The 144,179-nt window shown below is 42.2% G+C and overlaps 7 protein-coding genes and 1 pseudogene across 18 annotated transcripts in view; 2 read left to right on the forward strand and 6 right to left on the reverse strand.

Annotated features, from left to right (window-relative positions):
* LOC139398339 (transcription factor Sp3-like) overlaps nt 1–2,151 on the reverse strand; it is an 11,015-nt gene extending 8,864 nt beyond the window's left edge. For 2 of the 8 annotated variants that reach the window (XR_011631441.1, XM_071144390.1), the window contains exons 1-4: nt 1,995–2,151; nt 1,564–1,661; nt 1,287–1,382; nt 1–787 (exon numbers count right to left, since the gene is read on the reverse strand). The exon at nt 1–787 is cut by the window's left edge and continues 429 nt beyond it. Coding sequence is in view for 7 of the 8 variants with exons in the window: in XM_071144390.1 (XP_071000491.1) it covers nt 1–787; nt 1,287–1,382; nt 1,564–1,661; nt 1,995–2,001 (988 nt within the window). In the remaining variant the exon portion in view is untranslated. Of the gene's footprint in view, nt 788–1,286; nt 1,383–1,563; nt 1,662–1,799 lie in introns of all 8 variants that reach the window. The other 6 variants (XM_071144402.1, XM_071144407.1, XM_071144413.1 and 3 more) reach the window with 6 other exon arrangements.
* A 13,423-nt stretch (nt 2,152–15,574) lies between these two features.
* LOC139398403 (obg-like ATPase 1) lies at nt 15,575–58,984 on the reverse strand. Of its 2 annotated transcripts, none has more exons than XM_071144424.1 (11): nt 58,756–58,984; nt 58,551–58,642; nt 57,029–57,172; nt 55,968–56,095; nt 37,441–37,616; nt 34,295–34,375; nt 33,726–33,823; nt 21,802–21,942; nt 21,133–21,229; nt 18,883–19,005; nt 15,575–16,086 (listed from the first exon to the last, which is right to left on the reverse strand). In XM_071144424.1, the coding sequence occupies exons 1-11, from the start codon at nt 58,768–58,770 to the stop codon at nt 15,982–15,984; spliced, it is 1,200 nt and encodes a 399-aa protein (XP_071000525.1). In that variant the 5' UTR covers nt 58,771–58,984; the 3' UTR covers nt 15,575–15,981. The 2 variants fall into 2 exon arrangements, with proteins under 2 accessions (XP_071000525.1, XP_071000526.1); XM_071144425.1 differs by having other exon boundaries at nt 58,551–58,639; nt 58,756–58,973.
* A 3,929-nt stretch (nt 58,985–62,913) lies between these two features.
* LOC139406027 (transcription factor Sp9) lies at nt 62,914–65,446 on the forward strand. Its single transcript, XM_071148491.1, has 2 exons — nt 62,914–63,012; nt 63,573–65,446. The coding sequence occupies exons 1-2, from the start codon at nt 62,992–62,994 to the stop codon at nt 64,857–64,859; spliced, it is 1,308 nt and encodes a 435-aa protein (XP_071004592.1). The 5' UTR covers nt 62,914–62,991; the 3' UTR covers nt 64,860–65,446.
* A 1,179-nt stretch (nt 65,447–66,625) lies between these two features.
* On the reverse strand, nt 66,626–72,276 carry LOC139398560 (corepressor interacting with RBPJ 1-like). 2 transcript variants are annotated; one of them, XM_071144498.1, is made up of 6 exons: nt 72,136–72,276; nt 71,249–71,321; nt 70,950–71,002; nt 69,598–69,704; nt 69,114–69,199; nt 66,626–68,979 (listed from the first exon to the last, which is right to left on the reverse strand). In XM_071144498.1, exons 4-6 carry the CDS (start codon nt 69,694–69,696, stop codon nt 68,886–68,888), a joined length of 279 nt encoding a protein of 92 aa, XP_071000599.1. In that variant the 5' UTR covers nt 69,697–69,704; nt 70,950–71,002; nt 71,249–71,321; nt 72,136–72,276; the 3' UTR covers nt 66,626–68,885. The 2 variants fall into 2 exon arrangements, with proteins under 2 accessions (XP_071000599.1, XP_071000603.1); XM_071144502.1 differs by having other exon boundaries at nt 72,084–72,261.
* A 1,446-nt stretch (nt 72,277–73,722) lies between these two features.
* Nucleotides 73,723–74,717, forward strand: LOC139385708 (secernin-3-like; annotated as a pseudogene).
* Nucleotides 74,718–76,154: 1,437 nt separating this feature from the next.
* LOC139398584 (lysosomal cholesterol signaling protein-like) lies at nt 76,155–92,245 on the reverse strand. Of its 2 annotated transcripts, none has more exons than XM_071144505.1 (15): nt 92,106–92,245; nt 90,826–91,351; nt 90,241–90,640; nt 89,286–89,457; nt 89,039–89,194; nt 88,209–88,292; nt 87,886–88,006; nt 87,627–87,711; nt 87,434–87,524; nt 87,128–87,350; nt 85,363–85,487; nt 82,906–83,001; nt 82,743–82,807; nt 82,505–82,642; nt 76,155–80,794 (listed from the first exon to the last, which is right to left on the reverse strand). In XM_071144505.1, exons 2-15 carry the CDS (start codon nt 91,250–91,252, stop codon nt 80,599–80,601), a joined length of 2,379 nt encoding a protein of 792 aa, XP_071000606.1. In that variant the 5' UTR covers nt 91,253–91,351; nt 92,106–92,245; the 3' UTR covers nt 76,155–80,598. The 2 variants fall into 2 exon arrangements, with proteins under 2 accessions (XP_071000606.1, XP_071000614.1); XM_071144513.1 differs by having other exon boundaries at nt 79,865–80,846.
* Nucleotides 92,246–92,442: 197 nt separating this feature from the next.
* LOC139398427 (acetylcholine receptor subunit alpha-like) lies at nt 92,443–98,893 on the reverse strand. Of its 2 annotated transcripts, none has more exons than XM_071144427.1 (10): nt 98,567–98,893; nt 97,616–97,758; nt 97,466–97,510; nt 97,007–97,116; nt 96,426–96,621; nt 95,971–96,208; nt 94,285–94,508; nt 93,467–93,706; nt 93,276–93,375; nt 92,443–93,184 (listed from the first exon to the last, which is right to left on the reverse strand). In XM_071144427.1, the coding sequence occupies exons 1-10, from the start codon at nt 98,610–98,612 to the stop codon at nt 93,153–93,155; spliced, it is 1,374 nt and encodes a 457-aa protein (XP_071000528.1). In that variant the 5' UTR covers nt 98,613–98,893; the 3' UTR covers nt 92,443–93,152. The 2 variants fall into 2 exon arrangements, with proteins under 2 accessions (XP_071000528.1, XP_071000527.1); XM_071144426.1 differs by having other exon boundaries at nt 92,993–93,150; nt 93,242–93,375.
* Nucleotides 98,894–101,961: 3,068 nt separating this feature from the next.
* LOC139398453 (N-chimaerin-like) lies at nt 101,962–119,274 on the reverse strand. The gene is made up of 7 exons (XM_071144428.1): nt 118,576–119,274; nt 116,720–116,804; nt 107,851–108,024; nt 107,141–107,218; nt 106,145–106,282; nt 103,686–103,791; nt 101,962–103,539 (listed from the first exon to the last, which is right to left on the reverse strand). Exons 1-7 carry the CDS (start codon nt 118,828–118,830, stop codon nt 103,368–103,370), a joined length of 1,008 nt encoding a protein of 335 aa, XP_071000529.1. The 5' UTR covers nt 118,831–119,274; the 3' UTR covers nt 101,962–103,367.
* Between the last annotated feature and the right edge of the window lie 24,905 nt (nt 119,275–144,179).

A 144,179-nucleotide genomic window follows, 5' to 3' on the forward strand; every position in this document is an offset into this window, starting at 1 on the left:
AGGGGTCTGTCTGCTCTGGGGCTTGGGTTAGAACACCCGTCTCATCCATGGCCTCAGGCAGCTGGGCGGAGGACGTTGGCACATACATGTCTGCATTAGCATTTGAGTCATTTACAGACAGTGTTTGCGAGTGCTGGTCACCTGTCTTTTCCAAACTCTCAGAGCTGTCCACAGGCTGACTGGTCATGATGAGCTGGCCATCAGAAGTGACCCCTGTTGCTATAGTCTGAGCACCAGAGAGGCCCAGGGAGTCCAAGTCCACACTGCTAATGGGGACAAAGGTGATGTTCCCTGGCAACCCCATAGGCACATTAGTGACAACCTGACCCTGGTTGTTAAAGGTGGAGCTGCCGATAGAAACACCCTGGATCTGCTGGACATGACCAGTCTGTGATATGAGGTTCTGGTTATTAGTAAGGATGTCTCCGGCCCCAGTCACACTTATAGTCTGAGTTCCGTCAGGCAAGATCTGGATCTGCCCTGTGGCATCTTGGCTCAGAGTGGCCCCGTCCTCACTGGAGGTGGAGAAGCTCAGTTGCTGTCCATCAGCAGTCTGAATGTACTGAATGTTAGGCACTGTGTTGGCGGAGGTGTCGCTTCCTGATGTCACAAAGATCGGTTGGCTCTGAAGGTTCTGGAGAGGAAGAACATACTGTCCGTTTGATGTCACGATCCCCCGACTCTGGATATGGACCGCGCCAGGTTCCTCCTTCCGTGTTGTTGTGGGGGTCAAAACCTCCCATCTATCTGGGTTCCCTGTTAACTGGATGGATGTTAGGTCTGTCGTCTGCAGGATAAAACGTCTTGTTTTAGTGAATAAAAACTATTCATTTGAGATGTAGATTGCAACATTGAGATGAAGTATGTAATGTTAGAGATAGCAGTGAAATAATTACTTACATTAAAAAAACAGTAAGCCAATTATTTATTGTATTCAGCCAGTTGGAAAAGCCATAGCATGATTAGTTATGAATAACTACGTGCATTAAAAAATAAATCACAAAAGTTATTACCATTCATGAAGAATACAGGAATAAGAGCTTGGTGCTGCTTGTTCACACGATTTAGCAACATATTTGAAGATTGGAGATTGAAGAGATTGAAGAGTATTGTTTGTCTAGAAGGTGCATGAGAACCCTAACTTCTTATTGTGTGAACCAAATATGAGCTCACTACATGAAGGCCTTTGGGCATATCTCTGCCGACACAACTCGCGTTCTATTGATAAAAGATAGCTACATTTTGGGGTCGTCTACATTATTGCAGAGCCAGTGGTGGTGACTTACCACTGCAGCGGCAGCACCGTTACCCCCATCTGATGATGCCGACTCGATCTTGCTGCAGGTAGCTGCCAGCAGAGCGAGCGATGACGACTGAGTGTCCTACCCACAATGGGCGGGTTTAAAAGGAAGAAAGTGGGTGGCCGTTAGTCCGGTGCCACACAGGAAGTTCGACTTTTACTGCAAATGTTAAAACGTGTGAACTTCACAAAGCACCACGCACTTACTGAAACCCTAATCGAGAAGCATACGAGGGCAATTTCTAAATAGCAACGTTAGCTACCTGATCTCCTGTGCCACAGTCTTGCTGCAGAAACTCGCTTTGACTGCTGTCCACGTCCAAGGCAGCCATTTCCTCTTGTTTCACTGGCTGTTCTGGGGCTAACGTTACAAGGTAGAGAATGAAGGAAACGGAGCAAAACAAACCAGAGTTAAGTTAAATATCCACACGGGAAACGGCAGCAAATTTGTTTCTAGCTATTCCACTAGCTATAACGTAACACTTCAAGCTGGACTGACCTCCATTACAGCTGCGGTGTGGAGTTGATCAAACTGTCTGAAGCCTTAGCTAGCTACGTATGTTGTAGTTGTGGCTAGCATGCAGGCTAACGTTCACTGTTGGCTAAGCTGTTGGAAAAATATTAAAACAGCTAGCTAACATTAGCTTAGCTAAAGGGTGCAAACATACCGATGGTTAGGTTGAACATTACATACCAGTCATTGCGTGAATTATTTTATTTCGCAGAATCTCTGTATTACCACAAGCGAAACATGATTACAGTAATCGAAGGCTGGCTGCAATCGGTGATTCTAGTCAATTGTTTCTATTTTGATTGACGGTGCGGGAAACACAAAGGGTGGGGTCTCCAAGATTGGGTAACGCACAGGAAATCCCGCCGTTCTTCTTAAACCCAATTGGCTACCGTATTTTATTCCCTACATTATCATTCGCCAGTGTACATGTCAGTCATATTCTGACGAATTCCTTTCCTGTTTATTTTTCTCTCAATAATATGGTGACAAAAAATTATATGGAGCCAGGAGCTATGCTGTCCATTGATAACCGTTAATGTATACAAGCGTTCTGCAGCCACAGTGGATTTTAAACATACTCTTAAATTATTTCCCTTACCTCTCAATTTAGGTAATTTATGCCTATCCTAAATTTAAAGCCAGCTAGTGTAACTATAAACCAATTAATCTGTTAATTAAGATTTCAGTGCCTGTCGACCCTTGGTTTTTCAAAATAAGATGTGATGGCTGCATTTGTAGCTAGATGCTTTCCTTGTGTTGGCAGCTGAATAAAATAGATTGGCCCAATTTAGATGTCAGTTTTCACTAAACATATTATCGATTGTCAACTGTTCATCACAGTGATTTTGACAGTCTGTCAGTAGTTGAGATTATGGGTGCGTTCGTAAATTCGCGCAGAATAGCTGTTTAATTTACGAACGCTCAACACCTATTGAATATGGCGGGTGTCAGTAAACGCCGGCAAAACAGTGTAAATAAATTGTCGTCCGCAGCACAGTTACCAACGCTCTGGATAACAGCTCTGCTAGAGCGAGTACAATGGTCAAAGTGATGTGTTCTCTCATTTGTGTCTGGAAGTAGCTAGCAAGTTAGCCAATATTAGCCAGTTCGCTTGGGTGCTTGACTAACGTTGTGAGGTCAGAACGCTCGGATCAACCCTATCCCTCTGCCAGAGCGTTCAGTGAACCCTCCGAGAGCGAAACGCTCTAAATTTACGACCTCCCAGAGCGCACTCTGGCACAGAGCAGACCCTATGCTCAAAAGCTAGGAACACCAAAAGTAGTCAAACATCATTGTACACTGTTATACTCTATGTACATTTAATATTTGTCTTTTTCTAATAAGTAAACTGTTCATTTATATAATGAAGTATGGCTGTGGTATTTTATGTTCATATTTAATGTTGATTTTGGAATTCTCACTGGGGTGAGCTCATGCACTAAAGGTGACCTTTCTTACAGTAAGAATAATACATTCTACCATACTTGTCATTATTCCTAAGGAAATGTCATTTCCACCTTGTTTTATCATGGAAGGTAGCACAGAGGTCCTTCAAAAATACTGGTAGTGCATTAGGCAAGGGTACAATAAATAAACAGCTGCTATCCAGTTCACTACTAGTGCTTTCCTGTTAAGTGAGTTATAGCATGTATCTAATTTTTTTATTAACTATCTTGTACATATAATGCAATATTGGCAAGATTGCGTTGAAATTGAATATAATTGTGTTGTATTGCCTTTCCTCTGTCTGTGATGCAAGGCCCTCACTTCTTCTCCAGAACATTATTTGCGGTATGTCAGTTCCTCACAGAGTGCGACCAGAGTGGGGCCATTTCTCTCAACCTTCAATTCAAACTTGGCCCATTACAAGCAGACTACAAAAGCACTTTTCTGGCACTCAGGAGCTCACGCCAGTGAATGGTGGATATTTCCAATCACTCTGCTGTCAATCCAAGTGTCAGGTAAACATAGGCCTACGGAAACAGCCTTTAGAAATTCTTGCAGCTATGTCTGTCTGTCTTACTCCAGTCCAAGGAAAGTTATCAGCAATTTCAACAAAGAAATCCAAGTTAAAAGGGAAAGTCAAATATAGATCCTAATAAGAGCAGACATCTAATCCAATATCGTAGAAGACATGAGAATGCCATGAGCAGACTAACTTTTCATAGCAATTACCCAGTGGGAGTTTTGATGCAACAAGAAGCAAGCTGTTCAATACAATGGTCTGTATAGCTCTGTACAGTTCCATCAATATTCAGTTTATCTTGTAAATATATTACAGTATATTTACACCAAATGTAAGTTGAATTAAATGGCATCGCATCTTTCCCTACTACTGTATTTTAGCACTGCAATTGATTGCGTATTCAGTAACAACAATAGCTTACAGTGGGTTAAAGAGGAAAATGAGATAAGCACAAGGTTAAACGATGCTGGATAAGATTAATCATATTAACTAAAGCAGACAACCCCTGTAATATCTGTCATTGTCCAGAATTAAGCATTGAGGCAGAGCGTGTTCTTGGTCAGCCAGGATGAAAAGAACAGGATCAAAACTCATATTAGCATATTGACAGTTGTGTCATGAGGGCCAGTCCAAGAGAGAGGTGACCCCATGGGGAGAAACTGCTCTGCTGGAGACACCTTGTGGGACACTGTAAATGGCGCCTCAGAGGGAAAATGTAAAATGGTGAAAGGAGGGAGAATTGTGGGTAGAATACCAAATGGATCTCGATTACAACTTTGAGAAAGGCATGAATACGGACACAGAAACATTATTCTGGTTTTCTAGGAGTCACTCGGGTTCAGCTGTGGAGCAGGAGGTCCAAAGTCTAGGTACCCACTGATCTCCTGTATTGTAGCAGGTTGGACGTATTCAGTGAAAGTCACTCCCTGATAGTCATTTACGCCCAATGAAACCCAGTTTACTATATCAAGGGCAAATAACACAGGCCTGCAATGTACACAACAGCCTCCTCTCAGAACTTGAAAAAGGGATATATTCTGGAATGATGCCCCTTTGGAAAAAACAATCATATTTCCTTCCATTTTGAGTATAAAATGTTCCTTCATACTTTCTGGGGGAGAATCATATTCAAATGAATTCCAATCCATCTGTCAGATCAGCCTGTGACCTTTGGGTCTATCAATAAACAAACCGATTTGGTAAATGTAAAGGAATGCTAGATCTGTCAACATCTTGCAGCAAGCCATGGACACTCCCCCACATGATTTCTTAAAATGAGTTTAAAAAATGGCATTAACTTTATTGTAGGTTTGTTCAGCCTGAAGGTGACAGTAATAAATCAACTTTAAGTTATGCTCTTCCTGTTGTAACAACTTCCAAATGGAAAGCTACTGTACACCGGCTTTGACAACAGCATCATCCCGGATAACCTAGAACCACTCCAATTCACATACCGCCCCAATAGATCCACAGATGACGCAATCTCAATCGCACTCCACACTGTCCTTTCCCACCGTGACAAAAGGAACACCAATGTGAGAATGCTGTTCATTGACTACAGCTCAGCGTTCAACACCATAGCGCCCACAAAGTTCATCACTAAGCTAAGGATTCTGGGACTAAACATCTCCCTCTGCAGCTGGATTCTGGACTTCCTGATGGACCAGGTAGTAAGGGTAGTCAAGAACACATCTGCCACACTGATCCTCAACACTGGGGCCCCTCAGGGGTGCGTGGTTAGTCCACTCCTGTACTCCCTGTTCACCCACAACTGCGTGGCCAAACACGACTCGTGTAGGCCTGATTACCGACAATGATAAAACGGCCTATAGGGAGGAGGTCAGAGACGTGGCAGTGTGGTGACAGGACAACAACCTCTCCCTCAATGTGAGCAAGACAAAGGAGCTGATTGTGGACTACAGGAAAAGGGGACAAACAGGCTCCCATTAACATCGACGAGGCTGTAGTGAAGCGGGTCGAGAGTTTCAAGTTCCTCTGTGTCTACATCACCAACAAACTATCATGGTCCAAACACACCAAGACACTTTTTTCCCCTCAGGAGACTGATAAGATTTGGTATGGGTCCCCAGATTCTCAAAAAGTTCTACAGCTGCACCATCGAGAGCATCTTGACCAGTTGCATCACTGCCTGGTATGACAACTGCTCGGCATCTGACTGTAAGGTGCTACAGAGGGTAGTGCATACGGCCCAGTACATCACTGGGGCCAAGCTTCCTGCCATCCAGGACCTATATACTAGAAGGTGTCAGAGGAAAGCCCAAAATATTGTCAAAGACTCCAGTAACCCAAGTCATAGACTGTTCCCTTTGCTACCGCACGGCAAGCGGTATCGGAGTGCCAAGTCTAGGACGAAAAGGCTCCTTAACAGCTTCTACCCCCAAGCCAAAAGAGTGCTGAATCAAATGGCCACCCGGACTATTTACATTTACAGTCTCCATGGAATTTCCAAACACATATCCCTTGTGTGTGCATTGTTTGTACTCAACATGTCATGGTTATTTATGTGTTTATTTATCATCCCATAAATTCTTTGTAAATTCTCATTCTTTTGGGGTTAAGGCTGAACTATTATAACTATTGTGGCTGCAACCTGGACTCAGGGGTAGATGTAACATAGTAGATACAAATTTGGACATCCAAATTAGCATGATATATTATGTTTGGTATGGTTTGTTTTAATTTGTGAATGTCCATCATCCATGTCATATGATATGTTACAAATTACAATTCATAATATGTTATTGCAATTCCAATTAGTTGTTGCTAACATTAGCGAAGTGGCTAATGCTAACATTAGCTAGGCTAGGGGTTAAACGCCCACATCAGTAGAAATCCACTTTTTTGAGCTGAAAGACGGTGGCCAGAGCTTACCCATGATGTTGCACTACGATTTAAGTCAATAAGTCATTGTTTTAATCAAAGTAGAATATATTTGGGCTTGGATGCCAAATCCGAACTGCCCACTTCGTGTAAATCCTTGTGAATGCCGTATCTTTCCCTATGATATGACATACAAATAGTTTTCAGCCTACATTTAGTTTCAGGTCTGGGTTTTATTTGAATGTTACCACCCACCAGCATGGCGTTGTTTATTAATCAGAAACAGCTGCAAAGTTCTTCCTCTTTGTGACTAAGATGAGCAAAACAGCCTTGTGTCCAATTGGCTGCATGAGCCAGGGAGCAAATATAAAATAAGGTGTGGTTTTTGACCCTCCTGTTTTTAACCAGAAAATTACAATAATTAATTGGATAATTTGTTGAGCAAGTCAGTTAAGAAAAAAATCTTATTTTACAATGACGGCCTACCCAGGCCAAACCCGGGACAATGCTAGGCCAATTGTGCGCCGCCTTATGGGACTCCCAATCACGGCCGGATGTGATTCAGCCTTGATTCAAACCAGGGACTGTAGTGACGCCTCTTGCACTGAGATGTAGTGCCTTAGACCGCTGTGCTACTCTGGAGCCAGACAGCTAGACAGACATACATTGTAGAATAATGGTGAATCTAGAGGCGAAAGAAACACACACCTATTTAGGCGAGGTGCTGGCTAGCGGAGTAGAACACTTAAAAAAATATTATAATAGTGAAGACATCAAAACTATGAAATAACACGTGGAATCATGTAGTAACCAAAAAAGTGTTAAACAAATCCAAATATATTTTGTATTTGAGATTCTTCAAAGTAGCCACCCTTTACCTTGATGACAGCTTTGCACACGCATAGCTTTCTCTCAACCAGCTTCACCTTGAATGCTTTTCCAACAGTCTTGAAGGAGTTCCCACATATGCTGAGCACTTGTTGGCTGCTTTTCCTTCACTCTGCGGGCCAACTCATCCCAAACCATCTCAATTGGGTTGAGGTTGGGTGATTCTGGAGGTCAGGTCATCTGATGCAGCACTCCATCACTCTCCTCCTTGGTCAAATAGCCCTTACACAGATGTGTTGCGTCATTGTCCTTTTGAAAAACAAATGGTAGTCCCACTAAGCGCAAACCAGATGGGATGGTGTATCGCTGCAGAATGCTCAAGTGTGCCTTGAATTCTAAAAAAAATCACAGTGTCACCAGGAAAGCATCACGAAGCTTCACGATGGGAACCACACATAAGGAGATCATCCGTTCACCTCATCTGCGTCTCACAAAGACACGGTGGTTGTAACCAAAAATCTCAAATTTGGACTCATCAGACCAAAGGACAGACTTCCCACCGGTCTAATGTCCATTGCTCATGTTTCTTGGCCCAAGCAAGTCTCTTCTTATTATTGGTGTCCTTTTGTAGTGGTTTCTTTGTAGCAATTCGAACATGAAGACCTGATTTACGCGGTCTCCTCTGAACAGTTGATGTTGAGTTGTGTCTTTTACTTGAACTCTGCATTTATTTAGGCTGCAATTTCTAAGGCTGGTAACTCTACTGAACTCATGCTCTGCAGCAAAGGTAACTCTGGTTCTTCCTTTCCTGTGGCAGTCCTCATGAGAGCCAGATTCATCATGGCGCTTGATGATTTTTGCAACTGCACTTGATTTTTGAAAATTTTACGGATTGATTGACCTTCATGTCTTAAAGTAATGATGGACTGTCGTTTATCTTTGCTTATTTGAGCTATTCTTGCCATAATATAGACTTGGTCTTTTACCAAATAGGGCTATCTTCTCTATACCAATATTAAGAAGGAAAGAAATTGCACAAATGAACTTTTAACTATGCACACCTGTTAATTGAAATGCATTCCACGTGACTACCTCATGAAGCGGGTTGAGAGAATGCCAAGAGTGTGCAAAACTGTCATCAAAGAAAAGGGTGGCTACTTTGAAGAATCTAAAATATATTTAGATTTTTTTCACTTTCTTGGTTACTACATGATTCCATATGTGTTATTTCATAGTTTTGATGTCTTCAATATTATTCTACAATGTAGAAAATAGCAAAGATAAAATAAAAAAAACTTGAATGAGTCCAAACTTTTGACTGGTACTATATATATATATATATATATATATATATACACACACTACCATTCAAAAATTTGGGGTCACTTAGAAATGTCCTTGTTATTGAAAGAAAATGTTTTTTTTGTCCATTAAAATAACATGAAATTGATCAGAAATACAGTGTAGATGTTGTTAATGTTGTAAATGACTATTGTAGCTGGAAACAGCAGATTTTTTAAATGGAATATCTACATAAGAGTTCAGATGCCCATTATCAGCAACCATTACTCCTGTGTTCCAATGGCACGTTGTGTTAGCTAATCCAAGTTTATCATTTTAAAAGGCTAATTGATCATTAGAAAACCCTTTTGCAATTATGTTAGCACATCTGAAAACTGTCGTGCTGATTAAATAAGCATTAAAACTTCTTTAGACTAGTTGACTATCTGGAGCATCAGCATTTGTGGGTTCGATTACAGGCTCAAAATGGCCAGAAACAAATAACTTTCTTCTGAAACTCGTCAGTCTATTCTTGTTCTGAGAAATGAAGGCTATTCAATGCAAGAAATTGCCAAGAAACTGAAGATCTCGTACAACGCTGTGTACTACTCCCTTCACAGAACAGCGCAAACTGGCTCTAACCAGAATAGAAAGAGGAGTGGGAGGTCCCGGTGCACAACTGAGCAAGAGGACAAGTACATTAGAGTGTCTAGTTTGAGAAACAGGCGCCTCACAAGTCCTCAACTGGCAGCTTTATTAAATAATACCTGCAAAACACCAGTCTCAACGTCAACAGTGAAGAGACAACTCCGGGATGCTGGCCTTCTAGGCAGAGTTGCAAAGAAAAAGCCATATCTCAGACTGGCCAATAAAAATAAAAGAGTAAGATGGGCAAAAGAACACAGACACTGGACAGAGGAACTCTGCCTAGAAGGCCAGCATCCTGGAGTCGCCTCTCTACTGTTGACGTTGAGACTGGAGTTTTGCGGGTAAAATGGTATAATTGCATGATATGATAGCATTGCAAACCCACTCCCCCCATCACCCCAAGATGAATGGTTTTGGCCACTAAAGTATTTATTCGTTACGTGCTTCACTGCTTTGTTTGGTGTAACGTTAGCTAGAAACCACAAGTGTCTATCCAGATAATGAAAAGGCACCCACAAAAGAAAATTCAAGGAACTTATCAAGTCATTTGCGGCGTGCATGATCGTGAGCAAAGTCATTGTAGACTATCATTTCACTTCCCATGTGAGAACCATGAGCACAGGCTGGCTTGGCTTTGATGTACCAAAGCCTGCCAGCAGCCTAGCTACCAAAGATTACACTGTGTCCATTACAATGTAGAAAAACGCATATCAGCTATCTTTCAATAGTTATCCATATTAACGGAGCATCATCTCATATAAATAGATCGTCATCATCTATTTCTATGGCAGATTTGTGGCCGCAATTAATGGAAGATATCAAAACTTTGGAGATAATAGATGGTGACGTCTAAAATAGGCCAGTGGCTTCCGTCTGTTTAAATCCAGCTCCAGAACCAGCCATAGAGCCAGCTGTCTAATCTTTTGAATACAGTGTAGTTAAAAAAAACAAGATGGGTTAGCAAGATAGCTAGCTAGATAAGGTTAGCATGCTAGCTAGCTACACTGACAGCTGTCAGTGGCCTATTTGTTGATGTTAATCAATTCCACGTGGAAATTCTCACACCCGATTTGTGAATATGTATAAGTAGCCTTCGTCATTCTTTGGAGGGGGAACCTAAACGTGCGTTTCCTCACTATGACAGGAAATTACATCAAAATAGAGGTGGCAACTTCCTCTGCGGGAGTAGGTTAAATGGTTAGGGCTAGGGGAAGGGTTAGCTAACATGCTAAATTAGTTGCAAAGTAGCTCAAAAGTAGTTTCAAAGTTTCAAACTAATTAGCTCAAAGTTGTCCTTGATGAGATTCAAACACGCAACCTTCGGTTTGCTAGACATTCACGTTATTTGTCATAAGTAACCTTCTGTCTTATGTAACCGTACCAAACGTAACATACTAATTTGAGTGTCCCAGATGTTCATTTACTATGTTATGTCTAGTCTATGAGACCAGGCTGGTGATTTACAATAGCAGGCTTTGGTCTTTCATGAGTGCACTTTTTAGAACTGGCTTTTTACTCTCTGCCATTCTTGATTTGGTGCTATTGTGGTTAGCCTCTGGGCGGAGTGGCACCACTTGATTGATGATGCTGACAGAACGTTTGTACCAATAGACAGAAAGGGCCCAAACAGCTACTAATCGTTGTTGATGTCCCTACATCCAACTACTGTCCTTTATTCTGTAAATTCATTGTAATTGATCTAGACTTAAAAATATAACTACTTTCAACACATTAAATCATTTCAATGTCAGATATGATACCACAAATTGTTATTAAACCAAGTGTGAAATGTGGGAATCATTTTACAGTAAAGCAAGCAGAGAGATCACTGTAACATCAAAGCTGTTCTCCAATAAAGTCTAAAAACATTTATTTACTTTTTTTAAATTAAAAATAATTGGGCCAATTGTGCGCCACCCTTATGGGACTCCCAATCACGACCGGTTGTGATACAGCCTGGATTAGACAGCTAAATTAGACAGCTTGAATTATTTGCCTTCTACTAATGGAAACTATTTAACAAGACATGATATACAGGCAGATGTGGAGTTCCCTTACAGAAAGGAGACCAAATTAGCCCTGCTCTGGCCCTTTGATAGCAAGCTTGTTGGTATTAATGGCCTAAATGGCCTACTTATGACTTGATTAAAGACCAGAATCCTTTTATGGTGTTTTTTCTTAAGGGGTACATCTGTACGATTCTAAATAACATTATTACCTTTCCTAAGAAATGTACTGTCACTGCATTATATGAAAAACAAAACACTGACGGCAGACCACAGAGAACAATTTGTCAATCCAAGGCCCTTAAAACTACACTAGATGAATGGGCCTCAAAGTAGAGTTTGGGGGTTGGCTAACAACAACAACACCACTCTTGCCTAAAAATAATGTGAAGGAAAGTCTTTAGCCCCCGCTGTAGTCCCTGGAGAAACTTCATGTTTTCACTCACACAATAATTAACCTAAAATACCCCCAGTAGATTAACTTACACAAGCATATAGAACATACAGTGGGGCAAAAAAGTATTTACTCAGCCACCAATTGGGCAAGTTCTCCCACTTAAAAAGATGAGAGGCCTGTAATTTTCATCATAGGTACACTTCAACTATGACAGACAAAATGAGGGAAAAAAATCCAAAAAATCACATTGTAGGATTTTTTATGAATTTGTAAATTATGGTGGAAAATAAGTATTTGGTCACCTACAAACAAGCAAGACTTCTGGCTCTCACAGACCTGTAACTTCTTCTTTAAGAGGCTCCTCTGTCCTCCACTCGTTACCTGTATTAATGGCACCTGTTTGAACTTGTTATCAGTATAAAAGACACCTGTCCACAACCTCAAACAGTCACACTCCAAACTCCACTATGGCCAAGACCAAAGAGCTGTCAAATGACACCAGAAACAAAATTGTAGACCTGCACCAGGCTGGGAAGACTGAATCTGCAATAGGTAAGCAGCTTGGTTTGAAGAAATCAACTGTGGGAGCAATTGTTAGGAAATGGAAGACATACAAGACCACTGACAATCTCCCTCGATCTGGGGCTCCACGCAAGATCTCACCCCGTGGGGTCAAAATGATCACAACAACGGTGAGCAAAAATCCCAGAACCACACGGGGGGACCTAGTGAATGACCTGCAGAGAACTGGGACCAAAGTAACAAAGCCTACCATCAGTAACACACTACGCCGCCAGGGACTCAAATCCTGCAGTGCCAGACGTGTCCCCCTGCTTAAGCCAGTACATGTCCAGGCCCGTCTGAAGCTTGCTAGAGAGCATTTGGATGATCCAGAAGAAGATTGGGAGAATGTCATATGGTCAGATGAAACCAAAATATAACTTTTTGGTAAAAACTCAACTCGTCGTGTTTGGAGGACAAAGAATGCTGGGTTGCATCCAAAGAACACCATACCTACTGTGAAGCATGGGGGTGGAAACATCATGCTTTGGGGCTGTTTTTCTGCAAAGGGACCAGGACGACTGATCCGTGTAAAGGAAAGAATGAATGGGGCCATGTATCGTGAGATTTTGAGTGAAAACCTCCTTCCATCAGCAAGGGCATTGAAGATGAAACGTGGCTGGGTCTTTCATCATGACAATGATCCCAAACACACCGCCCGGGCAACGAAGGAGTGGCTTCGTAAGAAGCATTTCAAGGTCCTGGAGTGGCCTAGCCAGTCTCCAGATCTCAACCCCATAGAAATCTTTGGAGAGAGTTGAAAGTCGGTGTTGCCCAGCAACAGCCCCAAAACATCACTGCTCTAAAGGAGATCTGCATGGAGGAATGGGGCAAAATACCTGCAACAGTGTGTGAAAACCTTGTGAAGACTTACAGAAAACGTTTGACCTCTGTCATTGCCAACAAAGGGTATATAACAAAGTATTGAGATAAACTTTTGTTATTGACCAAATACTTATTTTCCACCATAATTTGCAAATAAATTCATTAAAAATCCTACAATGTAATTTTCTGTTTTTTTTTTCATTTTGTCTGTCATAGTTGAAGTGTACCTATGATAAAAATTACAGGCCTCTCTCATCTTTTTAAGTGGGAGAACTTGCACAATTGGTGGCTGACTAAATACTTTTTTTGCCCCACTTTACATGGCAACTATGATGGCCAGTGAAAGTTGTTGAGTGTTCTTAATGGGGCTACTGTAGGAGGAAGATTTGTAATGCCGCAAGACCTACAATGCCGTGAAAAAGTACTTGTCCCCTTTCTGATTTTCTCTATTTTTGATACTGAATGTTATCAGATCTTCAACCAAAACCTAATATTAGATAAAGGGAACATGGGTTTAAAAAGAACAAAAACAAAGTATCCTTATTGGATTTATTTAACAAAGTTATGCAACACCCAATTCCCCTGTGTGAAAAAGTAATTGCCCCCTTACACTCAATAAGTGGTTGTTATTCCTGTAGTTGTTGATCAGTCTCTCACATTGCTGTGGGGGGAATTTCAGCCCACTCTAGCATACAGAACTCCTTTAACTCAGTGACATTTATGGGTTTTCAAGCATGAACTTCTCGTTTCATGTCCTGCCAAAACATCCTGGGATTAGGTCTGGACTTTGACTAGGCCATTCCAAAAATTCTAAATTGGTTTTTTTTGTTGCCATTTTCATGTAGACTTGATTGTGTGTTTTGGATCATTGTCTTGCTGATGACCCAGCTCCGCTTCAGCTCATAGATGAATAGCCTGACATTCTCCTGTAGAATTCTCTGATTCAGAGCAGAATTCATGGTTCCTTCTATTAAGGCAAGTTGTCCAGGTCCTGAGGCAGCAAAGCATCCCCAAACCATCACACTACCACCACCATGCTTGACCGTTGGTATAAGGTTCTTACTGTGGAAATGCAGTGTTTGGTTTTCCACAGGAAAAATGGGACCCATGTCATCCAAAAAGTTATGTGTCCATAGAACATTCTTCCAAGAGTATTGGTGATCTTCCAGGTGCTTTTTTAGATATATTTAGTCAACTTTTTGGGCAAGATGGGTCCCATTATGCCTGGCGAAAACCAAACACTGCATTCCACGGTAAGAACCTCATACCAACGGTCACGCATGGTGGAGGTAGTGTGATGGTTTGGGGATGCTTTGCTGCCTCAGGACCTGGATGACTTGCCTTAATAGAAGGAACCATGAATTCTGCACTATATGAGAGAATTCTACAGGAGAATGTCAGGCCATCCGTTTTCTTCCGCCCTCAACATCCCCCATCAAACATGATCCTAGTTTTTGGTCATGATTCTATTTTTGATTATATCTTGAAGACAGTAATACAACTTTATTTCAATGCCAAACACTATGCTTTGCAGGGTTTGTGCAGTCTTTGTTTGGTCAACACACAATTTCTTTAAGCTAGTGCATGCAATGCACTTCCAGAGAAATGACAATTTTTATTTAATCTTTGTGCCTCTACGAGAAGGCCATTTTGTTCTCTGCAGAGAGGGGTATTTATAGAGGCAAGATATTCAGTGAAGGAGCTTGATCCGCTCTGTGTTCTCACTCCTGTGGAGCAGACAATTTCACTTTGCAGCAGCGTCCGCAGCTCCAGCCATACCATTCCATCAGCATAAATGCCTCAAAAACACTTACACACAAAGTATACAGGTGAGAAAAACACTACTTCAGTGGGACTAGGAATGTTTTTTTTGTGTGTTTTTCTTTTTTAGTTGTGCTCCCGAATTGTGACTTCTATTTTCTTTTCAGAATGTAATATAAATAAAGACTTCTGTGAAGACTATTCGAATGGAAATTGTTTTGGTTTAGTTGTTGCGTTTTCCCAGCCATTCAGTAGAATGGCGACACAGAGGAATTATTACAAAAACAGCCTTCAGGCATACCTAAGTCTAATGATAATGGCACTCTCAATAATAATGGGGTGCACATTTATAAGCAGTCTCTTTAAATACAGAACATCTCAGAATATCAGGACTAACCATGGAGAGGAAAGGTTCATTCAAACACAATTTCACCTGACCAATTCTCTTGTATGAAATAATCAATATCCCACACTTAGGCCTCTACAATAAGAATCGCTTTACAGATACAATTATGGTTGTCCTCTCTCTGCCAGAGCCACTGTCAACTGTGTCTTTTAATTCTGTAATCAGTTGCCAGCAGGACCCACTATCGCTGTCTGCAACCCGCGCGCCAGTCAATACAGACATCCCCAAACACACACAGGCTGGTTTTGTCAAATGTTTTATTGAGTATAGACATCTGGGCTACTGTAAAACATGCATTATCTCCGGAAGGAGGAGAGGAGCAGGTCGCATTGTCCCTGCTGTCAGCTGTGTCAGGCCTGGCACCAGTGATGGAGATTAATGAAGTATCAAGAGAGTAATACGCTTCTTCAAATGCTCCTACCAAAAGCTGTCAACGTTTAGTGGACCTGTTCTTTGGCAAGGGGGACTGTATGGAATTCTCCTGAACCAAAAACAAACAGGGATAATGTGGCAGAGTGGGCAGTAGGTAGGACTGAGCCGACCTGGCAGGTATCAATCACAATCTCCAGCTTCATTCTGTCTAAAACAAAGAAGACAAATTATCTAACCGCACAGTCCATTCTGGTAGCCAACAGACTGTGACGGAGTCACTTCTTAGTCTTGGGCTGGTTCGGCGTGTTGAATTTGAAAAAGATGACGTCTCCGTCCTCCACAATGTAGGTTTTCCCCTGTTGTCTGTATTTCCCCGCTGCCTGTAAAACAGAGAAACACAACAGCTAATTAATGACAGCAATGAAAAACAAGAAATGGCTATAAATAGTAAATTAGCAATGAACACACGTGATCATCTCACTCTTTCCTGAAAACAGCATATACACACAGTCATGTTTTATTCATGGGGTGACTAGATTCCCACTGAGTGAACAACCCTATTCTCTGTCAATTTCCATTCATATGTACAAGTAAAATGTTAATAACGCTCTTCATTATAGCAACCTCATACTTCTCAAGGAAACAAAATAAGTTCCAACATTTCTTTTGTATACATTAGATCTGTTTGTTCCCCTTCCCGGGCAAACTCAAAATAATTGACTTGAAGTGCTAATACGGACGGGTTTATGCATTCTGGTTCTGCACAGAGCACAATTAATTAGAAGAATCAATGTCCCTTTAAAGGCTCAGGAGACCATTTAATCCAGACTCTATAGCACCAGAAACACTGCTTGGAGGGGGGGGGGATCAATGGCTATTTGTGATTCCAGAGTATGTATTAAACCAGACACGTCTAACTGGTTCATTTGCACTTGAAAGCAGCCATCTGGAGGAGCAAGCTTGGCTTAAGCAGATATGATTACTAATAATGTGATATCCCTGTACGCTGGCCTATTCAAACAGCCCATTCCCACAACTGACATGAACTAGCATTGGCCTTAATGCTGCAGTCAAAAATGCTCCATGTCCACATATACACGAGGGAACGGGGATTGGAAGGAGAGCATGCAACAGGACCTGAGGCTCTGACGTCAGGCTTCTATAACAATCATGTTCAAACCCCTAGCGCCCTGCACATTTCACCCTCTCCTGACACTTTAGGAACTAGTAACCAGCAATACAATACAGAGGATTTATACACATTTTTACAAAGAATTGAGGTGAAATATTATTGAATTATTCAAATGTTTTGGTAATTTCCAGATCCCTATAGGACTAGTAGTGTAGTGCATGGATATCTGCCAGACAGAGGATTTGGAGATCTACTGGGTGACATTAGGAGTCAGTATGCCAAGCTCTCACTCCTTGCCAGTGCTAATCACACATCTCCTGCACAGGATTTAGGAGGGATTACTGTCTGATACTCATCTAGAAACTCTGTGATCTCCACTTTGTCCACATCCCTAATTGTTTAATCCATATATTCCATTGGTGAAACAACTACTTACTGTTACTTTTAGACCTGCTGCATTTAAAACAGAAGCCAGGCCAATTTCAGGTTAAAAAGTATCCAATTACCACATGGTTTGATGTCATCAACAGCTATTGGCTGGTGGTCAAGTTTAATCGTGTTTGAAGCTCAAGTACCACGACTATCTACATAATAGGACTGTGAAGGGCTTTGTACCCACTAATAACAGATGCCAGTCAAGGTTCTGGAGGTAAACCAATAGAGGCACTTCCTCCAGACACGTGCTAACCACTGACACGGACAGATTCATGTCCTGCTGTGTCAAGGGCAGGACCATACAAGACAAACCAACAGCATCAGACACACTAGTCACGGTGGGTGTCGGGAAATTGCTACAATCCATTGTGTGACATGGAACACTTTGGAACGTTGTTCCTTGCCCCGAGCTTTCTTCTGAAAAAAGAAAAACGCAAGACCCAATAGCATTAACTCGACCAGGCCGACGAGAGGTGTTGTAGTTGAGGCCAATGTCTTACAGTTACCCTGAGCATTTCCATGCACTCATAGACTGAGAATAAAAACGTTTAATGATCCAATGCAGCCATTTTTTTTTATCTCAACATCAAATCATTTCTGGGTAAAAATTAAGTACCTTACTGTGATTGTTTGAAATTAAAATGGACAAAAAGAAACAAAACTGGCTAGGACTGTTGGGGAGTGGTCTGAGTGGGGAGGGGCAAACTCAAAACTAGCTGTTATTGGCAGAGAGATTTGGAACTATTTCTCATTGGTCTATTAACCAATTTACCGCCTGGTGATGTTACCAGGCAGGCCAAAACTCAACCCTAACAAAACAGGCTGAGATTTCAGGCTGTCTTTTCAAACAGCTCTTACACTAAAAGGGCATTATCATCATTTTCACATTTTCACAGTATTATTCCAACCTCATAGTGTGGAAGTATGTACAACCACAGGCAAATCACGTTTTTGACTGCACTGGGCCTTTAAGCGCTCAGCGACATAACCTGCTGTATTTATCGTAGAGCTATTGTCTTCACAAATTCACCATGAAGTACAGTGATTATATTTGACAGAGCAGAGCCCATTTAAAAGCCACATCCCAGTAAAAAGGTCAAAACAAACATTGCCAGTTACATTGGCAGTTATAAAAGAAGATATGCAGGCCACACTTATGTGCTGTTCATCCGTGAAACAGTCCTTATGTAAAAAAAAATGTCACACTTTATTTAACTTGCCCCTTTATATCGCTGTAACAGTGCTGCCACAGTGGCTTGGGGATTTGGCGGCAAAGAGTGTAAAGCTAACGGTCTGCTCTATAGATGTGGCTGGTTAACGCCTGGTGGGGTACAGAGAGCTTCCTCTGAGCGGCTGGTCTGAGGTATAAGAAAGGCCTACCATGAGCCTGTTAGAGCAGATTGGGATAAAGATATGTGCAGCAGGAGTAGAATTGCAGTGTTTAGAGACGGAATCAGTTGGCTTGTCAGGTGTGCTGGCGGAGTGTGTGCAGTAATTTCTTCCCCTGAGTAAAGGTGAAGAGCATTTGCAGTACGAGCAGTGTGGTGACTGTCAGCTCCACTGATCACAGGAGACTTCCCTCATCTCCTGGCGCACCCCGACGGCTCACCTTGACAGCGTTTTCACTGCCTCCCTCTTTAAAATCCTCAAATTTCATTACTTCAGCCATAATGAAGCCCTTCTCAAAGTCCGTGTGGATCTTGCCGGCTGCCTGTGGAGCCTTGGTTCCTTTCTGTCAGGAGGAGGAAAGAGAAAGGACACACAAGGTAAATTAATTGTTTTGGAGAAGATGGATCACAGCACAGGACTGACATGCTGTTTGATAGGGGGATGGTGAAGTGAGCATGGCTAGGGGGTGTGTTGGGGGTTATTCTTACCTCGCTCCTGATTTCTGGATAGCACTACACACCGTTGTGCATTGGTAGAGCAGCCTTGAGGCCGATAAGGAGTCAGAGCTGCTATCAATGCCCACCAGCAATTTCTGATTCCCATTCCAGGGTGCTATTGATTTCTGTCCAAGCAATCTTGCCTCATTGTGGGTTGTGACTCTGGCCTCAGGTCGTCAGAGAGCGAGAGGGGCAGTGTTGCAGTGGGAGAGACACTATATTGACCTGGCTGTATCATACCTGACCATTTTGAAATAGAAACGTTCACTATATTTTATATACAGTGTATACTGTCTGCGTATGTATTTGTAGAATATTATACCGTCCTCCCCTTTGTCGTGTTTGAACTTCCTCAAAAGGTTTTCATAGCACAGCAGATGACTGAAAGGCTATGTAAAAGTTCCCTTTATGGAATATACATTTGAATTTAAACGGAACATACATTATAATGGAATAACCATGGAAAATATCAAATTGATTGTTTTAGATGTCCATTCCGAGTACCAAAAACAACTGTTTTCCCTAACTGTTTTATAAATTCTTTCTACATTAAATCCCATTTAGCGCTAGAAGTCACAACTGTCTCTGATAAAATACGCAATTTATATGCATTGAAATAATGCTGGGGGAAATTGACAAATGACCCAAATAAGTGACATTCCTGCTCTGCATCATTATGACTTGTGCCTGTCGACCTGCTCTCCCTCTCTCCCTCTCCCTGCTCTGTAGCACTGTGCCTCGAAACTGTTGAGCACCTTTAATTATGTATATAATCAGGTTGGGGTCAACATATTTCATGCCAAAAGAATGATGTGTATTTAATGACTCCAATACATTACCATCCCTATGCAATCTCATTGACGGAGTGCTTGTAAGTTTAACTACCATTAATCAGCATCAAGGTTTGTCTAGGTGGAGAAAAATAGATTAGGGGATGATTTTGTCCTATGCCACACTACAAGAGGTACACATCATAGTAGTTAACAGCTATGCAGAGCAGCCTGATAGATAATGGTCACCTCGAGGCTGCCTAATAAAGCATGCTAAAGGGCTTAGCAGCACCACGTTACAGAGTGCAGTTTTTACAATGTAAGATGTATTGGGTTAATATAGTTACTCACTGATGCTTACCAGACTAAATGCCTCTCACACACAATCAAGGCTAGCCGTAATCAGTTATGTCAAAGGAGACAAGCCCACAGGAGAGAAAGGCTTGGAGGACTTCTGTTACTTTCCTAAACACACCGAGGACATCACTCATGGCTGGGAGGAGGTGGCTCATATATTATTGTCAATCAAAAACTTTAAGATCAAAGTCGTCTTTTTTCTTAAGAACGTACTGCACATACTTTCAGTTTAGCTAGTTGTCTTAAACACTGCTCACGTTACTTACATGTGTTAGGATGAACCAATGCATCGGTATGCTACTCCTGACAGGTAGAACACATTATTAGTACGGCCCTTAATCCTTTTATTCCCTCTAAAACATTTGCACAATACCAGTGTGCCGAGCCAACATCTGTATCGATGTCAATCCTCCTGTGATTCAGTGTCACCCAGGCTCTCGGCGGGCTCAGTAAACTGAGACACAGGGAGGAGGAGCCCCCAGCAGGGCCCACAAATGGTCAAATGAAAAGGCACATCAATTTCAGCACAGACAACCCCCGTCACACAGATTAGGCAGGCACAATGCTAGGGCCCCTTATCTCCCGCGGCAGGAGGAGGGCAGGCAGATCTGCGCTGGATGGAAACATTCTCAGGACGTAATGGGCAAAATCAATTGTTGCCCTCCTCAATCAATGTAGCCCCCCACTTTCACTGTTCAGCAGCTCACCAGTAATTGAAGTTATCCTTGGCCTGTAATGACTAGCTAAAGCAGGACCATGACAAAGTTGAAAGTGGCTGATATCAGGCTGGATGCCAGCAGGGTGGAACGGCTCGCGGCACGGCCAGCCGCTGGGACAGGGTCTTACCCGGATGGTCCACGCACGGACCTCGTCTGGTCCAGCTGTGAAGAAGTACTCCAACTGTAGGGCTCCATAGCCAGCCTTGATGATCCTTGTCAGAACGCTGTCAGAATAAGCAGGGTGAAAGCAATATCAATTTTCATGTTGTTCACGGTGCTGTAAATGCTAGGTCATTTAGGGTATTTTAGTATTGCTTTGATTCGTAGCCACCTCTCTGGCAAGACCACATCAATCCCAGCATATAAACTCATTAAATAAATAAAATAGGATCACTTCGTTTAACATAGAGCATTTAATTCTCCAGTGATTTTTTGGGATTAATTGGCATGCTTGCCGTCTCATTTAGCACCTTTAAGAATTCATCCCAACGTCTCTCAGAGCTCGGGAGAAAAAAAAATCTGCTGTCACAATTTCTCTTCCTCCATAGAGGTTTTCACATACGAACAATACACCCAAAATGCCCAAGTTATAATTATACCTGTAGATGACAGATGACAGTTAAAAACTTAATTTAGAAGAAAACCCTTTGACTGAGTTGTTCCCGTTAAGAGAGGGATCCTTGCTTTATAATGGTAATTACTCTCCCATTTATTATTCTATCAGTGCATGTAATTAAAGGAGTGCGTGGAGGGCACAGTTGATAATAAAGTGTGGGGAGACTGAATGCTAATTAACCTCTGAGCCTTGTGCTCGGTGCAGTACTTCTGAATCTCCTCTTCACTCATGTCCTGCAGGAGACTCTCCACTCCTCCACTGAAGGGGATGACCAGCGCCCCGGGGTCGTGACTGTCCACCCACTCCTTGATTTTCACCAACCTGGACAGTAGACACAACAACACAGGCAGGATGGAGCTTCGTGGTGTTGGTGTTGACTGACAGAACAGAACAGAGTAGCGTTTGTTATCCGTCGGCTGGCCTATGCATATTCATGAGAGAACAGCCCGGCCTGTTTACCATGCCGTTTCGGAACATTGCCCTGCCAAGGTCGCCCTGCGATTGCACAGTTTCACTTTGTTGCTAAGTTTCGGTTATTAACAAGTTCCCAGTTCAGGACTACGTTTATGTTCATGTGTAGGTATGAAAGAATACATGCAATGACATCCCATTAAGAAAAAGCAGATTGTTGACAATTATATAGTTAAAATGGCAATGTTTTACCCCAAATCCATCCTTACTGTCGGTTGAATCTTTACTGTAAAGGACAAGTAGATTTATTTCAAACCGTTAGCACTCAGTCCAATAATTGCTCTAAGGCCTGCAGGATGGATGTAAGTATAGTGTTCCCACTTATGAACGTCTTAGTTATTCACTTCCCTTAAAGCCGTTTTAAGAGGTTTTTCTGCCCTGTGACTCAGCGGGACACCTGACATTGCAGGACAAAGATATCCTCACAGTTAATGGTAACTCTCTGCCAGAACAATGTGTGAGGGGGGGGCGGAGGGGTCGGATAATTATGAGATTAGCCCCACACGCTTTCAGCCTGGCCTGGGATTGGACGAAACCCAACGAGCAGCATCACACAGACCCATTTTAACACTTTGGGCCCGACAGAGAGAGCTCCCAGACTTCTAGATTGATTCTAAAGGCCCCTGTCATTATCTGTAATCCTACTTTCCTGTTTAAAAACCTATAAATCAAAAGGCAGGGAGTGACCGCACAACCTCAATGCCACAGCTATTCCAATAACAATGTCAACCGTTTATCATCTCGCTATTGGATCACTGGTGCAGTCAATCAACTCTAGTGTATTTCTACCGCTTACAACAATACAATCAATGCTAAACATGGGAAAATAATGACAACTTCAGGGAAATGTCATAGCAGCGGTTGCTTGGATGCTTTTTTTTGATCATTTAATTTATCTTACTGAGTGATGCCAAAATCGCTTCTTACACCATCAATGGATTCCCTCTGCTGTAAACATAACTATCTATCTAGAACCATCGCCTAATATTTCCCTTTCTGCTAAGAGTGAGGCTGTGATGCGCTTAAACTAGAGTTGAGGATTTGACAGCCGCCACTATGAGCTGGCCACCACTTCCCATGAAGGGAAAGAAACAACATTTAGTGGAAACCTCCAGCTTGAAAGCCAAGGAGATGACTGCCTCTCCAAGAGGGGAAAAGAATCCAATCTGGGATAATAACAGCTGTAGCCTGTCACTTTTCGGAGCCCAGCCGTCTATTGGCTGGCAGATTATTTGCATTCCTCAGGTATCGCATTCTCTACAGGCAGCCGAATAATGATTCACAAATCACTCTCCCCACACCAGTCAAGGGCTGTGATCCTGTGAATAGACCATTGTACCTGCGACTGTAATTGGTGAAGACTTGACAGAAGCGAGCTTCGCCAGCCAAGTAACAAAGAGGCTCTTGGTGGAGCGCTGAGGGATGATTTTAATAATGCGGACGCCGAGATGGAGAATGTGAGCGCCAAATGAGCACGAGGGTCCCTGGGTCCTCGCATCGAGTGACACAGGAGCAGACAAACACCTTGCCACAGGAACAAGGTACACCCCCTTCTCCCAACAGAGGCAACGCAGCACTGTCAATTAAGAGATTTGATGTTCTGTCAACATGACTTCTCCGACCAATTTCAGGAACTTCACCACCGTCTAGTCACGCCACTTTACAGTAGTTACATCCTCTCCAATTATTTGTGTGAGAACGCGTCTTGACAAATGAATCGGGTAAATGTTCATGCCAAATGAAAAATATTGCTCCTCTCCAAGAGGCTATTCCATCACGCATTCAATTGGTAAATAATGACGTACAAAGTGTCATGTGATGTCAGTCCGTCATGTCAAAGTCGGACCGTGCAGTTAATAAGTGAAAAGTTGTCTGCACTCAGATGGGTCTATGTCCTGTACCTTTAATGCGCTGACAACTTGATACTGAGTCTGGGCCATCTGTCTCAACTATGCACTCTACAATCTAAGCAATGCCGAGCTTAATTCATCAGAAACTGGCAAATAAAATGTATATTCTATTGTCGAAATGTTTCACTTTCAGTATACAGTTTACACAGTGTTGACTCAATCCAAGAATGCTTCAAAGTACTCGTACTATTTGAGAAAAAAACATGTTCCTTAAAATGCTGTGCAGTTTAGTTCAGATGTGTTGTTTGTTAAAGCAGGGTGACCACTGTCAAAGATGCCAAAATATCAAAGTACATACAATACATTACTGGGGGAAGAGAACAAAAGACTGTGAAAGAAAAGACACTGTGTGTGTGTGTGTGTGTGTGTGTGTCTTGTCACTGTCCCATTATGCCTCAGTATAGAGTGCCATCTCTCACAGCTCTGCTAATAGAAAGATTCAGCACTTTCAAATCTAGATCTCCTTCTCTGAACAAATGACGCCTGAAATTTTTATTCTTTTTATAATGGAATTTCAATGGCCTTCGCTGCAAATCTAGTGGAAATTTTTGCATATCAAGTAGGAAAAATTAAATGTTAACCACGTTTTAATGTGATTAAGGGTGACAGGGACATTATTTCTGCTAATCACTCACCGGCCTAAAAGCCTCAAACAAGACTGGGGAACGAGCCAGGTTTCTGCTGCTTTTCCTGCTAGTCTCCTAAAAAAAAGTATGTATATATATCCCGTATATAATCATTTAAAAGCAAATATAATACATCAATAGTTTCTTTAAAACCGGCCTCCAACGATTTGTATTTCTAAATGTATTTATTTTCATCTCTATTCAACCTAATATATATTCATCAAATTATGCATATTTCTGGTATGTCTTCATAATACTCTAACGGTATTTTCTTGCGGTCATGTTATTTAGATTATTCAAAACAACCACATCCTAAACATGCTGTTATTCGATACCCTAATAGCCTTTTTTGTGTGTCGCCTACATATTTTATTCCACAATAAGCCGACAATACCTACACCTAAATTAACACAGGTTATTAGCTCTACAATACACGCCTGCAGCAATTACAATACGTCTGTCTATTCAACGGAACAACCTATGGTAAAGTAATGACAACCTACTAAAAACAAAAGAGCTTCCAACACACAGTAGGCTGGAATGAACACTTCCCACAGGGGTGCCTTGTCTATTTGTCTTGTTCTGTGAGAGAATCCTGAAGGGGGAATAATTCCTGTGTTTCCGCCTGCCTGGGGCTGCCCTGGGCTTTGTCACAGCTTTGATCTGCTTAAACGACTCAGGAGGGAGGACACAATGGGAGCTCCTAAAGTACAGGTGCAGCTACCTGAGCCTGTGACCTGTGTCTGCCGTGCATTCATACGGACCGGCTTCATTATCACTGCTTAGTCAGGTAAGCCTGTAAAAAGGTGAGGACAAAGGGACCCAGCACCTAGGCCCAGAGTGGCCTCCTTTCAGATGCAATTGAATGCTGACAGGACTGAGAAGTAATCCTCTAACAATCTCTCCCTCTCCACTACTTCATTACTGACCCACCCACAGGTGGACAGACACACAGCCAAACAAAGCTCCTCAGCACTTGAACCTGGAAATCACGCACGTGTACACACACACACACACACACACACACACACACACACACACACACACACACACACACACACACACACACACACACACACACACACACACACACACACACACACACACACACACACACACAGCTGAAGGATTCCCCATCTGTCTGCTGTTGCTGCTGCTGGCTTGCATGCCATGCACCAACTAATACAATAACAACCCAGAGGCTTTATTCCCCCCCTCTCTGTTTCTCAGTTCCCGCTGAACGCTCTGGAGCACGCAGCATCTCGACCAGCTCTCCACCCCTCCTCCCTCAGTGGAGGGGGGAAATGAGAGGTATGAGCTCACGGTGCCGTTTGAGGCTGGGAAGTCAGGGGCTCTGTGGGACGCTTTTCATCCTCCCAGTGGTGCGCTCCTGTGAGGACACGAGTACAGAAGCTCTCTGCTCCTCGTGGCCACGGCTGGATGGAGAGGCGAAGAGAGGCAATACATACAGCCCTGAGAGGCAAGCAGCCAGCACACAACCTCAGCCTCTCTCACTACTTTCCTCACATCACAGCCAATATTGTGAACTTGTTTCCCTCTTCACGGCTGAGGGGAGCAGAGCGGTACCGGCACAATGGGAAGAGGCTTAATTAAGAGCATCCTCTTGCTCTCTTTTCTCAAGCTGCACAACAAGGCCATGCTAACAATAGGCTTTTTCAATTGTTTTTTCGCTAACAACTTTCTTTCATGAAGTACCAATACTTGAAAACAAACATAGATCAAATCCATAGTGAATTTGGCTTTATTGAATGAACAAACACTCCATAAAAATAAAAAAACGAATATCACGATCAGAAATTCAAACAGTAACTCCCAGGAGTACATACTACATCACCCTAAATAATTCTCTATACAGGGCAGCAGGGCTGTCATTCATTGCAATTGACTGCGAGCAAGAACACGAGGGGGGAGAAAGTCATCAAGATGTGACAATTGTGACAAGAGCAGGCAAAGTGTAGCGCAAGCAGCAGAATGTAAAGCGGTGGATTTCTCCATCTCTCCCTCTCTCTTCCTGGATGACAGCTTAATGTGTACCACATGCAATATTTATTCTCATCTTGTGTCAGACTGTCTACCCGTCCAAGGGAGTACAAAGAATGGCACTTATTAGAATAAAAGCAGAGGGAAGGTAATCAAGGACATATGGAACATCAGCCAATCATGCCCCCCCCCATCCTTATTCCCCCCTCCGTTTCCTTTTTCCATTCATAACAGTTCAACAATCACTCTGATAACAAGCTTTCAGGAGCTGTATGTGGCAACACTAAATTCATTAATTTATCTCATTAAAGCTGCCAGGCTGCAGGACACTTGCTGTGACATGTGTGTTTTGTTTTAACCCTTATCACAAAAGATAATAAACAGCACAACTTGCCAAAGCTATCAAAATATATCATTAGCCTGACTTAAAACACACGGAGATTCTTATGCTCTCAATAGCACAAAGAATGCTTCCGAGGACTGCTTCCGAGGACTGCTTCCGAGGGCTTCTACCCCCCCCCCCCCCCCCCCCCCCCCATACTGTGTTACAACAGAAATGGCTATTCTTATCAAAAGAACACGGACTGAACGGAATGAGGCTGTGATCATGTATTATATGCTGACACACACCCTTTAAGCAGCGGATTCAAACCAAATCCAGTGTTGTCACGGCAGTTGACCTAGTTAGTAACACAGAAAGTATGGCCAAAAAAAGTAGTGACACAATAATCCCTGTGTGTCCTACGAGCGGGTCAAGAGCAAGAGGTAAGTGAGCTTTACTCAGTTCAAAATGGGACTTCTGATCAGTATCTAACCTGAAGCTATGCCCTCTGGTCAAGTATGTAGCCCGGGTTCACCCACTTGGCATTGTCCCAATCTTTATTACACAAGGGGACCGTTTCGGGGAACACGTCGCTGTCTTGTGAGGTCAACAGAGAACAAACGAGTGTCTGCTTTGTTCCTATGGCCAGGAAGGAAGGCTGTGACACTCACCGTTAGGATCTCATTAGTGATAACAACAACCGAACAGAGCCGTCCCTGCCTGCGTGTCTTCCCCAACAAACCCCATCAGACCTCACCAGACCAGACCACAACAAAAGGCAGCCAGGCTACCCAGTGTCTTCTACTCATCCAACATGGTGAACAACAACAGTGTGATAGACCAGGCAGACAGACCAGGGATGGTCAATAACAAAGCCAAGTGAACTGATGCTCCGGGACTTTTATTAGAGACCATGTGGATATGGTTTACTCCTCTCCGAGCCTCTCAAAGTCATCCACACTCATTACAAAGCCTAACTGAAGGCTTCCACTAGGAGTGTGTGTTTTCAGCAGGGTACATGTCTTCCTTCCACGGGAACGCGGTTTTTCTCTCCAGGATCCCACAGTACATAAGGGGAGAGGGGACGGCTGTGGACAGAGTGAAAGGGGACCCACTGATCATATATGTCCCACATCGCTTTGAAAGGCAAACCGTGACTCCCTAGACAGCAGTTCCTTAAAACTTGGATGGAGCCAGCGGTTTTGCACTCAATAAACGTTCAATTCTGTTTACGGGAATTATGGTTTGGAGTAGCAAAAGTGGGCTGCTGCCACCGCTTTCCTGTCACGGTTCTCAGCAGACCACAACAATGCCTTCCCTCGGTGACAGTCTGCCTCAAAATCTGATGGGGACCAAGATGCGCGCACTTGCCAGTTCGTTAACAAATCCTCTAAAGTTAAAGAAAATGTACAGTTATCATTACTCTGCACCAAAATAAAAGTTAAAAACATAAAGTCAATCCTGAAATCAAACGAATAGAAGACCTGAACAAAACATAGATGAGTAGGTTGTAGAGAGAAGCCGAGGGACAAACGGAGCACGTCCTCTCAGACAGTGGGATCTTTTAAAACTGAACTTGGCTAGACCATCAACCCTGCTGCGATTCACTGCAGAGGTACCTTTACTTTAATTGTCAAAGCACCACCTACAGGCCAGCTGGGGTAGTTCAATAAGCAAACATACCTGCTGGTTCACTTTCCATATCAAGAGAGAAATGAAGAGACAGCCAGTAAGAACAAAGTAACATGTCTGGAGACACACAACATAAGCAGGAAGAAAGCAATAAACATACGACCAATCCACAGACAGACACGTGCCAGACACACACACGCAGACAGAGACAGACAGACAGACAGACAGACAGACAGACAGACAGACAGACAGACAGACAGACAGACAGACAGACAGATAGACCCCTTGCATGTAAAAGCCCCCTGTGAAGAGCCGTCCACGGTACAAACTCTGCACACTCAGAGAGGTCATGCTTTCCGGTTTTCTTAAAGGTCAACACACCTACTTAAGAGGCTCCAATTTACTTTAAAGCACATTATGAGGAGAAAAAAAACAGGCTGGCTCTCAAGTGGAGCTTTGCGTTTACTAAATGCGATGGCAGTTGGCCGTCTGCTAAGGACATTGGATTATATATCTGATAATATCGAGGCTAATGAAAATATTAAAAAGGTTGAAAACTCCACCGACCAGGAGCTTTTAAATTACCAGCTTGTGCCTTGACAAGTGAAAACATACAAACAGCAGACAAACACCCACATTATAAACTGAGGAGTAATGACCCTCTCTAATACACAAACTATGTGACACAGACAAAAGTGTTCCAGGCAGCCTACTGACGCCGAGGGAAGAGAAAGCCTCTTGGTAGACTCTTGTAGATGCCATTCCCTATCACGCAATGCCTCTCAGTCATAAACACATGACAAATGCGGCCTTAATCATTTTTTACGAGCGGGGATGTGCAGGAGGCAGCGCATGGCTGGAGGGGAGAGGGGAGCGGCGCAAGCAGCAGGCAGCCCCCGCTCCACAGAGGAGAGGGCCGGAGTGGTAAAGGCTCCTCTGGAACATCACTCGGCCAGCCGGCCTTTGATCTCCACACCGCAATTACGCCAACATCCAAATGAGCATGGAGTCGCCTCGGCAACAGACTTCAAACATGCACATGGACACATTCTCATACACACGCACTGTACTGTACTGTATGGAATTATACCCACGTGCTCCTCTCTACAGTAAATGATGTACCGTCTCCAGCAGAGAACCTGGGGATGAAAGGAGGCCCTGTTCCCTCTCTGATCCCACCATTAATGATGGCTGCTTGCTAACGCTAATACAGTTTACTCTTGTTGAAATGAGGTCAGCTTGGTATGTAGTGGTTACAACACTGCACTCCAAACAGGGATATGATGGTCTAACAAATGGACGAGTTTTCCTCTGGCAGAATTCTTTCCCTACGTTATATAACATGGAAGTATTTCGCTGATGTAAAGACACACCATCATAATAGTGGGCCTATATCTGTCAGGGCCGTGCACAGACCTTTCGGGGGGCAGGTCCAAAACGCTTACTTTCCTAATTCATTACTCGAAATTCATAAAATACCAATGGTCTCTGTATCAGAACATTTGTATTATGGCCTATTTATTTTCTGCAATATCACATTTGTCACTCATTGTAAGCAAGCTAGAGCCAATGACTCCTAGTAGGCTACTAACTAGAGATGAGATGAGTGACATCAGAAAAGTGTCTACCAGCTGACCATAGCGGATGATGATGTAAATCTCCTAGTTAGCTAGCTAGTTTGCGATGCTGTCAAAACAAACCATTTTACTTAATGTCAGTTTGTTCTGCTGATGACATTTGCTTATTACCACCAAACACTTGAATTCGCCCCTTCTCTGTCCATGAAGATATCCCTCTAGTGGTGTGGGGGCTGTGCTTTGGCAAAGTGGGTGGGGTTATATCCTTCCTGTTTGGCCCTGTCCGGGGGTGTCCTCGGATGGGGCCACAGTGTCTCCTGACCCCTCCTGTCTCAGCCTCCAGTATTTATGCTGCAGTAGTTTATGTGTTGGGGGGCTAGGGTCAGTTTGTTATATCTGGAGTACTTCTCCTGTCCTATTCGGTGTCCTGTGTGAATTTAAGTGTGCTCTCTCTAATTCTCTTTTTCTCTCTTTTGGAGGACCTGAGCCCTAGGACCATGCCTCAGGACTACCTGACATGATGACTCCTTGCTGTCCCCAGTCCACCTGGCCGTGCTGCTGCTCCAGTTTCAACTGTTCTGCCTTATTAATTTTCGACCATGCTGGTCATTTATGAACATTTGAACATCTTGGCCATGTTCTGTTATAATCTCCACCCGGCACAGCCAGAAGAGGACTGGCCACCCCACATAGCCTGGTTCCTCTCTAGGTTTCTTCCTAGGTTTTGGCCTTTCTAGGGAGTTTTTCCTAGCCACCGTGCTTCTACACCTGCATTGCTTGCTGTTTGGGGTTTTAGGCTGGGTTTCTGTACAGCACTTTGAAATATCAGCTGATGTACGAAGGGCTATATAAATAAATTTGATTTGATTTGATTTTGATAACAGTGAGAGACACACATAACAGGTCCAACTGAAAAAGTAGCCTACCAGTAGGCCTATTCAAACTATCCACCCAGATAGCACAGTGCTTGCTACGGGCAAGCACAAGCACAATGCAAAAGTCAGGCGAGTGCACGCTTGATGCAGGAGCGCGGGGGAGGATTTATGAGCTAGTTTGATTTGCAATTCGTTACATACATTTTTTTTTTAAATATAAAATTCAAAATAAAATAATTCCACTTAGCTGCGAAAGCACTTTCTCATAGGAGGGCAAAAGGGCAGGTGCTCGAGCACTGGTTGAGTCCTATCTGTGCACGTGCCTGTCTGTCACTCAACAAAAGGCCTTTCCATTTGCAACGCTATCTGAACATGGTGATCAAACAGGAAATTATTGAAAAGGAAAGTGTGTAGCCAAAACATATGCTTGTGACAAAAATATGAGAACACACCATCAACAATAACAACTGAAAAGTCTGCCTGAAAGTGAATATGTGATTAACAGACATTGCAAACACTGCACTATGTAAATGAACACAGTGCCGTGGGCCTGGAAAATGGCCCCCCCGAGTGTCCCGAACCAAAAAAAGACAAGACTGGCCTGTTTACCTTCTATGGTGCGCCTCTTTATTCTCTACTCACATTAAAAGCTGAGATTACAATTTGTCTTGCTGTTTGCTTTGAATAGTCTTTAACCATATCATCATCTCAACTGTTCTGGGGGAAAACACGGGAGCATGGCGACAGCCAAATGGCAGTCTGGCGTCGCCACAGCAGACTGCCTGCTATTAGGGCTGAGAGCAGCATTTAGTGTACATTTAGGGGCAGCTAAATCTACCTGTAATCATCTCCGTACAGGTGTGGGCTCCACTCTGGACAAGGGAAGTGGCCCATCACTTGTCAATCAGAAACACTTTGATGTCTGCATTGTTCCACGCTGAGCCCTCTGGACACAACGGCACTACTGTTTGCCCATTTGAAAACGCCCCAAGATTTATTGCATTTCTCACAGTAAAAAAACAGAACCACACAGAGGTAACATAAGAAAAAACAAAATCCTGCCCATGACTGACACTCCGCAACGTCATGATTCATCAGATTTATGTGTTTCTGTTGCAGCGTTCCCTCCTCCCGCTGTCAGACAGACAGACAGACAGACAGACAGACAAGACAGGATGTCATGTCAGGAACATTTTTGAACAGACAGTCATCAGTTGAACAACTTCCCTCCGAATCTAACGAGTCTGCCAAGCGAAGCAGAGACAAACAAAAGCAGGAACAAACTGTTTGACACCGAATCCTAGAGGGCAATTGAAAAAGTGTGATACCAATCCACAGGTGAGTGGTTATGGACAGTATGTGACTGTTGCGTAGATAAGACAAGTATCCCTTTCATACCTCCCCTGTGGCCAGGGAAGCTCCACTCTCCTCAAGGTGCTCAAGTGAAAAAGCCCGCTCTCATCACCCCTATGGCCACACTAACACTCTGCAACAGGCCACGGCAAAACCATAGGGCCCATATATCAGGTACTGCATGAATGGGACATGGAGAACACTGTTTACCAGACCAGAGCTAAACAGATAGATTTGGAAACATTCTGACACAATCTCATTTAGTCGGAGTTCACCTGTAGAGTTTATGAGACAGAGATAAGTCAGGCAGGGCTTGAGATGACAAGTCAAATAGAACCGCTGATTACACCAAGAACCCCTCTGACCTGTTTACTAGGAAACACATACAGTAGTTGAAAGCACATGTTTGTGAGTCACTGTGAACATCTAAGTTGCAGATGTCATTCTGATCTCACTTGAATTCCATGCAAAACATGTATTTGGAGATGGCGAGTCAACCCAGTAGGACAAAGTATTCATATTTTCGAAGAAGAGCAAACAACACATGTAAACAGTGAACTCTTCAGACAAAACCAAACATTTTGGGGGAAAACAATTGTAGACATCATAATATTTAAAGAGAACCATCCTTATGATTTATTGGCCCTCTCCATACGACATGCATTCCTATTTTGGCTTTGAGTCACTGAATGTTAATTTTTGTTGTCATTTAAAGCCTTTCCCCCTTTGATATCGTATGGAAATGTGCCATTTTTCATGGAAAATGGAAGCCAGATGGTCTTAATACTTAATGAAGAGCAGAGTTTTGGGGGCTGCTTTGGTTTTAGCAGGGTTGACTGTGACTGGAGTGTCACAGAGCGGGCTGAGTGCCACCCCCAGGCAAGTCCTGTCACAGAGAGACTATCTTATTGGTCTGGAGTCAGTAGAGCAGCGTGGGTACGGTAGTAGTAGACAAACCAACTCCACAGTGGCTGAGGGATCACTTTGGCATGGGGAGAATAAAGAAGCTTCACAATAGGACTTTATGGTATCGAAACATCACTCATAACTATCTACAGTTACTGGTTAGAAGGGGGACACGGTTTAAAACCGTTATTGAACATTGGGAATTGACCGTGGAAGTTCTTTGGAAAACATTGGTTCAATGTCTCGCAGTTTGAGCTGATATAACATAAACTGAAAACAGGAATCATTCAGTCATGGTTATGGATGGGTGAGGTGTAAGGGAGTCGACAATTAATAAGAAAATACACATTTTGTAAAAGGGAAGGTCCGTGGTTGTCCATGCTGTATGTAAAGTCAGTGGGGTTCCTCCCTATTTCTGAGCACTGACTTACCATTTGTTCTTTCTTCTGATGTAGTCTTTCTCTGAGAGGTTAATGAGGTAAATCATTGGCTTGGATGTCAAAAACAAGTATTTGTTCAACACTTCGATCTGTGAGAGAGAGAGAGAGAGAGAGAGAGAGAGAGAGAGAGAGAGAGAAAGAGAAAGAGAAAGAGAAAGAGAAAGAGAAAGAGAAAGAGAGAGAGAGAGAGAGAGAGAAAGAGAGAGAGAGAGAGAGAGAGAGAGAGAGAGAGGACAAGAACTGAGGATCCAAACTTTCCAAAGTAGTCTTTGAGGAGGATGCAGAATAAAAAGTGAAGCCAAATCAAATTAGGATCTTGTCTGGACTCTGCAGGGAGCCTCTATAAAGCGTTTAGATCATCAGGCCGGACTGATGTCATTAGTTTGTTAACAAAAAAAGTCATATAGAAATACCCCCCAAAAAGACAGCATGCGCATTCAATTGTGATTTGCATATCAGACCCATTTGTCTCAAAAGCAGGAGTCTGACTTTCAGGCCAGATGAAAAGATAAAGCTGATAAATGGCAGTAATACATTTGAGTGTGACATCAAAGTCTTACCTCCTTCTCAGTCCAGTCGCGACAGTAGCGGACATGTTTATTTTCATCCGCGACCCAGTTCTTGATTTTGAGCATTATGTCCTGTTCGGGGGGATTCAAAAAGAATGAAGCCATTAAAGGAGATGAAAAAGAATACAAACCCAGCAGGGTACAGGGTAATTATTTCCTAAATGCACGGCATCCTGATGACCAAATGAACAATGCCTGCTCGTATTGAAACAGGAGAGGCCGGGCTTTGACGGGGATGGCACGCACAAGGCCCCCCCCCGCTCTCTTAAAACAGAATAAAATACCCTCTAGTAAGTCGCACTAAGTTCACCTGTTTGGCACACGCCATATTCAATAAGGACCATCCAATAATAAAAGTATAAGAGAGAAAGAAAGGGGAAGAAAGAGAGAAAAGGTAAGGCTAGTTGGTTAGTAATGTGTGTGTTATTTTAAATCCCTCTCGGCTCTCTGCAGTGAGCAGTCATTGAATATGCACTAGTCGGGTACTAATTACACACTGTTCCTCCTGGAGAAAATATTAGGCTTTTCCAGCAATGTTTGCCATATTCATTACTGAAGCAGTTGTGGGTTGAGAACCCACAGGCAAGACTGGGCCATGACAGGATCTGGGAGCGGGAATGGGTGGGAACATGGGAGGGAGGCAGTTATAAAAATTTGTAATAAAGAAATTGAGCCTATTATTGTTGATCCGACCCCCACAGAAATTAGCGGAACACATTCTTTTTGTTCCTTTCAACTTAACCTCCCCCTTCATATAAAAACTCCTCCACCCCCTGCAACCCTCCCCCTACCTCCTCTTTCCTCCCCAAACCCTCGCAGCACTTCACAATCACACAACCCTTTAAAGAACAGAGGAAAAGAGCCTGCCAGAGCCTCAATTACACAATGGCAGAAAAAGCTCCACACACTGACCCCCAGGCAGCTGCATTCCCTCTCTGCACATCTCTCTCTCCGCAGGAATTCTAAAGGCCTTTTAGTCAGGCAGCCAGAGTGCGGCCAGCAGGAGAGAGAGCAGGAAGAGCGCCGCACAGTCCGCCCGCGTCAGCCCAAGTCTTCACAGAGAGATTAATCATGTGTGAAATGGAAACAGCAAACGGCCAGTGACATAGGCTGAACCCGCTCCAGGTTTCCCTCATCAGCTCTGGGCCTCCGTGCAGCGCTCCTCTAACAGGCAGGTGTTAATAAAAGGCATATGGGTCCCACAGGGGTCAAACACATACGCCTGCCACCAGGAAACACTGTTGGGGGTCCTAGCTGCTGAATATTATTGTTTGTTACGGACAGGGAATGCTGGGATGAAACATTGTCCTTGTTCAATGTACATTATGATCTCAAAATGGATTGAAGTGATCATAACAACAGTCTTTTAATAGGAGTTCGAATAGCACATTATGTTGCAACATTAGGCCTATACAGTGTTTCACAATATGCAAAGACATATTTGCTTGTGAACCCACAATCAGCCAGTTGAATTCATGCTGAATAAATACACGCATGGTTCAATTGGCCGAGTATTCTCAGAAAAAGGCAGATGGCATGGTTTCAATCACTTTTGAACAAGTGCAGATATCATGTCTATTTTATAACAGGAATAATCAGCTTCAGTTATAAAACACCCCATGTTTGTCTCAGTCCTATCAATACCCAACACATGTAGGTAGCTATAGAATATTGAGCAACATCATTATTTGTATAGAAATGTGTATAATATGTCACACTACAGAAATGTAAATATCTGTACTTCAATGCGTGTTAATTCAGTATTCAGGCGTATTTTCGAAAGAGAGAGGACTAAGTGAGGAGCTCTGGGAAAACAAGCTGCAGCTACAGAAATCAGTGCTTCATTCTACGTTCTCGATAATTACTCAGTAAGTGCTAATTATTACCGTTTAAATTCAAATACATGGTATTTACCTGGTTATTTTATGGTACTCCGAGGCACTATAAAAGGACGTGCTGCCAAACCATTTATTTATTTACATTAAGGAGAATCATGGTATACGGTGGCGGAGGTACTGCCTACCCTAAACCTGGACATAAACAGAAGGACGAAGGATGCTCTCAGTAAAACAAAATAAAACTCAGCTGAACGTGTCAAATACCAAATTCAGCCTGTAAGAAATGCAGCCTTTGATAAGGACCATTCTCTCACTTCTAAAGGAGCCTTCTATAGATTTCACTTGGCAAGGCATACACAACCTTTGACAAGTAATGTAAATGATTTTTATTCATGGCCTAAAATTGTCAGCAATTATGTGCGTCAGCGGCCACCTGCCTGGCCTGAATGGCTGCCCGTCTGCCGGGCTGCTAAGGGGGATTACTCTGAGGGGGACCGACCGGCCGGGGCCCCTGCAGCAGGTGAAATGGCCCCGCTCGTTAGTGTAATGAGCGGTCAGAGGCTCCATGTGCAGGGGTTCTGAAATTGAGCACGTCGCTCCCTCTGAAAGGCCAGATTACCTCGCTTAACTCGCCCATTCTGCATTGGGTCACACTCCCTCTGCCCTGCACAGAGCACATCATACAATCACGACAGAAGCAGAACTACCGCAGTGAATACGGCAAAGCTTCGTTATATATATCAATATTATTACTTAGGTTTGGGCCCCGCATGCATTTCGACATGATATACAGTATATTTCGACGCCCTCTAATCTTACAGTCTATTCTGTGTCTCACTGCGGAGAACCGAAGAATGTTCTGTCAAAGCACATTTATTGTATTCATATCTGGGATGTGGGATTGTGGGTCACCCATTGTATGGCCTCACCCAATTTCCAGAAACTGCTGTGGGTGCGAGAGCGAGCTAGCGAGAGCTGTGCTGTGATTTGAGTATTACTTCAGATGAAAAGAGGCTTGTGAAAACACTTTCATTAGCCCAGCACTGTGACCCAGGGTTAGCAGCTGAATACCTAACTCTCTATTCATGATTTCAACAGCAGAAAACCCCTGACCCCCGATCACTTTCAATCTCAGAAAACGAGAGAGAATGGCGCAAAGAGAGGAAGGAGACCCTATGGGGGGGGGGGGGTAGAAAGAAAAAAAAATCCTCATTGACACTGTGTGTGGAACGCAGGGTTATTATTTGTGCTCAGGTGCTGTGTGGGAGCTGCAGTGGACATGCTGAGACACTGACTCACGTATTCAGGTTTGAGTTTCTTGTCGCTTCCCCTCACGGCCACCTTCTCCAGCTTCTCCATAATGGGCCCGATCATCTCCTCATCCTTCAGCCTCAGCTCCTCATGGATGATCTCAATGTCCCTCACTGGGTCCACGTTCCCCTCCACATGGACAATGTCCTCATCCTCAAACGCACCTACAATACAGCAAGAGGATCACATCACTATAACACACTACCAATGCACAAGTACTTGAACCTTTGCTGTAGCTACAGAAATACACACAAGCACACACCACAGGAGGTCGGTGGCACCTTAATTGGGGAGGACTGGCTCGTGGTAATGACTGCAGCGGAATGGGTGGAATGTTATCAAATGCATCAAACATATGGTTTCCATGTGTTTGATGCCATTCCATTTGCTCCGTTCCGGACATTATTATGAGCCGTTCTTCCCTCAGCAGCCTCCACTGATACATGCACACACACACACACACACACACACACACACACACAGCATCATCAGGATCAATGGCATCGACTGTTCCTCAGGTCACAAGTTGTACTATGAGTACTGAGATCACCAACAATGATTACATTCTCAGGGGAAAATTGGACGAATAAATACATCCACTTCAAAAAGCACAGTGGGAGAAAACCATGGTAATACATTTGACTATTCTACAAAATACATACCGTAAGCAAGCAGACGTTTCGTAAGCACCACTATGAATCTTCAACTTGCAGTGTCATGGTACATTCCTCTAACAGTTGTGGGCTCCCCCTTTTACTTACATGGAAAACTTTAACTCTTTGCCAACTTTAGTACCCCAATGTGTGAGTTTAGCCAAAGGCGTTTCTGTTTTTATTGTGCTGAGAAACAAGACAACTTTCTGTACCTGTGCCTGTGCCAGAATGTACATCTGTATGGTGTGTAGCTAGTTAATTTCTAAGAGGCTGTCTGGCACAGCCTCTTAAAATGGTGAGGTATAAACCAAACACAAACAGTTAAATAATGCCCACCTGGAAATAAAAATGTATTCATACGTAAAATGTTACTGTAAATATGAATACATAAAAAACAGGGCCTTCCCTCTGCTAATCAATGGCCTAGTTGCAATGGTCTTGATGGTGATTAGATAATGAAGCACTTAACCACACAATTTAGCCAGCCACTGATGATGTCCTCCTCCTGATTCTGGAGAAGGGCTCAGGGTTCCGGCCACAGGGCAGGAATGGAGGGGTAGTGGGAGGCATCTGTCAGACGGGGACTGACATCCTTTAACACCAGCCATGGCCATCTCTCTGGCCCACTATCTACTATGCCATTAACTAGTGTCAGCACAGTGATCGTTACCATTCACCCAACTGGCAGGTGACAAGAATCATTTATGGCTTCTCGGACATCCGGCTGATATTTTAACTTGTTTTCTGAAACTTTTACTTCTATAAAGCCACGAGTAAAACACCATGTAACTAAACACAAAGATGTTGTTTCTGTGTATGGTTAAGCTCATTAGCAGCATACCCTTACACATCTTCTTCTACCTGACAAGCATTAACAATGAGTTTTTTGAAAATCATTAAAACTGTTTTCGTAAAACACTGATCTTCAGTTGCACTTAAACCTTACATTTTCAGGATAAATGAAGCTTTATCATCCACCTGTGTAGCAGGGTTGTGCTAACTTCAAAATTGAATTGAGAGAGCCTCGGAAATTCCAATTAAATTCTAGACGTTTAATTAAATTTGTCGCAAACAGGATACAGAATTGCAATTTGAATTTGAATGAAAAGGAAATAGAATTTAAGTTAGTGAAATTAAATCAAATTCAAATGCCTCTCCTATTCTGTATTAGGTGTAATCTATAACAATATCCATATTGTACATAAAACGTGTCATTATATACATGCATCGCTCATCCATATATTTATATGTACATATTCTTATTCATTCCTTTACACTTGTATGTTTAAGGTAGTTGTTGTGAAATTGTTAGATTACTTGTTAGATATTACTGCATGGTCAGAACTAGAAGCACAAGCATTTCGCTACACTCGCATTAACATCTGCTAACCATGTGTATGTGACCAATAAAATTTGATTTGATTTGTTGAAACAATAGATTTTCAGGACAAAATCTTAAAATGAATGATTAATGAAAACAAAACCTATATGCGAATATTCAAAGTCCTTATTTTTCATTAAACACAACAACAAACAATATGGGGGAAATACTACATTTCCCAGGATCCATTACTTTAATCCTCAAGTTGGCCCTAAAGCTTTAGAAAAAAAGCCAAACAAATGAAATGATTTGTTGCCATAAATTTGCTTATTCTAAGCACTAACGTTAAAAGAGTACAGGAAATGAACATTGTTTCCAGAGAAAAGTGATATACTATTTGTTATCTAGTGACCTGTCAGATTCAATGAAACTCATGTTCTATGGCTAAGTGGAATTTATTTGAATTGCACTGAATTAAATTCTACTTCCTGTCACTCAAATTCAAATTCAAAATCCTGTGGGGTTTGGCCAATTCAATTTCAGTTTTAAATCGGGAGTTGAATGGGAGTCAATTCCAAAATTCTGAATTGAGCACAACCCTGCTGTGTAGTGTCTGTCAGGACATTGAATCTCAGGTTAAAGCATTGCTGTGTTAATGGATGATGCATGATATGTTTGACATCTGCGTGTTTTGCCGAAGAGTTACTTTATATTCGAACAGCACTCCCGCTTGAAGTGTTGACACCTCAGTGGAGAGGAGTGTTGACAGTTGAGGCCCAGTGAGGAAAGTACATCATTTGATTGATTCATGCCACTTATCCTGGCTGTCATACTTCTGATTTAGAACAAGTTTCAACCATGATTCATGTTGGAAATGTTGATGATTCATGGCATGGATGGGTGTTTTAACAAGTATTACAACAACACTGCAGTTTCCTGAGACTTCCTCTCCCCTGTTTAACTAATTGAGTTATGTGCTGTGTTATATTTCAGCAATAAGGCCCAAGGGTGGCCAATATATGGCCAATATATCACGGCTAAGGGCTGTTCTTATGCACGATGCAACACGGAGTGCCTGGATACAGCCGTTAGCCGTGGTACTGTATATTGGCCATATAACACAAACCCCAGAGGTGCCTTATTGCTATTATAAACTGGCTACCAAAGTAATTACAAAAATAAAAATTATTTTTTGGTCATACCCGTGGTATACTGTCTGATATACACTACCGTTCAAAGAATTTGGGTTCACTTAGAAATGTCCTTGCTTTTGAAAGAAAAGTATGTCTTTTGTCCATTAAAAGAACATCAAATTGATCAGAAATAGAATATAGACATTGTTAATGTTGTAAATGACTATTGTAGCTGGAAACGGCAGATTTTTTATGGAATATCTACACAGGTGTACAGAGGCCCATTATCAGCAACCATTACTCCTGTGTTCCAATGGCATGTTGTGTTAGCTAATCCAAGTTTATCATTTTAAAAGGCTAATTGATCATTAGAAAACCATTTTGCAATTATGTTAGCACAGCTGAAAACAGTTGTGCTGATTAAATAAGCAATACAACTGGCCTTCTTTAGACTAGTTGAGTATCTGGAGTATCAGCATTTGTGGGTTTGATTACAGGCTCGAAATGCCCAGAAACAAATAACTTTCTTTTGAAACTAGTCAGTCTATACTTGTTCTGAGAAATGAAGGCTAATCCATGTAAGAAATTGCCAAGAAAATGAAGATCTTGTACAACGCTGTGTACTACTCCCTTCAAAGAACAGAGCAAACAGACACTAACCAGAATAGAAAGAGGAGTGGGAAGCCCCGGTGCACAACTGAGCAAGAGGACAAGTACATTAGAGTGTCTAGTATGAGAAACAGACACTTCACAAGTCCTCAACTGGCAGCTTCATTCAATAGTACCCGCAAAACACCAGTCTCAACGTCAACAGTGATGAGGCAACGCCGGGATGCTGACCTTCTAGGCAGAGTTGCAATGAAAAAGCCACATCTCAGACTGGCCAATAGAAATAAAAGATTCAAGTGGGCAAAAGAACACAGACACTAGAGGAACTCTGTCTAGAAGGCCAGCATCCTGGAGTCGCCTCTTCACTGTTGACGTTGAGACTGGTGTTTTCCGGGTACTATTTAATGAAGCTACCATTTGAGGACTTGTGAGGCGTCTGTTTCTCAAACTAGACACTTGTCCCCTTTCTCAGCGGTGCACTGGGGCCTCCCATTCCTCTTTCTATTCTGGTTAGGGCCAGTTTGCGCTGTTCTGTGAAGGGAGTAGTACACAGCGTTGTACGAGATCTTCAGTTTCTTGGCAATTTCTCACATGGAATAGCCTTAATTTCTCAGAACAAGAATAGACTGACTAGTTTCAGAAGAAAGTTTTTTTGTTTCTGGACATTTTATGCCTGTAATTGAACTCACAAATGCTGATGCTCCAGATACTCAACTAGCCTAAAGAAGACCAGTTGTATTGCTTCTTTAAATCAGAACAACTAATTTTAGCTGTGCTAACATAATTGCAAAAGCGTTTTCTAATGATCAATTAGCCAACACAACGTGCCATTGGAACACAGGAGTGATGGTTGCTGATAATGGCCCTCTGTACACCAATGTAGATATTCCATAAAGAAAATTTGCCGTTTCCAGCTACAATAGTCATTTACAACATTAACAATGTCTACACTGTATTTCTGATCAATTTGATGTTATTTTAATGGACAAAAAATGTGCTTTCTTTTAAAAAACAAGGACATTTCTAAGTGACCCCAAACTTTTGAATGGTAGTACATATATACATTCTTTATGTGCATGTTACACTGGCTTCTTCTTCTTCTGACATTACACAAACAAGCAATCAATCTATGGAAATGCAACTGCTTACGTCACCATTCAATCATTTTGAACTCTGATAGCGTGATGAGATCAACAACAAAATGACAGATTAACATGAAATCAAATTTGCCAGTCTCATTCGAGTCAACAGAAGCTCTACACCTTGGTGCAAGCTATCATGATCATGCGTGTCGTTGTCATACTCATGGTAAAATGAACTTATCCAATTACACTTTGCCTAATCAGGCTGTTTTGGTTCCTCTCCTCTTCCAGAGGTACTCCACAGTATAAACAGTTCACTTACGCCACACAGAAAGAGGCCAATCAGTGGAATTATTGTTTTGCTGCTCCAATTTGCCAGCTCCCAGTTCTACACTGATTGGAATGAAAATGTGCTATTGTGTGCACGGTCCCTTCATGAACTTAAAGTGAAAATAACGCAATGTGAATCATCTGTGAGAGGCATAAATGTATATACTGACATAGGATTGTCATTCTTTTTATGGGATAGATCAAACAAGAATGTGTGTGAAGGATAATTGTTCTATGGGCTGTATCTCTAATATATATATTTGTTGGAAAGGCTGGACATAACAATAACAGTCATATGTTGACAAGGTTAATCTTCTAAATAACAGCCCTCCCAACAAACGGATAACTCACTATTACACACACGGAATTCACAAGTGCATTGAAGAAGAAGAAGCTGTACCGTCTAGGTCGAAGGAGCAGATGATCCCCTACCCCTTCAGTGATCTACCAACAGCCTTTACTGAACACTACATTCCAAAGTCATTTACTTTCATTTCCTCTAATTTCACATTTACATCACACCAGCCCCATTCAGGCCTTAGTAACTGGGCTACTATCTATGCATGAGGAGAAAGAGGGAAGAAGAAGAAAAAAAACCGGAGGAGGTAAATCTCCACAATTAGGCCTTTAACGACTGGGTCTGGGTAGGCCTCTGTGAAGACGGCACTTATGAGACTGCGGCGCCACACAAAGCCACAAGGAAGACAGTAAAAAAAAAAAAAAGAAGAGGGGGGGGGGGAGCCTGGTTTCAGGAGTCAAGTCTATCTTCCAATTAACATTTTACTGCTTTGTTTCAAATACTGTATGTTTTGAAGAGACCATTAGCAGGTGTTCCTTTATTGACAGAACAAAGGGCTTTATCTTTTAAGGGCCCGAGCGGCACAACAATGCTCTGACCAGAGAATGGCCGTAAGGAGTGGAGTCTGGGGAAGCCTTGCTTCCTCAGCAAAGTCATGGGATAGGACTCTTACGTTAGAGCACCAGTGAGAGCACCAGTAGCAGCACCAGTGGGAGCACCAGTGGGAGCTAGGGACTAGGGAAACAGAGTAACAGTGCCTATCTCTCTAACATGCACTGCCTTCTCTTTTGTTAGCATGTCTCAATAGATTGACTTTGCCTTTTACAGCATCTGCGATGTAGAATTCCATTCCCATAGTGAAAATAATACAATTCACAGACATAAGAAATTACAAATAGGTATTGAACAAGGTCTGTTACGTCTCTAGTTCAAATCATTTGGCACAATAATGGGCTCATTGATTGTTTTTGGTTTTACAGCTTGTTACTCCTCTGGGTTGCTGACATGTGAGCTTTCAATGAACCAGGGTGACAACTGTTTCAAGAGGCCGTATATTTTCAGTTTGTAGAGGTGAAACACTTGAAAACAGGCAGCTAGTTTAAGGGACTGATGTCATTACTTTTCCGTCAAGTACAAAGACAAGGAGAGACAGGAGAAACATGTCACAAGTAAATACTGATCAAACTGACTCCTCTAGGCCTCCCGAGTGGCGCAGCGGTCTAAGGCACTGCATCGCAGTGCTAGAGGCATCACTACAGACCAGGGTTCGATCCCTGGCTGTTTCACAACCGGCCATGATCGGGAGTCCCATAGGGATTGGCGCAGCGTCGTCCGGGTTTGGCCGGGGGAGGGCTTTACAAGTAGGCTGTCAATGTAACTAAAAATCTGACTTGCCTAGCTAAATAAAGGTTAAATAAAACATTTATAAATCATGTTGCTACCTGAAGAGGCTATGTGGTCAACATAATTCAGTCAAATTACAGTCATCGCTGGGGCCGAGCTCCTGCCATCCAGGACCTGTACACCAGGCAGTCAGAGGAAGGTCCATACAATTGTATGGCTGACGTTTTACGTGCTCCTAACCAAATGTGTTATTTTGTAATAAAAAATTGCGTTGTTTGTAACTTATTTTGTACATAATGATGCTGCTACCATCTCTTATAACCAAAAATAACTTCTGGACATCAGAACAGCGATTACTCACCACGAACTGGTAGATGATTTTCCTTTAACGAGTCCGACGTGAAGGATATACTGCATTCCCGGGAACAGGCCCAAATCCACGTCATTTGCGTGAAGAGATGACAGAGAAAAAGGGGGTGGAGGTCGGGCTGCCTTCTGTGAAATCGTAGGGGAGCGAGTAAAACCCCACTGCCATCCGCTCTATTGACAAACATCCAGTCATTGGAAAATAAAATCGATGACCTAAAAGCAAGACTAAACTGCCAACGGGACATTAAAAACTAATATCTTATGTTTCACCTAGTCGTGGCTGAACGACGACATGAACATCATACAGCTGGCGGTTTCTACACTGTATCGGCAGGATAGAACAGCAGCCTCTGGTAAGACAAGGGGTGGCGGTCTAAGTTTATTTGTAAACAACAGCTGGTGCACGATATCTACGGAAATCTCAAGGTTTTGCTCACCTGAGGTAGAGTATCTCATGATAAGCTGTAGACCACACTATCTACCGAGAGAGTTTTCATCTGAATTTTTCGTAGCTGAATACATACCACCACAGACCGATGCTGGCATTAAAACCGCCCTCAATGAGCTGTGTACCGCCATAAGCCCTAGAGGAAAATGTTTATCCAGAGGCGGCGCTCGTACTACATCGGCTCCGATGCTCGTCGGACGTGGCAGGGCTTGCAAACTATTACAGTCTACAAAGGGAAGCACAGCCGAGAGCTGCCCAGTGACATGAGCCTACCAGACGAGCTAAATTACTTCTATGCAAGTAACACTGAAACATGTATGAGAGCATCAGCTGTTCCTGACGACAGTGTGATCACGCTCTCTGCAGCCGATGTGAGTAAGACCTTTAAACAGGTCAACATTCACAAGGTCGCAAGGCAAACGGATAACCAGGACGTGTACTCCGAGCATAAGCTGACAAGTGTCTTCACTGACATTTTCAACCTCTCCCTGTCTGAGTCTGTAATACCAACATGTTTCATAGTCCCTGTGCCCAAGAACACTAAGATAACCTGCCTAAATGACTATCGACTCGTAGCACTCACTTCTGTAGCCATGAAGTGCTTTGAAAGGCTGGTCATGACTGACAACACCATTATCCCAGAAACCCTAGACCGACTCCAATTTGCATACCGCCCTAACAGATCCACAGATGATGCAATCTCTATTGCACTCCACACTGCCCTTTCCCACCTGGACTAAAGGAACACCTATGTGAGAATGTTATTCATTGACTAGAGCTCAGCGTTCAACACCATAGTACCCTCAAAGCTCATCACTAAGCTAAGGACCCTGGGACTAAACACCTCCCTCTGCAACTGCATCCTGGACTTTCTGACGGGCCACCCCCCAGACGGTAAGGGTAGGCCAGAACACATCCGCCACGCTGACACTCAACACGGGGGCCCCTCAGGGGTGCCTGCTTAGACCCCTCCTGTACTCCCTGTTCACTCATGACTGCACGGCCAGGTACGACTCCAATACCATCATTAAGTTTGCCGATGACACAACAGTGTTAGCTAAATAGCTAATCAAATAGCTACCGGCATTGACCCTTTATTGCGCTAACTCTCTTGCATTGACTCTATGCACACACACTGGACTCTACCCACAAACTCACACATACGTACACTGACATCCCAACACACACATAGGATGTGTAGGATACTAATTTGAGCCAGTTGGTACAGCAGGAGAATTACCCTGCAGCAACAGGAAATGTGAATTATTATGTGGATTATAATTAATGGACATTTTTCATTAGGTCAAATCGAGTCTGAAATTTTAAAACTGAAATACACTAAAAGTTTGCATTTCTCAGCAACAAAAGAGCGATCAAATTATCCTACATCTGTACACACACTACATATGCCCACACATACATAGCAGGTGCACACATGCATACTGACTCCACACACACTCATTCACACGTACCACATACGCTGCTGCTACTGTCTATTATCTATCCGGTTGCCTAATCACTTTACCCCTACCTACATGTATATAGCTACTTCAATTACCTCGTACCCCTGCACATCGACTTTGGTACTGGTACTTCCTGTATATAGCCACGTTACTTTAAGTCTTTATAGTTAGTTATTCACTATGTATTTGTTCCTCGTGACACTATTTCTACATATTTTTTTATCTTTATCGTTAACTCTGCATTGTTGGAAAGGGACCCGTAAGTAAGCATTTCACTATTAGTCTATCACGGTTGTTTAAGAAGCATGTGATAAATAACAGTTTATTGATTTTATTTGACTCACTGGCTGCTAACTTCCTGTGCATGTTTTCACATGCGAGAGGGGGAAGAGCAGATCTGAAGCGCTTGCATTCCTGGCCCCGCTTTTAAGATGTTCTATACAAATCTAATACCGCAATTCTCCTGGTATTCAAAGCAGTAAAACTACTTTATGAGTTTGTCAGGAAAAGCCCATTATAGCCGTCTTCCCTGCATCAAAACACTGGCAATGTAGACAGGATTATTTATGTTGATTTCTTTTTATATATATATCATGAAAAAAAACTGTTGATAGCAGACTTACATGTAGGACTCATCTCACTTGTTTTGGGTTATTTAGTTTCTCAACGGATCGCAAAAATGGAAAATACATCTGTATCTAAAAAGAAATGTTTAAAGACATCAGAAATTGTATGTTTGTATATCTAAAAGGACATCCTCATGTTTCCGGCAAGAAACCATATTTCCGAATTGATTGTAAAGAAATGACAGTGTTTCATCCTATGAATATCAGTCGGCTACCTCAAGGTATCTCCCATTCCAATATAATCTCAAGCCAATTGCAGTACTTCCAAACAAACCGATGTATCAAATGTGTATCCCTTCAGCAATATTTTTGTCACTGAAAATAGGTGCCAAAGTGAAGAGCTGACATCTGACTGGGAAGATAACCTCTCAGTCTAGTTGGATATTTATGCAGTTGAAGAATGAATGTACTGGGGAGGCTACCGTTTTCATTAACTCTGATAGACAATAATGGTGTTCATTCGCTTTTCATTTAAGTCTCCTCTGTCATTTTTTTTAAAGCCAGTGGGTCCGAGAGCGCCTTGATTGAAAGGAACCATCATATGCACATCACTGTTGTCCCACATCATTCAGAGAACAAACCTTTTTAGATTCTTAACTACCATAGCGGTGCTGATTGCACAGGCACCAGCAATTTCCTAACCAACCGCAACCTGAACAATGATGTGTTCGGCTTTCAGACCCTCCAGCCTTTCAAAAAGGTGAATCATTTTACAGTTTGGAAAGGGATCACCATAGCAACTCCTCTTTGAGGGGTTTAGAATCACCGTCCAATAATTCTATGATCATCGGGCCCAGCCATTCCCAATGGTTCTTTTCACAGCAGACAGGGAAGGGGGGCAGGAGGAGGAAGCAGACAAATTCTACAGTCTATTTCAGGCAATTCATCCGCCAAGCCCCATTAGAATTCAAAATATTTCGACCTTCAATCACCAAGCATGTTATCTGGAGCTGCTGTGATCTCCAGTCAAGATGGGTAGACGTTTTAGTCTAATCACCCACGATGAGTGGAGGCTGACAAAAACTCTTCATTCTGCCAGAATCCCAAATGCTCATTTAAACGGTGAGACAGTATATATCAACACAGGCCACAAACACGCTGGAGGAGGATTCATGGTTTCCACCGGTAAAAAGAGCAAAATGCCGTGGATCCGCTCTGTGTCTCTAGGAAATCACATCACTCTGTAAGACAGCAGATGATATAATTGCAGGAGCACACACACACACACACACACACACAGAACAGCACATAGGCTGTGCATTTCAAAAAAAAAAAAATGATTGCGCTCTTACAGAACATAAATAGGAAGTAACTTATCCCATCGTTTCTTTGCTCTGGCGATTAAATTAAACGATGGAAATGCTGTAATAATTGAATATACATACATGGAATACTTGGAAATGGGGCTGGGGTCACTTCAGATACTATTTCTCTGAATACTGGAAATAGTTTGGAGTATGTTGTAATGACTACTGAGTCCAAATCACACCGTGATCAAACTGCTCAACAAAGCAGTGACAAATGCTCCCACATACAAAACATGAGTTTAGACTAGTTAGACATGAAGTGCCTCTCTAGTAACGGAAACAAAAGGTAAAACACAACCATTTGTGCATTTTGTGGCTATCCAACTGAACAATAATTTCTGTGAATGCAGTGTGACTGGCTATAAGCATTTCACTACACCACAAGCATTTCGCTACACCCGCAATAACATCTGCCAAATATGTCTTTGTGACCAACACATTTTGATTTGATTTACTAGGAAGCTACAGAGTGCTACATTATGCTTTCATCACAGTCATTTCCTTTCCATCACAAACAGTATTTTACAATGTTACCAGTGGATGATTCTGTCAGTCATGTTTTTACCCAGGGGACACAGACACTAGAAGTGCCTAAAGGTCAGAAGTGGGTAACAGGGCGAGTTGTCATCACCAGAGGTTCCTGTCTACAACTTCTCTGTGAGTCACATGATCACCCTCCACACCAACACCACACAGGAAGGCCAGCATTCAGTCTCATTCCCCAGACTCCCTTTGACATCATTTGGCAGATACATTAATGCAATAGGTAAATACTGCCAGTATCTGGGTTGTTGACTGGCAATTTCTTAAGTTCAGATGTTCAAGTTCAACGTTTTGATTGATCAAATTACAGACAGCAAGCACTCCCTGAAATACTTGATATTACTGTTAAAGATTCAATACTCTGGCAATATGTCCACATGTAAGATATAGTATCGTAATGCTTTGCTCTGCCTTTTTCCGCTGGTTTAAGTAGAATCTTGGTTAAACGTAGTAGTATGCAGGTGCTCAAGGCATTAGAGTGAGAAGAGTGGGAGACAAGAACAACTGATGTTTTCCAATTGGTTGACCACAGTCTTTGTGGATGAATGTACTACATTGTATGCTACTTCTTTGGCTACGCACACTGAGCAATTAATACACATGGATGAGAATGACTGACAACTATGTACAGTATCAGGCTATGGCGAACAGATTCATAAGCATAAGATTTCTGATACTGCCTTTGGCCTGCTCATGCAGCTACTAGGGACTAGTCTGTGAGCATCCTGTTTCTTCAATAAATAGTTGGAGATCAAACCAGTGTGAATTAGGCCATGTGGGGAAGCATATGGTTACCGGTGAGGGACACAGAACAGTCGAGCTAGAACGTGCCCGTGTCTGAGGAAGAGGATCCAACGGTGTTACAGTCACTGTAGAAGCACTGGGAGCACAAACCCTTCAAACCATTCCCTTGTGAAACATGGGAAACTAAGGCATTCAATAGAATCAGCTTTCAGGATGCCAAAATGCCCCTTCATAGTTTTTGGAAGGTTACGTTAAAAGCAAATCCACTGTTTATACCATTATTATTATTTTTTTTAAACCATAGGGGTTGAAAAATGTTCATAACATGCACACTACTGGGAGAATTGAGCAACTTGGTCTGACTTGACTTGAAAGTTCCAACGCCAGGCTGAAAAGCCTGTTTGACAACTGTCTGTCTTCAATAAGGCTCCAGCTGAGGTACGTAAAGTCGGAGAACGCACTGTTTAGAACATAATCACGCACTTCATCAATACGCCAACCAGTTAATGATACAAATATACATAAACAAGAGAGTGTTGTTTTGACTATAGAACAAACCATAATAGGAACCTATCGCCCTTGACAATAACCGAATTGAAACGCGGAGGGGAAAGTAGTGTCTAGTGTCATTCAAGGAAAATGAAACGATAGCAGATAGGCCTACATTTACAAAGGGCTTCCATAACGGTCATTGGGAATAAAGTAAACGGGTTGAGTTTTACAGCTGATCTAGTGTACAGTATGGCTGAGGTTTCACAAACCTCCACCTCATTGGATAAGAATCAGGTCAACCAGTCCTCCAGTTTGGCACAGGCACATGCACTACAAAGCACTTCACTGACACTCGGCTAGTGCTCTGCTCTGTAAGATGTTTGGAGAAACCACGTTTCTAATTTTCAGACAAACATACTGTTCCAGACAAGAAAAAGTGTGCTCACCCCAACCGTATAATCAAGCAATATAAAAGAAGTGCCTGGAATATTGCAGCCTGTACTGTAATTGCAAAACAAAACCAGCAATGTTTAATGGGTAACTTGTGGAACATACCGCTTAGTCTCTAAGGAGTCCACAGAGGGACAACAATGGTGTGTCAAAACAGATAGTTGTTAAGTCCCAGTAAAAGCATCCACATAATTCCATCCCTATTTAGAAAGACTGTTTTCTACACACAGAAAAAAACAGAGCTGGTTTTGGTTTGAGGATCTGCTTCATTCTTTGTGTCAACAAAAAAAGCAAGCACATACAGTGTCTAGTGAAAGCCTACACAACACTGGCAAAGCCTTCACATTTTCCTGCCATAAAATTAAATAAACATTTATTTTTTTAAATGTTTCCGAGGGATCTGCATAACCTACCCCACACTTTCAGAGTGAAAGAAAATTGATAAAAATGGGTCCAAATTAATACAAATTTTAAAAACGAAGAAGTCTTGATCGTGCATGTCCTCACACCCCAGAGGTACTACTTGTTGGTAGAAGCGCTTTTGGCAGCCATTACAGTTGTGAATAATTTGGAATATGATTTTTCCAACTTCTCAACACCTCTTGGAAAGCCATTCTGGTATGTCTTTTGCATTCACATGTGTGTAATTGTCCTGCTAAAAAATATAACTCGGTTAGGTATTCAGAAGACAGAGGCAGGGTTTCCTTTAACTTTTTACTAGGGCTTTCATTTTTATTTTGATCCTGACAAACTCCCCAGTCCCTTGTCGATGACAAGCATGCTCATAACATGATGCTGCCACCACAATACTTGAAAATACAGAGGATCAACATTGCATTCACTCCACATTACTGGCCTGTATGGCAAAGTGAAAAGAAGCAGGTGTTAAAATATCTATTCCAAACCATCCATTATGTTTGCAACAAGCCCGTTAAGTAATTCTGCAAAACAACACAGCAAAGAAATGCACTTTTTGGCCTAAATTAAAAACAAAAGGTTTGGTTAAAATCCAATACAACACAACAGAGTGAAACCCTCTGTATTTCCAAGTATTGTGGTGGCAGCATCATGTTATGGATATGTTTGTCACTGGCAGGGACTGGGGAGTTTGTCAAGATCAAAGAAAATATAGAAGGAGCAAAGCCCAGGTAAAAAGTTAGAGGAAAACCTGCCTCAGTCTTCTGAAAACTCAACCCTGGAATAGTTATATTTTTTCTGCAGGACAATTACACACATTTTAATGGCAAAGACACACCCGAATGGCTTTCCAAGAGGTGTTGAGCGTTCCTGAGTGGTCCAGTCTCAGTCCTGGCTCACATTTGTTTGAAATCTGAGAAAAGGTTTGAATATTGCTGTCCATCAATGATTATCGACCAAATTGACTGAGCTTTGAAACACTTTGACAAAAACAGTGGATGGGCCTATATGTTGCTACGCAACGCTCCTCAGCTCGGCAACAAAAACAATAACAATGGTGGTGGGGAGGTCAGTGGCGCTGTTACCCCCTACTGCGGATTCCATCTCTGAGGCAGCAAAATGTGAAGACTGTTGAAGGTGTGGTGAGACTTTCACTAGCGGCTGTACGTAAGCACGTATCATTTGACGCAAAACCCGAATAATAACATCTTGGAAATACATTTCAATGCATCCAGAAGTACAATGTCAAAACAAAGTCATTCAGGTAGATAGAAATGTAAGCCTCTAAATGTAAGCCCCTGGGAAGCCTCTAAACGGGGTTTAGAAACAATATTAACATGGCTGCTTCTCCCTGAGGCCACTGCAGACAGAAGACAACACAGTATCACAGGAAACATACTGTACCTGTATCTTTAGTCAGAAAACGAAAGGGAGAGGGGGATACCTAGTCAGTTGTACAACTGAATGCCTTCAACTGAAATGTGTCTTCCGCATTTAACCCAAACCCCTCTGAATCAGAGAGGTGCGGGGGGCTGCCTTAATCGACATCCACGTCTTCGGTGCCCGGGGACACATTCATCTAGTGATGTAACGTCTATATAGTACATGTTATACCTGTTAAAAACAGTACAACCTCACTAGAACAGGTATTTCCCAGAGACAGTCGACAAAAGTAATGGTCACAACGTATCCTCCGTAGGCAAATCTCACCCAACATGACTTTGTCCTAGTGAGTAAATCATTGCTATAGCTTAGTTACAGTGGGTGGTCCTCAATTGCATCAACAAAAGCGGACAACCTCCTCTCAGACCAGTTGTCTAAGGGAACTAAATCCTTCCATACACAACACACCCTTTCATGAAAGTCATTTAGTGTACACTGGCGCAGCCAGTACTGTACTATATTTCAATAGTTTGTTATAATAGCTCGGAAAGGAGGCTGCATTGTGATGCGTTTCTGTGTATTTGAAGAGAATATAACCGAATGCCTTCTTCATACCTTCTTAATCACAGGACAAATAGTAACCGTGTAGAAAGCAAGAGGCAGCGGGATATCCGTTCCACGGCTGTGAGGAAATATGAAAAGGTCACAAGCTACACATTTGAGATATTCATCAGAGTCCTGAGGTAGTTCACGACGTACAGTCTGTCACACAAAGTCAGTTGAAAGGCTATTGGAAAATGGCCTCGGATCTGAAACGACACACTTATACTGTCCACCAAGTAATCCCTTGCAGAGATGACCTGGGAACAATATGAGAAAATGGTCTGTATTTTAACCCTGTCCATTTGCCTGCTCTCTGCCTGCCACAGCCTAGTCACTAATCAGAGCTCTTTTCATATAATGGCAAAGTCAATAGCTGCATACAATCAGTAAACAAATTCAGCAATTTTTAAAATAGCCCCCATCCACATTTTTGTAGCAGCAATTTAAATTATTCTAGCGTGTAACACGTTAATTATGTAAGACAAAGACGATGTCGAAGGCACAAAAGAACTTCAGGCGTTGACCTAGACAAGTGAGAAGTATTTTGTGGGGGTTGTTTTGCGAATGCACTCACATCTGTGTATTTACTGAGAATACAAAAGGCTGTTAGTGGGCATGATAAACCGAAAGCAACAATGCTGAATTGTACCTGTATTACAGAATGACCTTTCAGCTTTCACTGAACAGCGCCAACTAACCCTAAAAAGCCATTTATCTGCACAAAAATGAGGGAAAACTCAGCAATGTATCAATATATTTAGTGTGATGCAGGCTGGTATTGCATTGATTTCATATCATTTATAGGATATGTCATATAAAACACAGAAATAAAATATTAAAGGCCCAGTGCAATCAAAAATGTGATTTTACTGTGTTTTATATACACTGGAGTAAACAAAACATTAAGAACACCTCTTTCCATTACATACTGTCGATTGACCAGGTGAATTCAGGTGAGCTATGATCCCTTATTGATGTCCCTTGTTAAATCCATTTCAATAAATGTAGAGGACGGGGAGGAGACAGGTTAAAGAAGGATTTTTAAGCCTTGAGACAATTGAGACATGGATTGGGTACGTGTGCCATTCAGAGGGTGAATGGGCAAGACAAAAGATTTAAGTGCCTTTGAACGGGGTATGCCAGGCGCACCGGTTTGTGTCTAGAACTGCACCGCTGCTGGGTTTTTCCAAGCTCAACAGTTGTTTCTAATGTTTGGTATAGTCAGTGTATATTTCCACACTATGAGGTTAGAAAAATACTGTGAAAATGTGAAAATGATGATAATGCCCTTTTAGTGTAAGAGCTGGTTGAAAAGACAGCCTGAAATCTCAGTCTGTTTTGGACGGCCTAAGGGGTATCCTAAATACCTGGTTTGAGGAGTTAGCGAGGTAACTTTGGTCAACTCTGAGTTCAACTCGGGATAACCAGTCATACGAAAGTGGCGCTCACCTTTTAGTCAGCTAAATTTCTATGGCAATGAATCCTTCAGAACTAACCTGCTCCGGGGCAGGCTAACTCACAGCTAACTCCCCTCACCCTAAATGAAATGACTGAGCCGCGAGTTGAGGACCAATGAAATCAGATTCCCTCCCTCTTGCAAAGATTGCGTCATCATCCCCTTCCTTTGAGGAAGACGGCTGATTCAATATTTTATTAATCAAATGTTTTTTTGTGTGTTAAAAAATAGTAAAATACCTATCACATTATTTAGTAATGACAAAATGCATTTGAAATGTAAAACTTTTGTATGACTTAATAACATTATTTTATCGATAGGAGTGGGATGAAAGTAGCTCATGTATTGATAAGCACATCAAAGATGGCATTAACTATAAGTAATAAAATAAAGATGGCACTTCTAAAAGCCTATTTCACACCACACCCTGCTGAATTTGCAAGATACATTGTCCTTCATTTTGATTTTGGCACAAGTGAAAATGTGGCACTGACTTGCCAATGGGGTGACGGTTTCAACAATGTCTCAATGAAGAGTTCGGTGTTCGAACAGCGACATGCACGCACAGCTACAAGCCTCCCAGAGTTAGCGGCAGGCGGACAAACAATATCCACCATTGTAGTACGTACTGTAGTTCGGATGAATCCTGAGCTGGAATGTGATGCTAACTGAAGCTGGTTAGCTTTAGAAAATGTTTGCTTCGCAGGATACCCCTCTGGTGACATCTCCAGGCGGTAAATTAGTTAATCGACCAATAAGAAATAGAGTTCCAAACCTCTCTGCCAATAACAGCTAGTTTTTATTTTACAATCCTAGCTAAATTCTTGCTTGAGAAATTGCTCTTTGCTGAGAAGCTATTTTTGTTTGTTTTTGACCATTTTAGTTGAAAACAATCACAGTAAGTTAATTAATTGTTACCCAGAAATGATTTGATATTGAGATGAAAACGGCTGCATTGTACCTTTAACCTTACTGTATTTTTGCCATATAGGCTACTTACAGTTCTTGTGCTCAACCATAATCAACTGTGACATTTCGGGATCAAGTTACAATAATCTGTGGTCACAGGAAGCCCTTAAAGACATCCCTCTGAGTCAAGTTTTATTTCCCAACCTCAGAGCATGCTACCGATTGTGTGCAGTGAGTCTCCCAAACCAGACACGGCTCCTTTCATTCCCTTTCCTCCGATTCCAATTCAGGGAAAAACTCTGGATAGGAATGTGAATTTTGGGTCTGGCTTCACCTGCACTATCCCTGAATTTTGTGTTTATCTTGGAACCCAGCAGACAGAACAATATAGGCCTCGGTAGAAAAACTCTGTCAACAACATACTACAGGGAGGTATGAAATACATTTTCAGTAATTATTCTCTTTAACCAGATGAAAAGCGGGTCATTGTACAGAGTGATATGCAGTGTGCTATAGTCTGACAGGTGGGACTCACGTGTCATGTGGAAGATGCCATCACAGGCACTGATGTGGGACAGGAAGGCGTTGCCCAGACCCTGGCCAGCGTGAGCTCCCTTCACCAGTCCTGCTATGTCTACCACGTTCAGGAAGGCCGGCACCTTGCTGCAGCACAGGCAGTGGGGTTAAGGCAGTGGAAAGGAAACAGGGGTTATATAAGTCAGCTAATGTCTAAAGTCTAATATAATAAAATACAGAGACAAGCCCACAGCTTGTGAATCAGTCTTTCTTATGTTTTTTTTTGGATATGGATCAACACTACCAGGGTAGATTCTTGGTGGTCAAACAGTTTCTAAGATTTCTATGAAAAATACACAACATACATAAAAATAATATGTTTTTTTTCCCTCTCTCTGGCTACTGGGTATTAGCTATCTGTCAGAGTAAGTGGTAGCCCTTGAGCCTCGGCTCTATGAGCCTTCCCACTCAATGTGGATACATGAGAATAAAACCCAGCAGAACCCTGTACACTAAGACTGGTTCTACACCTCGCAATTATACTTCTACTACAACAACAGAGGTAGTGGTGCCATGCCTTGATTTCATCATCAGGCACCTATACTCTGGAATGTATGGTTTGAGACACAAGAGCTATGACTAAAGGGTGATGGTGTGTGTGTCATACTGCTCATGGAAAAGTCATAGCAGAGTCATAATGAAACGTTTCACATTGCTCAGTGGTGAACATGTTATATTGCACTACCGTCAACCCTGGAGACAGAGAGACATTGGTTCAGTGCTGTGATTCATGACTTTCTCACATTAAATCAATAGGCTGGTCTAACCTCGCTCATAATGACATATGATAGCCAGCTACTGACACATAAATGCTATGGCTTCTTACTTTAAAAAAAAAAATAATAATAACATGAAAAACTGCAGTTATCATATGTATGGTAAAGGACTGGCAACTCAATGTCAACAACATTTCTGTATCTTCTCACGTCTTTGTAGTGTATACTTGCAGTGGCCTATACATATTTGGCAGAGATCCCAAGTCTGAAGTGTGAATAATACGTGAACAGTGAGACCCCATACCTGACAGGCTTGTGGAATTGGCACAGGAAATCGTAGCGTTCATCTGGAATGGGCACTCTGCTTTCATTTGGGTCAATGGTGCAGAAGGGGAAATTCTCAGCTGCAGCTTGACTCTTTGTCAGTACGTTGAAAAAGGTTGACTTCCTAGAAATAAAAACAGCACAGAGGTCAACGCATCCCAGAAACTGTTGGTGGATCCTGATGGCTTGAGAGTATGATGTTGGTTTATTCAAAGACCTCAGCAAAGCCTGCAAGGCAGAAAGACCATTGCATTCTCCACTATGACAAAGAAGTCAATCTAATATATTGAACATTTGATCTTCAGAATCATAAATGGCCTGATTGTGAAACACTAAGCCCAATTACAAGGTCAGATAATCCCATAATAGATCAATTGTGCTTGGAATCCAGGGGACAATTACGTTCCTGACAGATCTGAGCTGTTGAACGGGTACAGCCAAACATAGCCCCATGTCGTGCTCACTGAGCGATTTCTGTTCCACAGCACAAGCACCTCAAGAGTGCTTCAGGTTGCACTGACTACTCAATGAATGCAAGTGTAATAATGGCAAGGCAGTTAAATATAATCCTGGACGTTTCTATCTTTATCCCCTCACCTGGTGCGCTCCACATTTCAAGGATTGGTTGGTTTAGACTCCAAAACCGACAGGACAGGAATTGCCCGGATATTGCTGTGATACAGCATGGATTTATTTTATAATCGCAGGATTGTTCCGTTATCATATATTCCAAGGATGTTTTAGATCACCCTCAGAAATACACAATCTGCTTTAGATTTACATTTGTTATTCTGCCTACAGTGGTGGACAAAAAACATGTCACTTCAATCAGCTCTCATGTCGCTATTCATCAGCCCGTCACAGTGCATGAGGCCAGGTCAACAGCAGTGGGGGCTAGGCAGGGTGGGGAGCAGGGTGAGGACAGTGATCATGTTGAAGCCACATGCCTGCTATTATTTCATACGGGAGAAATGATCTCCAAAGAACACTCATGCTACCATCCTGATCCCTGTACAGTGTAAATGACAGGAAATAGCAGAAGACCATAGTGTGAGAGCTGTTGCTGCTTGGTAGGCTTTCGGATTATACACCATGGTATCGTTTGTTGTATGTCTTTACCGGAGTTGGATCTCATACTTCCCATGTATCAATCCAAAGCATTTTGTGTCTGTTTGTTCTAATCTTTTACGTTTAAGAGTGAGTCAATATTCGGAATTATTGAATGACATTAGGCAAATGAAATTACTGGTGCAGGGTTTGCGACCTTTAGGTTCACGTGTACAGTGAAATGCATGCACTCCATGACCTGTGTCCACTAGTCTAGTGAAAGCCTAATGGCGTGTGGCCTGTAATGAACTAGTCAATGAATGACCAGAATACCTTTACACTGGCTCATGGGAGCCATAAGAATACATTTAGTACTGTACTTAAAAATGCATAGGCCATGTTGTTAAGCAGTCAAATGTATATTTCCAGTTTACATGTAACGACTATAGACATACCCTACATTGGGCAATCCGACGATTCCTATTTTCAAAGAAGTCCCAAACCGTCCAATCAGTGGTGGTGGCTGCTGTCCATCACCTCCCTTCTGCTAATAAAAACAACGTGTCAATGTCCATAGCGAGTCAGACCTCGTGGCGTTATGTAAATCGAGGCTACACATTCAGCTTTGGCCTGAGCTACTATAGTATACACAAAACACACCTTCTTGGGAGCCATGTCCTTTTCTTCAGTTTTCACTGCCTACTAAATCTACTCACAACTTAGAGTGAAAAAAAAACATATATTGCTGGTAATGTAAGCTCTGGAGAAGAAGCTAATAGCGGTCTAGCTAATAGCAAGTTCAGTCGACCTCATTCACACTGGCTAACGCCTCACCCTTAAACTAGGACATGCGTCTGGCTGAAATGAAAGATGACACTGGTAGCTGACCCATGTTTCTAAATTTAGCAGACACTTGTTAATGTTAGGCCTACTGTACTTGTGAGCTGAGCCAAGCTTCACCACAGAACATAGACAACATATGTACAAGCCAATATCGGTAACTGTAGGAGTTATTACAGGAGCCTATCCAAGTGTCAGGCATGTAACCAAAATGACAGTCCCTCACGCACAATATGACAGTGGCAGGGAGTGCTGGTTAGTCTGCACCTCTTATCAGGGAGGGTTAAATCAGTGCAAGTAAGCAGCTGTGGGACTATAGTGCCTTTAACAAGGCGAACAGGGGCAGAGCGGCCATCTGGCATTTCGGGCAAATACCAGATGTGCTAGTCCATTTTGTGGGGACCTCAAGGAAAAAAATGGGCTGGTGTGTTTGACATGTCAGGGCCGATTTCTGGTTCCATTCCGCCCCTGAAGGTGAATCTTCTAGGCTACTCCTTGCAACAGACTGGTTTGTCGCTCTGGTTTATCTCCCTCCCCAATAAAATTATATTTCATACTGAACAGGAATGTGATTCTATATCTTCCTGTTATGCACCATTATATAGTGAATACAAGTCTTCCCGCATTTGTTTGTTTTTTTACTCCCTTGACAACCAACCAGAAAAATTACAAACATCGGATGCAAAATGTAAAAGGTGTCCACCAATACTTACTGTGCAAGAGCCGGGCAGACACGGCTGAGAAACAGGTTGAATACTGTACATTGACAATTAATGGAAAACAGCATGGCATGCAAGTCTTTGCACACGCAAAATAGACTCACGTCGATGATCTCGTGCGTTAGTCTACAAATCGTATAGAAAGAGATGTGTTATAGATTTTACAATATACAAAAAACGCGAGTTTATGATAAAATATTGTTTTCTATCTTAGAGGCTACCAATCCCCATGACCCAAACAAGCATGTAGGCTAGGCCGAGTTGATTTAACATTTCTGTCGGATTTAGTAGACTATCATACACCTGTTTTCAGATAATGACATCAATTAACATATAAAACTACTTAGAATTGAAGCATGGCATCATTGCCCCTAAATTGTTTCCCCTCTTGGACAGAAACAGGTGTAGGCCTGTGGACCTCCGCCACTCTCGACCATGAGATTACACCGATTAGTTAATTGTCCACAAATAAACTTTCCTCAAAACCAAAGCAAATTAATCCCTGCAGGGACCAACCAGAAAAATTGGTCTAATCCAGCACCCTGAGTCGTTTAACATGCAGAAAACGAGCCTCTAATAATCTTGATTTGAATCAAGTCAAAGGCCTTTTGTATCAAGAGTTTAAATGAATAGGTTTGTATTAATCATTTATCTTTTGTCGTTGAACGCCTTGATGGATGCACCGTCACTTAGCCTCACCACAATAGATGCACAGCGTTTTTGTTCTACCAAATAAATCATTCTCATTGTTTAAGGTACATTGATCAATCTAATGACTTGTAATAGGCTCCTAATTGCCACAGAAAAGTGCTCTCGGGTGGAGTCCTGCATGCGAGATTCAACTCCAAATTCCCACTTGAATGACACTGTTCAAATATTTTTAATGACAATATTTCGTCAAGGATGCTGGCATTGGGTAGGCCTACTACCAACTATTACGCAGGCTATCACATTGTTATTATGGTAGGCCCACATGATGAAATTCCAATTTACAATGGCATTCAAAAAGACTAAAAAGTCAACACAATTGAAAATGAGTATTGGCAATCATATGTGAACCAACACCTGTCATTTTGAAAGATAATCTAATCCTAATTGTTTTCGTGTTCTTTTGTTACTAAAGTTTTTGTTCGTTATACATTTCCTTACTTATTTTATTTCCAGAAGTGTTTCAATAATCAGTTAGATGTTGAATAATGTGGGGATAAACACTAATTAAAAACGAGCACTCCATCGAGGGCCTTATCTTCGCCTTGTTCATTGATAAATCCTTTATCTTTATTTTCGAACCAATAAATATAAATAAAACACGAAGAGACAGATAATACCAGAATACCATTATACATAGCAAAATAAAACAATACAAATCAACAATGAATGACACGGTCCTCATTTTAACCAAAGGTGCATTACACTACAAAACATTTAGAACTGTATTTTTTTTTAAAGAAAAGAAAAATATAAAATAATAATTACACGCTCACACACTCACGTTGTTCGGGACACTTTGGCATTGCAATCAAATTTGTTAATGCACAATCGACATTTAATAGTGCTAATAGCACACCACTAAAATTGCAATGATTGCAAAAATGAAGCACTTTTCTTGGCTCCGTTCGTTGGATTTGATGAAATTGTTTTATATTCGCCGCTCAAAAGGTGGGGAATTAAAGCAGAGGAAGCCTTTGAACAAATTGCGCTTGGTTGACTGGCAGCATTCAAGCTCAATAATGGTGCATTATTCGCTCGTTTTGAATACTGTAATACACAGCTTTTGGCGAAGCCTTTCTATGGAAAATTGCTTTACCTTTTTAAGGGATGAAGAGTCACACCAAAGCAGGCCATTGTTACATTATGTCATTACCCCTAAATGTTTTAACAAGCTGTGAAACACGTTGACATATATTGCATTGTGATCTTTATAAATTCCAGAGGAAGACAACAATATATAGTAATTTGGCGAAAGAAAAAGTTAATGTTGATGCGCTCCACATGTTTTTTCAATGGTTCAATTGTATCTCCAAACGTTATAATTCAGTTGGCCTAAATCTTTAGTGTGGAATGCTCTATGGTTTCATTGTGCCATATTAAATCAGCCTGCATCGTTGAATGAAATGCATTCGCCAGGCTGACATGAGGGAAACAACATCTCGTGATTATTATGACTGCAATATTTTTCAAATATTTTTAGTTTCCAGGCTGTAGCACTTAGAACACCAACCACTCATCGAGTTAATTGTCACTTTTTAATTAACCGAAAAGCCCCACTGTACAGCCTCAACACACGCGCGTAAATTGGCACAGACAGGCAGGGGGACGGGCGCGAGCGCACTCCACGCACACACGCGCACACACACACAGATTAAAAACAAGTCCCCAATAGCCTCTTAAACGCACACATGGCAACACCGCTTGAGCCTATGGAAACTTTTAAGATAATTCACCTGTTGTATGACATACCTTGTATTGTAAGCGTCTTCACTTTAGTCAGCCATTGTTTATTGATAATGGGTCCGTTTATTGCACTTCTGGCCCCCTGGTGAGTGCATGGGAACTTCTGCTTAACTTCATGGATGGTGTAAGCAAGCACATGCCCTGCGCCTATGAAGACGTTTCCATTCCTGAAAGTGCATGACATCCTTAGTTTAAAAAAAATATGAAGGCACCGCAATTCGTAAATATATATATATTTTTTTTAATAATCACCAATCCCCTCATGTTATGACATGAAACATAAAACAATTTGAGACTCCACGAGGGATAAAAGCAGAGGCAGCTATACATCCGAACATTATATTTTACAATTATGTCTATATAGGCCTAGAGAAACAAAGAACCTGCAGTTGAAACAAATAACAATTGGTCAGAAAGCTTTCTGAAATGCAACAGAAACAAAATACCTCTAAATAAATCATATCAAATTCTTACCTCTTGCAGAGAACTAGCTTAAACCAAAATGATCTCGATTCTACAATAAAGAGCACATTGAGCCTTGATGGGAGAATACATAAAATGTATAAAAATACCAAATCGTACCTTGCTTGACAGTCAAATCCGCACAAGAGTTATTGATTGACATGAAGCTTTAGCGTTTCTGTCCTTGGTCGAATCTCTCATTGGCTGACGTCGTCCTCTTGTCAAGAATCCAGCGCTTAGATTGGCTGCTTGCTCTTGCCAGCTGTACTTCAAAGAACGCGCTCTCTACAACTAGGTAGTGTAGGAGCTCCGAGCCAAGAGAGAAATCGTGTGACTACGGAAAAGCAAAGTGTCTGAGTCGAATTGGAAAAGTACACTATTGCAGAATTGTGACCAATTCAACATAGCAAAGACCCTGGATATGGCTACGTCTATACTTGGGGTAAGCCGACAAAAAATATATTGGTTTTCATGTGTGAAGTAGGCTTTATACTTTCACACTTACTAAATTGTATAGGCTACTTTTCGGTCATTGTTCTCTTATCGTTGAGCTTTGTTGTTACTGTAGGTATTGAAAGTGCTTGTTTAGATGTTGTAATTTTCCTCAATCAAAATAATTTTTGTTTTTGCCAACTTTCATAATAGGCTACCCACATGCGCAAACTTTCGAGACCTGCAGTAAACTCTCTACTGAGTGACATTACTGTATTTCCTCCATGATTGTGTCTGTTTATTAGGTTCGGTGGATATTTAGTTCACATTTCGATACATTCATTATGAATTAACATTTTCACTAAATGTATGTTTGAATCCAATACGGTAAATAATTGTGCCGCCTATGCACTAATTGCTATCCAAACAAGCACAACAACCTAACGGTTGGACGACCACATAGGCAGACGCAAATTATACTTCTAGCAAATGCATGCATCTTATTTACAGAAAGAAAATGGTAAATGTTGCTTGCAATGTTCTAAAGTACAGTGTTTTATCTCTCTGCAGGAAGAACCACGATTTGGAACTACACCTCTAGCTATGCTGGCTGCTACTTGTAACAAAATTGGCAATACCAGTCCCCTTACCACTCTACCTGATTCCAGTGCTTTTTCAAAAGGCGGATTTCATCCTTGGAAAAGATCCTCCTCTAGTTGCAACTTGGGATCCAGTCTCCCTGGATTCACTGTAGCAACAAGCCGCGGATCGACCGGACTAACATCGACTACTGGCACAGGCAACAGCGCGTTCTGCTTAGCCTCGACCTCCCCGACCACATCTGCGTTTTCCACAGAGTACAGCAGTCTGTTTTCCAACTCAGCAAGCATTTCGTCTCAAGAGTCTGGGCAATCAGCCTTCATTTCCAAAGTCCACACATCAGCAGAAACCTTGTACCCGAGGGTAGGGATGGCACATCCGTATGAGTCGTGGTACAAGTCTGGTTTCCATTCAACCATCTCGGGCGATGTTACTAATGGGGCGTCCGCGTGGTGGGACGTTCATACCAACCCTGGCTCATGGCTCGAGGTCCAAAACCCTGCAAGCTCGCTGCAGACCTCCCTGCATTCCGGGACCCCCCAAGCCATACACTCTCAGCTCAGTGGCTATAACCCTGACTTCTCCACTTTGACACACTCGGCATTCAGCTCAACCGGCATAAGTCCCACGGCATCGCATCTTCTATCAACCAGCCAACACCTGTTAACACAAGAGGGATTCAAAACAGTCATTCCAACATACACGGACGCCTCTGCCGCCAACGCTATGATTTCAGGTTCCAGTTCTGGTTCCTCAAGGTCATCCAGGAGGTACTCTGGCAGAGCCACGTGCGACTGTCCGAACTGTCAGGAGGCTGAGCGGCTGGGGCCTGCAGGGGCCAGCCTCCGGAGGAAAGGACTTCACAGCTGTCACATTCCAGGCTGCGGTAAGGTGTATGGCAAAACCTCTCACCTTAAAGCCCATTTGAGATGGCATACTGGCGAGCGGCCATTTGTCTGCAATTGGCTTTTTTGTGGCAAAAGATTTACAAGATCAGATGAACTTCAGAGACACCTCCGTACCCACACCGGCGAGAAAAGGTTTGCTTGCCCAGTATGCAACAAGCGCTTTATGAGGAGCGACCATTTGAGCAAGCACATTAAAACCCACACTGCCGGTGGAGGTGAAGGCAAAAAGGGAAGCGACAGTGACACCGACACCAGTAACCTGGAGACCCCCAGGTCCGAGTCCCCAGAACTCATTTTAGACGGGGTAAACCCCAGAATCAAGGATCCATCTCCTCATGACGAGCACTGAATGGCTGTTATTTGAATGACCTTGAAACTAACTTTATAAAGCAAATGACCAGTAGGTTATCAAAACTGGTACATGTATTAAAACGGGTCTGGGTTTGAGAGATAGTATTGGAGGAAAATACGATTTTACGCAAAGCATTTGAAAACAAAAAAATAATTCAAACTTAACACCATATTGATTATGTTCAACTCGTTATTCACCATCAAACGAAAAGCAGAATTATTCTATATTATGTGAAAATGACATAACTAGCTGTCAACTTAAAAATGAACCGCGGGGTACTTTTTACGATTAGTGCTTAAAAGGGGCGAGCTAACCCAAATGAACTTGGTTGGCCCATGTGAGTCGCCATCATATTGTACATATTGACAACAAACAATGTGTTATTTTCATGTAAATGTGAATTATGATTGTTTTATTCGTGTTTGGGATCCTGAAATTCAGGGAGTTTACTTTCAACGCACTTTGTGGATATGTATGTACACAGCTTTTTAAATTCAGTTAACCATTTCATTTCTTTGCTAAAAAAATATATAAATGTTTACTTGTATAAAGTCACACGTATAAGACTTTCATTTTGTCATAATTAAAACGATCTAAAATCTGAGGCAGCAGTCGTGTGATGGGAATGTTTCACTGTATTGGGTCCCATACTTGTTTTCATTATGCGAAATGAAAATAAATTATGAACCAAGGTATTTTATGTGATGGTATAAATGGTAAAAATGAAGGATTGCCAAACGTAAAATGTAGATAGGCAAGAGTGTTCCTTTACATAAAATCAATCATACATTGCTGATATAGGCAATCGCACATTGACGTGCATTCTCTCTGAGGAATAAATCAATAGTTAATGCCCCGGAAAAGACATTTCATGCCCAAATGAAAATCTTGTTAAATGGTATTAATTATGACTTGGAGCACATCGCAACCCCATGTGTCTTGTATTTGCGATTAGGGATTCGTGTCTTATCAAATATCTAATTAATCTCCGAGACATCATTTGTTCAGCTTTACTTTATCTGGGGGCTTCCAGGGGGTTTTGATGACAAAGGCCTCCTGAATATTTATTTTAATTGTCCAAATTAACTGCTTTCATTTGCATGTCAAACGGAAAGATGGCAGTCCAAGAATAAGGATAAAGCATCTCTAAGCTTTCCTTGAAACTCTACACTTGATTTGATGTTATGGGAACTGTTTCTAAACTTTTGAAAAGGAAAAGGGGTAAAAAGCCATATGCAAATGATGAAATTGAAATGCTCTTGTCGCGGCGCAGTCAAATGGTTCCTGCATGTTATTTGAATATCAGTGGCCCCGTATTGAAAGGGTTCAAGGATGCTCTCTGACTTCTTTGTGCTTACCCAGTGCAGCGTCCGATCTCAAAGAAAAACCCGGGGAATAATTACAGCGTGAGCCCAGGCCTGGGAATATGTTAGGGACAGGCATCTCATCTAGATAACCTCTTTCTGAAGAGGAAGTTCAATTGACCAGAAGGCAATAGAGAAATTATTTTCATTTCCTTTTGTGTGGCTGGCTTTGAGATCACGAAAATAACGATAAAAAAATAAAATGTAAATTTTTCTATTAACCACGAATTCGAGTTTAAAAATAAACAGCTTAGAAAAGACAACGTATTATAGCCTATATTTGGCATTTAATATAAATGTCAACTTTTAAATGAAGTCTACAGGGAAAATAAAACAGGCCTATTCAATAGGCTATTATTATATAACTGAACATTCATGATAAATTAATACAACCTTCAGTTAAGTGTATTGTGGTTTATTTGCAGTGATTTTATGTTCTTTTTTTTTCTTCAGATTTTTTTTGTTTGTTATTTTGCCGCATAGGCACACTAAGTAAATTACAGTTTTCTTGTGGGCAAATATATTTTCATTACACTTTAGTGAATTTGAAATTCGATCCATTTTCATAACCACGGAAATAAGTATTAATCTGTAATTCATGAGCATAGTTTGCTATTTTATGGCTACAAAAGGGCGTTAAATTCAACACGAGTTAAGGTGAGTCAAAATGCTTCGGGAAGAGAGACGCTTGGGATTGCGGACAGTAAAGTGCTGCCATTTATCGCTTTGTTACTTTTCCATGAAATGCCCTCTCGCTGAGCATTAGGCAGAAGTCATCTTTGTTTTCAAGCCACAATAAAATAGAGATCAAAGAGAACCAGTGCGACTTTACGGGACACGGGAAAACATCTCACTGCTCAAGGCCTCGGGCGACTCTCCTCTTGTCTCCAGGATTTTAAAAAAATGTCATCGCTCACTATGGAAGGTCACAAAAAAATACTTGTATTGTGATAATGATAAAATAACAATTAATCAAACAAATTGGCATAGGTCTACAGTATTTAGGTGCACACCTCGGGGCATCATTGCAAAAGGTTACATGGTCTGTCTATACAGAACATACACATTTGAAGCGACTGAAATAAAATGAAACATGTAAGACATTCATTTTCCTGATCAGGAATTCTTAACAAATCATATCGACGCAGGAGTTGTTATTTCTTTGCCATAAAATATATGTCTCCAAAACAAATAGGAACTCGACCTCATCGTTTCTTCTGTTTCGTCCATCATGATGATAATGTCATGCAAGTAATGCAACAAGTAATCTCTAAAGGCCGATAGGCGCGCAATGTTGCGTAAATCATGCACTGGGTTTTGCAGAAAGAGGAAAGTTTCATGCATTGATCTCGAGTCTGAATTAAGTATTCAGTATTAAATATTTGAAACAAACTTGATGTCTCCACACTAATCACTTACGCAGGCCTAATCTTATGCATCGCATAATGAACAATCATAGATTGATTGTCATTAGTCAACCATGCTCCCGTTTAGGCCACTTCCAGAAGACCACTTTGAAACAAGCCTACATAATTAAGCTAGACTTGTAACACATGTAATGAAGAACGGTCACAACCATGTGAGCACAGTTCACTATTTTTAAAATTCGAGTTGCAAATAATATTTGTTATTAGAATTCTGAAGAGGGTTTTCTGGACTAAAGTGACAACCATCAATAATAGTGCATGCAAGACATGCATTTGTTCAATAATCTGACAAATGCAAAATATTTCTGTGGTTCAAGTTATTTTAGGTCTACTGCTGCCCTCTAGTGGATGAAAATGAGAACTATTTGAGGAGCAGGGGTGTAATCACTAGTCCTAACAGTAGCAAAATGGAACATTTTGAACAGTTTCTATTGGTCAAATTCAGGTAGGCCCCTCCCGGCTCATTCAGTTTGCTTCTGCTCAACATTTTGCAACAGAATCGGCATAATGAATACGCCCCTGCACTCATTTGACCGTAGCAGCCAACTAGCATGCAACACCAAAACATGGTGTTACTAAAACTTGGTTTCTATGTGTTTGTTTAATAAGTGGGCCCACCAAGAAAACTGTACATATTAACAATAGCATCATAAAATCGTCAAAACGTGTCAAAAATGTTTACATCAGTAAAATAAAATGGTATCACTGGCCCACTTTGTAAGATTGTCCACTCTCACAGTTCAGTGCTTTCTCTCAGCTCTCCCTCTGGCTCTTTTCTCATTCTCCCTCCCTCTGCTCCTGCTCCTCCCTCTGCCTCCCCCCTCTCTCCCTCCCTCCATCTAGGAACCTTGTCTTTATATCCCTCTCCTTCTGCTTCTGTCTGGGCCAGGCTGGGAGCTGCTGCTGGTTCTCTGCCTTTCCCTGCTGTCGTGACTCATCTCTACTGTTTCTTTCTCCTCTCTGGTATCATCTTTGTGATGTTTCTGTCTGGAGGTTGGGCCTGGTCTTACTCTAGACTCATCCATCACTCTCAGTGTTGTCATCACGACAGGAGTCCTTTCTCTTGCCTTTCTTCTTTCTCTTCTGACTCTTAGTCACTGCTGCTACTTTCACTGAAGCTGTCAGTCTGAGTCACTGCTGCTACATTCACTGGAGCTGTCAGTCAGTCACTGCTGCTACTTTCACTGGAGCTGTCAGTCAGTCACTGCTGCTACTTTCACTGGAGCTGTCAGTCAGTCACTGCTGCTACTTTCACTGGAGCTGTCACTACTATCACGGTCCTTCTTCTGATTTCCTTCACTCTTCTTTTGTAGATGATCAAGTTTCCTTTAAAATTAAAACAATTTGTCATATTAGTAGTTCATGTTTATTTTTTTTGCAAGAATCATCTTTTGTCTTATTTTACAATAAGCATATTATATTCAAAACAACTAAACGTATGAATGGTGGTGCTCTCCTACCTGAGGAGCTTCTCTTTCTGTTTAGTGGTCAACGACTTCAGGAATTCAACCTCAGGATCCTCCTCTTCTTCATTGACAACGTACTCCTACAGCATAAAAACAATTCGTATTAAATCAAACAATGAACATTTTAAAAAGCATGCATCAAACGCTAACAAAACATGAATAAAGACGTCACAAATGGTTAGAAGTGAAGCAAGTAAGAGCAGAATAACCTCTGTTGATTTCTGTTTGAGGGGAGATTATTGGGGGGGGGGGGGGGGGGGTTAAACTATATACTGCTACATCTGGTGATGCAACACTCCTATAATTTTAGCAGTTAGTCTCATCACATCTGCCCAATTGACTAAACTTGCAGCGACTGGAAGAGCTCTGTGGTTTACTCTGATAATTGGCCATTTTGCAGCAATCACATTTAGACCGGGGATCTGCCATGGATATTGTTGTCTTTTTCTTCATGCGGGGAAGAAGAACAGAAGATTACCTGCGATGGATCACAAACAGTAGAATTTCTTCCAAGGACACATTTCTTCAGGGCAAACCCACTGTTTCGCATCTCTGCCATTAACTCGGAGGGGTGCATCGACGGACCTGTTAACACAAATCACAGCCTCAAAGTCCCATTGACGCCTGTCCACATCCGCCACTGCTTCCACAGTGGGGAATACAGGGCCGGCTTTGTTAACAGAAAGGGACACCAAATCAACTCACTCATCTTCAGGCTGCGAAAATCATACAATATCATTCTCCCAAAGCAGTGGTTAGGGGAATCAGAATACACAATAAATGCATTTTTCTCCCAGCACAGGAGGGTCTCCATTATCGCCCTCCACCATCAACTCCATGCGCAGGACTCTCCCTCTGTAAACATTACTTTACTACTTCACTTCCTGATTGTAGGAGTCAGAACCAGCTCCACTCTGGAAGTTCTACAGGACACCAGGAGTGATGGCAACTACTGCTACAAGTATAGAGTTACCACAAATATCCAATGTAATACTGAATGCCCATTCTATTGGGACACATTATTATTGCAATTTGTCTGCAATAGCTGCATCATAAGTTCTTTGTTCAAATGATTTCAAAGTCAGTGCAAAAATAAAAAGGAGGATTTTATTGTTGAGAATGAAAATATGAAGGAAAAAAAACTTGATAACATTTAGTTTAAAATAAACCATTAGCTACATCTGTGAACTATTATTTGGAATTACCAGTCAACTTTTTTCCTCTATTCATCCAGGTAGGTCAGATTGTTATTTGTACCTGCTTTCTCTGAGGGCGCAGTGCTGGCATTGATCCCAGACAGGCCAAAGAGAGGGTACACTGTCTGTATTCACATGGCCCTATTTGTGACACATGATGCAGCTCACATTGCGCACCGGAGAATCACAGGTCATTAGACTGGACTTAAATCCATTCATTCCATCACTTATAACACCTTCCATAGAACCCAATTGCGACGACGACAAGCAAAGCACATATACTACACCTGCCATAATGTAAATAAACACATCGTTATCCCGAGTTAGATATCATCCTTTGACTTTAGCACCACCAAGTGTCAAATGCCAACACATGTATTTTGTTAATAGGACAATATTTAGCCTAGCAATGAGGGTAATCACATGTAACAGTAGATTGTCATAAATATGTATGTCATAAGTTAATTCAACACAAATGGGAAAACTGCACAATATTAATTTACGCAGAAGTTTACAAGCCATGATATCCTTGGCATACCTAAAAATATGAAAGTATCCCCAAATGCAAAGGTAACCTCTAATAGGACTCAAGTCATCTGAATATTTATGTTGATCAACACAATTAGCTACTTACTTCCCTCCAGGGGACGTCTTTTGCCACTCAAACTTGTATTCTGATTCTCCTTCCTGTAAAATAATATCAAAATGTAACATTTTGAACAATAATAAACTAACACATGCCTTTCAGTCTACAACATTTACCAAACTAGCGATGCATCTGTGAACAAGAGAGGGACTCTTATTAAACATTCCACCTCCTTGCGCTCCCCTTCGCAGTAGACTGCAGAGTGTGGGTGGATGGAGCACAGTCATATGGTTTGATTTGTATTATTCAGTTATGTAAAGATGCAAAACCAAGATGGATGTAGTTACCTTTGTCTGCCCCAAGTGGAGTTTCATACATGAAGTTGAGACCCTTCTTCACAGATTATCTCCCACCAACAGCCTATGAGAAAGGTTTTATCAACACAAAAGCCAGACAATGGCTTATATCTGTTATATGATACATTAAGCCTGTGATTTTACACAAGACAAAATATATGGTTGAAGCACGGGACATGCGTTCGCGTTCGGAGGAGGCAGTGTAGCAATCCTAGTTAATTATATTTAAGCAATAAGGCCCGAAGGGGTGTGGTATATGGCCAATATTCCACGGCTAAGGGCTGTTCTTATGCAACACGCAAAGCGGAGTACCTGGACACAGCCCTTAGCCGTGGTATATTGGCCATATACCACAAACCCCAGAGGTGCCTTATTGCTTAAATTTAATTAACTAGGATTGCTACACTATTATAAAACTGTTTACCAACATAATTAGAGCAGTAAAAGTAAGTGTTTTGTCATACCCGTGGTATACGGTCTGATATACCACGGCTGTCAAGCAATCAGCATTCAGGGCTCAAACCAACCAGTTTATAATATACATTATTATACCCAACAAGTGGGTTAACCCAGTTTAAATGGCGCGATGCGTTGGGTGTTTGCCTTTTACTCCTGCGACCAGAGTTTGCCTCCGTTCGCTACAATATCTTTCAGTGGGGAAATAATGAGAGACGAAATAAAAAGTCCTATGTAAAGGCACAAATGGAACAATGGAGATAAAATGTATCTGTAACATCTGCAACCAACTGTTAGCTAGCTAAACTAGCTACTATAGATTACTTACTGGCGAGGAAGGCTGGGCTAGAACAACTATTTAGCCACCCACCTTTTTATATATTAGACTTCGATGCAGTATGGAAAATCTTTATTGCACTTACAATTAGCAAATTACTTCCCAATGGCTGAAGAACAATTAGTTAGGGGATTAAAAGCGAAATGTTAGCTAGCTCGCGCTGACAAAAACAAAACAACGTGGTTAAAATCTTCTTCCGGATCAGCTATGTGCGTGACCTCTGACGTACTCCAAACAACACTGAAGCGTTCACAACATTCATTAATTGCGCACTTGTGAATTCTGGTAAATAACAAAATGAACTGAAAGTAAAAACGAACGGGGGGACATGTAAAAATTATATTGTCAGTTAAGCAATGTCCAGTGTATGGTTAAGTGTTTGTTTGTGTGGGGCAGAGAGTATGGGAAGAGAGTGCCGAGGACGAGGAGGCCCTTGGCATGGATTTTGTCATGTGGATATCTGCCACCTGAGCTCCAAAAGTATTGGGATAGTGATTTTTGTTGTTGTTTTGGCTCTGTACTTCAGCACTTTGGGTTTGAAATTATACAATGATAAAGGACAGACTGTCAGATTTAATTTGAGGATATTTTCTTAAATATCGGGTGAACCGTTTAGAAATTACAACACTTTTTGTGCATAGTCCCCCAATTTTAGGGGACCAAAAGTATTGGGGCAAATTGACTTACATGTGTATTAAAGTAGTCAAAAGTTTAGTATTTGGTCCCATATTCATAGCACCCAAAAACTACATCAAGCTTGTGACAACACATTTGTTGGATGCATTTGCTGTTTGTTTTGGTTGTGTTTCAGTTTATTTAGTTCCCAATAGAAAGTAATGGTAAATAATGTATTGTCACTTTTATTTTAAAATAAAAATAGAATATGTTTCTGAACACCTCTACATTTATGTGGATTCTGCCATGATTACGAATAATCCTGAATGAATTGTGAATAATGATGTGTGAGAGAGTTACAGACGAATATCATACCCTCAGGACACGGTAACCTCTTTACCATTACAATATTTTTTTATTTCACCTTTATTTAACCAGGTAAGTTCTCATTTACAACTGCGACCTGACCAAGATAAAGCAAAGCAGTGCAACACAAACAACAACAACAGAGTTACACATGAAACAATAACAGGGGATGTTAGCATTTTTTTGGTGGGGGGGTGGGGGGGGGGTATGGTATTTCTGCATCTGTAACTTTCTGACTCATCATCATTCACGATTCATTCAGGATGATCAGTAATCATGGTTACATCCACATTAATGTAGAAGTGTTTAGAAACATATTCCATTCTTATTTAGAATAAAAGCGACTTCAAAATGCCACAATACATTATTAACCATTCATTTATATTGGGCACAAAATAATCTGAAACACAACCAAAAGAAACAAACTGCCTGTCTGTAGTTTGTCATTCTACAACTAAGTATTGCTCCGGTATTTGAGAAATTGCATGGAGGAAACCGCATGGAGAACCAGTCTGGCTTTGCCTACCACAATACCTTCCTCATCTAAGGCAAGACTGAGGCCTGGATGATTGAGACGTCTGGGAAGTACTGGGCAGCAGAGAGAGTGGAAGGTTATTATCTATCAGCGTTTGAGTTTGCTCAACTTGAAAACTTGCAGACTGAGCAATAAGAGTTTTTTGTTGTTGATAATATGTTGTATCCTTTATATCGTAATATCTCCAATCAGTACTCAATAACAACCAAGATAGACAAGGAACACCCTGGGAGTATGCCAAGAGCCCAGGCTGGTGGGATGGGAAGGCCCCGTTCAGTTTCACCAAGACGTACTCTTTCATGACTACAGCCAGAATAGAGACCTCTGGCAGCCGTTACTGCGGAGTGCAGAACCTACTGGAGAGAAGCAAAGGTTAGTTGGTTAAATATGAAGATTATGTACGTCTTTAGGTTTCATTATTTGAGTCAAGCGTAGAAGAATTGAGTTTGAGGAGATAATTTGAAACAGCCTTGAATCCATATAGCTTGCGAACTATTGACAATGAATATGAGTATTTAGGACATAACACTGCTGAGACAGTGATGGATATCCTAAGGGACAAGGAGAGTGGCATCAACATGGAGGGGATTTTCATGGCAACAGGAAGCATGGTGTCTGTCGTACTAACAGACCCCAACCTGCCGGGGGTTGCACAGCATCACTGGAACTCCTGACCCTGAGAGGTACAGTATGGAGCTGGCCACCGCTCACACACCCTACCTAGTCATGTTATTGTACCATCTCAAGTTTATGCAAATGTATGTAAGTTAAGGATCCTTTCTCACCCAACAGGTCGGTTTTCAAACCTTTTGTCTTTGTGAAAGACATTAAACAGTTGAAGCAGAAAAGCTCTCTAGGTTTTGGTCCTGATGACACTGTGAAGAAGATACCCTGCTTCCAGAGCAAGCCACATCGCAAACATCCACTGTTTGTCAAACATCAGGTGGTGGTGGTGGCTGCGTCATTGATATCACCAAGGTACAAAACCTTTCCAAATCTATACAGTACATCTTAACTCTTTAAAGTTTAAGCGAATATTTGGCTTAATTTTGGATTTGTATTATTTTTAGGATAAAGGAAAGAAGATCGTGCAGAATATGAGAGAGTTAAAAAAAGATGATGGCAGGCCTCCCGGGTGGCGCAGTGGTTAAGGGCGCTGTACTGCAGCGCCAGCTGTGCCATCAGAGTCCTGGGTTCGCGCCCAGGCTCTGTCGTAACCGGCCGCGACCGGGAGGTCCGTGGGGCGACGCACAATTGGCCTAGCGTCGCCCGGGTTAGGGAGGGCTTGGTCGGTAGGGGTGTCCTTGTCTCATCGCGCACCAGCGACTTCTGTGGCGGGCTGGGCGCAGTGTACGCTAGCCAAGGTGGCCAGGTGCACAGTGAGGATGGAAAATTATGTGGATATATTGAAGCAACATCTCAAGACATCAGTCAGGAAGTTAAAGCTTGGTCGCAAATGGGTCTTCCAAATGGCTTAAGGACAACAAAGTCAAGGTATTGGAGTGGCCATCAGAAAGCTCTGACCTCAATCCTATAGACAATTTGTGGGCAGAACTGAAAAAAGTGTGTGCGAGCAAGCCTGACTCAGTTACACCAGCTCTGTCAGGAGGAATGGGCCAAAATTCACCCAACTTATTGTGGGAAGCTTGTGGAAGGCTACCCAAAATGTTTGACCCAAGTTAAACAATTTAAAGGCAATGCTACCAAATACTAATTGAGTGTATGTAAACTTCTGACCCACTGGGAATAAATCATTCTCTCTACTATTATTCTGACATTTCACATCCTTAAAATAACGTGGTGATCCTAACTGACCTAAGACAGGGATTTTTTTACTAGGATTAAATGTCAGGAATTGTGAAAAACTGAGTTCAATGTATTTGGCTAATACATAGTAAACTTCCAACTTCAACTGTATGTCCAATATAAACTAATTTGCAACTGTTGGACTAATGATTAAACCCTAGATCAGCGAGCTGCAGGCAATAGTGGGCAAGGCTGTATTGAATGGGTCATTGTCACCTTGATTACTCACATTTTTTGTCTCGACCTGTGCACTTATGTTGTAAACTTTCATTCATAAGCTAGGTTGTAGCAACCTCATGATGGGTATTGGGAAAATGAGTGTCATGTCGTAACCTAAACCAATCAATGTTACATTTATCTGGGTGAATGGAATATGAGTCATCCATTATGCTGTGATAGAAATAAGGCCATGATCATAAAACAATAATTGTCATCTCTGGTTTACAGTAAAATTAAGATCGGTCTTTCATATCTAAAATGGCCAATGGTTGTTTCAAGACCAACTCCTGCATGTCCCACTATGCAAAATAATACACTTAGTATACGAAACAGTAGTGGAGGCAAGAGCTTGGCCTTGTTTTACCACTGAGCAGTTTACTGAGTGATTTGTATAGGTTTATTTGAAGTAAAAGACAGGACATCTTTTCATTGTCATATTGTCTTCAGGCATCCTGTTCCACCCTGAAAGGCCCTGCAGGAAGAGCCACACCCGCACTTTACCACAACATGTATCCATCAGTTCTGTTTTAACCCAGTATAAAAGGAATCGCATAAGCCAGAGGTGCAATACAGCAGTTTATTTGTTAAAAAAACAGTCTGGGAATCATAGAAGAACATGCAGCATTAGTTAGCTTCAAAGTGCATGATACCGTACATTCTCTTTTAGTCAAGTGACATGAAAAACATTCAAACATTCATAATGCCAAACAAGGTGAATACATGGCTCAATTACCTTATTAGCAACAGTAATAAGCACAATCCCATTAAGGAAAAAGTAACATGACTCCAACAATAAAGAATATTGCATTTCATCTGGCACAGTCGGTATTGTACTCTCTCCACAAACCTAAAACAAATGGGAATTATAATTGTGTATTTAAAAAACCCAATCTATATATATATATATATATTTTTTTAGAATCATTAAAATAAGTTAACAAGGCATCAGTAAACATGTTGTCCCCCATGAATGATGCAGAAATAAAAAAAAAATATTGAATGGGCGGAGCTTATAAACTCAGCAAAAAAATAAAGGTCCCTTTTTCAGGCCCGGTCTTTCAAAGATAATTCGTAAAAATCCAAATAACTTCACAGATGTTCATTGTAAAGGGTTTAAACACTGTTTCCCATGCTTGTTCAATGAACCATAAACAATTAATGAACATGCACCTGTGGAACGGTCGTTAAGACACTAACAGCTTACAGACGGTAGGCAATTAAGGTCACAGTTATGAACACTTAGGACACTAAAGAGGCCTTTCTACTGACTCTGAAAAAAACCAAAATAAAGATGCCCAGGGTCCCTGCACATCTGCGCGAACGTGCCTTAGGCATGCTGCAAGGAGGCATGAGGACTGCAGATGTGGCCAGGGCAAGAAATTGCAATGTCTGTACTGTGAGACACCCAAGACAGCGCTACAGGGAAACAGAACAGACATCTTATCATCCTCGAGGTGGCAGACCACGTGTAACAACACATGCACAGGATCGTTACATTCGAACATCACACCTGCAAGACGCGTACAGGATGGCAACAACTGCCCGAGTTACACCAGGAATGCACAATCGCTCCATCAGTGCTCAGACTGTCCGCAATAGGCTGAACTGAGGGCTTGTAGGCCTGTTGTAAGGCAGGTCCTCACCAGACATCGCCAGCAACAACGTTGCCTACGGGCACAAACCCACCGTCGCTGGACCAGACAGGACTGGCAAAAAGTGCTCTTCACTGATGAGTCACGGTTTTGTCTCACCAGGAGTGATGGTCGGATTCGCGTTTATCATCGAAGGAATGAGCGTTACATCGAGGCCTGTACTCTGGAGCGGGATCGATTTGGAGGTGGAGGGTCCGTCATGGTCTGGGGCAGTGTGTCACAGCATCATGTTGTCATTGCAGGCAATCAATCCCATTGAGCACATCTGGGACCTGTTGGATCAGAGGGTGAGGGCTAGGGCCATTCCCCCCCAGAAATGTCCTGGAACTTGCAGGTGCCTTGGTGGAAGAGTGGGGTAACATCTCACAGCAAGAACTGGCAAATATTGTGCAGTCCATGAGGAGATGCACTGCAGTACTTAATGCAGCTGTTGGCCACACCAGATAATGACTGTTACTTTAGATTTTAACCCCCCCTTTGTTCAGGGACACATTATTCCATTTCTGTTAGTCACATGTCTGTGGAACTTTTTCATTTTATGTCTCAGTTTTTGAATCTTATGTCCATACAAATATTTACACGTTAAGTTTGCTGAAAATAAACGCAGTTGACAGTGAGAGGACGTTTATTTTTTTGCTGAGTTTAGGTCCTTATGGGAAACATGTTGCTCATGAGGGGCTGCATATACAACAGTGCCTTCAGAAAGTATTCAGACCCCTTGACTTTTTCCAAATTTTGTTACGTTACAGCCTTATTCTAAAATTGACAAAATAGTTATTTCCACCTCAATCAATCTACAGTCAACACCCCACGACAAAGAAAAAGCTGTTTAGAAATGTTTGCTAACTCATTAAAAATAAAAAAACCTTATGTAAATTATATTTAAGTATTCATACGCTTTACTCAATACTTTGTTGAAGCACCTATGGTAGCAATGACAGCCTAAAGTATTTTTGGGTATGACACTACAAGCTTGGCACACCTGTATTTGGGGAGTTTCTCCCATTCTTCTCTCCTCTCAAGCTCTGTCAGGTTGGATGGGGAGCGTTGCAGTACAGCTATTTTCAGGTCTCTCCAGAGATGTTCGATCTGGTTCAAGTTGGAGCTCTGGCTGGGCCACTCAAGGACATTCAGAGACTTGTCCCGAAGCCACTCCTGCATTGTCTTGGCTGTGTGCTTAGGGTCGTTGTCCTGTTGGAAGGTGAACCTTCACCCCAGTCTGTGGTCCTGGAGCAGGTTTTCATCAAGGATCTCTCTGTACTTTGCTCTGTTCATCTTTGCCTCAATCCTGACTAGTCTCCCAGTCCCTGCCGCTGAAAACATCCCCACAGCGTGATGCTGCCACCACCATGCTTCACTGTAGGGATGATGGCAGGTTTCTTCCAGACGTGACGCTTGGCATTCAGGCTAAAGAGTTCAATCATGGTTTCATCAGACCAGAGAATCTTGTTTCTCATGGTCTGAGAGTCCTTTAGGTGCCTTTTGGGAAACTCCAAGCTGTCTGTCATGTGCCTTTTACTGAGGAGTGACTTCCGTCTGGCCACTACCATAAAGGCCTGATTGCTGGAGTGCTGCAGAGACGGTTGTCCTTCTGGAAGGTTCTCCCATCTCCACAGAGGAACTCTGGAGCTCTGTCAGAGTGACCATCGAGTTCTTGGTCACCTCCCTGACCAAGGCCCTTTTCCCCCATCGCTCAGTTTGGCCGGACGGCCAGCTCTAGGAAGTGCCTTTGTGGTTCCAAACTTCTTCCATTTAAGAATGATGGAGGTGTTCTTAGGGACCTTCAATGCTGCATACATTTTTTGGTACTCTTCCCCAGATCTGTGCCTCGACACAATCCTGCCTTGGAGCTCTATGGACAATTCCTTCAATCTCATGGCTTGGTTTTGGCTCTGACATGCACTGTCAACTGTGGGACCTTATATAGACAGGCGTGTATTTCCAAATCATGTCCAATCAATTGAATTTACCACAGGTGGACTCCAATCAAGTTGTAGAAGCATCTCAAGGATGAACAATGGAAACAGGATGCATCTGAGCTCAATTTCAAGTCTGATAGCAAAGGGTCTAAATACTTATGTAAATAAGGTGTTTCTGTTTAATTTTAATACATTAAAACATTTTTAAAAAAAAACTGTTTTCACTTAGTCATTATGGGGTACTGTGTGTAGATTGCTGAGGAAATTGTTTTATTTAATTCATTTTAGAATAAGGCTGTAACTGAAAATGTGGGAAAAAAAATCAAGGGGTCTGAATACTTTCTGAAGGCACTGCATGTACAAAATTATGGGACAGGAGATATGTTTGTTCAAAGTTCTCAGTTGATTACCACAGCGCCCCCTTTGGGCCAATTAGTGTAATTGTTTAAATGCCAGGTCTCTATGGCAAGATGCATCATTCATCCAAGTTTCGTCAAAATCACCCAATGGTGTCCGAGATATCGCGTGTGACTAACAATGTACAAACGGACAGAGAATTCAAACAATAAAATTATGCATCCATAAAATTTGACACCATTCTGTCTACATTATTCAAATATAATGAAAATAGATCTAGCTGCCATATCTATTTTAAGTTATAAATTATGGCCAAATTAAGTGTATTTAGAATACACAGCAACATGCATTTTATTTTTTTATTTAACTAGACAAGTCAGGTAAGAACAAATTATTTATAATGACGGCCTACTTGTAAAGCCCCCCTGGCCAAACCCTCCCCTAACCCGGACAACGCTGGGCCAATTGTGCGCCACCCTATGGGACTCCTGATCACGGCCGGTTATGATAGAGCCCGAGATCGAACCCGGGTCTGTAGTGACGCCTCTAGCACTGTGATGCAGTGCATTGGAACTCTGCACCACTCGAGGCCCATTACAGACTTGCATTTTCAATACCTGACAAATACCATTCTTGTCATCCAAACTAAATAAATACAAATCTGAGCCTTATGGTATATGAGTGTCATCAAGGGGATACAAGCTGGTCTGTATAACTTGAGACGATAATGCAAGATATTTGACATCAGTAATTTGGGCCGATCATTATTACCTCTGCCTCTTTGACAACTTAAATCTCGTTATGCATACAGTACCATACAAAACCCCCACAAAAAAAAATAGGCAGTTTAAAAGAAAACTAACAAGTGCTCAATGCTTGTTATGATGCATATTTCAATGTGCAAAACAATAAAAGCATTTTTTTTTTTTTTATAAAAAAAAAATCAGCAGACTCTTCAAGTCAACCAATACTGCTAGTGCTATGTAGGTAGCGACCTAGATTCAGGTCTGGTAGATAGCTGATCTCTTTTTCATCTTGTGCCTCTGGAAAACAGAGACTGGGCCTAACCAGGGCCCACCTTATGCTGTGAAGCAGTAGTGCAGGTTGCCATCTTTGAAGCCATACTCCTGGGTGATGTGCTGGAGCACCTCACCCTGCTGCAGCCGGATCCCATAGAGCAGCGCCTCTCCTCGGTCCTGTGACAGACCCACCTGCAACAGCCACTCTACCAGCTCACTGCCAAGAAAAGTGTCCGCCACTGTCCTCTCCCCACACCTGTGTGTCAGAGGAAGGATTCACCAACGGGCCAGTTAGGCACTCCCCACAGCTGTCAGGTCCAAGAGGAATGAGAGAGAGAGAGAGAGAGAGAGAAGGAGCAGATAGAGTGCCTTCAGAAAGTATTTACACACCCTTTTCACATTTTGTTGTATTAAAATGGGATTCAAATTGATTTGGTCATTTTCTGTCAAGATTGACACAAAATACTAAAATGTCAAAGTGGAATTTGTAAAACAAAACACTATCTTGATTAGATAAGTATTAAACCCCCTAGACAACCATTTGCATGTCTTGCCATTTATTTTCAAGCAGATTTGAGTAAAAACTAACTCTGCCACATTCACCGTCTTCTTTGTAAGTAACTCCAGCATAGATTTGGCCTTGTGTTTTGGGCTATTTTCCTGCTGAAAGCTGAATTCATGTCCCAGTGTCTGGTGGAAAGCAGACAAACAGTTTTTCCTCTAGGATTTTGCCTGTGCTTAGTGCCATTCAGTTTATTTTTTATCCTGAAAAAAATCCAGTCCCTAATGATTACAAGCAAATCCATAACATGATGCAGCCACCACTATGCTTGAAAATATGGAGAATGGTACTAAGCAATCTGTTGTATTGCACTTTGACATAACACTTTGTATTCAGGACAAAAAGTGAATTGCTTTGCCACATTTTTTGCAGTATTACTTTAGTGCCTTGTTGCAAACAGGATGCATGTTTTTGAATATGTTTTATTCTCTACAGGCTTTCTTCTTTTCACTCTGTCAATTAGGTTAATATTGTGGAGTAACTACAATGTTGTTAATCCATCCTCAGTTCTGTCAAAGCCATTAAACTAACTGTTTTAAAGTCAACATTGGCCTCATGGTAAAATTGCTTAGCGGTTTTCTTCCTCTCCGGCAACTGAGTTAGGAAGGACACCTGCATCTTTGTAGTTCACCATGCTCAAAGGGATATTCAATGTATGCTTAAAAAACATTTACCAATAGGTGCCCTTCTTTGCAGGGCATTGGAAAACCTTCCTGGTCTTTGTGGTTGAACCTGTTTGAAATTCACTGCTCGACAGGGACCTTAATAATTGTATGTATGTATGTATGTATGTATGTATGGGGTACAGTGATGAGGTAGTCATTTAAAAATCATGTTAAACACTATTATTGCACACAGAGTTAGTCCATGCAACTTATGTAACTTGTTAAGCAGATGTTCACTGCTGAACTTATCATAAAAGGGGTTGAATACTTATTGACTCAAGACATAAAACAAATAAATGTAATACTAAAATTCCACCTTGACATTATGGGGTCTTGGGTGTAGGCCAGTGACAAAAAAAACAATCTCAATATAATCCATTTTACATTCAGGCTGTAACAAAACAAAATGTGGGAAAAGTAAAGGGTGTGAATACTTTCTATAGGAACTGTAGCTAGGATGGCACACTGAAACAAACGCAAGAGAAGTGCTCAACACAACCCATGCACCAAAACTCATGCAAAAAAAATGTATTCATATTAGTGATGATCAATGGGTATAATGCAGTTACACAAACTGTGTCAGACTGTCCAATCGTAAGCAAAGTTGTGAATTACTGCATAATATGGGAGGTTTCATATATACTGTGAGCCGTTTTAGGAAATACACAGCGGGTGCACAGTAAAAGCAGAGGGTCTATTGAATCCCTGAGCAGAGCAGCCCTGTTAGTTGACCCCTCACCTCTTCTGCTGGACAATGTCCTGGACACACTGCTCTTTGTGGTATCTGATGAACTGAGTGCAGGTCATCATGATGTCATCAGATACAACCAGTTGAGGCTGCTCCTCTGGCTTCCTTCTATGCCACAGACAGGATATCCTGGGCACAGGTCCAAAAAAAAAAGGTATTCTCAAGGCTTCTTATTCAATACACAGCTTACTACTCGATCATATGAAATGCATGTCAGTGTGCCTCTTACTTCTTTTTAAATGGCAGTATTATCAAATGTTTGTCCAGCCCAAAAAGCCCGAACGAGATGAAGCCCTGAGAACAGCAAAACACATATGTAAACACCACCACCATTGAGTAAATACGGTGGCTCCAAATCCCAATGTGTCTATGGAGACCTATATGTACGGTACCTGTCCATAGTTGACCACAGCACAGAAGAACTGCAGCTCTAAGTAAAGTCTCCCAGGAACTCGACTAAAGAGCCACCACAGACAGCTGGACAGGTTCTAGAACAGGGGAGAGAGATTGAAACAGGGATTGTCACACTTGCCCAAAATTGAAGGACAGGACGGACAGCCGTAAAAAAACTCAACATACAGGCTCTGTCGCACAAGGCCATTTCCATGTAAAAGGACCCATGAGCGCCAACATGTGAAGTTCATAGGAGCACCACAAATTTGGTGTCAAAACGAAAGCTAAGAGGATATTTTTGAGAAATGAAGGCATATACATATTCCAATCATTCATCCTAAAATTAGGAATAAGCGAAGGCTTTGATTTCTGGTCAAACCTTAAAAAAGGTATTAGAAAAACATCAAAACACAATGTTGAAGTTAACAGGAAAGTTTACCCAAATTTACACATTGGTTTCCTTACCTGTAAGCAGTCTATGGACAAGGTATGAAAGCAATCCATGCTTTGGTTAAGTTGCTCTGGTACTGTTTCCACGTGGCACTAATCACATACAAGTCATGGTACCGATATTACATGTTTCACGCATTATGTCCAAATCACCCGAAAGTATCTACAAATTATTGTGAAGCTTAACAAAGTCACTTATAGATGTTCTGAACATGTGCAAAAAAATGCTAATATCAGTCCCATGACTTGAATGGATTTGTGCCACAAATGCTAAAACGTTAGAATGTGGAAACAGTGCCAGGGAAACTAAACCAATGCAGGGATTGATGTCATAGCTTGCCCATAGACTGCTTAGTGCATACAGGGTAAGGAAACCAATATGTCATTTTGGAATTTGGGTGAACTATCCCTTTAAGACCCTTACCAACATTTACATTTAATTTTGTGAAATATTGCCTTGTCTTCTCATTTTGTATATATAAAAAAACATATCTTTAAGATATATTCAAATCTCTCTCCCTCATGAGGGAGGATAATGCAAATTCACTGAAGTAACAAATAAAAGGTAAACCTACCAATTATAGTGTTTTTACTGATAACAATTTTGTTAAGGATTTATGGGATTTAAACGTGTCATTCTGTTATGAAATCCAAAATAGAATTAAAAAAAATCAGTAACAGAGTGACTGCAATTAAATGAGCTAAAATGGGAAATGATAGTAGTCACAAACCACAGTTGGGGCTCCTGTACTGCCCTCCCTTCCACTGGCATACTGTTCAGCTGATAATTATGAAAACAGTGAACAACCCTTCCCTCTCTCCCACCCAGTCTTTCTCCTTGGCTACCTTTCTTTTCTCTCCAGTTAACCCTATCAGTCCCGAGACCCCTGAATTGTGGGGGGGGGGGGGGGGTGCTTTTCATTTATCTGCATTATATTTAGCCTCAAAATTAAGTATGTACCTTTTCATTTTCAGGATAACAAGTAGAACACAAAACAATGATAAACAGTTACATTCATGAGTTTTAAAGAAACACGTCAATAAAGGGCTCCCGAGTGGCGCAGCGGTCGAAGGCACTGCATCTCAGTGCTAGAGGTGTTACTACAGACCCTGGTTCGATTCCAGGCTGTATCACAACCGGCCGTGATTGGGAGTATCATATGGCGGAGCACAATTGGCCCAGCGTTGTCCAGGTTAGGCCGTCATTGGAAATAAGAATTTGTTAACCGACTTGCCTAGTTAAATAAAGGTTAAAAAAAAGAGTTAATTTAAAGGTCCGGCAAAGCAAAAACCTGATAAAAAATGAATTTATTGTTTGTTTGTTTAGTTGGAAATGAATATCAAACTAGTCAGTGACAACTGTGTGGAGATTGGAGTTTGTGACAGCAACTACGTGAGCTTATTACAGTATTACAGACACTGTCCTTGGATTTTCTATGATCTTCTAGAAGAACCCCATACCTTCTGACAACTCTTGTGTAGCTTGAGTGTTATAGAGTAAAATATGTGTGTGTGTGCGTGAGCCTCAGCTTTTCATAAATAGCCTTTAAGAAATTTGTATCTGAAACCATTCGGACTCTACATTTTGTTTTTTAAAATCACAGATTAATGGATGAATCCAAATGATACAACCAAGAAGTCTGTAGTTCAAACCCCCAATGTTTAAAAGGGTTTAGAAGTCCAAATCGTGTCGGCATGGCGGTGGGACTCATTGTGTTAATGTCACCTCTCCCGGCTCTTACTGACACCCATCCACGAGGCCCCTCGCTTTCCATTTACTGTAACCAGTGTCCTCAACCACTGAGCACAGACGGACACCGGATGTCCATGGACGTCAAAAAGTAGTTGACATTTTGTCAGTCCAAATCTAAACAAATCAAAGACCTCTGTTTCACAAAATTGGACAGGACATTACAGTAAAGAAAATTAGAGGTCAGTAAAGTACAGTATAATAGGGTTTAGTAACAGTCTCAGCGTCATTCTGTAATAGTGAGTTAGTCACTCACAGCTAGTAGGCTGACGATCAGTAGCAGGCATAAGAGCACATGGCGGGCCACCTGTCTGTCAGCCACCTGCTGCTCCTCCTGGGCCAGTAGACAGCCTGGCGACTCACAGCCAGTCTCACACGGACCTGAAGGAGACCACAGAGCAGACACACTGTTAGTGACCCACAGGGTGATGACTGATACACTGCATTACCCAAAGTATGTGGACACCTGCTAGTCAAACAACTCATTCCAAAATCATGGAGTTGGTGCCCCGTTTGCAGCTGTAACAGCCTCCACTCTTCGGAGAAGGCTTTCCACTAGATGTTGGAACATTTTTTAAATAATTTAACCTTTATTTAACTAGGCAAGTCAGTTAAGAACAAATTCTTATTCACAATGACGGCCTACCGGGTAACTGCCTTGTTCAGGGGCAGAACGACAGATTTGTACCTTGTCAGCTCGAGGATTCGATCCAGCAACCTTTCGGTTACTGGCCCAACGCTCTAACCACTAGGCTACATGCCGCCCCACAAGCCGCCACATTGCTGCGGGGACTTAGAGCATTAGTGAGGTCAGGCACTGCTGTTGGGCGATTAGGCCTGGCTCGCAATCGTTCTTCCAATTCATCCCAAAGGTGTTCGATGGGGTTGAGGTCAGGGCTTTGTGCAGGCCAGTCAAGTTCTTCCACACCGATCACAACAAATAATTTCTGTATGGACCTCGCTTTGTGCACACGGGAGCATTGTCATACTGAAACAGGAAAGGGCCATCCCCAAACTGTTGCCACAAAGTTGGAAGCACAGAATCGTCTAGAATGTCATTGTATGCTGTAGCGTTAAGATTTCCCTTCACTGGAACTAAGGGGCCTTGCCCGAACCATGAATAACAGCCCCAGACCATTATTCCTCCACCAAACTTTCAAGCTGGCACTATTGTAGTGTTCTCCTGGCATCCGCAAACCAGATTAGTCTGTCGGACTGCCAGATGGTGAAGCGTGATTAATCACTCCAGAGAAAGTATTTCCACTGATCCAGAGTCCAATGGTGGCGAGATTTACATCACTCCAGCCGACACTTGGCATTGCGCATGGTGATCGTAGACTTGTGTGCAGCAGCTTGGCCACGGAAACCCATTTCATGAAGCTCCCGACGAACAGTTCTTGTGCTGACGTTACTTCCAGAGGCAGTTTGGAACTCGGTAGTGAGTGTTGCAACCGAGGACAGACAATTTTTATGCGCCAAGCGCTTCAGCACTCGGCGGTCCCGTTCTGTGAGATTGTGTGGCCTACCCCTTCGCAGCTGAGCCGTTGTTGCTCCTAGACGTTTCCACTTCACAATAACAGCACTTACAGTTGACCGGAGCAGCTCTAGCAGGGCAGAAATTTGACTAACAGACTTGTTGGAAAGGTGGCATCCTATAACGATGCCACGTTGAAAGTCACCGAGCTCTTCAGTAAGGCCATTCTACTGCCAATGTTTGTCTATAGAGATCGCATGGGTGTGTGCTCGATTTTATACACCTGTCAGCAACGGGTGTGGATGAAATAGCCGAATCTTCTCATTTGAAGGGGTGTCCACATACTTTTGTATTTACAGTGCATTCGGAAAGTATTCAGACACCTTCATTTTTCCACATTTTGTTACGTTACAACCTCTCTAAAATTGATTAAATAAAAATGTTCCTCATCAATCTACACACAATAGCCCATAAGAAAAAATGTAATCCGTATCATATACTTGATAACTAGTATTATAGACATGACATAAATCCAGCTAACATATACCTATGTTGATGCTTCCAGTTCCGGCTGGCTCAAACATGTCACGGATATCTGGGATAGTTTGGGTATCTGGGCCAGTCGGGAGCCTCAGATCCTCAATTGTGCCTAGCATAGAGTCTCTCTCCAGGACATGGTACATTGAGTCCCACGTGCCTCGACGGAGGCCCACCAAAGAGCACCCGCCCAGCACTATGCTGAAGGCCAGCACAACGGAGGTGCAGATGATCTGCAGAAGACACAAAGAGAAGGTCAGGATGATGAGGTCATGTTCTATGAGAGGTGCCGTCTTCTTTCCCCAGTCGGTCTCACCTGCGGTCTTCCATAAAAGAAAGCCGAATCGATGGTTCCGGGCATCCTCTCCCCAGTTACGAGGAGCACTGCTGCCACAAGGGCTGGGACTCTGTTGACATCACATACGAACTGTGTTTGAGCAACAGATTCAACAAAAAAGGTCCCTTGGTTTCCAATAATTAAATTATTCAGTGGAAAGCTCATGACTCACCCCCAGCCTGCAATCACCAGGAAGCCTGGCGCAACCTTCAGCTCACCACCTCTCTTCATCAACACAAGGGAAAGTGCTATCAGACCTAAAACAAAGCAACATGGACTCTATGGTGAGAGAATCATTGCTAAACACCTCACCATTCACATTTTTTTTTAAATCACAGTATGTTAACATACCAACACAAAATCATACTATAAGAGAAAAGGGTGGTATTATAAAATGTTGACAGTTGTGTGTGTGTGTGTGACAGACATACCTGGCCATACATAAGTACTGTACAGTGAGCCGTACAACAGTGTGAATGTCAACACGTGTCCAATGAAGCGGTCTTGTCTCACGACAAAGTTCCACATGATCATGCTAACACAAGCTAGAATCTGGACGCACGGAGAGGCAAAACGTCAATAGACAGCAGCGCGCAATCCTAAAGCGACATTTAGACAGTGATATTGCTAATTTGGCTTAGTACTATGGACAATATGATATGTACAACATTATTCAATGGACATACTGATACAATATGCATATGGGATGGATGTTTTTGTGAAAACTAACAGATATTCAAAAGGCAAGCCTTGCCTGTGCCAAGAACAGGTTGACGGTGAACATGTGAGGTAGTCTCTTAAATTTCTTACTCAGGAACATGACAGTAACTGTCCAAGCCTGTAACAAAGAGATAAGAGATCTCAGCATTAGATATGCTTGTCTACACATACCATACAGAAAAGGATAGCATACTTATGTAAACGGCAATGGCAATTTCATCATCTCAGGTCCCAATAAACACCACATGCATTCGAGAGCAGTAACATTCAGTGAAACTACATCACAGGTTATAAAAAAGGTCATATGACCAGTCTAGACTGTCAAGAAATGGGCAGCCTAGAGAGAACAAGAGAAAATAAACTGTCCTAAACAAAAAGCGGCTTTGTGTTTTACTAGTGTCGTGTTGCCTTGAAGTTAAACTGGGGCAACATTATAGGAGGAAGTAAGCCTCAAGTATCATATCATTGGCACCAGACAGACATCCTGCTGATGAATTTGAACTGCCTGGTTGCAAGTCATATCTCCACCCCCTACTGTTCATAGACTTCCTGCTCTAAGCTTTTCATTATCATTGATTCCATTCTCAATACTGAATCAACGTAGCCTAGTCTAGACAGTATCATCTAACAGTATCACCTGATAACTACTGTCCCCCCCAACTGCCCCCAAATAACACAATATGAATGGGATAATGTGAAAATAAGCTTTAGTACAATCAACACCTGCTTGTAGGTTATACTTTCCTGAAGTCCGACCACCCTGCCTGAAATAAAATAAATAACCAGCACAAAGCCAGTTGAAAAGTAAAGATTACAGTCAATGATAGATCTTTGATAATGATGGGAGGCAGGGGGAACACTCACCAGTGCAACTAAGCTGATGATGCTGACATTAAAGCTGACATTCTGCAGAGAATTCATCAATGGCTTAGGGTCCATCCATGGTATTGTCAGCAACCAAGCAGAAACATACATAATGGGAGCTGAGAGAAACGTGCTTATTACCATCCCTGAGGTAACCTGTTAGAAAACAATACACAAAAATGTGACACTGTCCATGTCTTCATATGACATACACTTCTATCCATATAGGAGAGAGTAGATGACTTACAACTTGTAGCTCCATGTTATAGTGAGCAGCATAGATGGCCACACTGGGGGCACTAGGGAAGACTCCATAGAGGAAGGCATAGTTGGAGAGACTGGAGTGTTCGAGACTAGAGCTGGTGTTGTCAGCGTCCAGCAGCTCCACCGTCTCTCGACAGATCAACGGCATCACCAACCTCCGGAAGATCAAACACGTTAGGTTTCATTGTAATGTTGCGGTCGCAAAATGTTACAAGATAAATGCCTGATTCATTCACAAGGAATCGTCAGGTAAGAAGGAAGAGACTATATTTTCAAGGGTCTGGCTCGTAGCCTGGTCCCAGATCTGTTTGTGCTTTAGCCTACTCCATTGTCATGGACTTGAGGCTTACTTCCTCCTATAATGTCGCCTCAGTTTAACGTCTTCAAGGCATCACGATGCTAGTAAAACACAGAGAGCAGCTTTTCATTTAGGACGGTTTATTTTCTCTTGTTCTATGTAGGCTGCCCATTTTGAGACAGTCTAGACAGCCCTCAGCCCTTTACCAAAACAGTCGTGGGGTTTCCACTTTGTTATCGTTTGAAATGCAGATTCCCCCTTCAAGATTGCATGAGAATAAATAAAGGTTTCAAGGTCAAAAATACTGAAACGTGGATGGGTGCCAGTATTCAAGAATGCTTGTATTACACAAAACAAAAATGGTAGTCATGTGCCAAGGTTGCCTGGTGTGTAGCAGACCAATACGAATCCACAGTTAGCTCTGAGTCAATAACAGTACACAGAACACATAACACTTAATTACAAGGAGATGTGGTCTCATGTCCTGACACTATGTCTACAGTGTTTTTAAGTGCAGTATGAATGTGTATGAACTGTAGGCTATTATGAATATTAAATAATAGAAGCCTACATGTGTAATAATCTAACTTAACATTCTTAAACTCAAAACAATCCATCATAAATCCCTGTAAACACTCACAGTTTTGCTGTGATGAGCAGGATAAGGGCTACAACCGTGGACCTGGTGAGCTTCCCCAACTGGCCCACCATGGAGAGGCCCAAGTAGAACAGAGCTGCTCCTCCAAAAGAGTTGGCCAGGCCGTCCACAAACTGCTCCATGAAAGCAGGGATCTTCTGATCCAGGATGAAGTGGAAGATAATGCCAATAACAACCATGAAGACCATGGGGTTCTTCAGAACCTGCAGGATGACCACACCCACTATCTGGAGTTTGCTCTGCTGCCGGTCTCTCTGATCCCTCCACTTCTGGATCTCACAGAAGGCAAACCCAATGGGGTTGAGAAGCATGAGGGACACTGGTGCTACCAGGTAAATGTACTGTAGATACTCTGGGTGTGTGTTCTTGTACAAGGCCTCAACTGTGAAGAAAGGTACAGTTCAGGAAATTCCCTTTTAGGGAGGAGAGCAGAGTGAATCAAACTTTTTGTCACAAACCAACAAGATTTTAAAGTATGACATAAAGACATATTTCCTTTGTTCTGAGGTTCTGCCAGGAGACTATCAATTTTAAAAGGACTGAAACTGAACGGATGGAAAGACTCACCAATCGGGTATCCCAAAGCAAAGTCATTGCTTTGAGTAGCAAAGATGGAGAATAGGCCAGCTTTGCTGAAGCGAGTGTCAGGACTGGCAACCAGTAGTGTAATCACACACACAATGAAAAACACAGACACCTTGGCGATGAGAATACTCCACAAAAATGGCCAGATGACATTCCCAAAGTCCAAGAGTACCATGTTCTTAAAGAGCAATGCTGGGAGGGCAAACTTGGACACAAAGTTCCCCAATCCTTTGGCCTGTGTGGATGTGATGATGTTCGCTCGACCAGCAATATAGCCACACAAGATGATCCCAAAGCACTCCAGGAGTGCTGGGAAGAGCTTGTCAATGGACATGGTGGGAGGGGTGTCCGAGGGATCCAAGTCCCCATTTGAAAGGTTGAGGTTGTTACTGATGGCAGGGACCTCCATTGTGGCGCTGGTGGTTTAAATCCTCAGATATCAGCTCTCATGCCTGGCCACGCTGATGGTGTTGCTGGTGCCACTACCAGTTACTGAAAATCTAAAATACTTGGGAGAACAGTCAAACTACAATTTCAATTTGGCGTCTCTAAAACTGCATCGTTGGAAAAGGGCTCGTAACACTGTTGTATTCGGCACATGTGACAAACAACATTTTATTAGATTTCGATTTGAACCATTCTGATAGTTACATATGTGAACCTTTCAGCCCACTGAATGTCCCAACAGACTCACGAAGTTGAGTCCTGAAGCAAAGGTATAACCACCATTTACCGGGGTTTCTAGATGTAACGTCAACGTTAAGCATAAACTCGTAAACAGTCTATTACAGTAGCTACTTTGTAGCGATGTATCCTTCTCACAACATAAAATGCTAGATACAACGTATCACTTACACGTTTTTTTAAATACATAAACTGTTCTATAATACGTCAGTGAAAACATGGATAAACATGCATGCACCCAGCAATCTGAGCTAATGTATGTATGGTAAAAAAATAAATAAAAAATGGCTAGCATCGCTATTAGCTTGATGAAAAATAGAGCGCCATTCTTTAAAAAGATAACTAACGTAGCTAGCTACCAGTACCTACAGATAATCAAGGCATGGAGTTCGAGAGGGTTGGCTAACTAAATAACCTAACGTTAGCTAGCTAGCCAATTCACCTAACTCTAGCCAGTTAGTACGTGCGCTATTTATAAATAGGTGAAAACATGACACGCTAGTTTGCCAAATGCCAATATACGGGGTGCTATTTAGACCCGTTGACAAGTGACTGTAAAAAAATACAAGACAACTTACCGGTATCTCTCTCTCTATGTCACAACACCCCGCAATTTCCTTCTTGTTCTGACAGCAAACTACTTCACCAATCACATTAGACTACATGGAGGGACCGGGGGGGAAACGATTTAGCCGAATGTTGCACATGGGCCTATCACGTGGTCAAAATTCAGTCTTTTGTAGTATTCAGACCTCAACGTTCCACAATGTTTCACATGCAGCAGTACTGTTGAGATGCTATTGCATTTTCGCTAGCGTGGATTGTTCTTTCACTTGTCAATAAGGATTTTTCTTTTATCCAAAGTATGCACAAAATCCAACTTAGTATACAGATATAGAAAATTGACTACCAAGGTCAAGTATGGACTTTATTTATTAAATACTGAATTATAGATTCATGAAAACATATAAAAAAATGCATTGAGGAACTAGAACAAATACCTTGATTACAATAAACTTGATTAGAATGTGGATCAACTGCTCGAAAATTAACACACATTCGTGAAAATATGGATAAACATGCATGCACCCAGCAATCTGAGCTAATTGTATGTTTCAGGTAAGACCCAGACAAAGTCGAAGTAACAACAGTTTATTAATAGAACAGGGGCATGCAAAAGGCAGGTCAAGGGCCAGCAGAGGTAAGTAATCCAGATAGGTGGGGCAAAGATACAGGACAGCAGGCAGGGTCAGGGGCAGACAGAATGGTCAACTAGGAAACAGGAACAATTAAGCGACAGGAGCAGAAGGAAAACCGCTGGTGAGCTTGACAAAAGAAAACAAACTGGCAACAGACAAACAGAGAACAGGGGATAATGGGGAAGATGGACGACACCTGGAGGGGCTGGAGACAATCTCAAAGACAGGTGAAACAGATCAGGGTGTGACAAATTGCAAACCACCCAATAATAATTCATGTTTATACTGTTAACAGGAGGGTCAAAAACAGCAGCAAGCAAGTCTTCACACAGCAATATTTGACTTTTAGAGTCACTTAGGCCCAGAGGTTTTTCCTGGTCAGGTCAATTAAAATGTCTGGCACTATACGTGACACACCGCAGACCTCTAGGGCGTCATGCTCAGCTCAATGAGACGGCCTGCGAACACCCCCAGTGTGCCAATGATACACACCCCCATGAACACACACCGCAGACCTCTAGGGCGTCATGCTCAGCTCAATGAGACGGCCTGCGAACACCCCCAGTGTGCCAATGATACACACCCCCATGAACACACACAGCAGAATGTGATCCAGCACCATGGCCACAAACTTCCACTCTTCAGCAGCCTGGGAAAAGAGGAGAGCAATTAGAAACACGTAAACGGACACTTTAAGGAGAAATCTGTGGGAAGGATGGAAATGAACTCCAGAGTCTTACACTGTTGGACTCCTCATCAGATTTCATGGTCTCAGCGATGTACTTCACCCCCTCAATAGCACTGCGTACGTCGGGGTTCTTGGTGATGGGGGACTGGTAGGTGACTGCAGTAGGGGTGGGCTTGCCTGAGATGTCTGAGATGTCAAAGTCAGCACCATAGATGTTTTTATCCTGTTTCTCCTTTGCAGGACGTTTCATTGTTGAGAAAAACATGAGGTTGGGAATGGTGTCAATGAAAATCTGCGAAGAAAAAATAAGAACAGAAGTTATACTGAGGACAGGTAAAATACCTACAATGTGCCAAATTCAGACACTTATCCGGCTCCTCAATTTAACAATATCATGGTCAAATCAGAAAATACAGTCAACTATACAGTTATACAGTAAACAACTTCAGTCATCTATATTCTGTCACTAGATGGCAGTACTGGGGAGGGCACTTTTTTGTTGGTACTATTATGAAGACTTGATACCAGTGTGTCTGCCATGTTGTTTCATGAACAATTTGTGAATACTGTATGCTTAAAAATAGATAAATTTCTACACTCTCACACACTCATAAGATTCACAAATCGGAATGCACAAGTCATCCTTTGGCTGTGTCATGTCATTTACATTGCAAATGAACCCAAATGTCATTGTTAGCAAAGCACCATGCTATTCAAACTTAACATTTACATTTGAGTCATTTAGCAGACGCTCTGATCCAGAGCGACTTACAGTAGCGAGTGCAGACATTTAACTTAACTCTAAGACCCTTCATATGTTTTTTTAGATTTCAAAAAACGAATAGTTAGAAATGTACCAGCTGTTCCCACCTTGCGAACCCAGGGGGACATGGTGTGAGTGCTGGGGGAACGGTGGTGGGTGTTGATGACGATGACAGTGATGATGATGGAGGCAATGACGAAAACCATGGTGAAGAGCATGTACTTCCCGATGAGCGGCACAGCACTGGATGTGGAGGGGATGAGCTCAACGATGACCAGCAGGAACACAGTCAGAGACAGCAGGACAGAGATACTCAGAGTCATCTTCTCACCTGAGGACACACACGTTCACAAAACTCAGGTCTGCAAAAGCAGGCGCGTACAGAAGCATTCATCTATGAAGAAAGGCACAATTGGAGCTTGCGATGAATGCAAACTATGTTCCGTTGTGACATAAGGTTATCATTTTCACAATTATAATTGTCGCATACTAAATCAGTCATTCATACAGCACGCAGACAGCTTTGAACAGTTCAGTGGAGAACCCAGGCTCATGACAGACTGAACACATGCTCATAGGGAGACAACTGAGCTTCATAACATCTAACTGTTGTTGAACACTGAGAGCAGTTAATAACGAGGTAAGAATGGGTAAAGCAAATACTACAGTCACAGCATTGCTCCAGTGCAACTCAACTGTGACACCCGTTACAATTTAATTGAAAAATGAAAAAAATAAAATCAATAAATTGTCATTTGGTCTCAGGACTTGGGGAGCTAATCCCCCCTCTGGTTGGTCCCCTTCTCTCAGATTAATTACAAGAGGGTGTGAAGTGAGTGAAGTGATCATTATGATAATTGATCTTCTGCATCGCTGCACACTGCAGCTTCAGAGAGAGACTGATAGCGAGAGACTGTCAGTGGCATCACACCCTTTAGGGCACTAACTCATTCTGACCACAGGGAGGAGTAGCCTATGTCACAACTCTTATAGGCTTGGTCCAATTGAGCTCCTCCAACCTCTCTTTCAGTCCTCCACTAGATAGGTAGGAATTCTGCTTTTAACAAATGAACTGTGAGTTGGAGCCTGAACAATATTGCCTATACCATAGCTACAAGCAGGAGCAAATAAATTTGTTGTTTAATTTGTCCCATCCCATGTAGCCTTCCTTACACATAGGCTTACACACAAACAACCTCAGGTAAGCAAACAGACACAATATAATTCCTAGTATGTGTTATTTTTAGTTGAACACCTTTACAACCAGAAGCCAATTTCCTGCTATTCTTCACAAGTCTGCTGGGGTGTGTGTCCAAAACTTATTCACAGAGATTCTACAGTAGAATGTGAACTATGTGTTGTTTTTGCTGTTCAGTCAAATCAGTAAACCATTTTGCATCTCAGCCCCTCCACAGTATCATACTGTAGCAGCAGCCCTATCCGAGTTAGGCAGCCAGAGATGTATTATACATGAAAGGAAAGGCCTGCTCACAGACATGGCAGCACACAGGGTCTCTGGGTAATGAGGCAGGCCTCAACACTGGGAACAGGGCCAGATGCTAGCCGAGACACATCACTGGTACAGCTAATGTAGCTACTAGGAACTTCTGAAGCCAAGAGACAGTTAGGAGGACAAGCGTGTAGTTGTACCAGCTGATACAGGTACTTCACAACCACAACGTAAACGATCAATGTCGCGGCTATGATGACAACATATATTTCAGTTCATCTTCAGCCACTTGAAAAATAAAAGGGATTTCGAACTGAAATGATTGAAGTGATCCAACACCAACCAGAGTCAGTGGGCAGATAGAAGACGAGGCCAGTGAGGAATGAGAAGAGCATGCAGGGGATGATGACGTTGACGATGAAGTAGAGGGGCAGCCGCAGCATCAGGAAGTGGTAGGTGATGTCCAAGTAGGGCGTGTCTGGGCAGCAGGCATAGTACACCCAGTGTTTCCAGCTGCGGTAGTCCTTCATCACCCACTCTCCACTCTCCATGAAGTTACTCAGGTCAGGACGGTCGCTGTCCTGGTGGAGACAGGTAATCAAAATGTAATAAGGAAGCAACTGACCAGAAACGGCACAACCTTATTGGAAGGTTTTAGGACGTGGGGTGTTTTGTAATGGGACTTAGAACAATATGTCAAATCGGCACTGGGCTGTATGTGTATGCACAGCTGTATCACAGGAGATACACAGGGGATCAATTAGAGAAATATAACAAAATAGTGATGATGATTATTACGGGATTGACGACAACCAAGTTGCCATCATAGGTCCAGGTACCCAGCTTCATGCTGCAGTTCTGCAGGTCGAAGGGGAAGTGCAGCACGATGATCTCACAGTAGCTCTTGAAGATGGCAGGGGGGTTCCACGTGATCATGCCAGTGTGCTCCAGCAGCACTTTGGTCTCGTGAACGATGGCAAAGTCACCATCAGCACTGTGGGCACACACAAACACGGGCATCAGCACGGGAGATAATGTTAACACAGAGGGACGTCCCTGCCTGGGGCTTGGCATGGCCCTGCCATCCCAGCATCCACACAGGCCAACCAACCAGAGCTGAGACTGGTACAGGTTGCTGTAGCATAGGAGCTGGTTGTCAGGGAGAAACTGCAGTGTGTCAGACGCAGGCATATGGTGTGGGGGGAACCTGTGATATAGAAGCCAGATTTAGCCCGATGCTATGTGAGCTCTTACCCACTATGCACAGGGAAAGATGGGAAACATCATGACATCCAGTCTGTCTGTCTGGTGACATTTTATCACAGTGAGAGAATGGTAAAAAATAAAGATATTTGATGCAAATATGGCCTGAATCTCACTTGTTATAGAGAACGAGGTCAGGGCGCCAAATGTCAGTGGAGGGCACTCTTATCTTTTTGATTCCACCATAATCCTCAGGATTCCATTGCAAGTTCACGTCCTTCCATTGCTGTAAAATGACAGTACAAGGTACAAAGAGCATACAAAGAACATTTCAGATAGACTATTTGAAGTTCCTGAAATGAAGCCTGATTCAGATGAAATTGACAAAATTGATCATTTCAACATGGACTTTTTCCAGATTATGTTTTGTTACAGTTTCTTTAAAATGTATATAAATCAACGGTTTATAGGGATTGTTTACTGTATCTTCAGAAATAATTCTGGAATTCCTGCTATTAATTATCCATACTTACAACTTCCTTATCATTACTCTCTTACAAAATAGCCAGAAAGAAAAATACTTTAATCTCATATTTATATTGCCATGTTTGATACAGGAAATGGCAGAAACAAACCTGTTTCAGTCGAACATTGCTGTTAACAATCTGGTTGACCTCATCCTGCAGAGAAAGAGAATTGATTTGAGTTTCTACATAGTGTTTGACAGTGATGTGAATTGCATGATAAATATTGATTGATATGGGATGGTGTGATATCTTTCTTACCACACTGATGAGTTGAATGAGCTGCAGGCCAACTGTAACCACCACTGGGTCCTTGAAGTGAGCGACAGGACGCACCACCTTGTTGTAGCCAGTGAACAGGGTTTTCACCAGACGGGTCTCATCATCAGAGCCCCAGGCAGAACCTGCAAGGAACACAGAGACAGCTTGGTGTATGGCTCGCATGGTACAGTTTGGGGGTTACAGCATCAGAAGACTGATAGACAGTGGTTCATGTAAGTGCAAATAGTATATTTATTATTAAAGGGCTTCCCTCCTTCCTTCCCTCATTCCTTCCTTCCTTAATTACTTTGAATCATACACTGTTATAGACCAGTGGTATACTATCATCGTGGGATGCTGGAGGTGATGGAGATGAGAGCTCTGTCAATACAGATAGTGTTTCAGACGTGACACCCGCTATTTCTGCTACATATTTGACCCATGCCGGAGCGGTATCCCATTTCATTTTCCTGCCTGCCTGCCCTTGAAATGAAACCTATTTTGCGCAAGAACGTACCCCGAGAGCTTGAAAGACGTTTTGAGACATTCAAAACGGTAAATCTATGAAAATTGGCTACAAATATACAGTGTATTTCACGAAACAATCGACTTGTGGAGTCAAACACAGATAGAGCACACATGCCCCTGTCAATCATCAGAGTCTAATGCGGGATGCCTTTTAAACTATTCCAGCATATCCAGCAGTCACTAGCTTAGCTAAGATATACATCAAGTAAGATTTGAAATCTTATAGTTAACTAAAGGATAAAGCATGACCAAGAATCAATGAGAAATTATCTGATGTAGATATCCCATCAATGAATTAGATTTGTAAGATATTCAAATATTGGTTTAGGATAGATTACCACCTAAAATATCCTGGCAAAGGTATGTTACAGTCGACAGAAGAACAGTCAGTATGCCAACAGGCATGGTTAGAATATGCTTTACCTGCCAGAATGATAAGAAGATGAGAAACAAAAGCCAGCCGATTCATTTTTGTGTTATTTTCCCATCAAATCTGAGGTATCCAATGTCCTGAATCTTCGAATAGAGGGTGAGCAGCTAGCAAGGTGACAACATTGATTTCTGTACTACTTCAAAACGTGGTCAGAATAATGTCAACGCTGACTTGCTGCTTCATGTTCTGTAATGGGGAACAGTATTGTTGTTCGCTGACACCACATGTTATGAGCCACCACCGATAGCTGTCATTTGAGAGGGTCACATTCTTTGTCATCCCTCACATGTTATAAGCTCTACATGGCTGGCTAATCTGGCACTGAAATATTTTACAGTGCAATACTTCCCATATTATTAGACAGTAATAGCATATGGCTGCTTTCCCAAAACATGCCATTTGTTGTGATATATTGACAATCAGGCTATCAGGATATTTGATATGGGTCCCATTGGTTAACTTGTGTTACATTATAATGTCCTTTCCAGAATAATTATTTGGGAATCCTATACGAGTAGTTTGAGAAAAACACAATGATTTTACATGTCAAATACAGTAATCAAACTGTCACTAAAGTTGTCCTGTTTGATCTCTAATAAATATGTTTTGTCTCCCTCTGAGGGTAATTTTGGACCAACATATCCACAACATCTATCCCATCTAGCTACTGCAATGAGTTTCCAGATGGCCAAGCATCACACCCCAACACCCTATCTCCACTGTACACCTGCCCCTCCCCACTAAGGCAATGATGGGACCAGGCAAATCCATTTCCCTACAGCCTCCACCTGTTCAATCAGCCAGTCACTCAACCAGCCGCATCATTCATCTTATTTAGTGGCAAATTGCAATTTTGTCAATGTCTGAATCAAGAGAGATCTGTCTCTCTACCCCCTCCACCCTCCCCATACCAATCATAGACCACCTGAATCCTACAACCTCTAAGTACCTCCTGCCTGGACCCAACCCATGTGACCCTGGAGAAACCCATTGAATCTGCTCATTCAACCTCACCGTGGTCAGGCAGTGGGACTGTGTCATCCTATCATTGCGGTTGAGAACCAGTTCATTCTTTCAGCAGGAGTCGGCCCTTATATAGCCCGGCGGGAGTTTCTCTCAGTCAGACCTATTTTAGTCTATTTTCTACATGTGATTAAAACGCTCTCGTAATCTGAATAATAGCAATGTGGTGTCTGTGGAGCATCTGCTCGGCGTGGCAGTGCATTGAGCATCTCCCGCTGCCTGTTTCTGCTCCCTACCAGATTATGTGGATTACACTTTCCATGGAGTGTGTTACTGGGATATTTTGACACAATATTTAACCCCAAAAATAGCATTTTAGTTTGATGTGTATTGTTTAATGTTCTGAAGATAAATTATATTTACTATCAATATATTCTATAATTTAACATGAATTACAATTTAAAGCTATTCTAAGAGCTCTTTGATGTTGTAAGGGTATTTTACAGTAGGTCAATTGTTTCATGTACATTTTGTTTTATGGGTATGATGGATGGGGGAAGGGTTGCCATGGCTGTATAGTACGGGATATTTGGTGATGCAATTTTATTTCATGTAAGCCTATGCTATTTAAAAATGTCCCCAAATTTCTACAATATGATAGTGACATAGGCTATAGAAAAATATAGTAAATGTCCACATTGAGAACTCAATATACGACTACCGTATCTGGGACAAGCATTACATACATTTTCCACTTCACATGGCTGAACTGAATATTTCAGCATATTTTAGCAGTTGGAAATGTAGGTCAGCCTACAAAATGTCACACGGCTTCATCCAATAAACAGAGAGAAGACAGTTATCTCATGGATCAGAAGCACTAAAACATTTAGATTCATTAATGTGCATATGAATCAGCCATCCCATGGTATATTTAGCAAATTCTATTTGATCTGCATGGAGATAGGTCTGTCATAACATTGTCACAGCAGTGTGTCTGAACATTTACATGGGTTTCTTGGTTTGGTCGGCTACTGGCTGCAGCTAATAGAGATGCATAATAAAAACGCTGAAATTAAATAGAATAACAAGAAATTACAATTTTGTTGACCAATCAACCGAAACTAGAGCTGCATTATTTCACCATTAATTCAAACCTAATGTAAATGATAAACCCCAGCGATAAAGACGTCAAGAGTTCCTGAACAGGTATAAATCATACTGAAATATGAATACAGTAGCCACAAAGATTTGAGTATAAAATGGGAAAGCATTAAAAAAGCATGAGGTGATTAACACAGAAAAGCTTGGGGCAGGTTCGTTTTGATCGTTTTTAATAATCCAGCCTAAATGCTTAGTGTTTCCACTACGAGAACAATGGCAGAGCATTTAATGGGATTTCACATCATGGGATTTCACATGCTGTCATTCAGGATGGCTGTGGTTCTCCACCAAGAAACCATGGTCAGTGAGATCTCCTAAGGGGTATACTACAAAGCAGGATCAAGAAATTAGCCAGCTAACTTGCCTAAATATTTTTTGAATGAACTTTTACTTTTAAAGAAAGTTAAGCTTAAAATGGACATGCTCTAATTGACTCAACAACCAAAACACATATATAGTCAGGTCCATAATTATTGGCACCCTTGATAAAGATGAGCAAAAATTATTTTATAAAATAAATAATATAAATAGTGAGGAATATTGAATGCAAAAATTGTTTGGGAAATTATATTATTTTATACTGATACAATTGCTCAGTGAAAGAACATTTGTTTAACAAGTAATAAATAATGTGCTAAAAGAGATAGGTGTCAAAAATATTGGCACCCCTGTTTTCAATACTATACTTTCAATAGTACCCTTCCCTTGCGAGGATAACGACACTGAGCCTTTTTCTAAAATGCTTTATGAGATTGGAGAACATATTGTAAGGGATCTTAGAACATTGCTCTATACACAATCTTTCCAGATCCTTGATGTCCTTCATCTGTGCTTATGGACGGCCCTCATCAATTCAAACCACAGGTTTTCAATGGGGTTCAAGTCCAGAGACTGAGATGGCCATTGTAAAATGTTGATTTTGTGGTCAATGAACCATTTATTTGTGGATTTTGATTAGTGCTTGGGGTTATTGTCTTGCTGGAAGATCCACTTGCGGCCAAGTGTCAGCCTCCTGGCAGAGGCACTCAGGTTTTTGGCAAAAAATGTCCTGTTACTTGGTAAAGTTGACGTTAACATCAAAGACACCAACACCATATTTTACTGTAGGTATGAGATACTTTTCTTCATATGCTTCTATTTTTGAACGCCAAACCCACCAGCATGGTCAAAGAGCTCTAATTTCATGTAGTTTTTTTTGCAAACAATATAGCTCAGTATTTGGATTATTTTATACAGTCATTTTTGCTCATCTTTATCAAGGGTGCCAATAATTATGGACCTGACTGTTTAGCCTTCTTACTGAATCAGAAAATCAAACGTTTTTTATGGTTGCTTATTAAAGTTAGCTGGCTAACTCATTGATCCTATTTTATAGTAGAATCAATCAGGAAAAACACATGAACCAAAATAACAACAGCTTTAGTTCACTGGCAGCACAAATGCAAGGGTACACTTTGATCTTATAATGAGCCGCGAGTAAGGAAGATAAGACATCACTGGCTTTTGGAAAATGTGTGGAAAGAAATTGCTTGTGGGTTAATTAAACCTAAAAATGCATAAACCCCAAGTGACAATGTTTGCATATGTATCCAGCAATTAAAAATCTGGATGGAGAGAAGGCCGTGCCTAAAGGTATTGTGGGTTTTGATTTAATCTCAGAGCGAATCATTGTGATTGACACATAGTTTGCGGGGACGCTGCACACGGTCATGTGGGCCCTGGGCCGTCTATAGCACTGCCTGTTCATTTCAATATGCAGATTGAGAGGAACAGCCCCCTTTATCAAGGTCATTTTGCAAGTGCACGCAAATGTAGCATGCCATGTACTTCAATGTCTGGTGTCTGGACATATTTTACCATATTCTAAAATTAACATGCACTGCAATAAATGCTTATTCAACAGCTTCATTGTTACTGGAACAATTGCGATGACTCAGGCCATACCAGTGCATTGCATTTTCAGAAACCAAGGTTTAATAAATTAAAATGTACATGAGCAAATTAAGTAAACAAATATTACAATAAAAAAACATTAACTGCACAAATGTAGTAGTTTGAATGCAATAAAGTTTTAAAAGTACACTGATTACTTGTTTTCTGATTGAAAGAGGCTTTGAATTTCCCCTAAAGAAGACTTGCATATAAAACAGCTGAAAAGGCAAAAAAGACAGGATCAGTCAAAGATCATTACAAAGGTTCAGAGAAGATACAGTAGTCTATTTCACATCCAGGTATACAATGTTTCACAAAAATAATTGCCTAATAGGCAACCGGGCGGGAGGTACTGTAAATCTACAGGACAAATAATAGCAGAGTAACAATGTTTCACAATCTTTACCACATGCTGGGTTACTTCTACAAAGCTATACAAAATAAAGACGTGGCCAAGTCTGGTCCATCAGTGTTCTACACAAGCCCCGACAAAAATGGGGAGACAGACATGCAAGTTTAAGGTACATCATCATCCACACCCGTTACAGGGGAAGAAAAAGTGTGGTTCAGCACTAATCCACTAGAAGTGGAAATGGATATATAACAAATTTAATACAAAGATTCCTTATTATTCAAGTCCTTGCACAAAAAAAGTGATTAGGCAGCATCAAGCCGTTTTACAAAAAAAAGTGTCTCTTTCCTTCCATATCTTAGCAGAATGGATGTATGTTTTCAGAAGAGGATGTCTTCATTTTTTATGAGGAACTCCACCACCTGCCGTTGGTAACGGATGTCGTTGAGTGCCGTCATGGCATCCAGGTTTGGGGCACGCAGGAGGGTGGGCCCGAAAACAATGCCCAGGTTCTCTGCATTCATCAGGTTGTCCTTCTCATTCAACGTTACCCTGTAGAAGAGGCACATCAAGGAGAGGCAATTAACAATCTGAGCATTCAATTATAACCATATGTCTCAGATAAACAAGCATGCTCTTACAAATCACCAGGGTAACACAATGTTTTGTAGAGAAGCTAGAGGGTGTCAATAACTCACCTCTTTAAATGGACCATGAGGTACCTCAGGGTTTCACTGTGTGCTGCAGGCAGAAGTTCCAGAGCCTCACGGAAGGCCTCTTGCTGCTTCTCTGGGTCTTCCAGCTCTGAGAAGCAAACAGAAGCACGGGGTGAAAGCAGAGCAGTCTCTCTGTCTACAGACTCTCACAAGACACTCTCAAAACCTCCCATAGAAATATCCGTGATCAATGGGTCTCACTGAAATTATTTACTATCATGTGGGTTTGTTCCACCTCAAAAAAGCACAAGAAAGACGATTTTGAAACTCACCATCTCAGATTGTTCTGAAATTGTTTCTGTAGTTAGAAACAGATAAGATAAGCATTCCTGAAATATTATTTTGTTGAAATATAATTTGATCTCTGAGAAATTAAGCTAATTGATTGCACCCAAATTGGCCATTTTAATTTATAGCTGAAGCTGTGGCTCTATATGTATTGTGATTAGTGACATAAACCATTAAACCCAACGCAACCCAATTCCATTACAATTGCAAAACACTATACAGTGTGTGTTTGGGCCTTTTACCATTGAAGACCTTTAGAGACCTTAAAATTGAAACCATTGGAACTGCTGTAGCCTAATGGTTTGCTTGTTCACCAGGAATGGTCTAACAGTAACTAATCCCTTTTTTGAAGGGGACATTTCCTGGACACAGGTTAAAGTGTAAAATAAGAAGAAACTAATTTGCTTTCATGGAGGACTGGCTTGAATTGTGAGGATGACCACACAATTTATTTTAATCATGAGGCAAATCTATTGACCCCTCCTGTCTCAGCCTCCAGTATTTATGCTGCAGTAGTTTATGTGTCGGGGGGCTAGGGTCAGTTTGTTATATCTGGAGTACTTCTCCTGTCCTATTCGGTGACCTGTGTGAATTTAAGTGTGCTCTCTCTAATTCTCTCTTTCTCTCTTTCTCTCTCTCGGAGGACCTGAGCCCTAGGACCATGCCTCAGGACTACCTGACATGATCGACTCCTTGCTGTCCCCAGTCCACCTGGCCGTGCTGCTGCTCCAGTTTCAACTGTTCTGCCTTATTATTATTTGACCATGCTGGTCATTTATGAACATTTGAACATCTTGGCCATGTTCTGTTATAATCTCCACCCGGCACAGCCAGAAGAGGACTGGCCACCCCACATAGCCTGGTTCCTCTCTAGGTTTCTTCCTAGGTTTTGGCCTTTCTAGGGAGTTGTTCCTAGCCACCGTGCTTCTACACCTGCATTGCTTGCTGTTTGGGGTTTTAGGCTGGGTTTCTGTACAGCACTTTGAGATATCAGCTGATGTACGAAGGGCTATATAAATACATTTGATTTGATTTGATATTGGTTTTCTACCCAAAGTTGCAAAGGCAATGTTGTGAACTATTGAATAAAACAAATGAGACCAGTATTTGGATAAAAGAGTGTGGTTGTATAGCAGGTACAGGGGCATCTAGTGGTCAAAACCTGGTATTTTCACACTACTTTTTGGTAAATAATGCAAGTGAATTCAATTACTAATTTCTCTGAATAATGAAAAAAAACACCAGATTCACAGAGAATACATTTCATAGTATGGAGAAGCAATACTCCAAGCCGTGGCGTTATACTACTTGACAAACATAGAGAACTGATACTGTATACTGGTTGTTGGGGTGGGGTTGGCATGGGGTGTGGGCGTCAGTGGGTGGCTTTTGACTATTATTTTGGATTCATTGTGTCTTAGGAAGAACTTTGGTCCAAATCGGATGTTGGGTACTATATTTATTGAATATTATCTGAATCGTATAAATTAAAATTGACAATTTGGGTGCAATCAATTAGCTTAATTTATCTGAGATAACACTTCATTTCAACAAAATAATGTTTCAGGAATGTGAATCTTACCTGTTTCTAACTACAGAAAGAATTTCAGAATAATCTGAGATGGTGGGTGTCATGGCTTGGCGAAATGACATGGAACAAGGTTTTTCCCCTTCACATCAGAGTGCACTCAAGTCAATATAACTGATTACCACACAAGTCATTTTCTAAAACAGAACCATAAGAACTTCAAAGGGAGAGAAGCATCTGATGCTCATTTTATGTGGGCTGCATGAAAGTGCATTACATTCTCCACTGAATGCCCAGTATTGTTAATAACGATACATAAATAGTGGAAATTCAGTAAACACAACAATGAAAACTCAAAAACATCATGACCTATTTTGCAGAATCATTTCTGAACACTCACAGAGCAAAAAGGAAGACCTGAATACATTTTCACTGAATGCTTCCATAATGCATCATGGCTTTAATGTTGAGGGATTTACATAATTCAACCACATATATGAAAAGGCACACCAATGGTAGTTCTTCTTGCATGGTACATTTTCCGTGGTGCTGGTGCGTGACTGAAACAATTATACATGGTTTTAACCAGCAGAGAAGAGGAAAAAGCTGCTTTTGTTGAACTCACTTGCAACCTCAATGAACCTGGGGTAGGCATCGTATGAGATGACAGGAATGGGTAAATCCCTGAGGTACAGTTTAAGTGCTCCCGTGATGATGTTGATATCTTCATAAGCGTTTGCAGAGATGTCTGTCTTCTCACCATCTGTGAAGAGATATAACACATTTGTTAGAAAAGAGGGAAGAACTGTCTGGATGTGCATAAGACATTGCATTACATTCGTCTTGCTGATTGAACTCAAGGAAATTGAGTTCAATCAGCATGGTGTGCTTGTGGTGTAGTGTAAGGTGAGAACTAAAGGGATTGTGTCACCGTGGGGGATGAAATCTAGGCTGGTCCTCTGCTTTGACGCGCCTGGCCTGCTTTCCTCCGACTGTTCCTGAGTCCGACACAGTATCAAGAGCAGGCCATGGCCTAATTCTGAGGGTCTACATATCACAGTGTTGTGAGCTGGAATGACACTCTTGTCATAGGTGATCTCCCATACACTGGTCTAGCTAAGGTTCAGCCCATAGCTCCAGGGTTGCCCTCAATCCATTTCTAAACTCACTCTGCACTGGGCAGAGAACGAGGCAGGCTAACTACCTCTTTAACTGGAGTAGATAAATGAAGTTGGAGGTTTAATACTACGGTGAATTACATTTCGGTCAGCTACAGCCTTTGGACTAGTCCAATAACGGCCTTTGAACTAGTCCAATAATTTGCCATCCCCAGAGCTGGCCCATGGCCCTATCTGTAAATCCTGTGAGTGGACCGTGTCAGGACGAGCCATGCTCTCCAGATGGAGATGAATCCCTCCACAAATGTGTCACTTTCCCATTAATCACAAATATGCAAACACATCGCATTGCCAACATTTAACTCAAAGATTAGTTCAATGTAAACCATCACATTGAGCACACATGGAGGCGCTAAGAGCTGACAAGCACGCTACTGTGAGAGGCACCCGAGGGGTTTGTTAACACCCGAACAGAAGGATAGGGGTGTCAAAAGAAGACACACCTCTGTCAAATGCCGACTTGACATCTTCGACTGAATCGCTGAATCCAGACATTCTGTAGAGCCCTTCAGACTTCAGACCTATGACAGAGGGATAGAGAGGGATTAATGAACAATTCTGCATTTACATAACATAACATAGGACTGAAGTAGGCATCCAAGAGCAAAATAAATAGAGGCAAATTCACCTTCAGCGGTCACCTTGGGCAACATAGAGAATGTCATTAACAGCTCTTCAACATGCATGAAATTAAGAATGTCTACAATAGCACACAGGGAATAACATGGGCAGATGCAAATAGTTTTCCGCACCATTGGACAAAATAATAAAGACATAAATCAAACATAGCATTAGTTACAGACGTAGATTACCGGGCTAGACAATGAGGTAGAAATGAGGGTTTTACATCGTTGAGTGATTCAACTGAGGCAGCAGCAGCAACACAGTAAACTATTCTCCATTACACATGTACAATTACCAGGCCTCCCATCAGCTCTCCAAGTCATATTAATGGATGGGACCAACGTTACAATCATTAGTCCTTCACCTTCTACTCCCTACACTGAATTGGGTTTGTGTGCAAGTCCATCACATTACATTACAATTTCGTTACAATTCTCAAAATATAACATTTCCTGAAAAGGAAAGAGGGAGTGAATGGTGTAATTGCCAAGTATTTTAATAGAGCCATGGCCATCTATCTTCTGCTCACCTCTTGATTCAATTTCCTGTATGCACATGTCCACTACCATGGGTCGCTTGGTGTTGTGAGCTTTCACCAGAGTTGTTAGCTCACAGCTGTACACTTTCTTGACGTGTTTCAGGTCTGGCACGCAGTTGCGGGGTACCATAGTGGAGCACTGCTTGTGGACGTTCAAACCACAGTCTGAAAGAAAAGAGGAAGAGGAGAGTCAGAGTGGACAACCTAAGAGGGATATCTTCCAATGATACGATCTTCCAGGGAAATAATAGACCTGATTGAGCATTGAAGTGTACCAAAATGATTAGCCTGCATCCCCCAAATTGCTCATTTCATTTTAGTTGACTGGCTTGTTTTGTTTTTGCTTGCTAAGGCCTACATCTTCTTGAATATTTGCCGTCGGCATGTCATTGGACGACTGGAGAATTCTGTCCTAGCTGTTGACTTCACTCACTGGTCAGCTGCCAGGGGTGTTATTGGAGTCACCTTGAGCACCGGAGTGGAACACAGGTCCACAAACAATCCCTCATTCAGACAGTGTGCCATTCATGCATAAAAAGAATTCATAACAAATTCCACAAAGTTTGATCTTATAGCTAGCTACCAAATGTATTCTTGATTTTCCTATGTAGCTTGGTTTGTTTTGTCATTTTTACACACAAAAATAATTTGTAGCTCAACATGTTCCTCATTTATGCTCTTCTAAGCAGTGAATATGTAGTTTTAATGAGCATCTCACGCTGCTTTGGTCTTCAGTACTAGTGATTGGGGCCTGAGGTGCAACTGCCTGCCTCAGAATCAGAGCAGATATCAGCTTGTAGGGAGCACAGCACACTGAGCACAGCACAGCAGCCTACAGAGAACAGACGCAGAGTAACTCCTGCTCCGCTTTGTAACAGAGGCTCTTAGAAGGAATTAGAGGCCACTGAAAACAACGTGGCCTGGAGGAGGGAGAGTCAAGCATGCATGCTCCATTCTCCTCCAGAATCTGGGCTCGCACACAATGGCCGTGCAGGCAGAAATTCAGCCGCGGCGGGCAACATCAGACCTAGATTCAGAGGAAATATGTCATACATTTTGCTCCTCAAATATCAATAATTAAAAAATCACAAAAAGACTATGATCTACTGGTATAACTATACATATTTTGATTAATATGGACCCTCAGAGAAATTTCACCAGGCTTTATTCATGTGCATTGATGCAGAAATGTAATTACGTTTAAGAGATGATTCTCTTAAGGGTATGAGACAGGCAGTGTAATAGAGGGCAGCCTCTCACCAGGCACAGGTCTGCTGAACTGGTGTTGTGCATGTGAGCACGCACGCACACACACACAATGATGTGGTGGGAGAGCCCCAAGGGAGCCTAGGAGCCTGCAGAAAGACACTGCTTTACTGCACTGTCAGCTCTGTTGCCATGGCGAGGAGAAGACACTCCAGTGAGGATAAGCTCTGCTCTGATATGGCTAAAAGGGTTTGACACTGGAGGTGGGGAAAGAGGTAAGGGTCCAGTCCCGCTGGTAGCCAATCAACACATTATCATGTAGTTTAACCTTTACCGTGCCTGGGATCCCCAATGGTTCTCTATCTCACCATCTCTAATGCCACAGCATAATACACCATCTCTAACGGCAGCAGCATAATACACCATCTCTAATGGCAGCAGCATAATACACCATCTCTAATGGCAGCAGCATGATATACCATCTCTAATGGTAGCAGCATAATACACCATCTCTAATGGCAGCAGCATAATACACCATCTCTAATGGCAGCAGCATAATACACCATCTCTAATGGCAGCAGCATAATACACCATCTCTAATGGCAGCAGCATAATACACCATCTCTAATGGCAGCAGCATGATACACCATCTCTAATGGCAGCAGCAAGATACACCATCTCTAATGGCAGCAGCATGATATACCATCTCTAATGGTAGCAGCATAATACACCATCTCTAATGGCAGCAGCATGATATACCATCTCTAATGGTAGCAGCATAATACACCATCTCTAATGGCAGCAGCATAATACACCATCTCTAACGGCAGCAGCATAATACACCATCTCTAATGGCAGCAGCATAATACACCATCTCTAATGGCAGCAGCATAATACACCATCTCTAATGGCAGCAGCATGATATACCATCTCTAACGGCAGCAGCATAATACACCATCTCTAATGGCAGCAGCATAATACACCATCTCTAATGGCAGCAGCATAATACACCATCTCTAATGGTAGCAGCATAATACACCATCTCTAATGGCAGCAGCATAATACACCATCTCTAATGGCAGCAGCATAATACACCATCTCTAATGTCAGCAGCATGCTACACCATCTCTAATGGCAGCAGCATGGCATGATACACCATCTCTAATGGCAGCAGCATAATACACCATCTCTAATGGCAGCAGCATGATACACCATCTCTAATGGCAGCAGCATGATACACCATCTCTAATGGTAGCAGCATAATACACCATCTCTAATGGCAGCAGCATAATACACCATCTCTAATGGCAGCAGCATTATACACCATCTCTAATGGCAGCAGCATGATACACCATCTCTAATGGCAGCAGCATGATACACCATCTCTAATGGCAGCAGCATGATACACCATCTCTAATGGCAGCAGCATGATACACCATCTCTAATGGCAGCAGCAAGATACACCATCTCTAATGGCAGCAGCATAATACACCATCTCTAATGGCAGCAGCATGATACACCATCTCTAATGGCAGCAGCATATATAATATTATATGTAGTTCTCCATCATCAAATCAAATTGTATGTGTCACATGTGCCGAATACAACAGGTGTTGAATACAACAGATGTTAGCATTTCACCTTACAGTGAAATGCTAACTTACAAGCCCTTAACCAACAATGCAGTTTTAAGAAAATACCTAAAATAAATGTTTAAAAAAAAGTAAGAGCAGCAGTAAATAACAACAGCGAGGCTATATACAGGGGGTACCGGTACAGATTCAATGTCAATGTGTGGGGGCACCGGTGTCGAGGTAAATAAGATAATATGTACATGTATGTAGAGTTATTAAAGTGACTATGCATAAATAATAACTGAGAGTAGCAGCAGGGTTCTGGGGGCGGGGGGGCAATGCAAATAGTCTGGGTAACCATTTGATTACCTGTTCAGGAATCTAATGGGCTTGGGGGTAGAAGCTATTTAGGAGCCTCTTGGACCTAGACTTGGTGCTTCCGGTACAGCTTGCCATGAGGTAGCAGAGAGAACAGTCTATGGCTAGGGTGGCTGGAGTCTTTGACAATTTTAAGGGCCTTCCTCTGACACCGCCTGGTATAGAGGTCCTGGATGGCAGGAAGCTTGGCCCCGGTGATGTACTGGGCCGTACACACTAACCTCTGTAGTGCCTTGCGGTCAGAGGCCGAGCAGTTGCCGTACCAGGTAGTAATGCAGCCCGTCAGGATGTTCTCGATGGTGCAGCTGTAAAACCTTTTGAGGATCTGAGGACCCATGCCAAATCTTTTCAGTCTCCTGAGGGGGAATAGGTTTTGTCGTGCCCTCTTCACGACTGTCTTTGTGTGATTGGACCATGTTAGTTTGTTGGTGATGTAGACGCCAAGCTCTCAACCTGCTTCACTACAGCCCCATTGGTGAGAATGGGGGTGTGCTTGGTCCTCCTTTTCCTGTAGTCCACAATCATCTCCTTTGTCTTGATCATGTTGAGGGAGAGATTGTTGTCCTTGCACCACACGGCCAGGTCTCTGACCTCCTCCCTATAGGCTGTCTCATCGTTGTCGGTGATCAAGCCTACCACTGTTGTGTCATCAGAAAACGTAATGATGGTGTTGGAGTCGTGCCTGGCCGTGCAGTCATGAGTGAACAGGGAGTACAGGAGGGAGCTGAGTAAGCACCCCTGAGGGGCCCTCATGTTGAGGATCAGCGTGGCGGATGTGTTGTTACCCACCCTTACCACCTCGGGACAGCCCGTCAGGAAGTCTAGGATCTAGTTGGAGAGAGAGGTGTTTAGTCCTACGGTCCTTAGCTTAGTGTTGAGCTTTGATAGCACTATGGTGTTGAACACGGAGCTGTAGTCAATGAATAGCATTCTCACACAGGTGTTCCTTTTGTCCATGTGGGAAAGGGCAGTGTGGAGTGCAATAGAGATTGCATCATCTGTGGATCTATTGGTGCGGTACGCAAATTAGAGTAGGTCTAGGGTTTATGGGATAATGATGTTGATGTGAGCCATGACCAGCCTTTCAAAGCATTTCATGGCTACAGACGTGAGTGCTACAGGTCGGTAGTCATTTAGGAAGGTTACCTTAGTATTCTTGGGCACAAGAACTATGGTGGTCTGCTTGAAACATGTTGGTATTACAGACTCAGACAGACAGGGAGAGGTTGAAACTGTCAGTCAAGACACTTGCCAGTTGGTCAGCGCATGCTCAGAGTACACTTCTTGGTAATCCGTCTAGTCCTGCGGCCTTGTGAATGTTGACCTGTTTGAAGGTCTTACTCACATCGGCTGCGGAGAGTGTGATCGTATAGTCGTCCGGGAACAGCTGATGCTCTCATGCATGTTTCAGTCTTACTTGCCTCGAAGCAAGCATAGAAGTAATTTAGCTCGTCTGGTAGGCAGGCTCGTGTCACTGGGCAGCTCTCGGCTGTGCTTCCCTTTGTAGTCTGTAATAGTTTGCAAGCCCTGCCACATCTGACGAGCGTCAGAGCCGGTGTGACTCAATCTTAGTCCTGTATTGATGTTTTGCCTGTTTGATGGGATTTCTTATATGCTTCCGGGTTAGAGTCCCGCTCCTTGAAAGCGGCAGCTCTCCGATTTAGCTCAGTGCGAATGTTGCCTGTAATCCATGGCTTCTGGTTGGGGTATGTACTGTATGTACAGTCACTGTGTGGACGACGTCATCGATGCACTTATTGATAAAGTCAGTGACTGATGTGGTGTACTCCTCAATGCCATCGGAAGAATCCCGGAACATATTCCAGTCTGAGCTAGCAAAACAGTCCTGTAGTTTAGCATCTGCTTCATCTGACCACTTTTTTATAGACCAAGTCACTGGTGCTTGCAGCTTGAATTGTTTCTTGTAAGCAGGAATCAGGAGGATAGATTTATGATTTGCCAAATGGAGAGCAAGGGAGAGCTTTGTACGTGTCTCTGTGTGTGGAGTAAAGGTGGTCGAGAATTAGTTTTTCCTCTGGTTGCACATTTAACATGCTGGTAGAAATGAGGTAAAACTGATTTAAGTTTCCCTGCATTAAAGTCCTCGGCCACTTGGAGCGCTGCCTCTGTATGAGCGTTTTCCTGTTTGCCTATGGCGGAATACATCTCATTGAGCAGGGTTTTATTGCCAGTATCTGTCTGTGGTGGTACGTAGACAGCTACGAAAAATACAGATGAAGACTCTCTGGGTAGATAGTGTGGCCTACAGCTTATCATGAGATACTCTACCTCAGGCGAACAAAACCATTGAGACTTCCAGCTGTTGTTCACATATATGCATAGGCCCCCGCCCCGTGTCTTACCAAAGACTGCTGTTCTGTCCTGCCGATGGGGTGTATAACCCGCCAGCTGTTTGTTCTTAATCTCGTCGCTCAGCCACAACTCGGTGAAACATAAGATATTACAGTTTTGAATGTCCCGTTGGTAGGATATACGTGCTTTCAGCTCGTCCCATTTGTTTTCCAGCGATTGAACATTAGCTAGCAGGACGGAAGGCAATGGCAGATTATCCACTCGTCACCTGATCCTCGCAAGGCACCCTGATCTCTTTCCGCAAAATCTGCGTTTCCTTCTCCATCGAATAACGGGGATCTGGGCCTGGTCGGGTGTCTGTATTATATCCCTCCCGTCCGACTCATTGAACTCTTCGTCCAGTTTGAGGTGAGCATTCGCAGTTCTGATTTTTGGTCATAAGAGACGGTAGCAGCAACATTATGTACAAAACAAGTTACGAACAACACGAAAAAACAAACAAAATAGCATGGTTGGTTAAGAGCCGATAAGACGGCAGCCCTCCCCTCCGGCACCATCGTAGTTGCATAGAATGGGGATGAATAGAGAATGGGCTGTGTGACCGAGCTCTCTGGTTTTTAATGCGGGAGGAAATGGAGTTCCTTCCCAGCGCTCAGAGCTCAGAGCCCAGAGCTTTGTTTTCTTCATGGGCATGATGGTATGAGACTGGGGGGCGTCCTCTGATGAGGAAATGTGGCACAACAAGCACTGGCAGGGTCTGGCTTCCTGGCGCTTGCCCAAAAACACATACAGAAAGAAAGGGGGAGCACATTTTTGGAATGCTAAATTCAAACATCGCATAAGACTTAACTGTCCTAGATTCTGGTCGCCATGGGTTTTGTCTGAAGGAATGGCAAAAAAAGTCTATAGAGAATCTCCAAAAATAGGCGCTTTTCATTCGATTGTCATCTGCTTTCTAAGGCAGCGCATAAATTATTCATGGCTCAGCTTCCACAGACATATGTGTGGCTCACTGTGACACATCAATAATATATTAAACACACACATCAGTCCACGTTAATACCTCATTATCAACACCGGGGGACTTCTGTTAATCAAAAAACAATGATAAAAACATTATGATTTTTTAATAATTTCGGATATTTTGTACATGTGAAACCATTCACGTGGTTTTTGGACACGTGAATTTCTCACTTGTTTTCTCCCCACATTTCATTATTTTTCACATGATTATGTTCACCACTTCCAGCTACATCTGGTCTCCCATCTAAGGACCAACCAGAACCAACCCTGCTTAGCTTCAGAGGCAAACTAGAAGTGGGATGCAGGGTGATACATCGCTGGAATGAATGTGACAAAACTTCAAAAAGGCAGCGAAAACAAAGGCCAGGGTAACAACAACAAATTGCAGAAAAGAGGGAGGCGTTATATTTAATTGCGTTATCATTATTATTATATTTTTTTTTAAATTATCACTGAATACAATTTTTTTTACCCTCGCATTTAAAAAGTATTTCCTTGAAATATTTGGTTTTGCTATTAATACTTTGGTGTTTATGTTTTGCTTTCAGTATCATTATTTTTGTTGGCAATTCGAAGAATGTTGTTCTCGACTTCAGAAGTTTTGCTTGATATTAATGGTGCAAAAGTAACTCACTTAATAGAGGATTACACCATATAATAACACTATTACTCTATTGAAGGTGTTTTAAGCCGCAATCTTTAATTTAAACATAAACAAAGTGTATCCCCGCCACAGTTTCGGTAAAAAGCAGCGGGATGGGGCTGGAGAAATGCAACCACTCTTAAATCCATAGATTACGCTAAGAATGCATGGAATAACCATCCATGATATCAACATTTTTGTTTTAAACATGTTTGTTTACATTTAATTTGCATACTAACATTGGAGTTTTCTTACATGTGAAACAATCACGTGAAAGTTTTTCACATATGAAACTGCAAATTCGATTTTTACATGTGGTTGTTTTTCACATGTGAAACTACATATCCAATTTCCCCGTGAAAGTTAACATGTGAAACCACAAATTTCATGCGAAACTGCAATTCACATGTAAGGCGAAAACATGTAATTCTCCTCACATGTTAATAAAAGGTGGTGTTAACATGTGAACTCTAAATGTAATACATATGAAAATATGGTTTCACAAATGAAGGAAGTTTAAGCTCAACATGTGAAAACAGATACTGTATTTCATATGTGAAAGTGCGATTTCACATGTGAAAATACGATTTTTCACACGTGAAACTGCAAATTTGACATGTTTTCTTTTTTGTAAGGGTGGTGTGATCCTAAAACTTTTGCTCTCAAGCTAATTAGTTCATCCTTTTTAGAGACCTCCCATTTTTGACATATGACATTCATTGGATGCCACAATTATACCACATTTTTATGTTATCCTAGCATTATAAAATGGCTTGTTACCTAATATCCTGTGATAATAAAAATGATATAAAATCACTATAATACATTCAAAAAACATTTTTAAAACAATTAAATGGGAACAAAGGAATCTCATGACTATACTGTACATCTTGTAAATGGCTCCAAAACATCAGCTACTGGTTATTGTTCAAAAGGCAGCAAAATCACTCAACTAGTAATATCAGCCCTGATTGGATAAATAGGCCTAGACGTACACGTGTTAGAACATTGTGAATCTATTCAGAGACCATCAAGTGAGTATTTCCGCATGAATCCACAGAGGCATTCTCAACCCCCCACTTCCCCTGCAACTGGAGCAGAGAGAGAGAGAGAGAGAGAGAGAGATAGCGAAGAGAGAAGGGAGAGAGGGCGAGAGAGCGAGAGACAGTCTGAGTCCGAACGCCACTGTACATTATGATAATGGACTGATCAATGACAGGATATAGAGTGCATATAGAGTGCATATAAGTACACTATTAGTCTGACGTTGAGTGGAAAACAACTGCTTTGAACATTACGTGAGAATATGGGAATTTTCATTATAGCTTGTCATTTGAACAGTGGAATAGTAGCTATAAGCAGACTCATCAACTTGACCTCTCATTCATTAGTACAGTAACACACAATCTGCTCTTAGAGCATGGCTTTCACATTAGTGGGAGTATGGATTACATCACACTGAGTAAATGCTTGATGTTCTTATTTCACTCTATTATACAACTCCTCTAATCTATTCCCAACACATGGTGGGATTTTAGATTAAGGGACGCAATAGGACACATACTTACAAACACTCACATTAAAAAGCAGGTTACCCACATACTGGGGTGAGAACATAAAAGTCCATTACATAAATAGAGAACAGCGTGTTGTTAAGAAAAGAGCAGCCAGGAGCAGCAGCTGTATAGTGGCTGTCTACTGTTAAGTATAGCACAGTACGTACCTGCACACTTGACTCCCTGAGCCTTCAGCCCCCACATGAAGTTGGCACAGTATTCACACCAGTGAGGTCCCCGGAACGTGTGGACCTGAAGGATAGTAAGAGAGAGAGAGTGCGAGAGAGAGAGAGAGAGAGAGAAAGCTGGCAGTCAGAAGCTGCAGTCATGTACTGCACAGGTACCATACCTTCCCCAGGTTGCCCTGGAGAAAACCACAATGCCGGCGTCTTAAACTAGTTAAATAAAGGGATTATCTCTGTGTGTGTGTTGTAGATTAGGGGCGTTTAGAGCCCAGTCAAATCAGACAGGATGTCTAGTCCATGCTAACCATTAATGAGTGGCCAGGCTGAATAGTGGTGGTGGTGATGTGATGGTGATGCAGAACGGGGGAGGATGGGTGGGCCCTGTTGACCCTGTGCCAGTGTGAGGGGGCATGTTGTCATGGAAATGTGCTACGGCAACGGTTAAAGGATTCTCACGCAGGGAAGGGAGCTCCCACTCCGCCAGGCAACATAACAACAGCTCAGCCAATCAGGAGTGTCTGATCCAGACCTCTGGGCAGGAGGCAGTGCTGCCACCCTCTGAGGTGTTTTCCTACACGACGAAGGCAATAATGGCCCCTTTGATATGAGGTGAGAATACTAGCGCCATCAACAATACACTGTGTGAACTCACTATGGGAGCAGGGAAAGCATGAGAAGATCAGCAGTAAAACAATCCGCCACGGTATGCAATAGAGAAGATGGTATCAAGTCTGATGAACTGGGAGTTCATCAGACTATACTATTTGCAGGACGGTTAGAATCTCTTTTGGGATTCATGGTTTACAGGGAAAGGAAACCTTACTCTATTTGGTTGGAATACCTGAGCCGACAAGGTGAAAAATCTGTCGATGTGCCCTTGAGCAAGGCGCTTAAGCATAATTTGCTCCAGGGGCGCCGTACTACTATGGCAGACCTTGTAAAACAACACATTTGACTGCACCTATCTGGTGTACTTGACAATAAAACATGTTTTTGTGTGTGTGTGTGTGTGTGTGTGTGTGTGTGTGTGTCTGGAAAAAACAGAACATTTAATTAACCCATAAAACTTAGCACTGGTTGTTATGTCTGGCCTATCTGGTTAAATTTGTCTCCAATGTTCATTTTTAAAAATCATATTTTGTAATCATAACTTCAAAGAGATATCTTGGCTGTACAGAAGGTTTAGGATGATTATTCATTTTAATGCTCTGTCAATAACTATTACACCCTAACCATGTCAGCCCAGACTGCTTCCTGTTGTGAAGGGATCTTGAAACAGTTCAATGTGTGACAGACCCTTAAAATGATTTAATGGCGCATTCAGGATGGACTGCATGGCAGAGTAATAAATAAACAAGGGAAGAGGGAAGCAGGAGTCCTGTAAGTGTCAGCAGTTCTAGAACCTTTGAGGGAATGTTTCTCCCCCAGCTCCCAACTTCATTAACTAACCCAAACAGTCAGAGCAGAGCAGGGGCTAAGTCTGCTGACTGGAGCCTAATGGGGATACCACTCCTCCACTGCCCCCCCCCCCCCCCCCCTTTCCATCGCCTAATCTCCCCATCTGGTGCCCGAACCAACAACAGTGGACTACAGACCGCCCAACAGGTTTCCTTTTGAAAAACACTCAGTGGACAGATCCAAAAACAGTCCTGTTTTCTCAGGCTTTCTCTCGCCCCATAACCCCCCAAACAGACCTTCTGGTGGCCAACTGCCACCACAGCAGCATACTACAAAAAACACTGCCTGTCTACAACATGCTGAAATATAAGCCATATTTTAGAGTGGAATGGCACGAAGAGGTGCTGCAGAACTACTGTTCCTGTGGCGATCTGTCTCACCTTGAAGTTGTGGACTTTTTCGTACTTGTGCGGCAGGCTGCTGTCCTTCAGCGTGGCTTTGCGGACCAGCGAGGTGAGCTGTGAATAGGCAAACAGTTTGAGAGGCTGCCAGATTGTGGCTGGAGGTTTCTGGGGTCCTGAGATCCTCATCCCCAGAGCAGCTGCCAGTATGTCCTGCTGGTTGGCCTCCTGCTTGGCCTTCTGCACCAGGGACTTCTCTCCCTTCTGGACCTCGTAAGACTCCCTGGATGGCATTCTGACACTCAGGTTGGACAAATCAGATGAACAAGCAGCAAACCTTCTAGCGCCGTCTAAAAAGTTAGAGGCACCCTGGAAAAAACTGGATGCTTAGAGCTAGTTTAAACTATTTAATATTAATTGCATTGTTCCAATTGGACAATTCTCAACTAAGTGAACAAAAACAGCACACACAAATCGCAAAATCCAATACGCAAAAGAATGTGTCCTCCTTTAAATCCTCTCACCACAGTAAGAATTGGATGAACAATGCTCCAACGATGAGAGTCTCAAGTCCTGTGATGGTTGGAGTTGGATAGAAAAGAGAAGAAGCCTTGGGTGCTTATTTGTTCCCTGAATGTGTACGCAGATGAGCTGATGTTGTGTTAATCCTCTCCTCCCTGTGCAGAACTGATATATTCTCTCTGGAACAGAGACAGCACAGTGTGTACTGTGGATGGATGCTGCCAGCATTACCAGAGTGAGGGGAAAGAGGAGTAGTCACAACAGATTAGATGGATCGCACTGGCCAATCACAGTGAGGCAGGAGGCTGCTTATGCTTCATCGTTGCAGTTTCCCCGCCCTCTACAACCCCCCTCTCAGATCCAAAGCAGGAGAGCTTGTGTCGGAAGAGTCAGAGTGAGCGTGGGCTGATAATGAGCAATGAATGAGTCACGCATCATCAATGAGCTGCCACTGCTCACAGCTAAAGACAGAGGTGGGCTGTTGGAGAAAGGGTTATTTTCTAAATCTGGTTACCAACCATTTCCTGTTCCAGGGACCACAGAGACCTGTCCCCACACTCCAAAATGATATACAGAAAAACAAATAAACATCTCATATTTTCAGCTAGAATTCACATGAAACATTTAAAACACATGCACTTTCACAAAATAAAATTCACAAAAATATGAATAATTTAGTTGGAAACGCTATGAATAGGGAGAGGTGATGCAAGGCCATGTTTTTCAACTGCAATAGTCTGCCTACTCGCCTATATTTCAGTCACCATGCAGACAACCCAGAGAGAATTAACCCAGATGTGCTCATCCCACACAATTACAAGCTCCTTGGGGTACCTTCGAGCTTTGTTTTGTTTCCTGGCTTCAAATACATAAACAGATTAAAGTAATATGTCAATGAAGGAAATCATGAAATACTCTTTCAGCGAAATTCTGTTGAAGAGCAATATCGTTTATTCTTCCAATATCGGCTATGGAAAAATAATGCGCTGAATATTGAAACGTTAATCACAGAATTATACTGAACAAATGTACATTTCTCTAATACCAAAATTCACAGATACTGTAGTCTAGTTTTTCATTTTTTATACAAAAGAAAATGAATGAATATTGGATGAATATGTATGTATGAATATTTCTTAATTACTATAATGAGAAATGGAAGAGGAAAACATTGAGTCTCTCTGTCAGTAGGATTCTGTCTGAAATTGTGCTAATTTATTCTATTACTGATGCCAACGCGGATGGTATGCAAATTCCGCATCACATACAGAGCACAATTAAAGCGCCACGTTGGGAATGATCTGAAGCATGCTACAATCCACACAGCCAGTCAAATGTGATTATACTCCCCCATCCCAGAGGCTGATTTGGGCTCAGTTGTTAGAAAGCCATCCTTACACCTCTTAAAAGACACTGGAGGTGGAGCAGCCCAGTATGAGTGCACATAGACTCACTCTTCATGCAATCAATAAAGGAAGAGCGTATTGACGGTGTGTGTATCCCCCAACACAGAGAGATTGGGCAAAATGAGAGCTGCTAGAGACAAGCTGGTTTTGAAGATCACCGCAGGTATGATGGCATCGCATGACTGCTGTGTGCATAACTGAAAGGGACTTAGGCTGGACATGAAACAAGAGGCTTCCAATGGAGCGCTCCTCTTCCACACTGTGGAACCCTCTCTCTTCAGGAGGTAGATAGTTACATGTAAGAGGCGGATAAAAGGCAGCCCTTTCATATGCAGCCGTCCACACTCATAGACCCCGGGTTCTTCAGGAGGCTGTGCAGAGTAATTATGTAGCCTGCTGTCAAGTATGGAGAGAGCATCTGACACCCAGGATGTGGCCTTACTTTGAACGCTCCTCTAATTGACACTGATTGACGGGACTTGTTTCTCAAACATGTCCCAAGTAGGGCCTGTTGAAGAAAGGATGGATGCAAAAGCAGTTACCTTAATACATTTTGCTTCTCCGCCTAGACACGTGTCCATCTGGGCAAGTCTGGGCGTCTGGGTTCATTTGTCTCCCAATGCACCTGCCATGTCTTGGATGTGGCCTAAACACGATTTCTTTACAACCATCCAACAACAAGCATTTTGTGTGGAGTTTCTAGAAATACACTTCACGCAAATAGAAAATAAATTTCTGTTGCATTGAAACTCGTTTTGAATTTCTGCTGCACGAATACAAATGTACAGACAAACGTGTTTCTTAATATTATCTTTCATAATATTCTCTTCACAAAATGAGGGCGAAATTATTTGTGAGTTGGGATAGAGGTTAAGTAATAAGAGTAATCTGTGGTCGGACTGCAAGATTGTCATCTAATGTAATATTTTCTTAATGCATTTCTATGGCCTAGCACCATCACAAATGGGCCATTAAAGTGGAAAGGGTTTCTCTCTCATGTTCAGGTCATAAACTCTTACTGAGTACAACTACATAGACTATAAACTGGGAAATAAATGTCTCGCTTTGGGAGCATAGATTACAGGTTAACTCCATTGCTAAAAAATAGCATTTTAGCAGAGTTAATATTCTAGATACTTGTTAAGTATGCTCTTAAAAAGGTATGACTGTATGTAAATGAGGAGAAGGAGTGGTGCTGGCAGTAGAAGGATGGATTCACACTAGAGGAAGGCTGATACAAGGAGGAGGCTGAGAGAACAATTGTACATCTCTTCTCAGCCTTGAACAGAACCAAAGGTCATTCTGAGCGTTACATAACAGATTACTTAGCCTGTGATACATAATCATGTTCTAACCAGAAGAGCAGGATCATTCTAATAATGGATTCGGAAAAGGCTTTTTGTGAGGTCAGTAGATTGATCCCATAATAACTAGGGCAGTCCAGAATTGCCCAAATGTCAAAAAAATAAAAAGAAGAGGCTCAATCAACATTAAAAGCAGGTCCTAACAACCCTAAGAGAGTGGCTGTCTGATAGTCCACAGTTCTCAATACAGTGTTTCATAAAGAGCTGTACAACTCTAGCCTGGGAACCCAACCTGGTCTCGGAGCATTTCTGTAACGTAGACGCAGGGAGTCATGAAGCAAATGTAGTTAGTGAGTTTAATGACGAAGAACATTGAACGATACAAAACAAGAACAGCGTCTGAACATGGAAACGTAAACAATATTGCCTGGTGGGTGATAATGACGGAGTGTTATACGGTGCATTCGGAAAGTATTCAGACCCCTTGACTTTTTCCACATTTTGTTACTTTACAGCCTTTTTTCTAAAATGTATTCAATTGTTGTTTTTTTCTCATAAAACTACACAATAACCCATAACGACAAAGCAAAAACAGTTTTTTATACATTTTTGCTAATTTATTAAAATAAAACTGAAATAACACAGTTACATAAGTATTCAGACACTTTACTCAGTACTTTGTTGAAGCACCTTTGGCAGCGATTACAGCCTCGAGTCTTCTTCGGTATGATGCTACTAGATTGGCACACCTGCATTTGGAGAGTTTCTCCCATTTCTCTCCACAGAGCCTCTCAAGCTCTGTCGGGTTGGATGGTGAGCATTGCTTTCAGGTCTCCCCAGAGATGTTCGATCGGGTTCAAGTCTGAGCTATGGCTGGGCCACTCAAGGACTTTCAGAGACTTGTCCCAAAGACACTCCTGCATTGTCTTGGCTGTGTACTTAGGGTCATTGTCAGGTTGGGAGGTGAACCTTCACCCCAGTCAGAGGTCCTGAGAGCTCTGGAGCAGGTTTTCATCAAGGATCTCTCTGTACTTTGTGCCGTTCATCTTTGCCTCGATCCTGACTAGTCTCCTAGTCCCTGCTCACGCCCCTCTCTGCCCTCCGGTGGACGATTGAAGACTACTCTGAACAGAGCCATGAATCTCCCATAGAAACCCAGCTCCTCCTCTCCTCTCTCCCAGACAGCCGTAGCCCATTCCAACGCCGCCCGGTCAACTGGGAAATAATCATGGCAAACTTGAAGGTGAGGCCTCCCGTTTGATGGGCAAAATAGAGGGAGCACTGGAAGAGGAAGCCACGGCATTTGGATGGAGTGTTGTCATATTTGTCTGAAAGGGACAAACGGGCATCGCTGACCTAGGTAGACTGCTGAATAGGCTGGGGTACTGGCTTGCTGGGTCGACTCATGGTAGAGGATCCTCCGTTCGTTGGGAGTGACGCCCCTTGGGGAAGATCTAGACATTGAAGAATGCAGAGGACCTCATCCATTGCCGTCCCCAGTTGCACCAGCTGATCGTGGTGTTGGCGAAGTAGGTCTTCCTGTTCACCGTGAATCTGGGAGATGTCTCGGTTGGCTGCTGCTTCTATTCTGGGAGGCAATATTCTGTAACGTAGATGCAATGAGTCAGGAAGCAAGTGCAGTTAGTGAGTTTAATGATGAAGACCATTGAACGATAAAAAACAAGAAACGCATCTAAACATGGAAACATAAACAATATTGCCTGGTTGGTGACAACAACGGAGTGCTATATAAAGGGGCAGTAATCAGGGATGTGACAAAGTCCAGGTGTGCCTAATGAGGCGCAGGTGTGCGTAATGAAGGTTGCCAGGTGTTTGTCAGGATGGGTTGCCAGGACCAGTGGTTAGCAGACCGGCGACGTCGAGCGCTGGAGAGGGGGAATGGGAGTGGACGTGACAATTTCATATTATTTAGTACGTAAACTGAGACACTCCACTTAGTATGATATGTTAAGTTTCGTATGGTATGTATTAATTTGTAGATGTCCATCACCATTTTTCACATGATACAGTATGTTGTTACAAGTTGTATTATAGCTTAGGAAATTGCTAAACATACAATATGTAAAACGTACAATATGTCACGAATTTGCTAAATGTATGATATGTTACGAATTCTAGCTATGTGGCTAGGTTGCTCAATTAGCTAGACTAGGTGTTGGGGTTAGGGTTAAGGTTAGGCTCAAGTTCAGGAGTTAGGTTAAAGGGTTAATGTGAGCTAACATGCTAAGTAGTTGCTAATTAGCTAAAGTTGTCTGTGATGAGATTCAAACTGGCAACCTTTGAGTTGCTAGACGTTAGTGTTATATGCCCACCCATCCACCCCGACCAACGACCTTACTTTCGTTTTGCCTTAAGTAACCATACAGTTGAAGTCGGAAGTTTACATACACTTAGGTTGGAGTCATTAAAACTCGTTTTTCAACCACTCCACAAATTTCTTGTTAACAAACTGTTGTTTTTGCAAGTTAGGACATCTACTTCATGCATGACACAAGACATTTTTCCAACAATTGTTTACAGACAGATTATTTCACTTATAATTCACTGTATCACAATTCCAGTGGATCAGAAGTTTACATACACTAAGTTGACTGTGCCTTTAAACAGCTCGGAAAAATTCCAGAAAATTATGTCATGGCTTTAGAAGCTTCTGATAGGCTAATTGACATCATTTGAGTCAATTGGAGGTGTACCTGTGGATGTATTTCAAGGCCTACCTTCAAACTCAGTGCTTCTTTGCTTGACCTCATGGGAAAATGTAAAAAAATAAGCCAATGCCTCAGAAAAAAAAATTGTAGACCTCCACAAGTCTGGTTCATCCTTGGGAGCAATTTCCAAACACCTGATGGTACCACATTCGTCTGTACAAACAATAGTACGCAAGTACAAACACCATGGGACCACGCAGCCGTCCTACCGCTCAGGAAGGAGACGCGTTCTGTCTCCTAGAGATGAACATACTTTGGAGCGAAAAGTGCAAATCAATCCCAGAACAACAGCAACGGACCTTGTGAAGACGCTGGAGGAAACAGGTACAAAGGTATCTATATCCACAGTAAAATGAGTCCTATATCAACACAACCTGAAAGGCCGCTCAGCAAGGAAGAAGCCACTGCTCCAAAACCACCATAAAAAAGCCAGACTACGGTTTGCAACTGCACATGGGGACAAAGATCGTACTTTTTGGAGAAATGTCCTCTGGTCTGATGAAACAAAAATGGTCATAATGGCCATAAAGACCATCATTATGTTTGGAGGAAAAAGGGTGAGGCTTGCAAGCCGAAGAACACCATCCCAGCCGTGAAGCACGGGGGTGGCAGCATCCTGTTGTGGGGATGCTTTGCTGCAGGAGGGACTGGTGCACTTCAAAATAGATGGCATCAAAAATTGTGGATATATTGAAGCAACATCTCAAGACATCAATCAGGAAGTTAAAGCTTGGTCGCAAATGGACAATGACCCCAAGCATACTTCCAAAGTTGTGGCAAAATGGCTTAAAGACAACAAAGTCAAGGTATTGGAGTGGCCATCACAAAGCCCTGACCTCAATGCCAAATACTAATTGAGTGTATGTAAACTTCTGACCCACTGGGACTACTATTATTCTGACATTTCACATTCTTAAAACAAAGTGGTGAGCCTAACTGACCTAAGACAGGGGATTTTTACTAGGATTAAATGTCAGGAATTGTGAAAAACTGAGTTTAAAGGTACTTGGCGAAGGTGTATGTAAACTTCCGACTTCAACTGTTTGTCTTAGGTAACCATACCAAACGTAACATATCATACTAATTGGAGTGTCCCTGATTTACATATACTATGTTACGTCTAGTCTATGATACGAGGCTGGGGGAACAGTCTGTTTAGGTAACATTCAACTCCTTGTACTCCATGTTGGGCTTCTGAGTGGCGTAGCAGTCTAAGGCACTGCATCTCAGTGCTAGACGTGTCACTACAGACCCTGGTTTGATTCCAGGCTGTATCACAATCAGCCGTGATTGGGAGTCCCATAGGGCAGTGCACAATTGGCCCAGCGTCGTTAGGGTTTGGCCAGGGTAGGCCGTCATTGTAAATACTAATTTGTTCTTAAATGACTTGCCTAGTTAAATTAAAGGTGGCAAAGAGTGTTTATCATGACATGAGTGCAATGATGGCTAAACAGAGTGGTACCCAGACTAGTACCACTCTAAATTGGGGCTTATACATTTTTTCATAACTAATGTCCTCATTAGGAACTGTGATGGATGGAATCAACTATGGCCTAATGGCTAATTGACTGAGTGGCAAGAGAACAATCCACTGAAATCTGGCAACAGAATGGAACCATCCCTACTGTACCTGCTCATTACGCATCCCCCCACATTGAGAGCTTCCATAGAGGGGAAGACTACAGTTCAGTACTGATATCATTACAGCTGTGGCTTGGGCAACCTTTCCCCGGGAAATGGTACTGTTGCTGAAAATCTCACCCTTTTTGCTTGCCTGGCAAAAAAGAGAGACCATTCACACCGTATTCCTCCAAGACAAATACATTACCTGGCTGTGATTTCGGCTGTTGCCTCGACAGTGATGTATGCTGTGCTGCTATCCCACTTTGCCATTCACAGTGGATTCCACACAGCAGGGTTATACAAGGACACATCCACGCAGCTTATGGGATGCATAGGTACTGTACTGTGTGTTAATCCACACTACACTGGTATGTGGGGTATAGGGATATACAGTATCTCTCTCCTGAACAACGATGACCTTTCATCAACTCGAAACATGCTCATTTAGCTATATTAGAGAAACTGTACCAGTCAACCTTGATAAGAATGACTTGTCGATCTCATTAAATATGTTAAATAACCAGCAAATGTAAACTCAGTATGACCATTCTCTGGTCAAACGTCTACTATCTTTATCCATGTCTAATATTAGAACAACGATGTTCTGTCTCTGACTGAACAACGGATGGCGATCAGCATACGCTAGCAACATTAATCCTCTCCAAAAAGCAATCAAATACATTGTCCACAGATTTACACTTATCTAATCCCAGTTATCAGATAAACTCTACTGCCCTTAGATTTCTCTTCGTGAAACTGCTGAAGGATAGCAGGGAGGGATTACAGAGAGCGTTGGTTGAGAAGTTCACAGATCATAGCGGCCTGGTATTAATACCTGCATTTGTTGCGACCACTCTGTCCATCTCTCTCAGTGTTCTGTGGTTATGCAACCGTGCTACCTGTGTAACACTCCCCCGCATGACCAGAGAGAAGTCCTCACAGCTGCAGCTCCCTGCGCATTAAAGTTACAAGGAATGTTTCATAAGCATTAGCGCTGACAGTGCTTCTGTAGGCTTCACGGCCATTTTCGCATAGAGACAAGATGTGCATTTAATTTTAAAGAATCAGAAAGCTCACCAACTCAAAGCTAGGAAGGGAAGTAATTTCCAATTTCCATGTAAAAGGACCCATGAGAACACACATGGGAAGTTCATAGGAGCAAATCAAATTGGATGTAAAATAGAAGCTAAGAGTCTATATCTATTTCTTTTAAATGAATGCATGTATACATTTTTCAACCATTATATATGCTAAAAATGTGGAAAAAGCAAATGCTTTGATTTCTGGTCAAACAGATGGAAAAGGAGTCTTAGACAATTTTAACGATGTGCGCTGAGAGTCAGGAAGCAAGTTCAGGGAGTGAGTGTTTTAATAAAATAAATGGAACATAATACAAAACAAGAAACACTAACAGCGCGCACGCACGCGCGCGCGCGCACGCGCACGCGCGCACACGCACACGCACACACACACACACACACACACACACGCGCCTGGGGAAGGAACCAAAGGGTGTGACATATATAGGGCAGGTAATCAAGGAGGATGAGTGTCATAATGCGCGTAACGATGGTGACAGGTGTGCACCATAACGAGCAGCCTGGTGACATAGAGGCCGGAGAGGGAGCACATGTGACAACAATTACTTACCAGAAAGTCTTAAACGGTATTAGAAGTACATCAAAACACAATAATGTTGAAGTAAAGTAAAACAAATCTGTAACATAATTACTGCAGTTGAATTTGCTGCAATGGGAAATCAGTCACAAACAGTTGTGTCACCTGCTACTGTCCTCCCTTCCACTTACATGCTGTTATGTTCAGCTCATAAGTTTTTTTCTCTCTTTCTGTCGTCTGGTCTTCAAAGGAAGAGTGTGAAAACAGTCTGGACAACTCCTCCCTCTCACTCTCCCTCTTCTGCCCGCTCTTTCTTCTCTCTGTCTCCAATTAATGTCACTTCTCCTGGCTCTTTCTGACACCTAGCATCTACCCCCTTTCCATTTACTGTAACAAGCACCCTCACCCACTAAGCACCGACCGACACCAGACGTCGTGTTGTCCATGGACGTTGAGACTTAGTTTAAATTTGGTCAGTCCGCCCTGACCGGACCAAATCTGAATCAAATCAAAGACGTCTACGTTTCACAAGTATAGACAGCATGGTACAGTAGAACACTATAGTACAGTACAGAGCAGTACAATTAAGTAGCGTACAGTACAGTCTTATACTGTACTGTAGAGTTCAGTAGAGCACTCAAGAATACAGTATAATGTACTGTATTGTACATATCTACTTTCCTGTACTGAACTCTACTCTACTGTGCTGTACTGCGCTGTGAAATATAGACGTCTAGGATTGTTACAGATTGGGTCTGGTCCGGACCAACCAAATGTTGTCTTGTTTGGGGGCGGAGCTCATTACAATAATAGCCAGTGGGTAGAATAATACCCAAACATGCAAAAGAAGGATATTGCATATTTCTACCTTTGTATCCTGAGTAGATACACATCACCATGAATAGAATGATATTCATATCCATCATTATTCATTTCTGTGTAGTACAGATCAGGGACCCATGATGGGCTTCAGGTAGCCTTGTAGTTAGAGCATTGGCCCAGTAACCGGAAGGTTGCTAGATCAAATCCCTGAGCTGATAATGTAAAAATCTGTCGTTCTGCGCCTGAGCAAGGCAGTTAAGCCACTGTTCCTTGGTGCTGAAGATGTGGATGTCGATTAAGGCAGCCCCCTGCACCTCTCTGATTCATAGGGGTTGGGTTAAATGCGGAAGACACATTTCAGTTGGACAACTGACTAGGTATCCCCCTTTCTGTTATGGTAAATTTGTTACTGGATTTAAATCCACTTCACCTACTGTAGTTCAAAAACCTGTAAGGGTTTTCTTGCGGTGAAGGAGAGGCGGACCAAAACGCAGCGTGGTGGTTATTCATGGTTCTTTAACATAGACACTATACATGAATAAACTAACAAAAACAAGAAATGTGAAAAAACCAAAACAGCCCTATCTGGTGCAAACACAGAGACAGGAACAATCACCCACAAAACCCAACACCAAACAGGCTACCTAAATATGGTTCCCAATCAGAGACAATGACTAACACCTGCTTTTGATTGAGAACCATATCAGGCCAAACATAGAAATAGACAAACTAGACATGTAACATAGAATGCCCACTCAGATCACACCCTGACCAAACAAAACATAGAAACATACAAAGCAAACTATGGTCAGGGTGTGACAAAACCAAAATAATATTTTTTTTTAATATCATAGCTGACACCCGGTTCTTTCTGCAGACATCTTTGAATCTTAATCCGGAGCAGAGTTTTTGGAAAACGTGTTTGGATAAAAAAGGGACATTTTACTGTAATTCTGTTACCAAACTTTGCATCTGTACATTTCTTCCAGTAAATGTGTTTCTGTGAAATTTTCAGGGGGAATTTCAGTAGTCCTTGAGCATAGAGTTGTATGGTTTGTCAAACTTTTAAATCAATGGTTTTTGTTTGGCATATATTTTAAAGTGAAAAATCGGAGTCAAAGCCTAATTCTGTTACCCTGGAATCCATTACCCTGGACCCACTCCAATTTGCTTACCGCCCCAATAGTTCCACAGATGACGCAATCGCAATCACACTGTACACTGCCCTAACCCATCTGGGCAAGAGGAATACCTAAGTAAAAATGCTGTTCATTGACTACAGCTCAGCATTTAACACCATAGTACCCTCCAAACTCGTCATTAAGCTCAAGACCCTGGGTCTCGACCCCGCCCTGTGCAACTGGGTCCTGGACTTCCTGACGGGCCGCCCCCAGGTGGTGAGGGTATGAAACAACACCCCCCCCCCCCCCCCCCCCCCCCCCCGCTGATCCTCAACACTGGGGCCCCACAAGGGTGCATTCTCAGCCCTCTCCTGTACTCCCTGTTCACCCATGACTGCATGGCCATGCACACCTCCAACTCAATCATCAAGTTTGCAGACGACACTACAGTGGTAGGCTTGATTACCAACAACGACGAGACGGCCTACAGGGAGGAGGAGAGGGCCCTCGGAGTGTGGTGTCAGGAAAATAACCTCACACTCAACGTCAACAAAACAAAGGAGATAATCGTGGACTTCAGGTAGCATGGTGAAGAAGGCGCAGCAGTGCCTCTACAACCTCAGGAGGCTGAAGAAATTTGTCTTCTCACCAAAAACACACAAACTTTTACAGATGCACAATCGAGAGCATCCTGTCGGGCTGTATCACCGCCTGGTATGGCAACTGCTCCGCCCACAACCGTAATGCTCTCCAGAGGGTAGTGAGGTCTGCACAACGCATCACCAGGGGCAAACTACCTGCCCTCCAGGACACCTACACCACCCGATGTCACAGGAAGGCCAAACAGTTCATCAAGGACAACAACCACCCGAGCCACTGCCTGTTCACCCCGCTATCATCCAGAAGTCGATGTCAGTACAGGTGCATCAAAGCTGGGACCGAGGCTGAAAAACATCTTCTATCTCCAGGCCATCAGACTGTTAAACAGCCATCACTAACATTGAGTGGCTGCTGCCAACATAGTGACTCAAATCTCTAGCCACTTTAAACAATGACACTTTATATAATGTTTACATACCCTACATTATTCATCTCATATGTATATACTGTACTCTATACCATCTACTGCATCTTGCCTATGCCGTTCGGCCATCGCTCATCCATATATTTTTATGTACATATTCTTATTCATTCCTTTACACTTGTGTGTATAAGGTAGTTGTTGGGAAATTGTTAGATGACTTGTTAGATATTACTGCATGGTCAGAACTAGAAGCACAAGCATTTCGCTACACTCGCATTAACATCTGCTAACCATGTATATGTGACAAATAAAATGTGATTCGAGGTCATTGTCCTGTTGTAGGTGGAAATTGGCTCCAATTAAGCGTCATCCACAGGGTATGGCATGACATTGCAACATGGAGTGATAGCCTTCCTTCTGCAAGATCCCTTTTACTCTGTACAAATCTTCCACTTTACCACCAACAAAGCACCCCCAGACCATCACATTGCCTCCACCAAGCTTGACAGATGGCGTCAAGCACTCCTCCAGCATCTTTTCATTTCTTCTGCATCTCACGAATGTTCTTCTTTGTGATCCGAACACCTAAAACTTAGATTTGTCAGCCCATAACACTTTTTCCCAATCTTCCTCTGTCCAGTGTCTGTGTTATTTTGCCCTTATTATCTTATTATTTTAGTTTTATTGGCCAGTCTGAGATATGGACTTTTAATTGTATTTTTCTCAGTTGCCTCTTCACTGTTGACGTTGAGACTGGTGTTTTGCATGTACTATTTAATGAAGCTGCCAGTTGAGGACTTGTGAGGCGTCTGTTTCTCAAACTAGACACTCTAAAGTACTTGTCCTCTTGCTCAGTTTTGCACCGGGGCCTCCCACTCCTCTTTCTATTCTGGTTAGGGCCAGTTTGCACTGTTCTGTGAAGGGAGTAGTACACAGCGTTGTACGAGATCTTCAGTTTCTTGCTAATTTCTCGCATGGAATAGCCTTCATTTCTCAGAACAAGAATAGCCTGACGAGTTTCAGAAGAAAGTTTTTTGTTTCTGGCCATTTTGAACCTGTAATCGAACCCACAAATGCTGATGCTCCAGATACTCAACTAGTCTAAAGAAGGCCAGTTTTATTGCTTCGTTAATCAAAACAACAGTTTTCAGCTATGCTAACATAATTGCAAAAGGGTTTTCTAATGATCAATTAGCCTTTTAAAATTATAAACTTGGATTAGCTAACACAATGTGCCATTGGAACACAGGAGTGATGGCTGCTGATAATAGGCCTCTGTACGCCTATGTAGATATTCCATAAAACATCAGCCGTTTCCAGCTACAATAGTCATTTACAACATTAACAATGTCTTCACTGTGTTTCTGATCAATTTGATGTTATTTTAAATGGACACTTTTTTTTGCTTTTCTTTAAAAAACAAGGACATTTCTAAGTGACCCCAATGTTTTGAACGGTAGTGTATGTTGAGTTCATATTCTTTAGATAATATTCAAACAAAGACAATTTCAAAATGTATGAAAGGAATAAAATACTGCCTTTTGAAACAGCCTGACTACTCTGTCTGTGCAGTACAGGATATAAATATGTGGAGTACTGTACTGTACTGGCCATATTGTGGTTTATCACGTTTGGTTGGCTGTAACAACATCTGTTCAGGAGTACAAGGTTCCCATGGGAACAGCACTGGTGTTTCTCCACTTCCGCCATACACCAGCGCTTATCTTGTTTGCTGAAATAAGCCTGCCAGTCCCGCGAGGGGACAAAGTTAATGTACGCTTCAGAGCTACTAATGTTTGAATAATTCAATCTGTGAATTTCATACACTGAACGGATATTACATCCTCAGCAACAGAAACACTTGAGTGAATTTGTGCAACGCAAGTATGCCTCACACTCGCAAAGCCCTAGTCTATTCCAGGAGGAAAACAAAGCATCATTACTTATTCAAAGATGAATCAAGCACAGTAAATATTAGTGCCATTATCACCATTGATATGCAATAAACAAGCAATCTACCGCAAGCATGCAGCTAGCATCGAAGAAGTGGCATCCATTGTTGTTTATCAGTGGCATCCGTTGCTGTTGAGAATACATATGGAACTACTGGGAGACCTGTATGTGTTGTTTGGCTTGAGGCAGTGTTCCAACCAACAGGCACCAGGCCAGGAATATCAAATAATTCAGATTGACAAATAACAGACCGGCTGGTGGACATCTGGCCATCTCATGTCTAAGGATGATGATGTCTCCATGTTGTCTGCTTGTTAGCATATCCAAGGCAGAATGGCAACCAGCTACGTTAACACACCATAAGGAGAAGGAAAAAAAACCTACCAACGTGTTTCAGAAAAACGGACTGTATTAAACATGGAGGAATAGGACAATCTGGTAGAGGGAATAAACTGGTGTGTGAGAATGAGATGGAATGGAGGGAGACATTTTCCAGACAACAAGTATTTGAGAATTCCCAGCCTCCCTGTCCACAACAGAGAGAAACTATATCTGTCCTCCTCAGCTCTCTACTAATGTCAGCCAGGTTGACTTAACTAGCCGTCAGGCACTACAACCAACAGGATGATCGACAAAGTACGGGCAATACACAGTACAACTTCATACAACCCAATCAGAAACATCCCCCATGTTCTGTAGCCAACCATTTCAAATGACCATGGCTGTATCTCAATGGATTTTCTAAATCAGGCAGATAGCCAAAATGTCATGACTGCATTGTTTTGGGGATTTTAGTGAGACACTCATTTTTCCATGCTGGTCAATAGATAGGTGTTGTGCATGGAGGCTCTATGCAGCTATACAAGGTTACACAACACACACTGAGGCAAGTTCGCTGTAGCAGCAAGTCAGCAGTAAGGAATTTCCTGGACCCAACTCTCGATCTCTCAATTGTTTTCAGAGCCATTTGCGACGGTCAGTTATGACATAATCTCATTTTGGGCTGTTAAACAAGGACAATCCCTCCGCTGTGTAATTCCGTTGCCCTGCTCCTCCTTGGCTGTGAGAGAAATGTGTTTTTCCTTTAACTGTCTTACTGGGAGCCAGGGCTCATTTACTGCCCTTGTCTCCACCGGATGAATAACCCTATGACACAACCATTAACACACACACTGGCTTGTCCTAGCGATCTTGTGATCTGGACCCAGCATTATTTAAAGGAGTAGTGCCTGGAGTCATTGCAATTCTGCATAATGCGAGCTAACAAAACTGTTGTTATTGTGTAACAGTTCAGACAATAACTTGTAATGCACAACTAAATGGATAACCCTTACGGAACATAAAGTTGAAGTCGGAAGTTTACATACACCTTAACCAACTACATTTAAACTCAGTTTTTCACAATTCCTGACATTTAATCCTAGTGTCAATTCCCTGTCTTTGGTCAGTTAGGATCACCACTTTATTTTAAGAATGTGCAATGTCAGAATAATAGTAGAGAGAATTATCTCTTTCAGCTTTTATTTCTTTCATCACATTCCCAGTGGGTCATAAATTTACATATGCTCAATTAGTATTTGGTAGCATTGCCTTTAAATTGTTTAACTTGGTTCAAACATTTCAGATAGCCTTCCACAAGCTTCCCACAATAAGTTGGGTGAATTTTGGCCCATTCCTCCTGACAGAGCTGCTATAACTGAGTCAGGTTTGTAGGCCTCCTTGCTCGCAAACACTTTTTCAGTTGTACCCACACATTTTCTATAGGATTGAGGTCAGGGCTTTGTGATGGCCACTCCAATGCCTTGACTTTGTTGTCCTTAAGCCATTTTGCCACTACTTTGGAAGTATGCTTGGGGTCATTGTCCATTTGGAAGACCCATTTGCGACCAAGCTTTAACTGATGTCTTGAGATGTTGCTTCAAAATATCCACATAATTTTCCATCCTCGTGATGCCATCTATTTTGTGAATTGCACCAGTCCCTCCTGCAGCAAAGCACCCCCACAACATGATGCTGCCACCCCCGTGCTTCACGGTTGGGATGGTGTTCTTCGGCTTGCAAGCCTCCCCCTTTTTCCTCCAAACATAACGATGGTCATTATGGCCAAACAGTTCTATTTTTGTTTCATCAGACCAGAGGACATTTCTCCAAAAAGTAGGATCTTTGTCCCATGTGCAGTTGCAAACCATAGTCTGGCTTTTTTATGGTGGTTTTGGAGCAGTGGCTTCTTCCTAGCTGAGCGGCCTTTCAGGTTATGTCGATATAGGACTCGTTTTACTGTGGTGTCGTGTCTTTGGCATCATTAAATTGAACTGTTATTTTATCAAATCAATTATCTGTAATTATTATTACATGATTCAACTAATCATATAAATGTAATTAACTAGGAAGTCGGGGCACCAAGGAAAATCTTCAGAGTGCAAAGTTATAATTTTCCTAATATAACTCTTCAGATATTATAATATCTGATCAATTAGTCTTCTAATTAATGATTTATTCTTTACCGAACGTTAGTCTCATTCCGAACGTTGGAAATCGTTGGTTATCTGCACAAACCCAGCCTTTACTATGAATCATCCATACATCAATTGTCTTAATCATTTATTTACTAACTAACTAAATAATCACAGAGATGCATAAACAAACAAACAGTAGATATGGTTACAAGGAAATGATAGGTTCCCTAGTGGGCTAAGTCGATATGACGGCTTGGTGGACAAAGGGAAGTTGGTGTGGACTGAGAACAGCGGGAATTACAAGAGTCACTACACAGTTGATCATTATATTGATTGAAATGCTAATCCTTTCCACATGAACGCTCACTCATTCGGGAATAATTGCAATCAATACATATTTACGCTCAGTGTGTCGTCGTGATCTCTGTTGGAATCGTCCATCTTTCTGTTGGAAAGTTCATCCGCCCGTCTCTCTCTGCTCCCATGAAATCTTGCGTGGTTAGAATGGATACTTCAGAGTCCCATTCAGAATTGTTCTAATAGAATAGATGTTTCAGCGGTTGTCGGTCTATGCATTCAATGGTACATAATTTCTAGCTGCAGACTAGTAATTAGTATCGAAGAGTTGCTCTTATTCTGTCAGTATCGATAGTCTCAGAGTTTAACCCCGTGGTATGGTTAAGAATTCAGCAACCATTACAACCTTAGCTGAGGTTTTTGTGGTCTCTACTCCAACCTTTGCTCCCTCAGCTGACCGAGGTATCAAGTGGGTTTCTTCAGGTGGGGGTTTTATTCGGAACAGTAGAAAAGGGCTGTCCCATGAGCCAGATCATGTCTGTGTTCATCAGGGCAGGCCAATGACTTAGTTAAACTTTAAAGGGAATACAATTCTCCCACATTAACGGTTTAAAATCACATTACATAATTTCACAAATAGTTTCATCTTTACTCATTCATTTTATACAATAATTAGACGCAACCCTCATAACGGAGGCTCCTGTATAAACAAAGTTATGGTAATGTGGCTGTATTGTCTTTCATGAGGTCACAACCTGAAACAAAACGGACCGGGTCGTAGCTGACTACTCCACCGACTGTTTACACATTCTCCAAAACATGGATATTGTTCAGTTCTCAAGTTCTGTGGTGTAGAAGAAGTTCCTTTGTTCTACTGTGAAACTCTCTCTCTCTCTCTCTCTATACTGCCTGGCCAGGGTGAGAGAGTCTCTTCCAGGAATGTATGACCTGAGATAACAGAACCCGGGTGTAGGAGAGGGAGAGAGAGGGGGAAGGTACTCGCTATAGCCAAAGAGGGCCACATCATGACAGTGGATATAGATACTTTTGTACCTGTTTTCTCCAGCATCTTAACAAGGTCCTTTGCTGTTGTCCTGGGATTGATTTGCACTTTTCGCACCAAAGTACGTTCATCTCTAGGAGACAGAACGCATCTCCTTCCTGAGCGGTATGACGGCTGCGTGGTCCCATGGTGTTTATACTTGCGTACTGTTGATTGTATAGATGAACATGGTACCTTCAAGCGTTTGGAAATTGCTTCCAAAGATGAACCGTACTTGTGGAGGTCTACAATTTGTTTTCTAAGGTCTTGGCTGATTTCTTTTGATTTTCCCATGATGTCAAGCAAAGAGGCACTGAGTTTGAAGGTAGGCCTTGAAATACATCCACAGGTACACCTCCAATTGACTCAAATGATGTCAATTAGCCTATCAGAAGCTTCTAAAGCCAAAACTATAGTTTGTTAACAAGACATTTGTGGAGTGGTTGAAAAACACGTTTTAATGACTTTTAACTTCTGTTTTCCATTTCCTAATAATTGCTCCCACAGTTGATTTCTTCAAACCAAGCTGCTTACCTGTTGCAGATTTAGTCTTCCCAGCCTGGTGCAGGTCTACAATTTTGTTTCTGGTGTCCTTTGACAGCTCTTTGGTCTTGGCCATAGTGGAGTTTGGAGTGTGACTGTTTGAGGTTGTGTACAGGTGTCTTTTATACTGATAACAAGTTCAAACAGGTGCCATTAATACAGGTAACGAGTGGAGGACAGAGGAGCCTCTTAAAGAAGAAGTTACAGGTCTGTGAGAGCCAGAAATCTTGTTTGTTTGTAGGTGACCAAATACTTATTTTCCACCATAATTTGCAAATAAATTCATTAAAAATCCTACAATGTGATTTTCTGGATTTTTTTTCTTCTAATTGTCTGTCATAGTTGAAGTGTACCTATGATGAAAATTACAGGCCTCTCTCATCTTTTTAAGTGGGAGAACTTGCACAATTGGTGGCTGACTAAATTATTTTTTGCCCCACTGTACTAGACGGTATCAGAAGAAGGCCCAAAAAATGGTCAAAGACTCCAGTCACCCAAGTCATAGACTGTTCTCTCTGCTACCGCACGGCAAACGGTACCGGCGCGCCAAGTCTAGGTCCAAAAGGCTCCTTAACAGCTTCTACCCCCAAGCCATAAGACTGCTGAACAATTAATCAAATGGACACCAAGACTATTTACATTGACCCCCCCCTCCCCAAATTACCTCGACTAACCTGTACCCCTGCGCATTGACTCGGTACCGGTACCCCCTGTATATAGCCTCGTTATTGTTATGCAATTTTATTGTGTTACTTTTTAATTTATTTATTTTTTAACTCTATTTAACTCTATTTCTTGAAATGCGCTGTTGGTTAAGGGCTTGTAAGTAAGCATTTCACAGTAAGGTCTAAACTTCTTGTATTCGGTCCATGTGACAAATAACTTTTGCTTTGATTTGATACCTAATGGGGAAAAAATAACAATAGCAGGTTTTGTTTCATTCGGCACATGGATTCAACAAATGCACTATTTTATTCCGACCATAAAATCACTGCTTCTTTTTCACTTTTCCAATTTCCTGAAACATGGTTCCAGTTTATGGGCAAGGAGAAAGGCTTTCTAATTAACACCAATTTCTCCCAGTCCTGGGGAGTGAAGGTGCTGTGTTTAACCCAGTGTGAAGCCACACAGCAGAACATGCTTCCGTACCTTCGTGTTTTTAACCTCACAAACACAGACACCCACATGACTAACAATACAACCCAGCTCCCTTTACATTCCACCATGGGTCAGAGTTGACGACGAGAGGCCAGCCTGGAGCCTTGCCTTCATATTGTGCCTAGAAGACTATGAAATACCATGGCTTCAGCTTCTATGTGCTGTGGCGAAAAACAGAAATCTAGTCGGTGTGGTAAGCAAGACTAAGATGGACATTCACCTAATCCCGTTATTGATTTTCTGGTCAGAACATAGTGTTGACATTTGGTCTGTTTGCAATGGACTATATTCCCAATAACCTTGTGACAATATCGGTGTGTACAGAGCCAGAGTCCTGGCCTGACAGAACTGTCAGAGACTAAAGGCCTTTATTTGAGGATTTTCATTTCTAATTACAAGGGCTTTAATATATTAAACTCCAGAAATACCACCTTTCTGGTCAAACCCACAGAGAGGCCATGTCATTTACACAGAAGCTTCAACAGAACATCCCTATCCTCTCACACTCACCTTGAACCACCTCACATGATCTGTGCCCCACAACAACGCCGATACAACGAATTCAATAGAAAACATCCAAAGGAATTTACCCTTGTGACTTGTAATATCCCATCACAATATTGTACCTCTGACCATCAGAAATCTTGTATTATTAGATTCTAGATTCTATTCTATTTCGGCTTTCTTTTTGGCTATATTTTCGTATTCTGTTAGGCATACGGTTCTTCAATTACTGCCTAGTCACAGCTGCAAAAGCCCCATGTCTAAGAATACCGACATAGGCACCAGTTAGCTATTAAACATCTCCAATAACATTAAATGCAAATATTGCTGACACGGGGAGGATGTTTCCATGTCTCTAAATGTTTGAATAATTTCTAGAAGCAATCATCTCACTTAATGTAATGGCTGATTGTTAAAACATTGATTATTGCGTCTTTGTTTCCCTGATTTATACATTGGCAGACACCAGACGTGAATGTGAACAGCTGCATGGCTGCTAATGAGTTGGAACAATCCACACTAGATTACAATCTTGACCACAGATTGGAGTTGGACCAATGTAGACATTAGGGAAGACAACTGGTCAATTTACTAGCCTACATGAAAGGACGAACTGCCCTTACGCTCCTTGTCAGTGAAACTACGGTTTTATCCACAATAAATTCTTCCTTATAAACCTAGGAGTTTGCAGTGTGCCCAAATGTAATCCTAAATCCTTATTTACCATATTGACACTGATACTTGCCATGATGGTGACTGCTGTCCATGCTGTGTGCCAAGAGGTTACATCTGCAGATGCATGCGATACACTAGTCATTTCTAATCCAAGCACACAATTGAAAACCAGCCACAATGAACTAGATAGTATTGCAACAAATTGCTAGAAGATTAGGCTAATTGATCCTTAACAACACTGATTCTGAAATGATTCTAAAATGTGTGCAGTAATGGAGACCAGTTCACCAAAGACAGCGACACCATCTGGATTTCATAACATGACGAACAAAGAGAGTTGCAGCACCTGGCCTATAGAGTGTAAAAGCTTTCGATAAAAGCAACAGTTCCACAAGATAGAACATACGTTATTTATAGCATTATCTTCTGGCCTCAGATCTTTGCGTGGTAGACACGCATGACCCCTTTCTGACAGAAGGAGAAGAGAAACCACCACAGAGTGCCTAGTTTGCTTGTTACTTGCTATTGTCATGAGGACTCCATTTCCCCTTCAGCCTAACCTAAGAGTCATTTGATGACATGAGAAGTTTACTGAAGAGGGTATTTCAAGATATGTCATCTTATTGACATCACTTAAAACAAAAGAGCTATTCAGAGAACAAGTAACCTTGGTGTAACCAACTCTGCAGGAACACAGAAGTATTATTGCATGTCAGCATCAATAATAAACTTGATGCATACGGATAACATTAAAAAGCAATCTACAATATACCCAACAACCAGACAGGTTTATGTATAAAGCACCAACACTGAAAAGTATGATGTTGAAATGTTATAAGCAGGAAAGGGACATTTAAAGGGCAATTAGCCTTTTACCTAAATCATTATCGTTAAGTAACCAGGGATGAAGTGGAGCACATACAGAAAACCTGCATCCTGATAAAACAGTATCTCGCCCTCTCCTCCAGGCCAGCCTCCTCTCTCACTGGCTCCCTCCCATCTGGGAGCTCTCTGGGTGTTCTGGGAGCTTTCTGAGTGGTGTAGGAGCTCTCTGAGTGGTCTGGGAGCTCTCTGAGTTGTCTGGAACTCTCTGAGTTGTCTGGAGCTCTCTGAGTGGTCTGGGAACTCTCTGAATGGTCTGGAACTCTCTGAGTGGTCTGGGAGCTCTCTGAGTGGTCTGGGAACTCTCTGAGTGGTCTGGAACTCTCTGAGTGTTCTGGGAACTCTCTGAGTGGTCTGGGAGTTCTCTGAGTGGTCTGGGAACTCTCAGAGTGGTCTGGGAACTCTCAGAGTGGTCTGGGAACTCTCTGAGTGGTCTGGGAGCTCTCTGAGTGGTCTGGGAACTCTCTGAGTGGTATGGGATCTCTCTGAGTGGTCTGGGAGCTCTCTGAGTGGTCTGGGAACTCTCTGAGTGGTCTGGGAACTATCTGAGTGGTCTGGGAACTATCTTGAGTGGTCTGGGAACTCTCTGATTGGTCTGGGAACTCTCTGAGTGGTCTGGGAGCTCTCTGAGTGGTCTGGGAGCTCTCTGAGTGGTCTGGGAACTCTCTGAGTGCGGGCACGTGTCTAGTGGTTAAGCGCGTTGGGCCAGTAACCGAAAGGTCGCAGGTTCAAATTCCAGTGAAAGATCTGTTGATGTGCCCTTGAGCAAGGCACTTAAACCCTGATTGCTCCTGTAAGGCGCTCTGGATAAGCGCGTCAGCTAAATGACTAAAATTTTACATGTAAATGTGTCTCTTCAGCACAGCCTCCCTGTGGAGCCAAGTGGAGACTATATGTCTCTTCAGCACAGCCAAGTGGAGGCTATATGTCTCTTCAGCACAGCCTCCCTGTGGAGCCAAGTGGAGGCTATGTGTCTCTTCAGCACAGCCTCCCTGTGGAGCCAAGTGGAGGCTATGTGTCTCTTCAGCACAGCCTCCCTGTGGAGCCAAGTGGAGGCTATGTGTCTCTTCAGCACAGCCTCCCTGTGGAGCCAAGTGGAGGCTATGTGCTAGTAGATGAGGTTGATGGGCACATGTAAGATGAGGGCCATGAGGACAGCTCTCATTAGCAGTGAAAGTGAGGAATTCACCTACACATGGAACCAGGAGAGGCACATTCTTGACAAATGCACTCAAACTGCCAAAGAGTGGCTGGTCTGAGAAGAAATGTCTTGCTCTCTTTCTGAAGCCCTGTGTGAGCTATCCTGTAGCTGGGGCAAATAAAAGCAAAGTGCAACACTATCCATTGGAGATTATGACAGCAGCATATACTGTAGGCCTATATCATATTACCCTAACCATACACTCAGCCATTCGGATCAATATTGTGATCTAAAGCCAACGTTGACTCTCCCGAGTGGCGCAGCGGTCTAATGCACTGAATCCCATTTCTTGAGGCGTCACTACAGACCCGAGTTCGATGCCAGGCTGTGTCCTTGTCCCATCTCGCTGTAGTGACTCCTTGTGGCGGGCCGGGAGCCTGCAAGCTGACCCGGTCGCCAGCTGGACGGTGGTGTAGCAGGCTTCCGGGTTAAGCGAGCAGTGTGTCAAGAAGCAGGACACATGGCTCCCGACCTTCGCCTCTCCCGAGTCCGTAGAGAAGTTGCAGAGATGGGACAAGACTGTAACAACCAATTGGATATCACGAAATTTGGGAGAAAAAGAGGTAAAAGTACAAAAGAATTTAAAAAAGCCAACGTTGTGTACATATTTGATAGGCCATGGTACACTAACTGCAGTTACAAAGTAAATGCTGTAAACCACCCACTACTAACATAAAGTCACATGAACTAGAGCTGAGCTGATAAACTGAACATTATCGACGCCGACCCAACCGAACACTTATTGTGGACATTTTGCTGATGTCGTTCATTACGATAAATAACCTATAGGGCTCTACTAGAGAAATGTGAAGTTTGGAATGAAATCATTTTGCAAATATGGGTGATTGCTAATGGGACAATTGATAGTTACAACATTAAAAATAGTAGTATTAGTCTCAATGTTAATATAAAAAAAATTAAACTGTGGTGCAGATTAATATAATAATAATAATTATACAGTGTATTCGAAAATTATTCAGACCCCATCCCCTTTTCCACATTTTGTTATGTTACAGCCTTATTCCACAGTTGACAGTGCATGTCAGAGCAAAAACCCAGCCATGAGGTCGAAGGAATTGTCTGTAGAGCTCTGAGACAGGATTGTGTTGAGGCACAGATCTGGGGAAGGGTACCAAAACATTTCTGAAAGCATTGAAGGTCCCCAAGAACACAGTGGCCTCCATCATTCTTACATGGAAGAAGTTTGGAGCAAAGACTGGGGCAAAGGTTCACCTTCCAACAGGACAACGACCCTAATCACACAGCCAAGACAATGCAGGAGTGGCTTCGGGACAAGTCTCTGAATGTCCTTGAGTGGCCCAGCCAGAGCCCGGACTTGAACCCGATGGAACATCTCTGGAGAGACCTGAAAATAGCTGTGCAGACACGCTCCCCATCCAACCTGACAGAGCTTGAGAGGATCTGCAGAGAAGAAGGGGAGAAACTCCCCAAATACAGGTGTGCCAAGCTTGTAGCTCCAAACCCAAGAAGACTCAAGGCTGTAATCGCTGCCGAAAGGTGCTTCAAAAAAGTACTGAGTAAAGGGTCTGAGTACTTACGTAAATGTAATATATTTGTTTTTTTTATTTTTAATACATTTGCAAAAATGTATAAAAACCTGTTTTTGTTTTGTCACTATGGGGTATTTTGTGTAGATTGATGAGGGACAAAAACAATTAAATCAATTTTAGAATAAGACTGTAACGTCAACAAAATGTGGAAAAAGTCAAGGGGTCTGAATACTTTCCGAACGCACTGTATACGCCATTTAGCAGACACTTTTATCCAACACGAATTACAGTCCTGCATGCATAAACTTGACGTATGGGTGGTCCAGGAATCAAACCCACTACCCTAGCATTACAAGCACCGTGCTCTACCAACTGAGCTACGACATACTAAATGTTTAATGTTACAAAATTATCGATCACCTTATAGTTATCGTGATAATTCAGTCAATTTATCGAGATATGGATTTTTTTCCCATATCGCCGCACTCTAAGCTTGAACTCATGTTTATCCACTTTAGAGACCAAATCAGAGCATGGATCAAGACAGCAGTCCTCACTCTCCATTTGTGGAGAGGAGAACAACTCATCGGGCACTGCCATGGTCTCAGGGCCCTGTGGTTAAATTTACTCAATAGTATTGTATCCAATGTCTGGGTCCTCAATACCCAGGAACCAGAGCGAGATATACTTCAGGCCTAAGAGCCTATAGCTTCTAATGTGAACCCCATAACACCGTCTGGGAGCAGGAGTAACAGACGGCTGACTTTACTAGAGGCAGTAATAGCAGTGACCTCGCGGTCCCTGGAGTCGTCTTAGGAACACACAAGTCCCGCTCCCTTCATGTGTAATGAGAGGAGCCCTCATTAAGTCAATGCTGGTCTTAAAATGTGTATAGTTAAATCCTGGGTAAAGAGCCCTTTCTCTAATCCCATTAAGTCCTCCAAGCACAACCCTTAGCTTAATTGTTGGAGAAATTGGGTCTGGGACCGTGAGCTCAGCTCACCCAGACAGAACAAATTCTGTCAAATTGTGTGCATCTTGAAACCATTTACAAAATCCACATTAGGCTAATTCTGCTTTTAATAAACCCACTTGGCAGATTGATGGAAATCTCAAATAAAGAGACTAACTAGTGTACAAATAGTCGCCAAATAAAAAAGTGGAGAATTTATTAAAAACAAATAACCCAGCAGTCTGTCCAAAACCACTGGCATTTTCAACACATGACCACCAACAATAGAAGTGAGAGGTGG

This window comes from Oncorhynchus clarkii, chromosome 3 (genome assembly GCF_045791955.1).
Source record: "Oncorhynchus clarkii lewisi isolate Uvic-CL-2024 chromosome 3, UVic_Ocla_1.0, whole genome shotgun sequence".
In the NCBI taxonomy this organism is placed as follows: Eukaryota; Metazoa; Chordata; class Actinopteri; order Salmoniformes; family Salmonidae; genus Oncorhynchus; species Oncorhynchus clarkii.

What these genes read in the sequence shown, in the direction of transcription:
- LOC139398403 (XM_071144424.1), bottom strand. An exon ending in GTCGGATTGCCCAATGTAGG is followed by an intron (nt 57,173 to 58,550) that starts GTATGTCTATAG and finishes TTTTATTTCTAG; the next exon opens with GAAGTCAACCTTTTTCAACG. An exon ending in AGAAACTCAAACCTGAATAC is followed by an intron (nt 34,376 to 37,440) that starts GTGAGTCAGTGT and finishes CCCCCCGAACAG; the next exon opens with GACATAATGCTCAAAATCAA.
- LOC139406027 (XM_071148491.1), top strand. Translation starts at nt 62,992, where the DNA reads ATGGCTACGTCTATACTTGGG. An exon ending in TGGCTACGTCTATACTTGGG is followed by an intron (nt 63,013 to 63,572) that starts GTAAGCCGACAA and finishes ATCTCTCTGCAG; the next exon opens with GAAGAACCACGATTTGGAAC.
- LOC139398560 (XM_071144498.1), bottom strand. Translation starts at nt 69,696, where the DNA reads ATGCACCCCTCCGAGTTAATGGCAGAGATGCGAAACAGTGGGTTTGCC. An exon ending in CTGTTTGTGATCCATCGCAG is followed by an intron (nt 69,200 to 69,597) that starts GTAATCTTCTGT and finishes TTTATGCTGTAG; the next exon opens with GAGTACGTTGTCAATGAAGA. An exon ending in CAGAAAGAGAAGCTCCTCAG is followed by an intron (nt 68,980 to 69,113) that starts GTAGGAGAGCAC and finishes TTAATTTTAAAG; the next exon opens with GAAACTTGATCATCTACAAA.
- LOC139398584 (XM_071144505.1), bottom strand. Translation starts at nt 91,252, where the DNA reads ATGGAGGTCCCTGCCATCAGTAACAACCTCAACCTTTCAAATGGGGAC. An exon ending in TCATCAGCTTAGTTGCACTG is followed by an intron (nt 88,293 to 89,038) that starts GTGAGTGTTCCC and finishes TCTTTGTTACAG; the next exon opens with GCTTGGACAGTTACTGTCAT. An exon ending in TCAACCTGTTCTTGGCACAG is followed by an intron (nt 88,007 to 88,208) that starts GCAAGGCTTGCC and finishes CCGTGCGTCCAG; the next exon opens with ATTCTAGCTTGTGTTAGCAT.
- LOC139398427 (XM_071144427.1), bottom strand. Translation starts at nt 98,612, where the DNA reads ATGAATCGGCTGGCTTTTGTTTCTCATCTTCTTATCATTCTGGCAG. An exon ending in TGTCCCCCTGGGTTCGCAAG is followed by an intron (nt 93,707 to 94,284) that starts GTGGGAACAGCT and finishes TTTTCTTCGCAG; the next exon opens with ATTTTCATTGACACCATTCC. An exon ending in CTGATGAGGAGTCCAACAGT is followed by an intron (nt 93,376 to 93,466) that starts GTAAGACTCTGG and finishes CTCTTTTCCCAG; the next exon opens with GCTGCTGAAGAGTGGAAGTT.
- LOC139398453 (XM_071144428.1), bottom strand. Translation starts at nt 118,830, where the DNA reads ATGCCATCCAGGGAGTCTTACGAGGTCCAGAAGGGAGAGAAGTCCCTG. An exon ending in AAAAAGTCCACAACTTCAAG is followed by an intron (nt 116,805 to 118,575) that starts GTGAGACAGATC and finishes ACTATCCTTCAG; the next exon opens with GTCCACACGTTCCGGGGACC. An exon ending in CTCATGGTCCATTTAAAGAG is followed by an intron (nt 103,540 to 103,685) that starts GTGAGTTATTGA and finishes CCTCTTCTACAG; the next exon opens with GGTAACGTTGAATGAGAAGG.